General features: G+C 39.3%; 1 protein-coding gene across 1 annotated transcript; it reads right to left on the minus strand.

The window, feature by feature from the left end:
- Positions 1-9,259: 9,259 nt before the first annotated feature.
- On the minus strand, positions 9,260-86,651 carry ankh (ANKH inorganic pyrophosphate transport regulator). The gene is made up of 12 exons (XM_002933122.5): positions 86,136-86,651; positions 43,683-43,899; positions 42,278-42,396; positions 41,540-41,623; positions 32,507-32,677; positions 30,036-30,170; positions 28,626-28,718; positions 27,603-27,698; positions 14,258-14,387; positions 12,933-13,056; positions 10,083-10,182; positions 9,260-9,652 (listed from the first exon to the last, which is right to left on the minus strand). Exons 1-12 carry the CDS (start codon positions 86,229-86,231, stop codon positions 9,539-9,541), a joined length of 1,479 nt encoding a protein of 492 aa, XP_002933168.1. The 5' UTR covers positions 86,232-86,651; the 3' UTR covers positions 9,260-9,538.
- Between the last annotated feature and the right edge of the window lie 57,528 nt (positions 86,652-144,179).

A 144,179-nucleotide genomic window follows, 5' to 3' on the forward strand; every position in this document is an offset into this window, starting at 1 on the left:
AGATAGCTACTGAAAAAAAAGCTAAATGATTAAAAAACCACAAATAAGAAAAAATGAAGCCCAAATGCAGAAATCATTTCAGAATAGCAGTTTCTACATTGTTAAAGGTGAACAATTTCTCGAAAAGCTGTCTTCTTGCCTATATTAATCTGTTACTTTTAAACAAAGAATTTCTTAAATGTGGGGATACCAGGGTTTGCTCAGCAAGAAAGAATTTTACGGCTGTACAAATAGATGTATATACTGTATCTATAAATGCCCTTTCCTTATGATCTAGGTTGGATGCCTGACTGTGTGCCTCGCGCACCATTGCTGTGTTCTTCTGAAGTTGTGTCACTTGCTCATTATCACATGTGTGTGCCCCAACATGGCCACCCTGACCAAGAGCTTCTTCCTAGTACAGGGGGCGTAGTGTTGGTAAGGAGCATATTAAGTGAAAAAAATTGGCCTGCAGTTCTGCACTTACTTGAATTAGTCCCCCTGCTGTCAGTGACTTGGGAAGGGAGGGCAGGAGATCTGGTGCCTTTATGGTTTTCCCCTAAACAGCTTTCTGTACTTCTGGTTTGTCACTAAAATTTAAGTCCTGTTAGAGCTGCACAGGGATTAGATGGGTGATGTTTAAACTTCCCCTTCAGCCAATCCAATCCCTATGTGGCTTTACTGGGACTTAACCTTCACTTACAAATGAGCCTACAGAAAGCTGTGTAGGGCAAATAATAAAAACAGGCACTGGAGCTCCTGACCTCCCTTCTGAAATCTGCAACTCACTGACAGCAGGGAGGTCCAACTAAACAAATAAGTGCAATTGTCTCCCCCTGCCTGGGACAGATAGATATCTCCACCACTGGCTACAGTTTGAGCGCAAGATATAGAAGGTCCTATGCTATCCTGTATGAAGAATGCAATTTTTCTCTGTGGTGGATATGAACCTACCCAACAGACACTTTGGGGATCCCCTAGGGGTCTAATTAGAACTGTATACTACATTACATGAAATAACACCAAACGAGGCATGCTAAGGTGTTAGCATAAAGTTGCATACTAATATATGAAACTGTAGGAGTGATATTTACTAGCACTAATTCAATGCTGTTTGTTTTATTATTGACCCTCTACTTTGTGAAGCCATAGCAACAAAAAAAGAATTCCTATCACCCTGAAAAAAAACAAGGGCTCCTTTGTCCCATGAAAAGCGCCAAATTCAAAATGCAAATCCTGGACCAAGTTACCAAGCAGCAAATATTCTCAGCAAACAGTTGATACCTGACAGAACATTCTACTATGTGGCATTTTATACAATCTACAGTCAATCCCTGTGGTATCACAGGCCTCCATACAACAAGGACCCCGGGGCATATTTTTTATAGTGTGTAAGCTAACATCTTGATGATGTTGCCTATAGCAACCAATCAGATCTTTGCTTTGGCTTTCTAACTTGTAGGTGGCGGTTCAAATCCAATTGCTGCTTGGTTGCTATGGACAACATCACCGGTGATGCTGGCTTACATACTATGTATGTGTGTATGTATATATTTATAAAGCGCTACTTATGTACGCAGCGCTGTACAGTAGAATACATTAATATAAACATGGTGTTAAGATAATAATAGATAAATACAAAGTGTAACAATAAATACAAGATAAATACAGCTGCAATAAGTTAAGAGTCGAGGACACAAGAGGAAGGAGGTCCCTGCCCCGTAGAGCTTACAATCTATATGGGAGGGTAACTTACAGATACAAATAGGCAAATAGGCAAGTGCTGTAGGTCACAGTGGGTGACATTACAATATAAGTGCCAGTTCCCAGATGAGGTACTGGGTGAGTGCTCCAAAAGGTAGTCTTTAACCTTAGTTTTAAAAAGACTGAGGGCGGATTCTCTCCGGAGGAAATCAGGGAGGGAATTCCAAATGTAAGGGGCAGCAAGGCAGAAAGGTTTAAGGCGGGAAACCGCAGTAGTAGTGGGGGGCGCAACCAAACGATTGCTCTGCGAGGAACGAAGGAGTCGGCCAGGAACGTATGGAGAGACAAGGGAAGAGATGTAGTGAGGAGCAGAGGAATGGGGGGCTTTGAAGGTTAAGAGAAGGAGTTTGTAAAATATTCTTTGTTTAATAGGAAGCCACGATAAGGACTTTAGCAGGGGAGGGGCCTGAACTCTCCTGGATGAGAGGAGGAGAATTCTGGCAGCAGTGTTTAATATAGACTGTAGGGGGGAAAGATGGGAGTTAGGGAGGCCGGTTAATAGCAGGTTGCAGTAGTCCAGTGACAGGATGAGAGCATGCATGAGCAGCTTAGCTGTTGCAGTAGAAAGAAAGGGACGAATTTTGGCAATATTACGTAAGAAAAAGTGACAGGTTTTGACAGTGGTGTTAATGTGGTCAGAAAAGGAGAGACTGGAGTCAAAGATCACCCCCAAACAACGCGTCGAATCAACAGGGTTGATGAGGGTGCCATCAATAGAGATAGAAAAGGGGGGGGGGGTAGGACCAGGCTTAGGCGGAAAGATCATTCAGTTTTTGTTAGGTTCAGTTTGAGGTGGCGTTGGTTCATCCAGTTAGAGATAGCCAGGAGGCAGTTAGAGATTTGAGTCTCAGTTTCATTTGTTAACGAAGGGGTCGACAGATAAATTTGGATATCATCAGCATACAGATGGTATTTGAAGCCAAATGAACGGATAAGATCTCCCAAAGACAGTGTGTAGAGGGATAACAACAACGGCCCAAGTACAGAGCCTTGGGGTACCCCCACATTAAGAGGAACTGGAGATGAGGTTTTTTTAGCATGGGAGACAATGAAAGAACGGTTAGAGAGATAAGAAGAGATCCAAGATGCAGCCTGACTACGGATACCAATCGAATGCAGAATTTGCATCAGGAGGGAGTGGTCAACCGATAGATCTAGGAGGATTCGTATGGAAAAGTGACCTTTGGCTTTGGCAACCTGAAGATCGTTTGTAACTCTGCACAAGGCTGTCTCAGTAGAGTGCACAGGCCGACAACCAGATTGCAGAGGGTCTAATAAATTATGGGCATTAATAAAGTTAGTGATACGGGAGAAGACAATACGCTCTAAGATTTTGGAGGCAAGCGGTAGAAGTGAGACTGGGCGGTAGTTAGAGAGACAGGACTGGTCCAGCGTGGCCTTTTTTAGGATAGGCTTGACACAGGCCTGTTTGAAGGAAGAGGGGAAGCTTCCAGAGGACAGAGAAGAGTTAAAGATGTGAGTGAGAGCCGGAGTAAGTTCAGGAACGCAGTTGAGAGATGGATGAGAATATCAAAGATGCCTAGCAGGAGGCCAAGAAAACCAGAATTCCAACATGGGATATAGAGGAGGATGAAGAATAGGAGAATTTAACACCAACAGTACTTTTCTATTTCTAGGAAAAAGTAACATGGTCTTGCACCATTTCAGTGTAGATGAAATTCCACTTAAAATCAACAACAAATCACATGTAGGAACAGGAAGGAAGGAAGGAGGAGGTATTGCCAAATATTTTATTCAGGAAGAATATTCAATATTAATTAGCCATTTTAGTGTTGGAGACCAACCAAGCCATGACTTCCCACCAGGATTATTTTCAGGGAATGCTGCTGCCTCCGATGCATCCTCCTCACCCCACTTACATGACTTGGACAGGACTGAGGTGGGCCTCCCTTTAAGCTATAATTGGCCATAGAATGGGATTCATGTGAGGCCTTTGAGGACAAGAAGATGACTGAGGACACCAAAGATTAGCCAATAAGGAGAATGCTGTCTAAGGCATCAGTCCAGATGCCCTCAACTCACCGGGTGGAGTTGTGCTCTCTGAACTAAAAAAGCCAAATTTTTGGTAAAGAATAACCACAGAAATTCAGCTTTTGACATTACCAGAGGTGGCTGTTTTTTTGCTTCTCCAGGTAAGTGTTGCCTCAGGCAAGTTTTTCAGCTTGCTTTATGGCAGAAATGGCTCTGTTTTCTACTAACAGGGCACTAAGAAGAATAAAAGTCTAAGACAGTAGCTGACTGGAGAGGCGAGACCAGCAAAAGGAGATGGCATGGGGACAGGGCCGCCATCAGAAACTCTGGGGCCATGCACAAGTCATTTATATGGGGCCCCCATATAAACACAAGCGTGCAGTACCAAAATTTTGGCCACGTTCCTTGTTTAAGCAATATTACTGTTTAGCTGATGTTACTCTATAATAAACAATTCATATGAAGAGTTCCATTGATTAATGTCATTCAGTTTATTGGGGGTCGGTGGAGTTGGCTCTAAGTTTAACCTCCTTTCGCACCTTTTCGCATATGTTTAGGGGCCCAATGATTGCTGTGGGGCCCAATAACTAGTCAGTTGTAGTTTATAAAAATAATGTGCTAATAAGTAGTAAGCTAGTAAGTAATTTAATTGGGTGTCAGTGGAGTCTATATGTAAGTTTATGTGAAAGTAACCTAAGTTTTTGTACAAGTTGCGTAAATTGTGTAAGCGTGAGGGCCCAATGATGTTGCTCTCATTTCCCTACTGAAACTTCATGTAGGAGACACTAATAAGATACAGTAAATAGCTCCCAAAATAAACAGCTGATATAATAGTTTATATAAATAGTTGAAATGAATAATACATGTGCTAATCAGTCAGTCAGTTCATTGGAGGGAAGTAGAATTTACCTTAAGTTGTTAAATTCATTGGTGGTGAGTGGAGTTTACCCGTCTGTGTCAGTTTCTTAAGACAACTTTTGTAGAAGTTATGTAAATTGCATAACGTAACCTTATGAGTAATTTGCAATTTGTGTAACTTTCACAATGCGTCCGGACCCCTTTCTGAAGCAGATTTCCACAACAGTATCCCCTCTTCCCCCCTGATAGGAGGGGGGGCATGCACTAGTGCCTTTATCTGAGCTGCCAGGAAGCTGTCTGGCAAAGATAAACTTCTGTAAAGAAGTCATGCTAAAAAGAATGTAATGTGGTTGTACAATGTTCACATAACGTCCTAATAAAGGTCAGTTAGAATTAATACAACAATAGTTTTGTTTGTGTCCAGTTGGTCACAAATATAAAGCCTTGCTTAGTGTTGGACTTGCCTGCCAGGGTACCGGGAGTTTTGCCAGTGGGCCCTGGCCTGAGTGAGATGTTTGCCCTTTCTAGAGCACAGAGCATTAACTCTTTTCTACCTTTTCCAGGCAGCAGGCAATGATATAATTCTGGGATGGTGAGATTCTCAGGAGAAGTATTTGGAGAGTGTAAATGGGAAACCGAGAACTATTGTCATCTGTGCTGTAAACAGCATGGGGATATTAAAGGACATGGAAAGGCAAAGTCACTTGGGGGTGCCAAATGTTAGGCACCCCCAAGTGACTTTAATTGCCTACCTTTTACCCCGGGCTGGTGCCCCTGTACACAGAGAACAGCACCAGCCCGGGGTACCTGCAGCGCTTCCTTCTTCCTCCTTCGCTCGCGCACGCATGCGCAGTAGAGTAAAAAGCCGAACTTTAACAGAGAAGTCGGCTTTTCACTCTACTGCGCATGCGCCTACTGCATAGTCACAGCTAAACGAAGCAGGAAGCGCATCGCCCCAGGTGCCCCGGGCTGGTGCTGTTTTCTCATAACAGGGGCATCAGCCCGGGGTAAAAGGTAAGCGATTAAAGTCACTTGGGGGTGCCTAACATTTTGGCACCCCCAAGTGACTTTGCCTTTCCTTCTCCTTTAAGGTTTTGATTTGCACACTGTCAGCCTGTATCCACTGCATTGCTCTGCTTGTTGTAGCAAAAATGCAACAAACAGAGCTCACAGATGTCCACATAGAATAAGTTTCAGCTGGTGGGTCCTTTGTGTACAGAGCATCACAAAATGGTGACTTAGGGTAAATGATTTAAGCACAATATTTAATTATATGAAACAGGCACTTGTTATGACATAAATTAAAAATGAAGCTGTTCAGAGTAGCACCCTAAGTTAACCAATACATAGTTTGGGTTTAGATACCCTTTTAGAGTGATTCTTTAAAGATTGGCTTGGTAGATCCTGTGGCATGTCCACTGGGAATAACAGATAAGCAATAATATTAATAATATGAAGTAAATCTTTACATGCTGATGTACGAGATAAATCTGTAGTAATAGCTGAATAAATCTCTTGGTATTGACCTTTAAGTATAATAAATAATCTATGAATTGATATCCTATTCATAGTGTGTATAGGTGATTGTGCCACTAGAAGTGCACTGTTATGCTCTGTTAAGCAAATAAACATAAAAATGAAGACCAGTTAAAAAGGTACTTAGTATCAATCAATTTATAAATGACTGAACTGCTTCTTTAAGCCATCGCCAAGGTATAAAAGAAAGGCCCTAAAAGGCCTTACATTTTTAGTTAATTCAAACATAATGTCCCCAGTGTCTTAAATGTTTGCCCCCCTGTCCAAATGTATGCCACGTAGCACAGATGAAGGTATACTAATATGTCACAGATGTGTGAATGGCACATTTATGCAGGAAATGATTTTGCAATTTGTTGTAAAAAAAAAGAACTTAAGCAAACACAGCAGGAATAAGAAACATTTTACAGGTCTAGGAAGGCAGTGCCAAATGGCAAAAAATTGCCCCCCTACCTTCCTGCCAACATGAACTAGTGCAGTTCCATACAGAAATACTACGCTAATACATTACACTTAAGATCAAGCAATGTCTCCACGATTTGGAAAACAAGCAAACAAATGACTGCAATCAGGTAAGAAGTAGCTGTATATACTTTTAATTGTATATACAATACACAAATAGGTTTATTCTATCCAGTTTTATAGATTATTTTTCATCATTCCCTTTAAATTCTACACAAAATGAATCTCACTCTTCCAAATATGCTGCAACCATCCAATAATTGTTGCCAACACATTCAAATGCTTTTTTTTTTGTTTTTTTTTTTCTCAAAATTTTAAGAGTAGGTTCTTCAGCCTTAAACCCACACATTTTAAATATATTCACAAATATTCAAAAAATACTGCTGATTATATTTCTAGTCAAGTACCGTGAGAAAAAAATATTATTAAAAAAAATATTCCACTTTGTCTTCTGTGTCCAGAAAGATAGTCAGTTCTTTACAGCCAGAAGGAGGTGGCGTTATTAACAATAACAAAAAAAATTTAACAGATCACATTTACCATCAACATGGAACAAGGCAGGTGAGGAACATATGGTATGGATAATGCACATAATGTGATTTTATACCACACAGTTATCCCATTTAAATGGTTTATAAGACACTTAACAGATGGCAATTACTCAATAATTTGATGATTAAAGGTTTGTCACTGTAGTTAGTCACAGCTGCATGCTTCCAGGTTTTCCATATTTATGCCATATATTATGGCTTACCTTGCTAATTACTTCTATAAATTTTAGTTTCATCTGATAGAAATATTGAAAAAAAGATACATTTGGCCTACAATGTTCTAGATATAGATAACTCCACCACTGGCTACAGTTTGAGCATAAGATATAGAAGGTCCTATGCTATCCTGTATGAAGAATACAATTTTTCTCTGTGGTGGATATGGACCTACCCAACACAGACACTTTGGGGATCCCCTAGGGGTCATGTACCGGTGTGCCAATTCTAGAGCACTAAAGATAGCAAGAGCATGCCCCAAGAACTTGTACCCTGTTATAAGCTGCACTCCTACAATCCAGCACAAGCAGTGTAGCTTCAGGAGGTGCAGTCAAGCCCTGTCCTTACTGCCTGCCATAGGGTGGTTGGTAAGCACTGAACCCTGATGTGGGTCCTGCCTTTCCCTAACTTGCGCCTCTCAAACACACACAGTTTCTGGCATTGGAAGAGGGTGGTATGGCCAGTACTTAATGATTATAAAGATGGTGGAAATACACAGTATCAATAGTTTTCATGTTTGTTTTTAGTACCCTCTTATGGGAGTATGTGGAAATGAGTTTTCTGAAAACTATTTGTGGGCATAAAGAGAATGGCAGGCTCTGTAAGTAACTGGCAGATACAAGTGGAAAGTCTCCAATAATACAAAGGGGGAGTATGGAGTATATAGAGTTTATTCATGACTTAAGAAGGTAAAAGAACTAAAGGCACTAAATTAACAATATTACAGTATAGGCCCATGCCTTGCAGTATGAAATTGTGCAAGTACTGGGTTTATATCTTATTGTACATTTAACACCTGATTAATGCAGAATTGTTTTACTATACCTGTACTGGTTATATTAGCTTACCATGTTGTTCAGTGTAATCCTGGTTGCTCCTGGCAAGGGGTAGCCAGAAGATAAATACACTAGTGCCATATTTAAATAATATATTAAAGATAAATATAATGTATATTTGTGGCACTTAAAGTGAGTTGAGTACCATAAGTCTATCCAGCAGTTACGCATTCGGTCCAGTCTATAATCTAATGAATACAGAGGGGCTGAGAGGCTACTACATAACCTAATAAACATAGCAAGTCAGTGAACTACTGAAAAACTACAAAAACACTGATAAAAAGGTTACACAGTTTAAGTCAAGAACTACATTTTCACAAAAAAATGTTAAAAAAAAAAATTATGGGAGAAATGAATGTGTGGTATAAAAACACTGTTTCCTAGAAAGTATAAAAATGATAAAATCCCTTTTTTAACTTATAAGCGGACTTCAATAAACAGACATAAATGGTGAGAAGACATATTCCCCCCTAGGGCAAACAGACAGAGAATGAATGCATTGCAAGGCATCACCTGTCACTTGCATTCTGTTAGATTTTTTTCTATGATCTTAAAGGAAGAGTAACACTAAAAAATAAAAATGTTTTAAAATAATTAAAATATAATGTACTGTTGCCCTGCACTGGTAAAAGTTGCATGTTAGCTTCAGAAAGTCTACTATAGTTAATAGAAATAGCTGCTGTGTAGCCATGGGGGCAGCCATTTAAATTGAAAAAAGGAGAAAAGGCACAGGTTACATAAGAAGATACCAGATAAACTGTGTAGAATACAATGGGAATCTGCAACTTATCTGTTATCTGCTTAGTAACCTGTGCCTTTTCTCCTTTTTTCAATTTAAATGGCTGCCCCCATGGCTACACAGCAAGGTATTTATATAAACTGCAGTAGTGTTTATGAAGAAAACACACAACTTTTACCAGTGCAGAGAAATAGTATATAATATATTAATTATTTTTATACACGTTCATTTTTTGGTGTTACTGTTCCTTTAAAAGGAGAAAGTTTGATAATCAGAGCAAATAGGATGGCAGCGTTATTACCAGCAGAGCTTTTACCGACACTTGGTTGGGGGATTGGTCAATGATGTTTAATGTATGTAAGTAGGAAAAGTCTCTTCATGTCAATATTGCCACTTTAAAGTCCATAGGCTGTAAAGTTAACTGTACCATTTGTGTAAGTAAGGGCTTTTGTTGGGCCCTTTCTATGGTACGCATACCCAGTATGCTGAAAAAAATGGTGTCTTTTCAACCCAAAATTCCTTTGAAAAATAAAAATAGCTTGAAAAAAGGCATGGAGAAACATTGTGTCTGCTCTCGCAAAGAGCACTGAAATACAAGGTCCAACTCATTCCCCCTCCTCTCTAATTTCAACTATGTCTGTTAGCTCTTCGTTGTGCGGTAGGTCAGTCATTGCAGAGTCTTCCCCTTCCACTGCATTTTCAGTCTCACTCTTCTTTTTCTACAAGGTATTAAGGGAAACCATTAAAAAAACTGGAAACAGATGTATTCTTTCAATATCATTGGATCATGCAAGCTATAATTGTGTGGAACAATGTTGCAAACCAATATAGTATAGAAGTATAGAATCTATTATCTTGGGTTTCCCAGATACGGGGTCTTTCTGTAATTTGGATTACTATAATTTATCTGATAAAAATCATGAAACCATTAAATAAATCCAATAGGATTACTTTGCCACTAATATGGATTCATGCAGATTAGTCAGGTACAAGTACAAGCTATTGTTTCCTTAAAATGGACTCTATGGGAGATGGCCACCCCATATTTTGGAGCTTTTACGATGGTTTCTGGATGATGGGTCCCATACCTGTATTAGAAACACCTGTAATAACATCAATGGTTTACATCACATAAAGGGTAACTCTTACCTGCTTTCGATAAACATAGCATGATGCAATAGCAACCATAGTGGATTCTCCTACAAAACCAGCTAAAAGAGAACCTACACCTAAGGTGGCTCCATGGACCCTGTAAATAAGAAAAAAGAGCTTTATTTAGATGGGGCCTTCTTACTAGAAATAAAATACATGTAATTGTGGTGTTCTAAAGTTATAACAGAACCTTTAGCCCTGTGACATTATTTCATTTCTGACATGAAAAACCCATTGGTTGTGCAGTCAGAAATCTGTTATTTTTGTTTATGGATGCCTCTTCATTTTTTTCTCAAGCTAGGAAATTTAAATTCTAGTCAGTTCTGCCACATAAGATAAATTCCTTTACCTCTTGCAAGAAAGTGAAGTATTGTGCATGACATGTCTTATTATAAAACTGAGAGGTTAGAAAAGAACAACAGCAAACTGCACTTTCTGCTCTGTAGTGGGTATAAGGGGCATATTTATTATGCTGTGTAAAAAACGTCGAGAAAATTGCCCACACAACACCAGGCTTCGATGTTTAAAAAACAGCGTAAAATCGGCGTACATTTTTTACGCGTTTTTTCTTCCGCTGGAACTTATGTAAAGTAACAGCGTAAAATCTGGCAGTTGGATTCTTCTAAGTGTACATATTACTGTTATGAGTGTTACAAGTGTAAAAGTAAAATAGGAGATAGATGTGTATTGTAATATCCATGTGCTTATTTAATGCATCTCACTTTGGACTGCAATTCAGATAGTGTCTCATTTAAAAGAACAGTTGCATCAAAAAATTAAAGTGTTTTAAAGTAATACAAATATAATGTAATATTAAAACTGGTGTATTTTGCTTCAGAAACACTACTATAGTTTATATAAATAAGCTGCTCTGTAACCATGGAGGCAGCCATTTCAATCTGAAAAAGGAGAAAAGGCACAGGTTACACAGAAGATAAATTCTATAAAATACAAGGGGATCAAACTTTGTTATCTGGTATGTAACCTGTGCCATTTAGCCCTATTTAGCTTGATAGCCCGTTTAGCTTGAATGGCTTCCCCCATGGCTACACATAAGGCTATTTATATAAACTGTAGTAGTGTTTCTGAAGTAAACACCCTATTTTACCAATGCAGGACAACAGTACATAAGGGGGTATATCTATCATGCTGTGTAAAAAGTGGAGTGACGCATTACTGGTGATGTTGCCCAGGGCAACCAATCAGCAATTAGATTTCAACAGTTAGAAAACCAAAGCAAAGCATCTGATTGGCTGCTATGAGCAACATCACCGGTAATGTTTCACTCCACTTTTTGCACAGCATGATAAATATACCCCTAAATGTGTATTACTTTAAAAAGCTTTTTGGCTTTTTTGGTGTTACTGTGCCTTTAATCGGTAAGCAGAAGGATAAATCTTTTAATGCTATTTTTTATGATGCTAACATAGAGATTACAGATCGCTCACCCATCTGGATATGAGATCTTTCCATAATTTGTATCACCAAACCTTAAATCTGCTAAAAATCATTTAAACACTACAGGATTTGCCAGCAATATAAATTCATGCAACTTAGTAAGGATAAAGTAAGTAATACAGAGGAAAATTAAATCATTATCATTATTATTTGCTTAAAATAAACTCTAAGAGAGATAGCCTTCCTGTAATTCTGAGCTTTCTGTATAATGGGTTTCCAGATAAAGGATCACATACTTGTATTACATTTAGTATAAAATAAGTATTTCATGGGAATCATATACATTGTGTACTGATAATGATGAATTTATTCAGGGTTGGAAAGGGTAGCAATAAAGCCTAAACCTATTACTTACCCTGAATCCCAAATGAAAAACATTTCTTTGGAACAACATACTATACTTTTAGAATGTATGCACTACTGGTGCAATGGAAGAACTCTGTATTCTGGATAAGCAGTCCACACATACAAAGAAGGTCATAAAAGATTATACAACAGTTCATATTAAAGGGCACCTATAATCCTGCCAGGTACAAGTTTAATTATGAAATATAGTCACAATCACCAATGTGTGTCTCCATATTTTCTACAATGACTGAAAATGTGTTGTGCCCATGCACACTGCTGGCCAGTTCTGTTACACAAAGAACTGCCCCTGCAACAGATTTCTGTTCAATGTAGAGAGTACAGCAGTGTATACCATGTGGATGTGATTTAGAAAAAGGTATTAATTTTGTGCCAGCGCACATTAAGCACACATCAACTTTATTAACTTATCTTTACATTGAAATAAAAAGTCAGGTGCTGTTCTTCAAATCAGAGAAAGCCTAGCTTCTTGTGTTTTGTGACCTTACCATTACAAGCCCTGCAATTCTCTTCCTTATTCTGGAATGCCCATTTTTACCAACTAAAGTGTAAGCTGGCTTGTTCTTTTCTGGCTGAAATACTGGCTAAATGATGGACTGGACTGGCTTGTGCTTTTCAGACATGCTGGGTGGCGGGGGGGGGTGTTTTTTCAGTTATGCCCTCTGCAGCAATACCCCATACAGACATGCTGGCTAAATGATCGGAGCGGGGAGCGCATGCGCAGTAGAGACAGTGAGGGAAAGGGTATGGGCATCCTTTATCAAAGATGGCGGTGTCATTCACTGAAACAAGTATGTAGTTTGTAGTAAGTGTATCTCTGTAAATCTTTCATTAGGCAAGCCAGAAATATAGCGTTTTTACACAGCAATAGTAGTACTATTAAATAGTGCGCTTAATAGATTTTGACTTTCCTTGTCCTTTAACACCATGATCAACATATAATTCACCTAAAAACATACATAACATACAAACATAAACATAGGCTGTTTTGCTATAGACAAAATATAATAATACGTAATTTACCCCAAGTAAGGCAAGACAATAAGACTAGAGATGAGGACGATAATTCTTAGGACCGAACTTGGTGCCAACACAAACGTTTTCTTGAGTGTCATCAACCAACCAGTTAGGTGTGCTCTTACGGTAACTGTGTAAATGAAGAAGGAGAAAATCAATGAGATTAAATTCATGGACCACAACTTTTTGCTAATATTTGAGAAAAACTGCCAAGCTATAGCTCCTAAAGACTTATTTCTGTAGTATTGCTCTACTGCCCTGTTTCCTAACCTTCTCGTGGCCAGAATGCATGAAGCCATGAATATATGTTATGCTACATAACTGGGTCTTGTATTAACTTTTGGTTAAAGTTAATACAATGTGTGGGGGAATTCACAAAAGTGTTGCTAAGTTTTCAAAGTGTCGTTCAGCAAATTGCACAACAAATTCACAGAATTATTAGTTTTATGGGTTGTAGAAATCCAAAAAATAGGAAAAAAGCTTCAGCAGGTTTACTGCAAAACATTTATTTGTGTTACCACTACCCACATTAAATGTTTTGCAGTAAGCCTGCTGAAGCTTTTTTCCTATTTTTTGGATTTCTATTATGGTAAAAAATGGTTGTTATTGCACTGTGCAAATGCCGATTGTGCGCAAAAAAATTTCTTTATACACACTTCAGTCAAATTATCCTATCTACTTTTCTGCCATGTGGCATTAGCCTAACAGGCCAGATAGTAAAGAAGAAGAATAGGAAGGAAAGGAAAACTGCAAAAACTGCTTGTGCAATAGAGTGAAAAGCTTTCTGCTTCAGCTTTTTCCTCTACTGTTTATGAGCTCTTAGACTAGAACATAGAGAATATCCAGAAAGAAGAAAATTGGGTGTTTTTAGCAAACAGGAGCACCAGCCATGGTCTCTGTAAAGTGACTATGATCCCTGTGTGGTGCCTAACTTTCTAACACCCCCTAGTGATTATACCTTTCCTTCTTCTTTAAGGAAGGCTTGACACATTGGTGTTATTCTATTAATAAATGAGGTATACAATTCACTGAAACAAAAAGAAAGGAGATAACTGTACTAGCAATAGTTTTTTTACTTGTTTGGGGAGAGATGAACAGTCAGTAATAACTGTGCAGATAAGCCTCTGTATGGTAACCGTCCCCACTTAGAAGACAGTAACCTCCTATTCAAATGTACCCTAAAATCTTTCTCTATCAAGAATTTGCCCAACTCAGTCCCATAAAGGAAATAAGTGCCTTGAATTGGTTTACTTGTATGGCTTTACACTTATTTACTCATTTTATCGTGTTAATTATACCCCTTAATCACAATTACTTGACATCAGTCCTACCTGGTACTGGAAAGAAGGAGAAGATTCTTAATGGAATTACACACAGCTCAGCAAATGCAAAATCTACTCCAATTATATCAACTAGGATCTTCTCTGACACATTAGGTGTCCAGAACATCACAAAGCAGAGCTAAAAATTGAGAAGACATAGCACATTAAAGAACCATTTTTCAAACATACTTGTATTGGGTTTAATTAGACAAGCAGTAAGGAAATAGTTAATAGGTATTGTTGTGTTGATTTAAGTACAACACACGGGGTAAAGTAATGTGCATTTTACACATTACATTACCACCCACACATTCTGAAGATCTGCTAAACATTGCATTTAAGTATCATGTGCAGGTAAGGGATCTTTTATCCAAAATGCTCTGGACCTGGGGTTTTCTTTATAAGGTATATTTCTGTAATTTGGATCTCCATACATAAAGTCTACTAAAACATCATTTAAAAATAATTAAACTCAATAGGATTGTTTTACCTCCAACAAGGAATAATTATATCTCAGTTAGGTCAGGTTTCGTAGGTATCTTGTACTTATTACAGAGAAAAAGGAAAATAATATTAAAAGTTAGAATTGCTTGATTAAAATAAAATCTACTGGAGATGACCTTCTCGTAATTCAGTGCTTTCTGGATGGAAATGGGTTTCAGGATAACGGATCCCTTACCTGTAATACATTTTTCACTTTGATTGCTCATTCAATAACTTTGCTGGGGCATGAAATTAAAGACACACAATTTCCCCAGGTGCAGAAACCTACAGCTACAAATAAGATGTTTAATAAGATGACATTAAACAGGAGTAACTACTACCTGCTGATTGGTTTTCTGATTGCTTTTCAGGCCTTTATTATTCATCTTCTTTTATGACTTTTACAGTGCTGCCTGGTTGCTAGGGTATTTAACTCCTAGCACCCAGATAGCAATTGTAATTCCAAGCCTTAGAGTTGCAGAACTAAAATGTATTTAAAAACCACAAACATTATAAAATAAAGAGTAATTTTAGATCATATGAAACTATTTTTTTAGTTGCACTGAGCTACACTTGCAAATACTTTCTAAATATTTATCGAGTATACAAATATAACATTAGTTTGAAAAGTCATGTCTCTATGCACATACAGTGGAGGAAATAATTATTTGACCCCTCACTGATTTTGTAAGTTTGTCCAATGACAAAGAAATGAAAAGTCTCAGAACAGTATCATTTCAATGGTAGGTTTATTTTAACAGTGGCAGATAGCACATCAAAAGGAAAATCGAAAAAATAACTTTAAATAAAAGATAGCAACTGATTTGCATTTCATTGAGTGAAATAAGTTTTTGAACCCCTACCAACCATTAAGAGTTCTGGCTCCCACAGAGTGGTTAGACACTTCTACTCAATTAGTCAACCTCATTAAGGACACCTGTCTTAACTAGTCACCTGTATAAAAGACACCTGTCCACAGAATCAATCAATCAAGCAGACTCCAAACTCTCCAACATGGGAAAGACCAAAGAGCTGTCCAAGGATGTCAGAGACAAAATTGTAGACCTGCACAAGGCTGGAATGGGCTACAAAACCATTAGCAAGAAGCTGGGAGAGAAGGTGACAACTGTTGGTGCGATTGTTCGAAAATGGAAGGAGCACAAAATGACCATCAATCGACCTCGCTCTGGGGCTCCACGCAAGATCTCACCTCGTGGGGTGTCAATGATTCTGAGAAAGGTGAAAAAGCATCCTAGAACTACACGGGAGGAGTTAGTTAATGACCTCAAATTAGCAGGGACCACAGTCACCAAGAAAACCATTGGAAACACATTACACCGCAATGGATTAAAATCCTGCAGGGCTCGCAAGGTCCCCCTGCTCAAGAAGGCACATGTGCAGGCCCGTCTGAAGTTTGCCAATGAACACCTGAATGATTCTGTGAGTGACTGGGAGAAGGTGCTGTGGTCTGATGAGACCAAAATAGAGCTCTTTGGCATTAACTCAACTCGCTGTGTTTGGAGGAAGAAAAATGCTGCCTATGACCCCCAAAACACCGTCCCCACCGTCAAGCATGGGGGTGGAAACATTTTGCTTTGGGGGTGTTTTTCTGCTAAGGGCACAGGACAACTTATTCGCATTAACGGGAAAATGGACGGAGCCATGTATCGTGAAATCCTGAACGACAACCTCCTTCCCTCTGCCAGGAAACTGAAAATGGGTCGTGGATGGGTGTTCCAGCACGACAATGACCCAAAACATACAGCAAAGGCAACAAAGGAGTGGCTCAAGAAGAAGCACATTAAGGTCATGGAGTGGCCTAGTCAGTCTCCGGACCTTAATCCAATAGAAAACCTATGGAGGGAGCTCAAGCTCAGAGTTGCACAGAGACAGCCTCGAAACCTTAGGGATTTAGAGATGATCTGCAAAGAGGAGAGGGACCAACATTCCTCCTAAAATGTGCGCAAACTTGGTCATCAATTACAAGAAACGTTTGACCTCTGTGCTTGCAAACAAGGGTTTTTCCACTAAGTATTAAGTCTTTTTTTGTTAGAGGGTTCAAAAACTTATTTCACTCAATGAAATGCAAATCAGTTGCTATCTTTTATTTAAAGTTATTTTTTAGATTTTCCTTTTGATGTGCTATCTGCCACTGTTAAAATAAACCTACCATTGAAATGATACTGTTCTGAGACTTTTCATTTCTTTGTCATTGGACAAACTTACAAAATCAGTGAGGGGTCAAATAATTATTTCCTCCACTGTATAGTGCAGTAGAACATATGACTGATGTGTTCTTTCCAACAAATGTTTATATAATTAAAGCTGAATACATGGTAGTCAACCAGTATACGGTACGTACTATAGTCAACAGAAGGCCTGGTTGATTTATGGTAGTCATAGATACAAGCAGATATGCTTTATATTGTACACAATAAAGTGTTCACAAAAACTAAGTAACACAAGTATTTGTGACATATGATCTTCCAATAAGTTACACAAAACATAGATTAGTTTTACATTTAATCCATAACATTTGTTTAAGTACTCATTAGATCTACCACATGGGCCTATGGGAAAATTTCAAGTGCTTTGCATAACTTCTATGGAGATCAAGGGTGCTTGAATATTGGGAATATGTAGATACTGTTCATCTAGTTTTTTTAGATATATATTGTCAGGACAAACATGAATTATGAATTTTAAGGAGCCCTCTTTAATATTCACAGCTGGACATGGTTGTGGCCTTTAGTAGTATCACGGCGTATGCATAAATTTACTTCTCACATCTCTACATCTCACTAAGTGTATCCAAGGGCAGTTTGTGACATTTTGGAGCATTCTCACAGTCCTTATGTGGATATCATGCTTACTTCCCAGCAACCTCTGACAATATGAGGCACAGAACTTTACAATTTTAACAATAAAAGCAACAATAAGCAATCATTATTTCCTACCTTAAGTCTATGGTGCATGGGGTGTTAAAATTACTGGAAATTATGTCTATCCTTTTGTCTATGCTATATAAAATGAAGATGTGGAAAAAAAAATACACCATGGATAGCTTGCTATGGTATTTGGCCTATAATGAAACAACTTGAAAACTCTGCGTATAATAAATACATAACATGACAAACACACAGGCCAATAATAAACTACAGAATGTGCCAGGAACTATAGTGATGATAGCGTTACAATCAGCATGGAAAACCTTGAAAAAGAACCGGGAATTTTATGAAATCTTGCTATGGCTATCATTTAAGTCAATAATGGCATCTGTTTTGCTTTATTTTTATTTTTTATTTGAAAAAAAAAAAGACTCATAAAGTCAGTGCTGGGATGTGCTGTTCGGCAATTCTGACCACCTAGGCATCAGCTTACAGTCCAGTGACAAGCATAGCAGGTACAGTAGTCTTTGTTCTAGCATTATGAGGTGTTGCTGGCTTATATATACAGTAAGTGCAAGGTTTCAGGTCCGGAACGGTTTCTGTTTCTAAATTTTCATTTAGACACATACTTATACAGTTATGAGATTAATCATCCCTCCCAACATTTGAAAAATGTAAAGAGGGACAAAAAGAAATGCCGCACATGGTGCGGTGAAAATTCCTTGAACATGTCCATTTATGCGACCATACCCCCTAAATACCACTCCCATTTTGCAAAATTTGGCAGGTTATTTAAAGTTTGAACACATTTCTGGGGGTCTTGTTTTATGTGTTATTACAGTTTTGCTAATGAAGGTGAAACTGTAAGTCTCAGTTCCCTCAAGAGACCTATTTAGCTTATTAGTTACAATTGTATCTAAGTGCAGGTGTGGCTTGCTAAGTTTTCTGCCAAAAGCTACTTATCTAATTAAGTTTGAGAAACAGTGTATCTTTTTTAGGGTTCACTGCAGGAGATCAAAGAGAAATGAGGGACTTTTCAGTAAGAATCCAGGACTGTGGGCTGAGCTGTTAAAATCAGGACAGTTGGGAGGTATGGGATCCATTATCAGGAAAACCTGATTTCTAAAAATTCTCTTTTTTTCTGTAATCATACAACAGTACCTTGTACTTAATCCCAACTAAGATATAATTAATCCTTATGGGAGGCAATAAGTTTGAATGATCATTTAGTAGCCTTTAGCCTTAAGGTATGGAGATCCAAATTACGTAAAGACCTCTTATTTGAAAACCCCCATGTCCCGAGCATTCTAGATAACAGGTCCCATACATGTATACTTATCATCATTAATGCTTTTCCAATGTTTCTACAAGTCTCCCATTGTGATCTACTGAATGGCACAGCATTCCGCTACACTTTGTTCCTCAATATCACGCCCATAACAACCAATGCTAATATGTTTACTTAGTATCAAAAGAGAAGTAAAGTGAATATAATTTCAGTACCTAGCAGTTATGGTTGAAAAAGCACCTCCATTATGTTCAACCTGTTTTACTTGTAGCTGATCCAAAGAAAGCTGACCCCATATATTTATACATGTATTTATAAAAGAAAAAAGGCAAAAGCAGTCTTAAGATGTGGCACAGTAAGGTCAGTTTTTTTGTCAAAGAAATAATCCATGTCCAACAAATTTGCAAAACAGTACAGTGACCATTGCAGGTCTGCTATGTAACATCTCCTCCTAATAATGAGGTGAACTACTGCAAGTAAATAACATTATCACAAATATCTGTGCAGCCTATATCTGCCTTTAAGGGAGCTTTGACGACCACAGGAAATACCCTCTCCTGTGAGTGGCCGGAAATATAGTGCCTTATGGAACCACTGTAGCGAAAACATTAATGGCACAAAACTGCCTCCTAAAATTTTGCATGATTATGCCATTCATGGTCTACCCAATGTGATTCCTGTGGTTCCAACAGTATTTTCAGGGTGCTTTGTCACATGTGAAGGAGAACATAATTTTCCGCAGGCAACAAGGCACCCCATGTGCCATCAAATATACACCCTGGTGGTTGTACAGATATTTGTGGTTTATTTTATAAAACATCTGCACCTGGTCCTGTGTGCGTGTGTGTATATATATATACATATGGGGTGACGGCACACACAGGAATTTTCATACAGGAGTCACAGGTTTAAAGAAGGTTCTTTAAACCTGTGATTCCTGTATGAAAATTCCTGTGTGTGCCGTCACCCCATATGTATATATATATATATATATATATAAATGATCCAACTTGCGATGCACACAGTTTAAAAGCCAAAATAAAGGGACGTGGGTGCGTAATAAACTCAAATCACAGCGAGTCCTTCCGTGTATTCATATATTCGCCAACCGAGTCGCACTCCGTACTTATAAAAAAAGATTTTTATTGGCAATCATTTAAAAAAAGTTCCATATAAGAACAATCCAGTAGAAAAAACATGAATATTGATCAGGCATACCGCTCAGGCGCAATGTTTCGGGAAACTTTGTACCCCCTTTCTCAAGCGCAGCAGCGTGGCCATCTTACATGTTTTAATGACATCTACTAGTCACTCTGTGTATAAGAAGAAGGCGGAAGTGACGTAGCGGGTCACCATGGAGACCGAACACAATAAGGTGTTCAATCTACATAGAAGCCGATACACCAACCCCGTCAAAATTCTCTCTATATTGGCAAACTTACATTAGTACAAAAGATTTTTTAGACATAAATCACAAGTGACACAAATTTGGCAGTGTGTATATCGATAGTACGGAGTGCGACTCGGTTGGAGAATATATATATATATATACACACACACACACACACAACACACACACAGAAAAACACAGCGAACACACAGGACCATAAATATATAGTACCATTATTATATATATATATCCAGTGTATAGAAAGCACTCCGGCATAAGTGTCCAATGAATCAATTATTTATTTAGACATACTATCCAATATATATATATATATATATATATATATATATATATATATATATATATATATATATATACAGTCATCAGTCATGACCACAATTGTTGGCACCCCAGAAATTTTTCCAGAAAATCAAGTATTTCTCACAGTATTGCGGTAACACATGTTTTGCTATACACATGTTTATTCCCTTTGTGTGTATTGGAACAGAACAAAAAAGGGAGGAAAAAAAGCTAATTGGACATAATGTCACACAAAACTCCAAAAATGGGCTGGACAAAATTATTGGCACCCTTAACTTAATATTTGGTTGCACACCTAGGCATCCAGTGAAATCAGTCGCTTCCTATAACCATCAATAAGCTTCTTACACCTCTCACTGGGAATTTTGGACCACTCTTCCTTTGCAAACTGATCCAGGTCCCTCTTATTGGAAAGGCGCCTTTTCCCAAAAGCAATTTTAAGATCTCTCCACAGATGTTCAATGGGATTTAGATCTGGACTCATTGCTGGCCACTTCAGAACTCTCCAGCGCTTTGTTGCCATCCTTTTCTGGGTGCTTTTTGACGTATGTTTGGGGTCATTGTCCTGCTGGAAGACCCAAGATCTCGGACGCAAACCCAGCTTTCTGACACTGGACTCTACAGTGCGACCCAAAATCCTTTGGTAATCCTCAGATTTCATGATGCCTTGCACACATTCAAGGCACCCAGTGCCAGAGGCAGCAAAACAACCCCAAACATCATTGAACCTCCACCATATTTCACTGTAAGTACTGCGTTCTTTTTCTTTGTAGGCCTCATTCCGTTTTCAGTAAACAATAAAATGATGTGCTTTACTAAAAAGCTCTATCTTGGTCTCATCTGTCCACAAGACGTTTTCCGAGAAGGATTGTGGCTTACTCAAGTACATTTTGGCAAACTGTAGTCTTGCTTTTTTATGTCTCTGTGTCAGCAGTGGGGTCCTCCTGGGTCTCCTGCCATAGTGTTTAATTTCATTTAAATGTCGATGGATAGTTTGCGCTGACACTGATGCTCCCTGAGCCTGCAGGACAGCTTTGGAACTTGTTTGGGGCTGCTTATCCACCATCCGGATTATCCTGCATTGCAACCTCTCACCAGTTTTTCTCTTCCCTCCACGCCCACTGGCTACAGTGCCATGGGTTGCACACTTCTTGATAATGTTGCGCACTGTGGACAAAGGCAAATCTAGATCTCTGGAGATGGACTTGTAACCTTGAGATTGTTGATATTTTTCCACAATTTTGGTTCTAAAATCCTCAGACAGTTCTCTTCTCCTCTTTCTGTTGCCCACTAAGTGGGACTAAGTGAACTTCTCTCCTTTTTCTCTGCTTTCAGGTGTGATTTTTATATTGCCCACACTTGTTACTTGCCCCAGGTGAGTTTAAAGGAGCATCACATGTTTTAAACAATCTTATTTATCCACAATTTTGAAAGGGTGCCAATAATTTTGTCCAGCCTATTTTTGGAGTTTTGTGTGACATTATTTCCAATTTGCTTTTTTTCCTCCTTTTTTTGTTCTGTTCCAATACACACAAAGGGAATAAGCATGTATACAGCAAAACATGTGTTACTGCAATACTTTTCTGTGAGAAATACTTGATTTTCTGGAAAAATTTCTGGGGTGCCAACAATTTTGGCCATGACTGTATATATATATATATATAATGGTACTATATATTTATATATGAGAAAAGTACCATAATTCTATAAAATAAGTACATTTCAAGAATTAAGCCCTATAGCCGGTAAAAATACCATACTATGCTAGAACAGGTATTCCTTGCACTAAGCACAATGTGTTTAGGGGCCCAGACTAAAAAATACTTGGATGGGATCTGGGGTTAAATGCTTGATTATTATTGTTGTATAATCGTAATATTAAACATGCAAAAAAATTCTAAATGACAAGTGGACAATTCCAATAATATATTCATATACAGGTATGGGATACCTTATCTGGAAACCCGTTATCCAAAAAGCTCCAAATTACGGAAAGCCTCTCTCCCATAGAATCCATTTTAATCAAATAATTCAGAATTTTAAAACTGATTTCCTTTTTCTCTGTAATAATAAAACAGTACTTTGTAATTGATCCCAACTAAGATTTAAATAATCCTTATTGGATGCAAAACAATCCTATTGGATTTAATTGATGTTTTATTGATTTTTTAGTAGACTTAAGGTAAGGAGATCCAAATTACAGAAAGACCCCTTATCCAAAATACCCTTGGTCCTGAGCATTCTGGATAACGGGTCCTATACCTGTATCTGTAAACATGTTTGAAGCTAAGTAGAGTCTGATTATATATTAGCACTGAGCCCAAGGTCTACCTTCCCTACTGGATGCTTAATTATGCTTTCTTCTTAATTATTGGGTCAATGGCCTGTCAAGCAGATATATCAGGCATATGATTTAAAGAATTAAAAACGAAAAAAAAAAACTATGGAAATAAGTACTTTGAAGCATTTTTGCAATTTATTTTCTACAGAAAACTTTATATAATTTAAAGTATGTTTTTATTGGAAAATTGAGGGAATAAGGTACAGTTCAGGGCAGTGGCGTAGCGAGGGGGGTGCCGAGGGGGCCATGGCCCCGGGCGGCGTATCAGAAGGGGCGGCGGCGGCTCCTTCTCTCTTACAGGCAACAGGCGCTTTTATAAGGTTGCGCCCGTGCGTATGACGTCACACGTCAGCGACGAGGCGCAACCTTATAGAAGCGCCTGTTGCCTGTAAGAGAGAAGGAGCCGCCGCCGATGGTCTGTTGGGGGTATGTACTATGGGGGAAATTGGGGGCACTGTGTGGGGGTACTGTCTATGGGGAAATTGGGGCACTTTCCATGGGGGGGGGCAGGTCTTTGTGGGGTATTGTGTATGGGGGCACTGTGTATGGGGCAATTGGGGCTTTGTGTATGAGGGCACTTTCTATTGGGGGGCAAGGTCTTTGGGGGGTATTGTCTATGGGGACACTGTGTATGGGGCAATTGGGGCACTGTGTATGGGGGCACTTTGTATGGGGCAATTGGGGGCACTGTGTATGGGGGCACTTTCTATTGGGGGAACTGTGTATGGGGCAATTGGGGCACTGTGTATGTGGGCACTTTCTGTGGGGGGGCAAGGTCTTTGGGGGTTACTGTCTATGGGGGAACTGTGTATGGGGAAATTGGGGCACTGTGTATGGGGGCACTTCCTATTGGGGGCACTGTCTAAGGGCAATTGGGGGCACTGTGTGGAGGGGGCTGTCTATGGGGACACTGTGTATGGGGCAATTGGAGACACTGTCTATGGGGAAATTGGGGCACTTTCTATGGGCAATTGGAGGCAATGTGTGTGGGGGGCACTGTGTATGGGGCAATTGGGGGCACTGTGTATGGGGGTACTGTCTATGGGGCAGTTGTATGGGGGGACCGTGGCCAGAATAGCATTAGGGGGGCCTGGCCAGCATAGTGTTAGGGGGCACTGTGGTAGGGTGACCCTAATACTTTTTATGTCTGTGTGTCCTGTACTGATGGGAGGGGCCCCGTGATTTCTGATGGCGGCCCTGCCACCATGGGCAGCCACGGACGCACAGCTGAATCCACTTTTGACAATTATGACATGCGCACTGCATTTCAAATTCAATCAAAAAAAAAAAAAAAAATTTAATGCTGCTTTTTTTATTTTGTCTATTTTTTTTAAGAATAACTAAATAGAGGGGCGGCAAATTTCCGGTCGGCCCAGGCGACGAAAGCCCACGCTACGCCACTGGTTCAGGGCTGTACCAGGGGCTTTCACATTCTTATCATTCACAGTCTCGATGCTTCTTTTTGTGTGACTTTTTTTGCTTGCTGAACTAAGTATGTGTCAACAGTAAGTTCATAAAAGGCTTAACCTCAAACCATATAAAAATGGAGAACAATTTATGCATTCTATATTGCCCTATAAATACTCAATATATGTGTTCCCCTCCCCCTAAGAGACTACAGTTTTTTGTACATTTGACCTCTACTACATAAACATTACAAAGTAGTGGCAAATACCAACCACTTCCAGAAACATAGTCACGGGAAACACTCATTTGTTAATGCACATTCTATGCACAGACACTACACCATTGCTTTATTATTATTATTAATATTATTAACATTTATTTATAAAGCACCAACATATTGTTAGCGCTGTACAATGTGGGTTTCATACATTGGACATACAGAATAACATATAAAGCAATCAATAACCGATACAAGAGGTGAAGAGAGCCCTGCCCAAAAGAGCTTACAATCTACAAGCTTTACACTCTTTTATTTGAGCAATAGCACATTATAAAATGTGAACACTATGGGGCACATATACAAGTCCACGAACGTCCGAATGCGTTTTTTTCGTGATGACCGGTATTTTTGCGATTTTTTCGTTGCCGTCGCGATTGTTTCGTATTTTGCGCAACTTTTTCGTCGCCGTTACAACTTTATCGTATATTTTCCGCGACTTTTTCGTCACGCCGCGAAAAATTCGGATTGGTTTTTCCGCCGTTTACAATTGCTCAATACGAAGAAATCGCGACGGCGACGAAAAAATTTCGCAAAATACGATAAAGTTGTGAAGGCGACGAAAAAGTCGCACAAAATACGAAACAATTGCGACGGCGACGAAAACCCCCCCCAAATTTTCTTTTTTTCCATTCGGGATTCGGATTCGAGGATTAGTAAATATGCCCCTATGATTGTGTAGAATAAATCAAGGCTTACAGAGCAGAGGTGAATGAACTGCAAAGATTTGGGGTGATCTCTGCCTTCAACACATCAATTATTCAGTTGCGTATGTTGAAGAAGTCTCTGTTGCGCCTTCTAAACTTAGTGGTCTGCATGTGTGAATTTGAACTCTGACTACAATGTGTCTTCAGGCAGGAAAAAAACCCTTCTTGTCTGTATTTGTCTTGAATATCCATTAGGTTCAAACAGCTGCCAATCAAGTGCATTTTTTCTTTGTGAACACAACCATAAATCCTTTATAGAAAGTTTGCAGGGACTCCTATGCTATTAATATAAAGCCTTAAACTTGCTATGAATATTTGTTTAACTGTGTCTTTGCATGTATTTGTTTGTGCCATAAATAAATGCTCTTTGACCTGGTCACTAAGGTTAAACTGTAGTAATCTATTAGCCTCCTTACAAAACATCAGATAAACAGGGCTCAGCTCTGACTGTGTGACTCATAGTCATTATCTGCTGTGTGTAATGTGCAATAAATCCCTCTTCTCTATTTCAACTCACCTGACTCTTTTTCCAATACTGTTCTACTGTAACTAATAAAGCAAAACAGGAGATGCCCCGTGGCAACAGGGCTGATCAGCAGTTCTTCCACAGTGATTCAGCATCTTTTTTCCACCCACAAACAGTACACTGCAGTGCTCTTGTAGAGCACTGACAACTGCACTGCCAATCATGCACAGCATGTTAGAGAAAGTTTACTATAATAAATAAAACATATGAGTGCCAGACACACTCACAAGACCTACTTTGAATAAAAAGGCTTTTTAAAGATATAATCATGACACCACACAGTTGTACTAGAAATTTTAGTGCTAATATTTGACTTACTGTGATTTTGGTCAGGTAAATGAGCAGTGATAAAACACCACATTCCAAAAAATCATTAAAACATTAAATAAACCCAAAAGGATTGTTTTGCCTCTAATAAGGATGAATTATATCATAGTTGGGATCAGGTACATGGATGAAGCCCAAACTATTTGGAAACAATATGCATGCGAGCAGCTTCTTCAGTTCAACTGAGTGGTAGGGATTAAAAAGATACAACTAAAGGCAGTACTCCAGTAAGAAAGAATGGTATATTTATTCAGTAGGCAACTAATGATACAAGGCTTTTAAACCCCTATGGGAAATATAGTTACCAAAATTCAATCACAATGGTTCCACTGAACTATTTACATTGTACATAGTTTCATGGGGTTGAAAAAAGACCAGAGTCCAAGTTCAACCCTTCCAAGTAAACCCAGCACACACAACCTATACTTACCAATCTATACCAACACATACATAAACTATATATACAAACATTAATACTAACTGCAGATTTTAGTATCACAATAGCCTTGGATACTATGCTTGTTCAAGAACTCATCCAGGCCCCTCTTAAAGGCATTAACAGAATCTGCCATTACCACATCACTAGGAAGGGCATTCCACAACCTCACTGCCCTCACCGTGAAAAACCACCTACGCTGCTTCAAATGGAAGCTCCGTTCCTCTAATCTAAAGGGGTGGCCTCTGGGCCATACATTAAACTGGCTGCGCCTACTTGCATTCTAATAGATAGGCATAAGGTGAAAGGTGCAGCATACTGGGGTATAAGTAAGCCCTGTATTTCATGTCAACCTTAGGCTTAATTTGCAAGACAGCAGCAGAGGTTAGGCTAGTCTAAGTTTGCTACTAAACATAGATAAAAAAATTAAATGGAACACTTTTGGAGTGCGTATTCATGTTGGTGAATCCAAGTTAGGGGGCCTATGGGGACTCATAAGTGGCCTCTGACAACTCAAAAGTGACATACATTATATTTCATGATGATGTGTAAATAAAAAAGGAACCATTTAACTAATTTCCCGTTCCAGTGTGTAAAGTAGTTCTTAAAGTAGGGATGCACAATCTGAATCAGAGCCTTTTTAAGCAAGATTTGGATTAGGCCTGGTCAAACCGAATGAGAACCCTATGTAAATGAAAAAATGCACATCTCTGCTATCACCAATTCCTACCAAGCAAGATGATTTGGATTTGGTTCTGAATTTGGCCAAATACATACAAAGGCATTCAGTGATTCACTGAGCTAAAAATATTATTGATCTTTTCTTTTATAGGTTTTTCTGAAGAAAATTTCATCTACTCGAGGCTATTAGAGGGTAAGACACAGCCAAAAACACTTTCAACTAAAGAAAACCAACAAAAGTAGTAGGTTACTCTCAACACCTTCTAACTGCATTCTTCTTACCGTTAATGAAAGTGCCATACAAGCAAATGTAAAGTTTTTGATATGGGTTTTAGACACTGAGCAGGCACTGTTCACCAATTTATTGCTTGGATTATTCTGGAAGACAAAAATAAACCAGTTAAGATGATTTTTTCACTTGTTCACTCACAAATGTGTGACTTGGCCTAGCATTATATTGCTCAATAAACAATATGAGTAAACCCAATTATACACAGTGTACATAAAGAGAAATATATCTATTAAACAAGAAATGCATAAGAAAGCAAATCGTTAAATTCATCAAATAAAGCCTGAGGATTAGGTAATAGTTATATATAGCATCAGAACGATAATTTTTATATTTAATAGACCTTTATATGTATGTTTTGTCATACAGAATATGTTTGAGCATTTTAGATTTTGTTTGTGTGGGTTTGTGTGAATCTACACCTGCAGAATTCATAGAAGAAGTGATTTTTAATTAGGGTTGAGTGAAATGGGGCTACCAACGGACTGGAAAAACAAAATTCATTATAAACACATTCTGACTAGACAGAAACCTTTAAAATAAAGCAGCTTCAAATATTATTTTTAATTAAATCTTATTTTTGTGTTGTGCAGGTGTAGAGAGGCTAGAGATACTTTTCCCAGCCTCTGTGCTATTGTGTTGTGTGCACCATTTGTCATCTCTGATTTGTTTCTATACAGGGAGTGGTGGGAGTCAATGCCCCTGTGAACTATGGAGGAAGGAAGGCTGCATGGAGGCTGGTAGAATATATGCACAAAAGTTATTCTAAATTTTGCATTCTCCCTGCCAAAAACATTTTTACAGCATAGTCTGTCCTGGCTCTAGATGGAGGAATGCCAATCTATTGTTATACCTGCTCTCACATATAGCTGAGAAACAGGGCTTGTAACATCTAAAAGGAAAGTCACTGCAAGAAGACTTATTATTCCTTTAGAGAAATATAACATATAAATGTATAAGTGACTAAGCAAATAAACATAAGCAATGAATCAGGTCTATTGCTAAGCTTTCTTTACCTTGTCAAAAGCAGGGTAGACCGCTCGAAGTTCTGTCAGCCACCCATATGGCATGTGTCCAACTGGGTATGTAGCGGTAAGAATAGCCACTGCCTGCAAAATGCATAAAGTCCATTATAAGAAGTTACCGTGAGATTGACAGATTTTCTTACATTTCATTTTGTGCTGCTAGCTGAGAAAGGTCCTGTTGCTTTCTGAGACCATTTACTCTTCTAGAAGTACTAATTCAAATTGTTACAAGGATAACAAGAAGGAAATATTTCCTGTGATCAAAAAGTGGAAAATAATTTTATATTAAAATTAATGACATAAGAATGAGATTTTGTTAACTTATAAAAGGCTTAAATTAGTTACACAAGATTGGCCTGTCAGAATACACACATGGTGATCATGTGCCTGTCAGTGCACACACATTCAAGGTAAAGAAGGCAGTGGATCAGCTTTTCTCAGATGGAATGTGTATGTGAACTAGGAAAATGACCCATTTCCTATTAGCCTAAGAACTTATATATTTAAAGCTGGATAAGCACTAATGGCTCATTTAGTCAATGTTACAGCAATTTAGCACTTTGTGTCTCATGCCTTGATCCCAATCGCCTTTACTAAATGCACGTAAGCAATTACATTAACTTAATGGACATTGGTCAATGGAGTCATTATTTCAAAAGGGCCAGAACAAGAGATAATAGCTGGAAAATACTGCACATATGATACCTATTGTTTTGCTTTAAAAGCAGTAAATATGTCCATCCATAATTTAGCAAGCTTTGCAAAAATATAATGCTAGCAGTCACTTTGTGCTTGCCATTGGCTATAGCACATACTGTATACCCATGAACTAGAGAATAGATTTATATCAAATGTAGAACAGTTACAGCATTGTATGCCATCCTTTAGTCACTGAATAATAATATCCCCTACCTCTGCTGCCTTTTGGCAGAATGCTTTTTTCTCCATTTATTTCTGCAATAGTTTGCTCTTTTATCAGTATGCACCTATATATTTATAAACTGTTAAAGCCTGCAGCCTTGTGTCTTTATATCATTATAGTAGATTAAGTGGTCTTCTGTGTTGTTCTTGTGCCCCCCCACACCTGGCTTAGTGAGAGTTGGGGAACAAAAATATTTTTAGTGGGGATCGAGCTCCCAAATGTTAAACCACTGCTTTTCCAAAAATTATGGTTTAGGAGACCAAGTGAAGGAATTGTTAAGCCCTTATCCAGCACTTCAGGTTAGAGAAGTATGGGAAATATCTGTAATATAGCATCTTTTAGTCCAATTGCCCATGCATTGCTTGAATGCAATAATACCTGTAAGTACAATATCAATAGCAGAAACACAAAAAAAAGTAAATTTTAATATCATTGATGGAAGTTCAGGCAGGACCCAATATAGGGATCAGCTGACCTACCTCTGTGGCTGCGGCACTGCCCCCCAGGTCACGAGAGACAAATAGGTTCACGATGGGTCTGCTGATTCGCTGAGTAGCCAGTATTAATGCTAAAGGCCACCAAAAACTCAGCATCTTTTTGATTGTAGCATCTCCCTGCAGAATGAGAAAACACATTTTTGGAAACAAAGGAACAGCTGCTTCATTCAGTTTCTGGTTTAGTAGTCACATCCTCTTGAAAATATTTCAGTTAGTAAAAATAAAATGACACAGTATACTATGCAAGTTTTAATTTTCAGAAAGAGCCTCTGTGGAATGGAGACAACTAGGTGTGAAGAAAAGAACTGCAGAAAAATGTCTTATGGCCTTCTAGGCACCCTCAAAAGTTGTGGAAGGCTCCAGCTAAAGCCCTCATAATAAATAAGCAATTACTAGTAGATGGTTAACATAACATACAATGCATTTTTAAATGGTGCATACTTACTTCAGGTGTCAAGGTCACTTTATCATCAGATAAAATCTTTCAACAACAAAACAGAAGTACAGGTATGGGACCTGGGGCTTAGAGGATAAGGGATCTTTCTGTAATTTGGATCTCTATACCTTAAGTCTACTAAAAAATAATTTAAACAATAAATAAGCCCAATAGGCTTATTTTGCCTACAATAAGTATTGATTATATTAGTTATCAATATTAGTTGGGATCTGTTTGAGGTGCTGTTTTATTATTACAGAGAAAAAGAAAATCAATTTGAATTATTTGATTATAATGGAGTCTATGGGAGATGGCCTTCCCCTAATTCTGAGATTTCTGGTTAACGGGGTTCTGGATAGCGGATCCCATACTTCTATATATTTATAGTAGTAACAGCCATTCTACATTATACATTTATACATACATAGTAAATAATGTACCCACAATTGTAATATCTAAGGATAAGTCACCAAGGCATTTCATGACCATATTTTATAAAGGTCAGGAAACTCCAAGATGACTTCTAATATCCTCATATTTTACAAGGGGTAAATTATTTTCTGTAATACACAAGTTTCAGTGAGTCGTGACAAAAATGATATCACTAAACACTGTTTACTACTGATGACATCACTAAGCACTGTTTATAGGGATATAATTTACAAGATATTTGTGGCCCTTGTGTATTATATTTTTAAGTCATGCTTTAATATAATCAGATATAAATGGTCTTGCATAATTCAGTGCATTATAAGAAGTAATGTATCTGAATTTAAAATCGTGTGGATATTAAGTCACCTCAGAACTCTAAGATCTTTAAAAAAAGCAACCAATCTTATGCCTATATACGTTCATGTAATGACTTAGTAACTTAAAGCATTAGGTTTTAAAACAGACAGATATATATATTATTACCAATGATGTAAAGAGGCGATTCCTGCAGACTGCACCATAGCATGATATACTGTAGTTTGTATCACTTCTGCATTGAAGGTACAGGCTTCTACCCAACCCCATCTCATAGTGAGTTTCACTATTTTTTATTTCTAGCTGTGGGTTGGGTATAACAGCACAGTTTGTCATAATGCAGTATGTCCTCACTCTTTCTGAGAAACCCCTGAAATACCATAATGCTCAGGGCTGTCAATCTTGAAACTGCATTCACTAAAAACTCTAAAAACCTCTGGGCATGAAATCGTACAGAGATGTATAGCAGCCATTTATATCGGCAAATATTGTTAGTAGTAGCAAAAAACAAAAGAATATAACTTTCTCTTACTGACTGGTTGCCAGTTTGTAAACTTCTTGGACAACTCCTCCTAATATCTTGTTTTTAAATTAAAGGTGAACTACCCATGTAAATGCTCTGCTTGACAAACAGCAAAGCATTTACATGGGTAGCTCATCATAAATTTTACTTTTATTATTACGTAGATATTGATATTGAGACAATTTGCAATAGGTCTTAATTCTCTATTTTTTGTGGTTTTCCGTTTTATTGCTCAGCAGCCCAGCAGTTTACCATAGACACCAGGCAGTGGTTTGCATGAATGTTTAATTATAACATGGGCACATGCCCAAACAAAAACAAATGCTGTATAGTTATAATGATAATGTCCAATTATTTACCCCTATTGTGGCTACAGACAGAGCAGTCTCTATTGTCTCTGTCACAAGTGCTTTCCAGAGGATTTTTTAACAAGCATCAATGTTCTAGTGTCTGCCATGACACCAACATGTGGCTGTAGTACTTATAGCAAGCTTTCCATAAACAGTAGGTTCAGACAGAACAAACCATTTGCTGCTCATTTTTTGTATTATACCTGTAATCCTAACACAATATCCTCTACAGGGTCAATGCGATCCCATTTACTAATTTGCTTCCATGAATACTGAACCCAGATAACAACTGATGGCAAGATATTACCCATAGAGAAACGAAGAGGATGATAGACAGACAGACAGACAGACTGATAGATAGATAGATTTGGCCAGTAAATTGGGCCTTCATACTTACTCCAATCTCCGGCCCACTGCTCTCAGGAATCTTATCATGTATGTTCTTATAGTAACCCAAGCACAAGGTGGTGCAACGTACAAGAGCTCCGATATACAAAGATAAGATTGGGATAAGAAGTGGCTCCCTGCATTCCAGATGACTGTGTAGCAAAATAGCAACAAACACGACCTAAGGATCAGATAAAGAAACATTTTTATAGCACATTTCAGTGAAATAGTTTAGATTCATGGTTCTGATTTTTAGCTTACAGACATTTTTTAAGAGAATAAAGGAATGTTAAAAGTAATCTTTATTCAAAATGATGGATCCCATTAATAATGCAACTGCTTTGTAATGCAACAGCTTTATATTTCATAACACAGCAATAAACATTCTGATATTTACCATTCAAGGCCATATTTAAGGAATTAAAGTGATTTATGCGGCTGGACTTCTAAAGATCTCTGCACAATTACAGATATTGTAATGTAATTATATATAAATCTAAATGATGGTGAAAACCATATTCTACAATAAAGCACAGGTTACATGTAGTTTTTATTAGTACAAGAGCAATTTATCAGACATTTTTCACATGCCAAGTATGCTTCAGGATTACCTTAAAAGAGAAGGAAAGGTAAAAACTAAGTAAGCTTTATCAGAAAGGTAAATACAGCCATAAGCACAAAAACGCTGCGCTGAGTTCTCTTTCAAAAGAAACGGGATTTCTTGTCTGTTTGTTTTTTGTGCCAGAGAATGCACAGCTCCCCCCTCCCTCAAGAATGCCCTCCTTCCCTTAGGAATGTGTGATCTGAGCTAATCACCAGGAAGCTTACTCAGTCTTACTAACCGAGCATGTGCACAGGTCTTGGTCTTGGTGCAGAAGCGTGTCATTATGGGAATTTTCTTTACAGAGCTCAGCATTTTTTTTTTAGGCTTCTGATCATCTGAAGGGGAGAAATATGGGGAGACTTAAGAGCACTATTGAGAGAACTGAAGGTATGCCTGCAGCTTGAAATTAACACTTTATTAGCCTTTCCTTCTCCATTAATATAGGAACAGGATCAAAACAATAATATGGCTAAAACTGCAAGAAGAGAGGATTTTGACACAAGTGGTGAACTTAGACCACTGTAGCTCTTTCAGAAATATCAAACGTCACATATCATCTTGATCAGCCTTGCAGGTTCTGAAACTCAAAAACACTGTCAGCTGGGTGACTTATTTTCTGAAAGTCACAACAGACAATAGGGTTGATTCACTAAAGGTCGATATTTCGAGCGCTATTTATAGCATGTGTTAAAAATGTTATCGATTCTTATTTTTTGCGACAACGCACGATTCACTATAGGATACTTGCGCTAATTAAGACGCGATGTTGTTTGCGTTATTTAAGTCGCGATGAGCGCTTTTCTTGCGTTATTTTCTGCGCGTGCGTTAATTCCCGCTGCACGCGATATATTTTGCCGCTTGCTATATTAGCACGTGATTAGCGTACGATTTAACGCACGTAAACATTATGTTCGTAAAACTACTTTTCTGCAAATGACCATTTCCCTGAAAACTGGAGGATGCATCACTCAAGGGCCAACACATACTTGAATAAATCCCACTGCAAAGTCCATATTGTGTTGCCAAAAGCTCACAAACCACAATTTTCTTTAAGTACCGCCTGCCCCAAGTAGGTGTTAATTTTCGCACACATGCGATATTTAGCGCGTCTAACGCTTCTTATGTGTTTGTGAATCATGCGTTATTTCTATGTGAGAATTAACGCATAAATTAACTTGCGATCATGCGATAATACTCGAATCGAGGGTTATTTTTGCGTAAATTTTAACTCAAAAAAGCATGCGATAACGCTTATCAACCCTAATGACTGAAAGGCTTTTCAAAGCATGAGTACTAATGACTCAAATGATAAACCTCCCAGTCCACTGACCCTGTGTACTGGATAAATGCAGCAGTGAGTGTCTTAAAACGTTAAAAAGAATGCCTTTTTAAACACTTATAAAGGGCACTTATAAAAATATTTATAATAAATATTAGTACATTAGCACTAGTGGGCCCAGAAAAAATGAGTACTGCTGGCCAGCTCGTGTTCAGTATTTGCAATCTGAGGCAAACCTGAGGCAATCGTTTCCCTTGATTAACAACTTTTGTGTTAGACTACTAGGATTTTCCTAGGGATTACAGAAATCACCTGCTCCAATTTGCAAACTCCACAAACACTACTTAGCCCCTTGAACCTCATGAACCACCTTTTTAAGGGGCAGTATACCCCTTTGTTCATTATAGGTTCAGTAAAATGGTTTGTGCTGCGCATATTTTTTTGCTTTTTGTTTTAACCCCAGTATTTAAAGTCCTGGTAATGCTAAATATTGTATTAGTCTATGCGAAAATTAGCACCTACTTGGGGCAGGCGGTAATTATAGAAAAGTACAGTTCATGAGCTTTTGGCAACACAATAAGGACTTTGCAGTGGGATTTATTTAAGTATGTGTTGGCCCTAGAGTGATGTAGCCTCCAGTTTGCAGGGAAATGGGCATTTTCAGAAAAAGTAGTTTTACGAACGTAATGGTGTGTATGGCTAATATGGCGTGCGAGCGATAAGTAGCGCAGGTGCGTTAATCAGCACACACGACAAGTAGCACGCTGCGTTAGTGCGCGCTGCGTCAAATACTGCATGAAAATAGTCTTCGCGACTTAAATAACGCAAAAAGCATTGCGTCTAAATTAACGCAAATTTTCTTTTACTGAATCGTGCGTTAAGACGCAAAAAATAAGATGCAATAAAAATTTTTAACGCATGCTATAAATAGCGCTCGTTTTAACGCACTTTAGTGAATCAACCCTTATGCCTACGGGAGCTGCTTCATAACAGCTAACAGCTATATGTTTTTATCTGTTTCTTTGAAGGTGACTCTTTATATCAGTGCTATATGTGCTGATACAGAATGTAACACCTTGCTTTCCTTCCTGGCACTGTTATTCATGTACATGTGGGGCGGAACAATTGAATCATGAAGCCAGCATCAGAGAATGATAATCCTACTTAACGAAATCAAATGGAGAGTATTTTATAATAAGGTCAATACCATAAAACAGTCACTCTGTGTCAAGTCAGTGGTGCATCTCTTACTTATTTAAACCATGGTTCCAAATTAAGAGGTAGAGTGATTAAACTAGAAAAAAAAGTCTATTTTACTATATGCTGGGCCATATATACTGAGCAGGCAACATTGACAGGGGAAAATGAAAATATTTGTGGAAATATCTTAGAACAGTGCTGTCCAACTGGCGGCACTGGACCCCCCTCTGTGTGCTCCCCCTTCTGTCTGGCTGCTGTGACTGCTTACCTTTGTGTAAGCATTAAATGGTATCAGTACTGAGATTAACTGGCCCCTGCATTGTTCACACCTCAGATTCAGGCTGTAAATCCCTTGTTTATACATGTAATCCCCTGTATTGTTCACACCTTGAAGCCCCTGTGTTGTTCACAACTTTTAGTGCCTGCATTGTTCACACATCAGGCTCAGACTGTAAGTGTCCACATTGTTCACCTGTTTACACCTCAGACTGTAGAAGCACAGCAGTGTCAGGACTGTATCACCTGTACTACCTGCCCTTTTGCTGCTTGTGTGCACTGCACACACAGGTAGCATAGGCCAGACAGAGTATGGCACACACAGGCAGGCAGAGTATGGCACACACAGGCAGCATAGGACAGGCATATTATGGCACACACTGGCAGGGTAGGGCAGGCAGAGTATGGTACACACAGGCAGGGAAGGGCAGGTAGAGTATGGCAAACAGGCAGCATAGGGTAGGCAACTGTGTGTGCCATAGTCTGCCTGTGTGTTCTATACTCTGTCTGCCCTATGCTGCCAGTGTGTACAGAAGAACAGGAACAGCACCTCTTGTCTTTGTAGATTAAAATGCCTTTATTGCAAAGTTTTTTGGGGCAAACAACAACAGCAGCAACGTTTCAGGTCACATGAGACCTTTTATCAAGCTGTGCTGCCTGTGTGTGCCATACTCTGCTTGCCCTACCCTGCCCGTGTGTGCCATACTCTGCCTGCCCTACGCTGCCTGTGGGAGGTGCACCTGAAAGGGTTTTTTTCTAGAAGTTTGTTAGTAGTTGGAAATAGTCATTACATGGTCCCTAAGGTGTGTAATGATTTGCTGGGGGTTGCTGTGCTATCCACAGGGGAGGATGACACATATGGATTTAAGGGTACGTCTTATTATGACATAATATAATTCTTTTACATATGAATGAAGGAGCACCAACCATTTGACAAAAGGACTGTTGCAATTTCATCAATTTCACATGCAATGGTGTCTATGAGAATAGGGAACTCAAATGGTTGTTATTATTTCACTATGCATAACATTCATAAAATTTAGAAAGAGCCTTTCCTACTGACACTACAAATTCATAGTAACATGGAAAATGCATTTTACCAGTATGGAAATTACCAGTAGAAAAGCACTGAATGACAGAATGCTGTTAAAGAATGTATCTATATTTGACTGCTCAAAGTTGATCCAATATTGATTAGTTGGCACATTTATACATGCTTGGATGAAAGTTAAAATCAAGTAAACAGGCTTGTGCAACCATTAACTAATGTTTAGTAATTTTTTTACTTAATTATATTAATATATGTATAGTATACATCTCATGGAGAGACAAGCAATCAAATACCTCAGTTCAATAAGTAATAAAAAAAAAAAAGAAAAGAAAAAAAAGTGCTCAGCATAGTTATGAAAGTCCATTTGTGTTTTATTAATGGTGTCCTGGAACAAAAAAACGGAATATAAATGATTTATATTATTGAAAGAACTATTCATCTTTCCTTAAGGTATGAGTGCCTTATTTAAATACTGTTGTTAAAGGATAATACCAAAGAAACAGATTCAAAGCCACTGGCAATAAAAGTATAAAAAGAGAGGATCATCAAAGAAGCACGTCAGGTAAATCTAGGTAGGTATGCAATGACAATGGCAGACTCTTTCCTATAACAAACAGCAAAATATAGATTTCTCCCTAGTCTCTTTCTTATTATTGCTAGCTTAGTTCACGGTTCTCTGCGAGCAAGTCAGAAACAAACATTCCAAAAACAGTATTCATCTAATATACTGCAGGTCTTAACGCCCAGCAGCAATGCACCTTTAACTTGTTGGTAAAAAAGTATAAGCAACAATAGTGTTACTTCTACCAAAATGCCACAGGTAATACCTGCAATTCTGCATAACACAAAAAATGAAATACTACACTTTCCTTTCCACAGATAGTTCAGTAGGAGGTAAAAGGTAAAGTATGCACTTTCTCCATACACAGACGTAATCAGAATTTGGAATATCTTAAGCAACTCTGGGAGCTACTGTTTTATGCTGCATAAAGTAACAGAAAACTCTCTGTAGGTAACAGGAAAGCAGCATTAGTGTCCGTGAACATATGGTGCAAATTGTCTGAGAATACATTTTCGATTAACATCTGCTGGTAAATTAATTACGCAAGCCGTTTGTAACTATAAGACCCTGATTTTAAAATTGCTTGGAACAAATAGCAGAAAAAGTCTGTTGTGTTTGAAATATGGTAATACAGAAGAGAAAAACATATTCTTACTCAGCAACTGATTCACTGGGCATTGCCATAATGTTAGAATCTCCACAGTGAATAAAATTGCAATTTTTTTCCTCAGGACTGCATTCCTCTTTGGAAAAAAATTAAACAGCTCAGACATCTTTCAATACAAGCAATGCCATTTATTATTATTATTCACATTTATTTATAAAGCGCCAACATATTCCGCATTTATTCTGAAGGGTTCCCTTAGACCTGCACATGCACAGTATACAACTATCATTTTCTCTCTAATTGGGATATTCGAAAGAAAATATGTGAGAAAGAAATAATCAACAAGAATAACAGTTAATATCAACATTGGAAAAATTACTTTGTCTTTCTGACAACAATCCAGTTGCTTAAAGATATCTTACCCAGCGCACACATTAATTTTCATCATAACTGATCTGCACTGTAAAGGCTAATGATACCCCTGTAGCACTAAAGGTAATTATTTTAAAGGATCACACATTTTAGATAACAAGATCTACAGAGGAAATTGTTCTCTGGACTAGCAGGACCACCCTTAAGGAAGATCATTGTATTTCTTTTCTTGAATATGAAATTAAATAACTAAAGTTATGAGCTGTAAGTATTCTTAAAATAAAATTACTTCCAGCCATTTCTAAATAGAGAAGCCAGTTTTTAATCAAGTTGTTTTTCATTAAAAAATGAAATGTATTTAAAGGCCATCAATCTCTAAAAATGTGTTTCTCTACATTGCAGCTTCACAGAGCCCGCACCCTTGACTGGAAAGAAACAGTACTACTTCAACTCTTCTACCAAGAACTGTAAAGGTTCTCATTTGTATGCAAAGAATATACAGGTGTCCTAGGTGCAGAACACTCCCTCAATTTACGCATGCTTGTCACCTGGATTTTTGGTTGCACCCATGCGTATACTGAACAAGTGTCATGAGCTCTTGGACACTTGTACACTTTGCACATGCATGTACCCTTATATATCCACCTGCACCTAGAGTAGGAACCTGGTTCGTACTGCCACAGCATTTGGTGTGGTAACGCATCTTTAAATGAGTACTATTGTTTAGATCATCTGGATTGAGGGTTCTGTCACCCCCACAGCTGCACTAGGGAGAAACACATTTTTAGCAATAGAAGCCATTGTAATTGTGTTTTGAGTGGTAAAGAAAGGAGGAGACGATATTCACACAAAACAATCAAAATGAATCATATTTATGCAAAAAAAATTCACTAAAAGTCAATATTTCATAATTTTAGAAATTTAATTCACTAAGAAAAATGGGGCAATTTATTATCTGCAGTTCTAATAACATTGCAATGAATTGTAGGCACCAGAAGTTACAATGCTAATTAGTTTTATTTAAAAGCAGCCTAATGATAGTCAACCACTATTGCACAAATGCAAATATAGTTGTATATATGTACGTGTTTCAATAAAACGTATTATATCTGTATAACACTATTTGATAATAATTGATATAGTAAGGCAGTACCTTGTTACCTGGTGGTAACTAAGCTGCACAAATCTTCGTTGATAGCAAAACAATTCTATTGGGTCTCAACTTTTTCGTCGCCGTTGTGACTTTTTCGTATATTTTCCGCAACTTTTTCGCTGCTGTTGCGAAAAAATCTGATTGGTTTTTCCGCCGCGCAAAGTTGCGCCACCGCGCAAAGTCGCGCAAAATACGATAAAGCCATGATGGCGCCGAAAAAGTCGCAAAATTTTCGTTTCCAATACGATTTTTTCCCTTTCGGGATTCGGATTTGTGGATTAGTAAATCTGCCCCTTAGTGTTCCTAATTACAGAAATACCCTTTAGAGTCACAAGCATTCCAGATAATAGATCCCATACCTGTTCATATTTGTAATACAGGTATGTGATCCATTATCCGGAAACCCATTATCCAGAAAGCTTTTATGGTAAGCCTGTCTCCCATTAACTCCATTTTAATCAAGTTATTCATATTTTTAAAATTGATTTTCTTTTTCTCTGTCATAATATAACAGTACCTTGTACTTAATCCCAACTAAGATATAATGAATCTTTATTGGAGGCAAAATAATCCTATTGGGTTTAATTAATGTTTTATTGTTTTTTTAGTAGAAGGTATGAAGATCCAAATTACAGAAAGACCTCTTATCAGGAATACCCTTGGTCCCAAGCATTCTGGACAACGGGTCCTATACCTGTATTTTTATTCAGAGCTTCTATTCATCTTCAAGCCTACCTCATTCAAACCACTACATTTAAGTAACAGATAATTTTATGCTAAATCCCCTATTAAAGAATCAAAAGAACTTGTGATCATTTTTTTGTTCCTTAAGAGGCAATCACAGCCCATATAGAGTGTTTATTCTGTTAGGCATCTGCAAACAAGCTAGCTTTATTTGTGTACCCAGAGGTATATTTATTTTACAGGCTACAAACTGTGTTTTTTAAGATAAACACCAGCAAAGCATTTCAATTTCTTCCATAATCAACTAAGAATAAGCCTTCCTGCTTTTTAAAGCAAGACTTTCTACTATGTAATATAGTTTTAATATGTTTAAGCAATACCATAACAACATTGTGTAGGAACTGGTTTAGTTATTGCAATTACATTATAACCATGCATAATTTACACAATTTTACATTACAGGTATGGGACCCCTTATCCAGAAACCCATTATCCAGAAAGTTCTGAATTACGGAAAGGCCATCTCCCATAGACTCCATTTTAATCAAATTATTCACATATTTAAAAATTATTCTCTTTTTCTTTGTAACAATAAAACAGTGCCTTGTACTTGATCCCAACTATGATGTAATTAATCCTTATTGGAGCCAAGACAATACTATTGGGTTAATTACTGTTTAAATAATTTTATTAGCAGACTTAAGGTAGGAGATCCAAATTACAGAAAGACCCCTTATCTGGAAAACCCCTGGTCCCAAGCATTCTGGATAATGGGTCCCACACCTGTACATGCACCATAGCCACACAACTTGGCAGAGTATAGCGCTAACAAAGTCCCACATCTGCACATGTGGGAAGCACCAACATCAAATGCGCGCAGAGTAGCAGTAAACATACATTACTCAAAAATGTACTTATATAATAAAAGCACTTCAGTCATACACTATGGGCTCTCTTGTACCAGAGAAGGAGGAAGCTTGTCTAGAAAAGATTATTGTAAAACAAAATTTACATCCTTCCAAACTAAAAACTTCAGAAGGATGACATGTTTATTTGCTGAAGCTGAGCATCATTTTGTACCTTTACAGGGCCTCTACACCCTCATCTGCATTTGCTGGGTCTGCTACCCATGTATTTTCATCCATGCTTTTAATCTACACAAGTAGAAATGAATGCAGAGCCTGAAGTTGAAGTGAGGCTAAAACTTGATGTATGGTAAAAAATGATTTGTATTAATCTAATTAGCTATATTTACCTGTGCTATGACATCAGAAATGGAAGCACACCCCACTAAAAAGCTGTATTTGTGTTTTAATAAAATTCCAGCATGCGTCCAGGCCTATAAAAGAACAGAGCAAACCAAAAAGAATTAATTTAGAAAAAATCAGGTGGGACTGATAATATAGCACATAACAAATAATCAGATAAATGCTATAGTAAAACATATAACACTCGTTTGTAGAATTAGGTTTAAGGTTCATTTTACCTGCATTCCAGACAAACTTTTAATTCAATGCAATGTTCTATCTTTTTGTTTTAACAAACCATCTGAATGCGAATTTTGGATCCTTTTAATTATATATGTTTCAGGGCAATTGGTTGCCTCAAACCTGCACATCACAGCTCTCTATGCTTAATGTGGTAGCCACAGGTTTTCACATGTTTGAAATGAGCAATAGCTATAAAGCTTGGCAAATATTAGTTAAGTCTGAGGCACAGGGTATTAAAAAGCACATATAAAATGACATTTCTCTGTTTAATTAAAGACTGCAGGGAAAAGTCTTGATCAGAAAATTTACAAGGATACATATAAAACAAAAAGTTCAATCACTGTTATTTTAAGCATAGTGATAATAAAACAAAACTTGTAATAACTGCTACTAATTGATGGTAAAATCAGAGATTTTGTGTAATTAAAAATAACGTGTTTATAAAAAATGACTAATTGCTTTCTGCCAAGAAGATGGACACAATGCTGGTTACTGAAACCTACCATGGCATCCATGAAGGGGAACGCTGCCAGGTAAAGGAAGGCCTTCCGTGTCTTATTTCCCACAGACTCATCCACATGGTGCAGCTTATTTATAATATAATAGCCCAGGTCACTGTATGCTGTGAGAAAAAAAGGTAAAAACTGGTAAAAAAAAAAAAAAAAATGAAGAAAAAACCAAAACCCATATAATATATATATAGAATAGAAGACAAAAAGTAGAGGACCAAAACAGCAACACAGACAACAAAAACAAGAATAATAAAATCGAAGCTTCAAAGTCAATGTATTTTTGACCCAGATACACTGATGCAGAGACAGAACAAGATGGCAAATTATTTGAAAACAATTAAGACCAATTGAAAAGCTGCTGAACATCCCTTTCAACTATTCAGGGCTAGGAAATTTGCACATCCTTTTATACACAGCATTGAGGATATCACTGTTTCTCCAAAAGTAAACTTACTGTAAGAGTACCTAGTGGTCTAGCGGGGACGCCCGCCTCTCCATGCGCGCCAGTGCGCGTGTCCTGCTCGCCAGTACGCGTGCTGCCATTTAAAGCTGGCGCGACGTCATCGTGCAAGGCGCGAATTTCAAATATTTAAAGGCGCCTGTGCTTTATTTCATCGCCCAACTTCGGCTTCGCCTCCTGGTTCTTGTTTTTCTGCTGTTTGACTCTGATTTGTGTTTTGACCCTTGCCTAACTCTGACCTTGCTGATTGCCGCCTGAATTGACCTTCTGCCTGTTTTTTGACTACGGTTCCGGAATCTGACTTTGTACTGCGCTGCCCGTTTGGTTTGACCTCGGCTTGATCACTTCGTCTCTTCTCCCCAAAATTCTGCATAACACTAAGTTCCCTAGCCTGCTCAGAACATTTGCCCTGGTCCTCTCACAATAAGTCCTTGCGGCACCCGAGTAGCGGAGGGCTCCTCCCGAAGTGAAAGGTGGCTGTTATAAGCAGAAGAGTGAGCTCAGACCGGGACCTTGGCTGTTGTTCTGAGTTTTGGGATACCGTGCGTGACACTTACTAATTGTTATTTACAGGTGAACATCCCTTTCAACTATTCAGGGCTAGGAAATTTGCACATCATTTCATACACAGCATTGAGGATATCACTGTTTCTCCACAAGTAAACACTGTACAAACAGATCTAGACAAATTAGACAATGAGCTACGTCCTTATTTAATAGTCAGGCAGTGTGATATTGGGCTGACGGTGCAAAATTTGACAAATGAATTCACAGGAATGGCATTTCATGCTTTGCTGAGTTTGGATATTATACAGGCTGCAAGCAATACTTAAAAAACATGGTGAGTGTTTTTCACCTCAATGCATACTGGCTGTGTTTCTATTCCTCACTTGCTTTGTTTACAATATGCACAAATGAATTCCCGAAAAACTGTACCTATAAGTGTGTGAAACACTGCAGCTACAATGCCGGCCACCACCATGCAGAGCACTGCCTTCATGCGGTCCCGCTTGCTGTTCACAAATACAAGGCCAACATTCTTGAAGTCACTCATGGGACCAGTGAAAAACTTCATAAGTGAATATGCCAACCCATAGCTAGCAAGCATTTCAATGGCATCCTCCTTGACGGCAGCAATACCCCGATTTAATGCCTGTGAGAAAAAAAAAAGCAGGCATTTTTAGCTGGATAAATTTCATCCATGCATTAAATAACACAAATATGTTAATATCATTGCCAGAGTCAGAACACTATTACTTATTAACCACATTTTCATTCTCTTATAAATTCCTGGTACCAAATATATGACTATTGCTGACCCATGCCCTGTTTATGTGTGTAGGGAGGGTGATATATTGTCTATTTTTTTAGGCATTTTTTTAATTGTATACATTTCGGGAACCATTGAGGAACGATTTACTGTATGCTTTTTTAAGAATTTTTTCAGAATTAATGCAGATAGAATATTGCTTAAAATGCATAATCTAGCACAGCTCCCATGGATGTATGGGGCTGCAGTTTCCATTGTTATTCCAGTGTTTTCCACTGGGCTTAGCTGCACTGCTTAACTGCATGTTTTAATTGGTCCCAGTGAGAATTACAGTTTTCTTGTGGGTAGAAAAAAATAGATAAAGGTCTGTCTGAATCTATGATGCAGAAAAAAACAAATAATTATGACTTTCATCTCTTAAACTACAGCTCATGACATGCAGCGGATTCACATAGAATGATTGGTATACACACTGCATGGTAACCACAACACCAGACACCCTTGGGTACTCACACATGCACTACCACCATAATCTAAGAGCGTTTGAGCAACAGTTAGAAAGGCTGCAAGCTGAAGACCTCACATTTGAAACCACTGAACCCTTTAACAAGTGAAAGCCTTATCACATAAGTGGCAGTATTGCTATTCATGGCAATGGTACCATAACAGTATTTTGGAAATGTAATATTTTATGAGGTATCACAATATATTTGTATCACACATGCACAGTTCCACTACTTGCTGGGAAAAGTGGTTAATTACTTCCCAATCTTTAGATATAGTTTGATACTTTTAAAGTTTGCAATAAATGTCTCAATAGAAATATCTGTAAATGTATTACTCATCTCTAATGCAAATATGCTAAGAAGGAATGTGATGTGCCCTTATACTTTATTATGCATTGTGCAGGATAAAACAAAGGGAAGATACACGCTGACACATAATTGTCCTTTTTAACTCCTGATTGTGATGCCATACTTTATAATATGCAGAAACTGGTGAGTGTCACATTCAGCAGGTGAATTTGCACACTGATTATTTCAGATGTTAATGAGAGGTGAATGAGCTGGAGAGCAGCTGCCAACGCAGCTCATTTGTTCCTTGGAAACCCTTTTCCCTTCTCTGATTTCTGCTGCTGATGAAGAGAAAGATAGTACTGACAGAAAGGAGCGCAGCCAGATGACACACAATATGAACAAACCAATTTTTATCAGCGCTGCTTTTGGTGTTTCCATTGCAAGCTTAGACATTTTACAAAAAAAGGAATCAATATCCACGTAATATGTTTCCTGCTCCAAGCAGGCCTGTGCACAGGGCATACGGTGAGAGTTACATGAGGCAGTGTAAGCAGACAAAAGGGGTTTGGTTCAGCCTCTATCCAGCAAACTATAAATGGAGGTCAAGCTGCACCTTGCACAGTAATTAGGTCCTTGCACAATGCTTCTAAAATCATTTTCAGTCTAAAAGCAGCAGCAGCATTAAGGGATGTGCCTTCTGTCGCAGATACAAATAGTAGTAGTACTGACTATATATACACAGGCCCTCGACCAAATTTTGTTCAGTGAAAATGTATTCTTTGTGATATTGTTATTTCAAAGCACATTGTTTAGTACAATTAATCTTCAGATAAATACGAAAATATGATGTTTCCTTTTGTATTCAATCCCCATGTTAATGTTTTGTAGAGCCATATTTTGCATCAATAACAGCTTTAGATCATTTAGGTTTTGGCCCATTCTAAGCATATCTGCTCCATGCTGTTCAGGTTGGTCTGATTGAACTTTTGCACTTTAAATATAACAAATTTCCATTTTGTGTCATTTGTTACGTGAGGGAGCTGGTAAAGGGTCTTAAAATTTGGGACATACTACATCTTATTGCTATATTCATGCAGTAGTATATATGTTATAGTCCATGGTGATGTACCTGCACTGTATTTTCAACATTACTGGCAACAAGTATCTCTGGACCTTTGAAAAATGTGTGGCTGATTACACTGGGAGTGGTTAGTTTATATTTATTTTCCATTAAAAGACAATAAGGTATCAAAGCACAGCTGGCAGGAGGCAGATCATTCACTGTACTTGCATTTACATATGAACTAAAGCTGCATTTCACTGTGGCTTGCATTACTAGCGTGCTGTTAGTAATGCAACCCACAGTGAAATGCAGCTTTAGTTTATGTGTAAATGCATATTTCTCCCGTTCAGATGATCATAAGCCAACCGGGAAGAAAAAATGCTGAGCTGTGTAAAGAAAGTTCCCATAATGCCTCGCTCCTGCACCGAGACCCAGACCAAGTGTACATGCTCAGTTAGTAAGACTATGAGGAAGCTTTCTGCTGATTGGCTCAGATCCACATTCCTAAGGGGGGGGGTGAGTTCTTAGCATTCTTGAGAGAAGGGGGAGCAGGAGAGGGGAGACAGCAGAGAGCTGTGTGTCTCTAGCACAGGAATTACAGACACAATAAATCTTTTGACAGGGAACTCAGTGCAGCGTTTCTGTGAGTGCTTATGGCTGTATTTACATAGACCTTTCTGATAAAGCTTACTTAGTTTTTACCTTTCTTTCTCCTTTAAGGAGAAATAAATAGGAAACTATGTTCTATCCTTAGCATGCATATTAGATTTAATAAAATACAGGAACAGGACCCGTTATCCAGAATGCTCGGGACCAAGGGTATTCCGGATAAGGGGTCTTTCTGTAATTTGGATCTCCATATCTTAAGTCTACTAAAAAAATCAATAAAACATTAATTAAACCCAGTAGGATTATTTTGCATCCAAAAAGGGTTAATTATATCTTAGTTGGCATCAAATACAATGTTTTGTTTTATTATTACAGAGAGAAAGGAAATCAGTTTTAAAAATCTGAATTATTTGATTAAAATGGAGTCTATGGGAGACAGGCTTTCCGTAATTCGGAGCTTTCTGGATAATGGGTTTCCGGATAACGGATCCAATACCTGTATATGAAGCAAACACAAATTAAACATAAAACAAAAATTTGCAAACAGGATTCCAGGTCAGCTGGTAGAAAGTCAGATGAATAAATATACAAAAAAAATAAACTACAACAGATGATTTTCACCAATTCTGTGTGCTTGATGGCATTTAATATAATAAATTTTAGATGGCATATTGAATCAGCAATGGGGTTACTGCACAAGGCCATTTTATATGTAAAGGCGCACAAATGCTATTTACTGAAATAAAAACTTTTATATCTACAGATGTTTTCTTTGTTTTCCGAAACGCATTTTATTTTTACCCCAATAAAGTTAACTTTGAAAAAGTAAATCATATGTTTCAGTGCCAACTGTACTATAGTCATTTATTTGTTTAAGGCCTTCTGTGAGTCTAAAAATATACAGTGACTTGGCCCTGCCATAAACAGTAAAAGATACTTAACACCCACAGCTATCTCACTGCTTTATAGCAGCAGCAAAGAATCTGTATAAAAGTGTTATGATTAAGGATAATATACAGATTCACAATACAACAAAATCCTACAAACAGAATTCAATGATATTCTGTTTTTCAGACTTCTAATGAGTTATCTAATGAGTAGTCTCTAAATCACGAGAGCCTTTGTTTAAAATAGCTTATGACTGGCCATGGAATGACTACTTAGTAATAGGAAAAATATAGGACATTAAAAGAGGAAGTTCACATTCATATAAAATTGTAGTGTGATGTAGACACTAATATTTTGAGACAATTTGCAATTGGTCTTGTTTTTCTATTTGTTTTGTAATTATTCGCATTATTGGGGTCAGCCACGCTTAGAAACATGAAGCTGCCATTTTATTGGTTTTTTTTATAACTTTTTTGTGAATAGGCCATCTCCTAATAATATTTCAGTCTATCATTCAAACCACTAGCTAGTTGTAGATCTATGAAACATATAAAATTCTTAATTTCAAACTGGAGATATGCAAAACGTAAGGGGTATTTTATGATCTAGGACGCAATTCGCGAAGTTAAAAAAACAGCTATTGTCAATTTTTTGCTCTTATATTGCATAACTTGTGCATGTCTCTGTGCTCCTTTTTGGAGCGCAGAGACCTGTGGCATGCCCCTTGGGTCGAGCGCTACCTGTACTAGGCAGCACTCCAACCAAGAGGGACATGCAGGGCTGACTGGCACCCTCCTCCTGCCCCCTAACTTGTGGTTCATTTAGACAAGCAACTTAGGAAGTATTAGAAAGGCACAGCTCGAAGCCCAGTTTGAAGGACAGGGCTGCTGAGCCTCCTAACACTGCACCAAGATTCCCTCTTGAACTCAGGTTTGATATCACCTTTCATCTATACAAATTAAATTAATCCTGATATAATTCCCCTTTCAGTTACTGATACCTATTCCTAACAGTATTTTGTTTACTTTACTCTCTGATATACTGTATGTTTGCTTACTTTCCAGTCATCTAAAATTCTAACTCTATCTCATGATCCTGGTCTTTGTTGTCACTCATTTTGCATTATAATTAGATCCAAATAACAGGATTACTGAAGTGGAGATAGCCCTTTTTGGAGTAAAAGTGGTGGTAAAACTGGTGTAAACCACTTTCTCCATATTCACAAACAGATATCTGCCTAAATTCTGACTCAACCACCACTTTTCAGTTTTTGGTCAAACAAAGGCAGTTTACAGAACACTTTTATGAATTTGTCTTTTTAACAACATTTAAACTACATTTTAACAACTTTCTTCCAGACATTTTTCCCTCAGATTAATTTTAAGCTCTACTGTTTCTCTTTGTTTCACCCAGTCTACATTTCAAATCTCTGGTAAGGTCACAATGGGGGTCATTAACATTTTAATGAGGATTTACAGCCTATTGTCATGGGGCAAGTTTCTGACAAGTTTTCTAATTCAAGAAAAAGTAAAGCCTCACAGGTTAATTTTTAGTTTTAGCAGCAGTGCCCCTTGTTAATCACTTAACTGAGATTTTCCGCAATTTATCTGTGCCCCCATAGCCATGTACAGAACTACAGAGCTGCTTGACAGCATTGGCCCCCACATTTAGTTGTGTACCTTCTGTTCCCAGCTGCCATCCCAAACTGGGATATTATGGTACAAGATTGGACTGGCTCAACAGGGCACTGGATAAAACCTGTTGGGACCCTTTTCACTGGGCATGATGGGTGAGTCAGGTTGCTTTTTTGCACTTAAACAGGATGTTTGTATAGGTTTTTATAGGTTAAAGTCTATGTAAAGTTAGATTTGATTTTTTTGTTGATATATATTACATTTTATTTGCATTTCTAGGGTTTTTTTTTACTGTTCTTTGTACTTTGATTCAGTTATGGTCCTGGTCATGTCCTTTGCTACTTATACTATAATACATGTTTTTTACTTTATTTTACTTTAATCAGTTTATCAAATATCTTAAAATCTCAACCCTTCACAGGCATTTGCCTGTATAAAAGCCAAACATGAAAAAGGTCACAAGGGGGCACATTCACTAACACTGATCGAATATTCCACTGTGCATAACCAAAAGCAACCAATCACAATTTAGCTTTAGGCATCCTACTTCATGTCCAAACTTTGCTTGGGTGCTGTGGGTAATTGCACGGTAGCAAATTTGCACAGTGTTAGTAAATGTGCCCCATAATATTTGCTTGCAATTTATTCTGTGCATACAGCTGCCTTATGTCTCCCAGAATTTTCAGTACTTAGAGCAATTCAACCTAAATAAGGGTTCGTACTGACAAGCGTTTTTTTTACCACAGGGGAGCGCCAGAAGAAATGCACCCCATTTGTCTTCATGGGGCTGTACTAAGACAGGTGCGTAAGCGCCACATGCAGGTGTAATACAGGCAAAGGCCACCCCTAGTTTTCTGGTGGGACCTTCCACCCCAGTCTGACACTGGGGAAAGCAGGAAAATACGCTTGTCAGTATGAGCCCTAAATCTAGAGATTAAATTGCTGGTATCTGAACTATTTTTTTATGGTGCTACTTTTCTCATTTAAAAAGAAATCTAGAACATGGGTCAGTCTAAAAGAAATACTGATGTGGAGACAACTGAACCCAACAGAAAATATGGACTATATACTCATAATTCTTTGGATTGGCTTAGTAAAACAATTAAAATAAAACAAAAACATGCTTCTTTTTGAATAAAAAGAATTGTTTCTATGTGATCATCGGGAATGTTCTTGGTGGTTAAAATAGGCATGAGTTGTGAGAATTAGCACACAGAATATGCATCAGCTGTAGATCATGGCTTAATGAGCAAATCTATTTATAAAACAAAACTGCCGGGAGACATTTAACTCAGACTAGGTTCATATTATTCCAGTGAATGCTTTTCTATGAATTTTTGAAAGGGCAAGTGAGCCACATTTCAAGTAGCCTTTCCCTGTCAAAAAACATCAAATTATTTTAGTATGTTTCATGATTTTTTAATGTTATCTAACAAATCAATTAGAGGTGCTTTTTAATTATTGAAAAGACAGTCCATAATACTGCGCCAGTTAAAAAAAATAACTTATTTAAAGATAGGTTCAAGGTAGGTGTCTATAAAAAAATATATTGCATAAAACAGCTCATGTGTAAAACCCTGCTTCACCTAAATAAGCCATTTTCATAAAAATAAATTTTTCTAGTATGTGCTGTTGGGCACTCCTAAATAGAAAATTGCCATTTTAAGAATTAAGGGCCTCTTCCTGGGATCTTACAATTCATGGTGCACACAAACAAACAAAGGCACACATACATGCTAGGGCCACATCAGTCAAATAATGGACAGGGTTCTGTCTTTTACTCTCACACTTCTACCTGTTTCAGTTAGAGCTGCATTATTTCTGGTCATGTGATCCCCGATGGAGCACGCAGCCTATCATAAAAAGATGGCTCAAAGGAAAAAATGTAAAAGGGCAATATTAGAGGTTTATAAATTTAAATATGTAAGCAACTGTAAGAAAACAAAATATTAATGTACATTAAAAGTTACCTATAGGTTATGCTGATTTTTAACTGATACATAGTAACATAATAAGTTAGGTTGAAAAAAGACGTACATCCATGACATTCACCCATAATGCCTATATTTAACCTGCCTAACTTCTAGTTGATCCAGAGGAAGGCAAAAAACCCCATCTGAAGCCTCTCTAATTTGCTGCAGAGGGGAAAAAAATCCTTCCTGACTCCAAGATGGCAATCGGACCAGTCCCTGGATCAACTTGTACTAAGAGCTCCCATAACCCTGTATTCCCTCACTTGCTAAGACCATCCAACCCCTTCTTAAAACTATATAATGTATCAGCCAGTACAACTGATTCGGGGAGGGAATTCCACAACTTCACAGCTCTCACAATAAAAAATCCTTTCTGAATATTTAAATGGAACCTCCTTTCTTCTAAACCAGCGGTTCTCAACCTGTGGGTCGGGACCCCTTTGGGGGTCGAACAACCCTTTCACAGGGGTCGCCTAAGACCAATGGAAAACACATATTTCCGATGGTCTTAGGAATAATTTTATGGTTGGGGGTCACCACAACACGAGGAACTGTATTAAAGGGTCGCGGCATTAGGAAGGTTGAGAACCACTGTTCTAAACAGAGTGGGTACCCTTGTGCCCATTGGAAGGATCCAACGGTAAATAAAACATTAGAGAGGTTATTATATGATCCCCTTATATATTTATACATAATTATCATGTCACCTCCTTAAGCGCCTCTTCTCCAGTGTAAACAGACCCAACTTGGCCAGTCTTTCTTCATAACTGAGACTTTCCATACCCTTTACCAGCTTAGTTGCCCTTTTCTGGACCCTCTCTAATTCAATAATGTCCCATTTAAGCACTGGAGATCAAAACTGAACAGCACCTTACCAGCCTTACCAGCGCTCTGTAAAGGGGAAGAATAACACCCTCCTACCGTGAATCTATACCCCTTTTAATACAACTCAAAACCTTGTTTGCCCTTGCAGCTGATAGGGCTGCTTTTGTAAGTAATTGTTACTTGAAGTTGCTAAACCTGACCTCACAATTTCTGACATGGACTACTCCAGTGCAAATATGGCGCCCCCTCACAGGGTTTGGATATGTAAAGAAACAGCAAAGGGAATACATTTATGGCAAAATTATAAAGTGCATAAACAGTGTTTTAGTAACTGGTTTAATGTGTGATGTTATTATCTCTTTAATATTTTTATCTCTTTAATAAACATTGACTAGAATTTAGCAGATTTTAATAATACTGACAGTTCCGCTTCAATTAGCTCGGCTGTATCCATAGAACAGGTAGGTGTACGTCACACCTAATTCATTCTTATAGCTTGGATATTAGATATGCTTGAATATCCTGGCTATGTCCAGTAAGAGTAAAGCATGTATTGTGTGAAGATTAATTTACTTACGTTAACAGCACTGAATTTATCAAGTACTAGGCTTCAACCCTATCATTATAATACAGTGAATCATTCTCAATAAGATGTTTTGTGAGTGAACAGTCTCTTTGTTATGCTTCCCTCCATTCACAGTACAAAGAATGCAGACGCAGAGAGAAGACAGATTCTGTACTGGGGCCAAGCCAACTTAGAGCACATGCCAACTCCAAGATATCCTCTGCAAATGTAATCTCTTTCTAAGGACCTCTGCATTTGGCCTAGTGGAAGGGAATTCAGGAATGCAGAGTTAATGTTTTGCTGTTAATGAGTTTTGTCTCTCCAGATAAAGTTTGCTAATTTAAACCACTGAATGGTTGCAAGGTCAGTGACCTTCACAAGCAGATAAGCTTCAATTCCAAAAACAGAAGCAGAAGAACAAAAAGTACAGTCATTCAAAAGAAACAAAATAAAAAAAAATGATCAAAATCTTTTTAGACATCTATATCATATTATTAATTAATTTTAAACAGAATACCCCGATATATATCAGTTTGTTTTGTGGGTCAACCACATTTGTGGCTGGTTTTCATATTATCCAATTAATCAATCAGCTATTCCACAAATAGCCCTGCATGTGGGTACCTTACACTCGCTACATGGACATAAGCTATTAGGTGAGAGTGAGTAAAGTTGTAGGGGTGTTGAATATTTGTGTTGTTTAATCATAGTAATACATTTCTTTGTAAGTCATATTATAATCAAATTGTTACTTTGTTATTAATGTTTTTAAAGGCGACATACTGGATAAATGGGAAAAAAACCCTAATTTTGTAGGGAATTATGAATAATACATGGTGCTTGTTTCACATTGGTCTAAAATTGAATACAGTTTTTCAAAATAGCTCCTTTATTGGAGCTCCCTATAGATCCTATCAGGTCTCTGTATGTGTTTCAAATGGAAGGAGGGTGTGTCCTAACAGTCCCTGCCGGAAACACAGAAGGTGGGGAACAGCCAATCCCAGCCTTGCACGCACACAAGCAAAGACAAGCTTCAGTTCCCTATCATGTCAGCCTAGCTGCTGATTGGTTCCTATCCTACAGTAACATGATTCTTTTGGCATTGTTTATTCACTTAATATATAGAGGTACCCTTATTTTTAGGATTATCTGTTGGGTTTGATAGTATCTTTGTGCTAAATGACCCTTTTTGTCACTTCTGAAACCATATGTTTATTGACTTTATGCAAAACCCTCGCACTGTATATTTGCCTCTTATCCACTTGTTCCGATACATCTCATTTCACATCAGTGGGTAATGTAATAAAATATTCTTAAGCTACTTGTCTACTAGCCCCATTACTGGTCAGTTGTTTGAAAACCTGGGCAAAATGTTATTACATTACCCTGTGCCAAAATGTAGATCACTTTCCCCTTATACTCAAATGGGAAGTACACTAAGTTGTGACCTAGTGATCATAGCTAATAATATATATGTATATAAATTGACCAGTTTGGCCCTAGATCTTGTTTAGAGAAATATGTTGTGGAATTGCTGCAAGTGTCAACCACGAAGACTTACTTAGAAGGCTACTTTTATAATGTAAATAATATAAATATAAATCAGCTTCTTACAGAAAAAAAGCAATTTCCAGGCAATGGAACACTAAGGGGCTGATTTACTAAGACACAAATTCGAATTGGAAAAATTCCGATTGGAAAACAAACATTTTGCGACTTTTTCGTATTTTTTGCAATTTTTTCGGCGACTTTACGACTTTTCGGAAATTATCGCGACTTTTTCGTTACCAATACGATTTGCGCGAAAAAACGTGAGTTTTTCGTAGCCATTCGGAAAGTTGAGCAAAATCTGGCGATTTTTTCGTAGCGTTAAAACTTGCGCGAAAAGTCGCGCCTTTTTCGTAGCGTTAAAACTTGCGCGAAAAGTCGCGCCTTTTTTCGTAGCGTTAACTTAAAAGGCGCGACGTTTCGCGCAAGTTTTAACGCTACGAAAAAATCGCGATTTTGCGCAACTTTCGGAATGGCTACGAAAAACTCGCGTTTTTTTGCGCAAATCGTATTGGTAACGAAAAAGTCGCGACAATTTTCCGAAAAAATCGCAAAATACCGATCATTACGAAAAAAACGCAATCGGACGCATTCGGCCCGTTCGTGGGTTAAAAGTACGCTAACAGTAAAAAAAAAAAAACTCAAGTCATACTGGTCAGGCAGGCTGTCAGGAGGGACCCCATATATTGGCCAATAATGTAGGGACCTGTGTGGATCTTTTTTGGTAAACTCACGCCCAATCTGTACCCACTTACCCATACCCATACCCACATTCTGGCCCCAATTCACTTCCATTCAACATGAGCATTGGTTTGCTCGAAGAACAGTTAATTCTTATTTTTTTACCCCCTCAAATGGCTGTCTGCTCACCCAACTACCTGAACACCGCACCTGCATGGATAAAACATCAATGATAGTCCATCCAAGCTGACCGGTCTCTGGTATCTCTGGGTAACCAATCTCATGCAAATTGCTCCTGGTGCCAACTTAAGCTGGCCATACACGTGGCGATCTCACGATGTTTCGTACGACCGTCGGTCGCACGAAACATCGTCAGATCCGCCACACACCATTCAGGGCTGAATCGGCAGGTAAGGAGGTAGAAACAATAGGATTTCTACCTCCTTCTGCCGATTCAGCTCTGAAGGGAGAATTTTGGTCAGGCGCCTTCTATGGCGCCCGATCAAAATTTTCTAACTTGGCCGATCGGCGAGCCGACCGATTTCAGCAGCTTCCTGCGATATCGGTCGGCTCGCTGACATGCCATACACGCACCGATTATCGTACGAAACGAGGTTTCGTACGATAATATCGGTGCGTGTAAGGCCACCTTTAGTCTGGAGGGGCTGAGATGGCAGCTTACAATAACATGTTTATTAGACTTGAGCTGATATGATCTGTTTCAGGCTTGGGGATATAATATGAGCACTTCCCCCAGTTGCTGACACCTGTCAGTTTTGCGAATGAGAAACCACAAAGATTGTGGGGCTGATTTACTAACATAAGTGCCAGATTTCACTAGTAAAGTTACTCATAGCATTCAATCAACACTTAGTTCTCACCAGCCTGCTATATGAAAGGAAAGTAAAGAGCTGCATATAACTGCATTGGAGCTGTTTAGCACTTAAATCAGCCCACATGAAAGCTTTACTCAGTCCAGTCTGAAACGGTTATGCCACTGTTTGACAGAAAGTGTCAACATAACTTTAAGATTACATCACTAACATTGCATAATATAGGCCTTTTAAAAACTGGTTTAAAAAGCAATGGATAAAAGCAATTAATAATTAGAAAGTATGCTGTTTTTGATATAATGAGAATATAATAAATGGGATAGCATTTCTTTTTTATTTTCAAAAATACTCTTACACCTCAAACACACATAACAGTAACTCAAAACAAAATCTTTTAAATTGGAAAAAAGTCTAAGTACATGAAATAAAATAGCAGACAAAATGCAACAAGTATACTATTAACAAAGCAGCATACAAAGACCTTGTACAAATAATTTACAACACTGCAGTAATTCTGTATCATTTGCCAATCAAATTAGATTGTAATTACCATGACAAACCTTCACATCCTGAGACAATATAATGTAAAAACTACCAATAACTGTAAGGCTGATGCCACACCAGGCGTAGGGCTGATTTTTTCGGCAAGCGGAAAAACGCTTGCCGAAAATTCAGCCCTACGCCTGCTACTTGTGCCTGCACCCGAATGAATGGGGTACGCTCGGGTGCAGGCACATGTAGCCGATATACGCAAGAAAACGCGTGAGAATGCAAAGTCTCGCGTTTTCGTGCGTATATCGGCTACATGTGCCTGCAACCGAGCGTATTCCATTCATTCGGGTGCAGGCACAAGTAGCAGGCGTAGGGCTGAATTTTCGGCAAGCGTTTTTCCGCTTGCCGAAAAAATCAGCCCTACGCCTGGTGTGGCATCAGCCTAAGGATTTAATATGCTACAGATTAAAAAGTAACATGTAAATGTAATGGTATTAGTGAATAATGGCCAGGGCCTGGGAAGTACTGTTAATAGCAATGAGTAAGCCTGTCAAAGGTTCAGAAAATAATACATTGGGAAAGCACATAATTTAATTTGTAAGACAATCACAACAGTTACTTTCCCATATATTATCAGAAATGTAAAAGGCCTAACCTACTCATGGTGTGAACAATATACCTGCAGAGCCAGCATAGCAGGGTATAAAATACCAAGAATGTGTTACATTTGCCCAATTTTGTAACTAACAAACCCAAGAGAAAACTTTAAACTAACAAAGTTCATTGCAAAGGAGAAAAAATGCGAGCAGATAAACATTAACAAAAAATGGCTTTGTGCTGATCTACTAATCTGTAATCACCTTAAGAAGTAAGAGAAAGCAAGAAAAGACATGTTTGAGGTGCATTCTTGTTGTTGCCAGAACATTCCACTTCAACAGCTGATTTATGCTTCAGTACTGTTCAGCTCTAATTAAAGGCACAAGTGCTACACTAATCAAATCACAAAACTAAACAGTACTAGTGTTTGCACTAAAAAGTCATAGAAGGCACAGCCAGCTGTTTAGTTAAAACCCTTAATTAAACGGTTTTAAATTAAAGAGAAGTTCACCTTTACATTAATTTGAATGGTATTAATGGACATATTCTAAGCAATTTTTTAGTTGGCATTTATTTTCTTCACTTTTAGGGCAGCTGCACACTGGGAGATTAGTTGCCTGAGGTTAAATCTCAGCTACCACGGGTGACTAATGTCCCCAAAATGCCTTCCCACCGGCAATAAACTGAATCACCGGTGGGAGGGGACACGCAGCACTTTGTTTTTCGATGCTGTCTGAAGTTTCCTGCACTTTTTTCAGTTGGGAAGGCATTTCTGGGAGATTAGTTGTGGTGGTAGTCAAGATTTAACTGTGGGCAACTAATCTCCCTGTGTGCCACTGCCCTTAGAATGTTTAGGCTGACTTTTTAGAACCTGCTACTTTAAATAGTTTCTGACCCCAGCAACCCAAAATAAGACTGATTGCGAAACTCTGAATTTTGTTATTTTTATTTTATTGCTTGTTTTTCAACTATTGCTATTTATCTTTTCATTTGGACCTGGTTATTACTGTAATAACAAGCCACACTAGACATTTTTGTGACATCAAAAGGAAATGGATGGAACAACATAGTATGCCCAGAAGGTAACAAACACAAAAATGGAGGCTGCTGTATGTCTCAAAATGTGAGAAATACACACTGACAATTAAAAAATAATAATTTTGCTGAACACTGCCAAATAAATATTTAAAAAGTAATTCTTTAAGGACTAATCTGAATTTTGCAAAATACATGTTCTACTTTATATAGCTAAGCTACGGTCATACCTCAAATATACTCTCTACAGTAGGTAAACAATTCAATTGATAGTTAGTGCATACACAGTTGGCAAAATTATAATTCATGCATACAGAAAAACAGACTTTGAATAACTCAGCTGTTCAATAATAGTTCTCTGGCCTTTTTACCTGCTATGTTTTCAGAATACTCAAATACAGTATAATGACAGTGTGGCTGCTTAGCCTTTTCTTTCCATTAAAACAAAATCTACATGACTTTCTGCACCACTTTCCAAGCATTCAATCATAAAATGTTGACCTGAATAAAAGATTTATTAGGGAGTATTCTCAGTATTATGCCCAATTAACATTATAATAGACAGTACTAAAATTCTAATACCTAATAACATTAAGTATAATAAATCCTGCCATTCCTATATTTTTAAACCTTTTCCCTAATGATACCTTTAGCAGCAAGGATCATTTTTACTGGCCAGGCTGGCAAAATACAGATCAGGTGGCAACCCTGCAAGTACACTTTTTTCTATAAAATATAGGTACTGTATATGAAAACCCTATGTGATTCTCCCATGGTTGTTAGACTAGAGGTTGCCATACTGTGAGGGGAGTAGGCAGACTAAGGGGCTGATTTACTAAGACACGATTTCGAATCCGAATTGGAAAAATTCCGTTTGGAAACGAACATTTTGCGACTTTTTCGTATTTTTTGCGATTTTTTCGGCGTCTTTACGATTTTTGCGTAAAAACGCAAGTTTTTCGGCGTCTTTACGATTTTTGCGTAAAAACGCGAGTTTTTCGTAGCCATTACGAAAGTTGCGCAAAGTCGCGATTTTTTCGTAGCGTTAACACTTGCGCGCAAAGTCGCGCCTTTTTCGTAGCGTTAAAACTTAAAAGGCGCGACGTTTTGCGCAAGTTTTAACGCTACGAAAAAATCGCGACTTAGCACAACTTTCGTAATGGCTACGAAAAACTCGCGTTTTTAAGCAAAAATCGTAAAGACGCCGAAAAACTCGCGTTTTTACACAAAAATCGTAAAGACGCCGAAAAATTCGCAAAATTACCGATCATTACGAAAAAAACGCAATTGGACGCATTCGGCCCGTTCGTGGGTTAGTAAATGTGCCCCTAAGAGTTAGTTAGGGTGATATTTGGCACGAGTGCCTGTTTTCCTTGATATTTTGAGCAGCATGGTAGCTTGGTGAGTAGTACTTTTGCCTTGCAGTGATGGGGTCCAGAGTTCAATTGCTTTAATGTTTCAGAAAGTATTCCTTTCTGAAAGCACAATATACAGTTACATATAACAGACAACTAAAAAAACTTGAAACCCGACCCATCCCTATTGAGTCCCCAAGCCATACAGCATGGTGCTAATAACCACATGGCACAATCTGCACCATGATTGAGGCAAGAAAAACATTTCACACAGAACAATCCTCATTTGGCTGGGTGCTCATAGTACAAAACTGATATGATACCATAGTAAATACTCATGTCTATGTGGTGAGTCATTTATAAATAATCAACAGCACATTCTCCTCCTAGCCAAAGGTACACATATTACATGACACATTTAAGTATGAGTGGGCATATTTTAACCAGAATTATGTACTGGGCTTGGTTTACCATTACTTTATGAAATATTTTATTTATTTAAAAAATATTCTTAATGTAATTGATCAGTTTAACTTTTAGTATGTCATAGAATGGCCTATTCTTAGCAACTTTTCAACTGGTACATTTTTTTTGTCTTCCTCTTTAAACTCAAATGGGGGTCACTGACCCTAACTACTGGTCTGTGAGGCCACAATTTTAATGTTATTGTTACTTTTTATTAGCTATCTTTCTATTTAGACCCTCCTCTCTTCGTATTCCCGTGTCTCTTTCAAACCGCTGCCTGGTTGCTCGGTTAAATTGGACCCTAGCAACCAGATTGAGGCTGAAAGTCCAAACTGGAAAGCCGCTGAACAAAAACCCAATTAATCCAAAAATTGCAAATAATAAAAAGACCAAATGGGTGCGCACTCCAAACACAGGTGTAGGTGTTAAAAAAAGCTTTATTCACATTAATCCTGACACATTTCATGTCTTTCAACACGTAGTCATAGTAGAATAATTCTGCACTGCACAAATTTTATAAATGACCCCCACTAATTTAACCAAGGTGCAATGACTCATAAGCAACAAACCAGCAGGCAGAATTTACTGGGTTCCTGCACCTGGGCAAATTTAGTGGTTTTTATGACATATGGGTAGTGATGGGCAAACTAATTCGCCAGGCATGGATTCACAGCAAATTTCTGCGTTTCGACATTGGCGGATTATTTTGTGAAACAGGTGTAAAAATTCACCCCACCTACAGATTTTTCTCCATTCCGCAAATCTTTCTACCAGTTTGCAAATGTTTTGCTTAATCGAAATGGGACAGATTCTCTCATCACAACATATGGGTAAATATGTTTAGATTTGTATTCTTATTTTCTAACACTGTAGAATTGCCCTTGGGCAACTGGGTTAGTTAGCCTAAAAACTAATCGAAGATCTGCTTTCATTATTAAACTTGCAGCAAGCTAATTACTGATTGGCTGTCACAGCTATCTGCAATATTCTACATTTTTTGGCATAACAAATAAAAAAATGTTAGAAGTAGAACGGACCAGTTCTCCCTCTTCCCCACCCTAGGGGCAGACCAACAGTCCTAAAGGGTTATATTGTGAGCCAGAAATGTAAATACTTTGTGGTGGCACAGCTTTACATCCAATAATACTTAAAATGTCAAGTGAAAGGCCATAGTACTTATGCCAAGTGCTTGCTTGGAAAGTGTGAGTGAAGCGGGGACAATGCTAAGCTTAAAAGGCATAAGACAAAAGGTTTCTTGCTCAAAGCCAGCTGGTTTAAAGGGCAGTATACCCCCAATCTGAGTTGAATTAATATGGTTTGTGCTGAACCTAACTTATGCCTATTGTTTTAATAATGAAAAATCTATGGTTTTTGCTCTGTTCTGAGATAAACAGTAAAACTGAAGCTACTACACATTTGGTCCTTGCGAGGTAGATAATCAGATTACCAGTATACAACCCTCTCTCTATAATCTTTGTTGCAACTTTTTAGGGTTATGTCCCACTGGGAGATTAGTCGTTCATGGTTAATCTCAGCTACCGCAGGCAACTAATCTTCCTGAAATGCATTTCCACCTTCAATAAAGTAAAATAGGGGCAGGAAACTTTGGGCAGCTTCAGAAAAGTCCTGCGTGTGCCTTCCCACCAGCGATTCAATTTATTGCCAGTGGGAAGGCATTTTGGGGAGATTAGTCACCCGCATAGCCGAGATTTAACCACTGGCAACTTATCTTTCCGTGTGCAACAGCCCTAAAATAGTTTAGTTGCATATCTCTGCCCTCTTCAAAGCCCATTATTATTACCTTTCCAATGGCGATTCACTTAATTGCTGGTGGAAACGCATTTTGGACAGTTTAGTTGTCTGCGGTCCCTGCGATGACAGTGGGCGACTAATCTTCCCGTGGGATATCGACCTCAGTTAGCAGGAGTTCATTATGCTGAAGGATTATCTTTGCACTTGGAATATGATTCCTTTTGAGGGACAATAATGAGCTGAAAAGAGGGCAACTAAATGTGTAAGTGCAATGGAAGAATTAAACTATGAAGAAAGACTATTAAGGTTGGGATTTTCTCTGGAGATGCCATACCTGTAGAAACATACCCTGTGTTCAAATAATAGTTCTTCCCTGCTTATTTAATGTTTTTCTTTTTGACACCTACAAATATGCATCGAGTGGCCAAAAAGTGTATCTTTAAATGTTGTGGAGGAAAAAATTGGCTAAAACAAACTGTAAGGTACCTGATATTTATACACAGATTGGCAAAAAAGTTTTTCCTGCTCACAATATGAGTTTTGCCCTGATACACTGTATTTGTGAAAAAGAGATGAAAATGCTATTACAATAATAGGATATTCTACTTTCCTTTTTAAATTAACGTGTATTATTTATTCTTAGCCCTAATGAGAACCAGGAAAGTGCAGAAACTGTAGATATTTTAACAAGCTCTTCCACAAACTCCAGCCATTTAAAGGTCCCTGGTACAAACATTAGGGGGCTGATTTACTAACCCACGAATCCGACCCGAATTGGAAAAGTTCCGACTTGAAAACGAATATTTTGTGACTTTTTCGTATGTTTTGCGATTTTTTCGGATTCTGTACGAATTTTTCGGATCCAATACGATTTTTGCGTAAAAACGCGAGTTTTTCGTATCCATTACGAAAGTTGCGTAAAAAGTTGCGCATTTTGCGTAGCGTTAAAACTTACGCGAAAAGTTGCGCATTTTTCGTAGCGTTAAAACTTAACGCTACGAAAAATGCGCAACTTTTCGCGTAAGTTTTAACGCTACGCAAAATGCGCAACTTTTTACGCAACTTTCGTAATGGATAGGAAAACTCGCGTTTTTACGCAAAAATCGTATTGGATCCGAAAAATTCGTAAAGAATCCGAAAAAATCGCAAAACATACGAAAAAATCGCAAAGTACCGATCATTACGAAAAAAACGCAATCGGACTCCATTCGACCCGTTCGTGGGTAAGTAAATCAGCCCCTAGGTGTAATGTTATAGAATAAGAATGTGAACTGCACTGGATTATCTTCAAAAAACATTAGCAAAGGGGATATCAGATTCACTCTACATGTATTAACCTTTCTTCTAGTGATGTCTGCCCCACAGAGTGCAGTTCCTAGGTCGACTGCAGGCAATTCAATAAACTTCTCTACACTGCCAATTTTAGTCAAAAAATGGCTAATATTTAAAGGACAAATAACAACAGAAAATGAACGTGTTTGGTATGTATTTATATATAATGAATTGTTACTTGTACTAGTAACTATTGTAGTATATAAATAAGCTGTTTAGTTATGGACAGTTATTCAAGGTGACCTGGGCTAGAGGGCATGCATTTACCAAGCAAATAACAGAGAAGCTGTGTGCAGTACAGTGGTTGTAGTACTTACATAGGACGCTTAACCCAACAGAACAAAGACCTCTCAAATATAATACAGAATATTAGTTGTGAAGAAACAGATTATTTATGATGTATGAACAGATTTAAACTTGAAATGTTAAACATAAATATAACTTGTCGTGGCTACAAACGCAGACAATGCTGATCATTTACTGAGACCTGGGGTTTTCCGTAATTTGGATCCCCATAACTTAAACTCTGCTAAAAATCATTTAAACATGAAATAAACCCAATAGGAATGTTTTGCCCGCAATAAGGATTAATTATATCTTAGTTGGGATCAAGTTCAAGGTACTGTTTTATTACAGAGAAAAGGGAAATCATTTTTAAAAATTTGAATTATTTGCTAATAATGGAGTCTGTAATTCTGTTACTCAGAACTTTCTGAATAACAGGTTTCCGGATAAGGCATCCCATACCTGTACTGTCTTTGGCAGGGTATTTTAAGGTGTTTAGTAGCCAACACAAGTAGCTGCTAATAAGTAGCTCTGTGTGTCTTCACCCATCTCCACTTAGGAGAAGGAAAGGCTAGTAAAGAGTTTATCTCAAGCTGCAGGCATACCTTCAGTTCTCTCAATAGTGCCCTCAAGTCTCCCCATATTACTCCCGTTCAGATGATCAGAAGCCTCATAGGAAAAAAAAATGCTGAGCTCTTTAAAGAAAGTTCCCATAATGCCTCGCTCCTGCACCAAGACCAAGACAGGTGTACATGTGCAGTTTGAAAGACTATGAGGAAGATTCCTGTTGATTGGCTCAGATGCACATTCCTGAGGGGGGGGGGAGGGAGTTCTTAGCATTCTTGTGGGAGTGTGGAGCAGGAGAGAGGAGAGAGGAGAGAGCTGCGTGTCTCTGGCAGAGGAAAACAAACAGACAAGTAATCCTGTATCTTTTGAATTGGCATGTTAGTCTTTAAAGTGTACCTACCTAATGTACATTTAGAACAGTGCTAAGCAATTGCTGTTTCCTTGTTATTACAGTCTGCACTTTACTAATCATATTCAGTATTCATATTTTATGCAGGGTTACACGGGTACATTCCAAAGAATTTAAAGATAAGGCTAATGTATTATATTTGTTCTACATGAGTTTGGGTATATAGTGGATAATGTACCCCCTACTGTAATTTATACAGATATTGGATTAGATTTAGATTTAGAATTACATCTTACTGTAATTTAGTAAAGGCCTCAGGCAGAATGCTTTAATACAGGTCACATAAGTCTGAGGTGACTTCCAATATCTGTATAAATTACAATATGAAGGTGCATTATTCATTCTAATCTACACTTTTAAATAGGATTAAGAAGAGATCTGTAGGATTGGAAAGGTCATCAGACCAGCCCCCAGAACAATAAACCTTTCAGTGACAGCACTGCAAGCAGTAGCAGTGCCTCTCAAACTTCAGTGAACCATTTCTTTGTAAAAAAGAGAAAATCACAGGCTCCTTGGTGCAGTACCTTGCTGCTGCAGCATTTGCACTTCTTCCCCTTTGAGTTCCTCAATACTTTCATTTTTAAAAATTAGAGTTATTTGCTTATAATGGAGTCAATGGGAGATGGCCTTTCTGGTCTTTCAAATGTCTATGCTAAAATATAAGCATTGCACAACAAGTTGGCATTAAATATTTTGGAACAATGCCAGCTATGGAACAGTAAAATTATTATGTATTATTATGTTTAACAGTTTGCCTCATTCTTTTTTTTGTAACTTAAATTTTATTTGGTATTAATAGCATTATTTTTCATACATTGTTTTTTTCTTTGAAAAGCAATACTGTGAATAATGTAACCAATAACAAAGATCATGTAATATAAAGTCAAATCAAGTTATATACATGTAGATAAAATTAAGGGGGGAGAGAGAACAAGAGTGGTAGAGAAACAAAACGGGTCAAAACAGTAACAATTCCAGTACTGTTTCCCAGGAGAATATGTCAAGTTATATACCTCGCCCCTATGCTCTCTCATACAGTTAGTATGGGTGAAGTGATATCCATTATTGCATAAATCTATTCATATGAGGTGTATAATTTTTGGAGATGAAATAGTCCCACTTTGACCATACTTTATCATGTTGTGGGACTGTCCCCCAGTGTCTTGCTGTCATTTCTTCCAACATTTTCATATCTTGTAAGCGAGAGATAGCCTCTCCTATGCTTGGGGGTTCTGGGGATTTCCAACTGGAAGTAATCAAAAGTCTGGCTGCTGTATATATATATATATATATATATATATAGTTCAGGAGTTTTTGTTCCGAGTGTGGGATATGTGGGTGAGGTAGGCCCAATAGGGCATTGGTAGTATCAATAGGGATCTCCCAGAAAACTATACTCAAAAATCAACCAGTTTTGGCATTGCTACATAATGTGGGAGAGGGTACCCTCTTTCTCAGTAGCAATGCTCCACTTTACATTTAAATCTTCATCTCCAGATACACTCTAAATTGACGATTTTGCACTTCTACCTCGTTGTTTTGCCCTAGTACACCTTCAAGATTTTACCAGAGCAGCTCTCTACCTATAGAATTCAATATCCCACAGCATCAGATACTCCCCTAACCTTCAGAGTTTTAAATGTCCCCTAAAAACTCACCTCTTCCATCAAGCTTAACTTAACAGATATGGAATATCCCATAGCACATCAACTTCTACACATCACATTCTGTTGACTCATTTTCATTAAAAATGTCATTACTGTCATAATTTTCCCAGCATATACTTACCCTCAACTACATAGTTTTATACCTTGTGTATCAACTCTATAGATTATATATACTTTATAAACCCTTGCAGGCAGGGCCCTCGTTACCAGTGTGTGTATTATGTACCTCTATGTACAGCGCTTCAAAAATGTTAGAGCTCTATAAATATACAAAATAATAATTTATAATAATTAGATGTCTTACAATGATTTAAGGGTTACAGAAAAATAAAATTCTGGGGCCAGTTTACAAGAACTTACAATTTATATCTATTTTGATTCTATTTGTTTTTTAATTTATAACCTATATTAAAAAAATAAAGAATTACTCAGTTAGACTGAGCTTGAAGGTGGGTCACCAGGTTTATACTTTATTGGTTTATTAAAAAATATTAAGTTAAATGAGATGCATATAGAAGATAAAGTTACAATATCAATATCTAAACTCTGAAATGCCATAGATGAAACATGCTGACAAACAAATAAATATTTTTGTTAAAAGATACAGAAACGGCATAGAAAATACAAACTGTAAATGTAATCTATATGTAAAAACTCAATAAAAACATTTTCAAAAAAAAAAAAAATTACTCAGTTAAACAGAATGCTTTCCATAGTAAACTATTGTTATATATATAAATATATATATATATACATATATATTGTTATATAACAGTAACCCCTCATAACAATAAAAGGTGGTGTTTGTTAAAATGCTACAGCAATTTGCCCACTCACAAAGAACTTTGATAATTTTATGCTGAGCTTTTTTTTCAAATAAAATACGTAATGTTTATATTTCACTACCCGAGTTAATACAGTAAAGTGAAAAATTTATTCTGATGCCAGCAGCAGTTACATTCAGCCATAACTGTTTCCATGGTAATGAGAAATGTAGGAGGTATACTGCACAAAAAAAGAAAACAATCTAATTCTTTCATTTTGAAAACAAAAAATATGATAATGGACCTTTGTAACTGCAACAAAATTAAATGATAAATTAGAACTTTTCTCTCTAGAGTATTGGTGGGGAAACACCCTTGAATTCCAATAACTGGCAACATTTTCATACCTCGGGATTATAATATCTAGGGATACCCAGTTGACAATAATTCACAAATTTAAAGAAACTCAAGTCTAGGCCATTGGCTATGCTTTCCCCTGTTTGGGGCAGGATAAACTTGTTAGCATTGCACTCTGGATAGCAAAAACAATACTATTTTTTGCAAAAAGTCATTTCTGGTGAGGGTGTCCATGTTAGGTCACACGCATGCATACAGTAAAGTGCCCTAGATCACTGATTATGCATATGTGTGATGAGAACTTGTCAACGCACCACTATTTATGCATCACACAAATGCACTTAATGAGCAAGCTGGGGCACTCCCTTATTATGTAGGTGTGTGCCCCAAAAGTACTCACAAGGGTTTTTTTTTTGCAAAAACTGCTGTCACCCCAGTCTGGAGGACAGGCTCTGTTGGCCCCACCTGTGGTGGAGGAAATAATTTGTAGGTTATAGGTGCCCTTTAAGTTGAGCCTTTTTATATGTACACAACACCATATAACAAGGCTGGAACTACAGTGCCCTCTGTAACCCCAAAGCTAAATGACGACAAAAATTTTTTTATAATGTCATAATATTTAGTAGCAACAGAATGACTCAAGTAAGCTTTATTAAAAAAACTAAGTAAGATTTATTAAAAAAAATCTTTGTAAATACAGCCATAAGCACTCACAGAGCCCTCTATCAAAAGAAACACAGGATTTCTTGCCTTTTTATGTAAACATGTTATTCAGTATCAGACTTTCTCTCCTTTAGGGCTCCTTCAGGTTTGGGGCATGAGTCTGGGCAGCTCTCTACTCTCTCCCTCCCTTTTTTGCCCCCCCCCATAAGAATTCATAAGAACTTTTAAGATAGGTTTAAGAAACCCGTAGGGGTAAGCCCTGCTTGCATTGTACCTGATGTGCTGGCCAGATTCTTCACATTCCGTATTTGAGGGTGCCGACCCTCTAGACCAGGGGTGGCCAAGACGTTGATCGCGGTCCACCAGTCAATCCTCCATGAATTTCTAGTAGACGGCGTCTAAGCCAGGGGATGCAGAAGTGCGGCGCAGCATGCTTATTGGAAATGCGTAAGTATGCTGCATCATGTATGTATGCTGCTTCTTGGGGAAGGAGTCAAAGGTAGATCGCCGGTGGACAAAGTCTGGGCACCCCTGCTCTAGACTGAGCACTGGCTCATTAAAAAAAGAGGTATGGGTTATATTATATTATTATAATGTACTTAATGATGTGGTCAGTTTATTTCTTATACTTTATTCTTCTATATTTCACATTGTTATCTCTTCCAACTATCCCCCTCTGAATGTTCTACAGTGCATTATGGAATTGTAGTTTCTGAACATTGCTATGATAACTAGTATCTGGAATTTTCAATATTAAATAGCTAAAAGAACTTAGATGTGATAAGCATTTCCTGCATAAAAGGATAGTTGTCAATTGTGGGTTTGCACCTTTCTAAAGATGGCAATACACAAGGCAGTAAGGTAAGGGGCCATATATGACACGTGCAACTTTCTATTGTTCCAATTGTACATGTAAAGGCCATGAATGATCATAACAGCAGAAAGTGAAGAGGAATCGTATGTATAAAAGAAACGATAGCACCACATGATATTAAGGACACTCTGTTTACCTAGGTGCAGTAACCCTTTAGCAACCAATAAGACGCTTGTTTTTAAACAGATGACCAGTAAATGCTACCTAATTGTTGCTATAGGTGATTAGAACTGTAGCAAACTTTGCACCTTTTATTACATCACCCCCTTGGTACTATTTGCCCTTTTCTGCATAAATGAAATTATCCACTTCTATTTTTTAAAGACTGACTGGTCCTTTATTTCAGAAGAGAAAAACAAACTCTGTAAAAGGTTTGTGGGTTAAGGGAGACAGGTGTGGGAAATACTGAACTAAAGTCAGTAAATTAGAACAAACTATTTTTTGGATCATGTTTTTAGGTTTTGCTTTTTGGTGTGCCAAGATTATGCCATGTCAACCCAATGAAAGAGAGCCAATGGAAAGAGATTGTGCACTTTTCCAATCTGTTTGTTTTCTTCATCATGCTGAGACAACCACACAGAAAATTTCCAACAAATTTATGACTTCATTACAAATCCATTTTGTGATATATCAAATAAGTCAGTATAACAAATTTTTCACATAAACACAGCATACAAAAGGAGATCTGTGTTGGTCTGAATGGAGGAATAAGCTCATGGCATACTAGACAGGGGTAGACACCCTCAACAACTTCTTCTTAAGAGGAAGCCATGATTAATCCCTTTTGACAACATGATGTGTAATTTGCTTTGGCACAGTTGTGCCTCACTTTAAAATGGTAATTTGGATTAATCCATTAAGATTTATAGTGTGAAATCAAAAACATACATGAGAAAAGTTCCTTATTCAAAGTCTGTATGATAGTAACAGACATCACCTCACAAATTCCCCCATCTCAATCGTCTATACCACAAAGCTGCCTATGTTTATATTGGAACCCTTCATAAAATTTGATTTCATAACTCCTCAGTTTTTAATTTGATGTAACATGTTATCCTGAGTAATACTGAAAACTAACAGATGAGAAACACTGGAACAAGCAGAACTGATTCTATTTGAATGACATTCCTCATAAACTGGATGCCTGTAATCTCACCATGTGATCTGAGTATTGAAAAATTGTCTAACTGGAACCTTCGAAAGGTAAGCATCAATTTAGTTTACAGAAACTACAGCATAATTGGTGATTGGTGATTATTTTGTATAAATTAACAGGTTTTGCTTAAAAGGCTCATCGTATGATGTTTAAAAATGATTTTATTACTAAAGTATTTTTATAATCTTTTTAGCTTGGCAAACCACCAATCTTCAAAATGGGAAACTGATAGGAGTTGGCTATTTAGCCTAAACAAGCTTTTCTTAGATATTGGGTATGCAATTGCATAGCACTCAATCACTTGCTCTTGTAAGAACAATATATTTGTTCCAAGGATATCAACTGGTTGGTTGTTTGGTTATGTTGGACCATTTCATCAGCTGGTGGACCATATCTCCCAGCTTTTCCTTCCTGCTGTTCGAGCTGCCAGCCTAAAGGCTGGACCGATTTGGACCGACTCGGCCGCTTATCTGCCCGTGTAGGGGCAGAAACGAGCGGGCTGGCTGACCGATATCTGGCCTGAAATTGGCCAGATGTCGATCGGCCAGGTTAGAAAATCCAGTCGGATCGGGGACCGCATCGGCTCGTTGATGTGGTCCCCGAACCGACTGACCCATGGCCGCAAATGTAAACGTTTGGATTATTTTTTTTAAGGCACTTGCTACCCGATATCGCCCACCCGTAGGTGGGGATATCGGGTGAAGATCCTCTCGCTTGGCGACATCGCCAAGCGAGCGGATCTGCCCGTGTATGGCCAGCTTTAGTGAACGGAAAAAAAGGCAACCATACAAATATTATGAATCTGGGGGGGTCAAGGGAGTCATGGCCCCCGAAATTCTGAAAAATGCTGTTCTTCCTCAAATAGGAATAGAAAATAAAGAAACATCATGAAAAGCAGCAGTGGTTTAGTGGTGTGAAATTATTTTTGTCACTTACTTTACCAGCCACAGACTCACTGCTGCTTCCATCTTTAGTTTGCAAGTGTTGGTGTAAAGGAAATTCAAACAGCGTGATACCCACACATTCCTTCTCCAGCATACCAAAGATCAACAAAGAAAATACCTCCTTCCTTGCTTAATTATGCGTTCCCATATTCCTGTTATGGGGGAGAGGGCTGACAAGATACAGGCAGGCACAAGTAAGTAAGGAAGAAGGCATCATCAGTGGATGAAGCAACAGCTCATGCTTTCTGACTGAACATGTAGCTAGCGAAATCACTTTTGCAACAGTAGTCTGAAACCCACTGTTTACATTAATGCAGGATTTTAAGTAACAAGAATAACCCTTTATCCTTAACACAGTGCTTTTAACATAGTGTAACCAAGGAAAGTTGTTGTGTTGTTGGCAGGCTACCGCTTTGTATGTAGCACATACATCACCGGAATGGAAATGGTTAAATGACAATAATCACCCCATTGACTTCAACCACTGGAGCTGTGACCAGTTGGGAAAAGAAGGTTTGGTGAGGCAATGTAAGCAATTTCATTGCAGTTTATGTTATTTAATAAAAACTTGATGCATTTTGTTACAGAAAAATGCCCTTTACTAACTAAAAGTCTGAACTGATTGATTTAAAAGTAAATTGAGCAGAGCCAGAGAAGAAACAAACAGATGCTTATAGGGTGGACATACAATGGTCCACCCTGCATGGTATCTGACTGATGAGCCCTCAGGTCAAATGGATTGTACACCTCACCATACACAGGAATGGCCAAATACTAGAGTTTTATTCATTCAGACCAACAGCGCAAAATATAGGATCTTACTGGAAAGAAAAAGGAAATGTGACCCCTCTTACTTGCACATTGACAAATTACATTTTCTGTTTGGGCAAAAGATGGTTGACATACAGGCCCGGATGACCAGGCAGTGAATGACTAAAATCAGTCAAACTGCCTTACTAAATCTGGGCATGTATAGCTAGAGTTAGACAATCGTGTGCAGGTATAAAAGCTACCTCACAAAAATATAACTTTAAAACTGTTTTCCATGGCTCTTGTGACATCCCACTCACTCTGAACACACGTTCATCTTAAGTTAACAATCTGTCCATCCAGATCCAGTTAGTTTTGGTACTGAAAATCTGTCTGAATGGCATGGAAACCCTAACTGTCAGGAAGTGAAAATTAATACTATGAAGTGATAGTTCTATTCACACAAACACACAGTTCAAGTAAATCAAAGAGGCAGTGGGCAAAGGGATCAGCAATTAGGTCAGGGGCAGATTTAAATCAAGCACTGCAGTTCATGATACTATTTTAACTAGCACTACACCACCATCATGTGTCTTGTCCCAGAGATCCCCTGCAGTCCCAAAGTAAAATCTGAACTGTAAAGGTATTCTGTCATGATTTTTAATTTAAATCTTTCTTTACTGAACTTTTATATATAAAAGAAAAGAACAAAGTGGGAATACAGAGATTAGAAACAGTGTGTCGACAATGCAAAAACAAATGAATTATACACATTCTCTTTATATCATTACAAAACACTTTTTACTTGGGGCATGCAGGGTTTGTTGGTATGAACTGAAGTATGGGATTAAGATAGAAATAGGCACCTCGCACCCCCATTCATAGTTACATAGGGTTGAAAAAAAGACGAGAATCCATCAAGTTCAACCCTTCCAAGTAAACCCAGCACACACAAACCTATACTGACCTATCACATACATAAATTATATATACAAACATTAATACTAACTGTTGATATTAGTATCACAATAGCCTTGGATACTATGCTTGTTCAAGAACTCATCCAATCCCCTCTTAAAGGCATTAACAGAACCTGCCATTACAACATCACTAGGAAGGGCATTTCACAACCTCGCTGCCCTCGCTGCCCTCACTGTGAAAAACCATCTACACTGCTTCAAATAGAAGCTCTAATTCCTCTAATCTTTATATTACCTGGCAGCACAACTCACGGTAGCAAGAAACTGGGTAGTACCCACCCTAACTAACGCAGCAACCATCCTAGAAGCACAGGTAATGGGCTCATTAGTAAAACTAAAAAACCTGTTGTATAGAGGCTATAAATACAACAAAAAGGCCTCTCTATTAATGAAGGCAACAGTCAGAGCCTGCAAACAGCAATTCGCTTCTACCCCAGACCCCAACAGTACCACTCAGAATATACCCCACTTTGGTATAAATCCCACCTAAAACACTTTAAAACAATACCAGACCAACAGCTATGGGCGCAACACAGCATCAAGTATCTGGCAGATATCATGACAAATGGAACTCTGCTTCCCTATCAAGACCTAAAACAAAAATACTTACTTCCGAATAGGATGCTCTTCAGATACCTTCAACTAAGGCATGCCACTGAAGCACAGTTTGGGCACCTACCAATCGGTACAACACCAAGGCATATAGGAATAATGACAGATAGAGAGACCTTAAAAAAACCTCTCTCGAGCTTCTATGCACAACTAATACAAGTTGGAAGTGTATCCCTGAACAAACTGTACACAAAATGGCAGAGAGACATCCCCCAAATCACACCAGAGCAATGGGAAGATATTTTAGACTTTTGAGGGGGTCATTAGCAGTAAAGATAAGATGATGCAAATGAACTACTTACATAGGGTATACCTAACCCCGCAGAGGTTACATGACATGAACCCCAACGTACCTCAAAATTGCCCACGCTGCCAACATGTACCTGCAAACTTCATACACATGTTATGAGACTGCCCTATGATTAAACCTTTCTGGGGAAATGTAATACAGCTGATAAAAGAAAAAACTGGTATTGTACTCCCAATGAACCCTACAATTATATTACTTAATCAACTGGGGGAGGTAACACCAAGAAGGGCACAATGTACATTACTGTCTATCCTATGCATGTATGCAAAAAAAGCAATTCACTGGAAATCAAATTCAAATTCAAATTTTATTTGTCACATACACAGTCATACACAGTACGATATGTAGTGAAATGCTTATATGACCACCATTGACCTTAACAATATAAAAATCCAGTGGAGGGCCTTCTATACACTCATGGGAACAACTGATCGAGAAGGCAATTCCTCTCTATAAGCTCACCTATATGACCAGAGGCTATCCGGATAAATTTTATAAGGTCTGGGAACTCTGGATAGACCCAGACGTAGCCTAGACCCCTACACAAGGTAAACGCAGACTCAAAGCCAATGGTTAAACTGCTTTTCTGAAGCTCCCCCCCAACCAATATAATACTTGACAATCAAACTCTGGCATACCTTAGAAACAATAAGAAACACAACACCATCAATGTTAAGTTGAGTTGTTATTTTTTTATTTATTTCTTTTACTTTAATGAAAACATGGCATGTTATAACACAGTCATTATGTGATATATGTAAATGTATATGTATATTTTGTAATGCTGAATAAAAGAATTGTTAAAAAAAAAAAAAAAGGGGGTGGCCTCTGGTGCGTTGATCGTTTTTATGGGAAATAGAACACCCCCTATCTGCCTATAATCCCATCTAATGTACTTGTACATAGTAATGTCCCCTCGCAAGTGCCTCTTTTCCAGAGAATACAACCCCAACCTTGACAGTCTAAACTCATAGCTTAAATCTTCCATCCCCTTTACCAGTTAGTTCATTGGGTTTATTACATGTATTCTGTCATAATTTTTATAGTGTACTTTTTATTTATAAATTACACTCTTTACATAGCAAATACAATGTATTTTTTTGTGCCTGATTCTGAGCTTTCAGAAGGAACCAGTGCTAAACATCAGAACTGCTTTCAGATAACCTATTGTTTTTTTCCTACTCCCATGTAACTGGAATAGTCCCAAGCCAGATTTAGGGGCAGATTTACTAATCCACGAATCCGAATTCCAAAAGGGAAAAAAACGTATTGGAAACAGAAATTTTGTGACTTTTTCGTCGCCGTCGTGATTTTTCATATTTGTCGCGACTTTTTCATTGCCGTCGCGACTTTATCGTATTTTGCACGACTTTTTCATCATAGTAAACGGCGGAAAAACCAATCCGATTTTTTTGCAACTGCTACGGAAAAGTCGTGGAAAATATCCGAAAAAGTCGCGGGCATACGAAAAAGTCGCGACGGAAAAATGCAACAATACCGATCATTACGAAAAAACGCATTCGGATGCCTTCGGACCGTTTGTGGATTAGTAAATCTGCCCCTTAGATTTCTTACTATTGAGTGCTATTCTGATATCTACCGGGAGCTGCTATCTTGCTTCCTTCCAATAGTTATGCTGATTGGCTGCTGGTGGGGAAAGGGAGGGGGGTGATATAACTCCAACTTGCAGCGTAGCAGTAAAGTGTGACTGAAGTTTATCAGAGCGTGGGTCACATGGTTGTGGCACCCTGGGAGATGAAGAAAATGGCTAGACCCATGTGAAATTTCAAAATTAGATATAAAAAAATCTGTTTGCATTTTTGATAAACGAATTTCAATGCAGGATTGTGCTGGAGAAACTCTATTAACTGATGCATTTGTAAAAAAACAGGTTTTGCAATGACTGTATTCCTTTAAGAGCAAAATATGGACATTAATTTACTGCACATTGTACATTAAAATGATATATAATGTTCCTGTCTATAAAAGTTATCAATAACTAGAAAAATGTGTCCTGAATGCATTAAATTTTAGGGGGCAGAGATATTATAATCAAGTCTGGCTTGGTATCTTTCTCTATTTGCTATATATTTATTGTGTTTCAAATGGTAACACATGCACATCTAGCATATAAATGTTGAGTGAAACTCTTATCAACACAAACACAAACAGTGCCTGAAATGTACAATGAAATGAACATCACGTAAATCTTAATAACTATCAAAGCCCTGGAGGAACAGAACATAAATAATTCTGAAGCTGCTTGTAAGAAAAATTGAAATGCTGGATTAACCATTCTGTACTTAAACTGGATGATTTTACCAGTTTCGAATAGATATGTTCAGATTTTTCTTGCTGCTAATATACTGAAGTTTTAGGCACAATGCTTAAAATTAATTTCCAACGCCTCACTGCTAAAAATAGGGTGCACCTTCTGTTCCTCTCTGCAACTTAAACATAAATGGTTCGTGAAAATTCAAGTGACATTTTAGGGTAATGGAACATGGGGAGATTTGTCCCCTGCGATTAAATCTCAGCTACCGCATGTGTTAAATCTCCCCGAAATACTTTCCCACCGGCATAAAGTGAATCGCCAGTGAGAAAGCATATGCAATTCTGGGGGTATATTTATCAAAGAGTGAAGCAAAAACTCTCCACAGCCCTCTAGAGTGGAATTCCTCCACTCTCTATTAATTTCTATGGCATTTTAAAGGCATATTTAAGGGTAAACTTTCACTCATTGATAAATACTCTTTTAGAAATCCCATACCAATGAATGGAAGGTGGTGGAATTTCACTCTAGTGGATTAGACAAACTCTAACTTCACTCTTTGATAAATATAACCCCTTGTTTTCTAAAGTTTCCTTGAAGTTTCCTGTGTATTACCCTTAGGGGCAGATTTATCAAAATGTGAGATTAAAGTTAAACGCAGAAAAATTCACCCACTTTCTATTAATTTCTATGGAATACCTGTAATCTGTTTGTCCAAAATGTATAAATAAATACTATTTTTATATGCTGAAATCCAGCTGCAAAACAGTTTTCTTTCTGATATCCTGGCAGGGTAAAATGGACTAAAACACTGATTTTACAAATTGTAATACTTTCTCCACAGCTTACAAACAGCATGCAGGAACTACACAATCCAAAATGCATTGCACTGTGATGTTCCTTTACGTATTGATATTACATGTGCATGGGATTGTGCGGTTTGGAGGATACAGGCTGACGACAGTCGACAACTGTTAAAGGAAAAGTAACAATAAAAATTTTTAAGTTAAAAATCTATTCTACCCTGCCCCAATAATTGCCCTATCCTACAAACGAGCCTAGCCTGACTCCTTCCTATACAGAAGCAAGGCTAGACTCGATCAATCGATTGCCGCATAGTGGACGCTTCCCCTGATACTTCACCTGCATCGCCGTATCGCCTTTCTTCAAATGACCAGAAGCCAACTTTTAACAGGTATTTTGTACTGCAGCATTCAAAATAATAAATGGTTTGTAGGATAGGGCAATTATTGGGGAAGGGTAGAATAGATTTTTTAGTTAAAAATTTTTAGTGTTACTTTTCCTTTAAATGTTTTTTGAGTCTCAAAGTAGTCAGCCAGATCAGCAGGAGAACAAGGGACCAGGCTTAGGTGACTGTGCCAAACCATCTAATTACATTAAAAATCAAGAAAAGGTTGCAAATTTTGAATTGATGTATTATTGCAAAGTTGCTTGAATTATGTTTTCTTTTTAAAGTTGTGTTTAAGATAAGTTTGGGTGGAGTTCCCATTTAATATAGTATATTAGGGTCATAAACAAATATGATTTTAAATTAGACATCTAGCTTATTTTGTGCTATATCCTTTCCTTCTCTGTATATTGGCAATATTACATATGAGTGGGAAGAATCCCCAGAACCCAAGTCAGCTCAGAGAACATTGTATGTGTGCAGTTCCAGCAAGGAACATTCTGGTGGTATCACTCCAACTCAGCAATAAAGTGTGACTAAAGTTTATCAGAGCACAGGTCACATGGCTGTGGCACCTTGGGAAATGAAGAATATGACTAGCCCCATGTGAAGTTTCAAAATTAAATATAAAAAAATCTGTTTGGGTTTTTTTTATAACATATTTCAATGCAGGATTCTGCTGAAGAAGCTCTATTAACTGTTGTGTTACATTACAATATTCCTTTAAAGGACAAGGAAAGGTTAATATAAATTAAAAGTAAGTCTAAAGGCATTCTTTTTAAGTACTTACTGCATATCTAAATTCCCAGATCCCTGCTTGCTTCTCTGAGATATGGTGCTGGCAGCCTACAGCAGTGTGAAGACTACAGTGATGTCACTGAAATCTCTCTGTCCTTCCTGTAGGTGCCAGCGGCAGCCTTCCTATTCTCTGAGCATGTGTGTAACTTAATCCTGTCTGCTGTTCTGAGCTACACCTGCCCTGCCCACCAGCCAATCAGAAGCGGATCTGCCCGAGGGGGGGGGGAGAGGGTCGGGAGTGAAACACATGTGCAGTATGAAGCAAGGAGGGAAAGGAAGGGAGAATACCTTTTTAAAGATGGCTGCCTGTTCAAGAAAACAGATAGAAAATGTGAAGTAAGTGTGACTGAGTAAATATTTGATTAGGTGAGCCAAAAGTGTGGCATTTTTACTAAACAATAGGAGGACTATTGGGCAGTATGCTTTTTAAATTTTGACTTGCATTATCCTTTAAGCTTTGCAGCTGTAATAAAGTCTAATTTCCTTACAGGAAAAATTACAAATATATTCTATAATAATAAATATGCCTACAAACACCACAGTACAGTACAGACTTAAAAACACTCTGCCATACTGTTATCTTGTCATCTCTTGCGCTTTTCTCTAGCAGGCTAGACAGTACACAGCAACTAGTAACCTATAATTATACCTTCATTATTTGTGCTCATTCATCCTTTCCTGTCACAGTACTTATTCTATTTCTATATACAGTATCCTTGGGACTCTTAACATACACGACTATCTATTTCTGGACTCACCTTCCTCCTCTATTACACTTATTTCTATGTCCTTCAGATTTTGGGTTTTTATGTCACCTAATAAGAAGAAACTAAAAAATAGGATTTTTAAAAGTGTATGTATCAAATGATAACCTCTAACTTCTACCAATTGATAAATATGCTTCTAAAAATCACATAGGAATAAATAGAAGTAGGTGAAAGTGTTGAGCTTTAATCTCACATTTTAATAAATCTGCCCCGTAGTCTGTCTGCAATCACACTAGTTCTTTCCATACAATCTAGTATTTGTTTGACATTCATTCTTTTCCTTCCTTCAGTACATGCCCACTTTTCTATAATGCCTGTTGGAAGTTTTTCACTCTTTTATTCTGGGTCAGTGAAGGAAAAAAAATTGACGCATGTTCATCATCAGGCAGCTCTTGGGGGAAGTAACACATAGCGACAGCAGTATATTGGGAATGAGGATGATTTATGCAGCAAATATCTTAAAGGGTTTGCTCACCTTTGTAACATAATGTTACCACCTTTGGCATAAATGATTAACAAAAAAATATGCAGTTTATATATTCACCTCAGAATGAATCCCTTTGCTGAACCTTTCATGGGCCCTCTGCTGGGGGGTCACCGGACCCCAAAAATGCTACAGTCTCCACTGTACTACCTTGTATGATGTCACATAGCACTGGCAAAAATGTCTATAAGATCATGTGCGCTTGTATAGTTATTTTTCACAGTTCAACAACTGCCTACATCTCCTGTCACTCTGCCTCTGATCCCTCATCTGCTGCATGTTCTGTGAAAGTGGTTAATTTGCATAGCTTTCAGGATGGGAAGGAGGTTTGTCACTTTTCAGGACCTGGTGTGCCAGCATGCTTTAAGGTAAAAGTCTCTTATCTGTACAGGTTTATGTGACTTGGTGGAAGGAAAAGTTTATTATTTTTTTGTGTGTTTGTTGCTGTGTATGTGGGATGGAGAGAGCAGCCTGTCACTTTCACATGGGGAAGGGGAGGGTGTGGGTTAAAGTGCACAAGCACCCAATGAATTACCAGGGAGGCAAGTATCAATGTCCAATAAGAAGCAAGTAAGGGCAAAAGCTTGGACATGGTGATGTAAGCATACTGTATAGGAAGTTGCCACTTCAATCCTCTCAGAAAACTGGTCAGAGAGACAGGAGGACTGACTTATAAGATATAAAAATCAGCTTTTACAATGTACCTTTTTTAATAATATTGCATTTCAATTAGGGGCGTTAGGCTAAATAGTAAGAATGTTTGGGCTACAAGTACCTTTCTTTCCCTTTGGGCTTTAAAGGGTAAAATAGTTGGCCAGATAGCATGGAACCAGCAAAGGGCATCTAACTAAGCACAGACAAGTAATGAAAGCTCAACATTCTCATCAGTTTTATACAGTAGTTTTTTTTTCTACGTAGCTCTTCACTTACCAATGCTATTAAGCAACACTACAAAAATACATTTGAATAGTAATAACAGTATCATTTCTTCATAGCTGCAAATTGGATTCTAGGTGCAAGTACCAAGTCATTAGGGGAAAGTATGTGGAAAAAGAATTTCGCTTCAAATCTCAAGCTCTTTCCATCATATCTAATAAAAGGCACTAAGTTTGTCCAGGGGCAGTTACCCATAGCAACCAATAAGATGTTTGCTTTTAAATTCAGCCTGCTGATTGGTTGCTATGGGTTACTGCATCTGGGCAAACGTATTGCCTTTTATTACATAATCCCCTTTGTTGTCTGTAAGATACATCATAATAACTCTAATTTCCATGTGACTGGTAAATGTCACAAACAGCCCCTAGGAGCATAATTGAGTGTGTGCAGATAAGCTTGCAAGGATGTTTTGATGTTTGATGATGATGTTTACTACTCTCAGGCAAATTAGCGTCATTGTAGAAAACCTTGCAGATAATAACCCCGGGGTCCAGATGGGCCAAAAATAACTAAATAGAGTACATATATCAAGTGTTTTAGGAAGAATTAAAGGAGAAGGAAAGGCTAGTAAAGAGTTAATCTCAAGCTGCAGGCATACCTTCAGTTGTCTCAATAGTGCCCTTAAGCCTCCCCATATTTCACCTGTTGAGATGTTTAGAAGCCAAACAGGAGGAAAACGCTGAGCTATGTAAAGAAACTTCCCGTAATGCCTCGCTCCTGCACAGACACCCAGACCAAGTGAACATGCTCAGTTAGTTAGACTAGGGGCAGATTTACTAATCCACGAATTCGAATCACGAATGGGAAAAATTCGGATTGGAAACGAAAATTTCTGAAGATCGCAAATATCCCGAAAATGCTTACGAAAAAATCGTATTACTCACGATAATATCGTATTGGCGATCCAAAGGTCACAAAATTTTCGTACTGGCCATTGTAAACAGCGGCAGAGCCTTTCCAAATTTTTCGCGCGGGCACGCGAAAAAATTGTGTGGCCGCACGAAAAAGTTGCGTGAGCGCGAAAAAAAACGGCGTGTATATGCTCGGAGCGTTCGGGTCTTAGTGAATCTCCCCCTATTAGTCTGCTTCCTGCTGATTGGCTTAGATCCACATTTCTAAGGGGGGGAGTGAGTTCTTAGCATTCTTGAGGGAGGGGGAGCAGGAGAGAGCAGAAAGCTGCATGTCTGTGGCACAGGAATTACAGACACAAGAAATATTTTTTCAGAGAAGTCAGTGCAGCGTTTCTGTGAGTGCTTATGGCTGTATTTACATAGACCTTTCTGATAAAGCTTACTTAGTTTTTACCTTTCTTTCTCCTTTAATACATAGAACTGCTTAACTACTAACCACAGGCAGCAGCCCTATGGAGCTAAACTCTAACCCCTAATCTCAATACCAATCTCTTCTATCTTAATGCTAACTTCCTCAGGCAACCCTTTGTGTCTTAGTGAAGCAATGGGAACCTGTGCAGACAATTTGCACAATAGACTAGTCATTCATTAAGCAGACACAAAATGCAGTTATATCATTTAGTAATAAATACATGCTAATATACTATATATCTTCATACAGAAGCAGAGCTAATGTGGTTTGCCCTGGAAAGCCACTATTAGGTCAAAATAGTCTCTTCTATTGAACAACTTCTACCATGTACCATATAAAGGCAACAACATTAAGTAGGCATCAGTCGCAACTGGTACAGCTCTGCCTCTTTCGAGTCACCTCTATCTCCTCTATATTCACAAGCATGTGAATAGCTAAAGAAAAAAAGAGCATTGTTCTGCATCTCATTATCATAAATAATACCCTTGAAGTAAAGGTTTAATCATCAACTGAAATTGCTGACTGCCCCACCTTACACAGTTAGGAACAATATTAAAAAATGAAGCATCATATATGTTTATATTTTGCAGCATTTTAGGTATGGGCCCATTATAATGAGCACATAGGGAATCTAACTGTTGTGATTGTGAACTAGAGAGACTGGAGATAAATCAGCACCATGAGAGAACAATAAACACTTACCTCCAACCACATGAAATGATTTATTTATGCTTTTCAATTGTTAATTGTGCATGAATGCAAAGTAACCCTATTAAGCATGCTGGAAATATCTAAGTCTCTCATATTACAATTATACTAGAAATAAAATACAGGAGTAGTATGAGTAGTGCCATTTACAGGAAACTTATGTTGCTGGGCCTGTTCTAGTTTGTGCGATTTAAAAGAGGTCTTGATATGTACTTTTTTATTTGCAAAACAAAAAGACAAGGAAAAACCTTTTAATAAAAAGAAATTGGATTTTAAGCTAAGGGCACCTTAGGGGACCCTTCAACAGAGTTTTTCTGCTAGAGAAATGGCACTGCTTCCTGCCGCTGACTTTCATCTGCCTGTCACTGCAAACAAGGAGTAGATTTCAGCATTTGTAGGGTAAAATCCAGCCTATGAAAGCAAATGGACACAAGGAAAGTGACCTGCAGGAGGCAGTATTAAGTAGACACCTATGTTTTTTACTTGACAGAAAATGTCTGGCATAGGATATGCCAGGTATGATGCTGGCCTGAAGGATCCAACTGTTACCACACCCATCCATACAGGGAAACCTGTCTGGATGGGAGTGGTAACAGAACAAAAACCTCTACAGCCATTAACTCAGACTTCCATCCAAATCATATATAAATTAGTAGCATAAATGGGCAAACTATGCAGTGAAAAATGGTATGCAGAACACTTTGCATAGAAATGAAAACTACAGTGTCCCTCTCCCTCGGCAGACCAAAAGGATTTGCACATATCATTAGCTGTATATATAAAAATTGTAATTTATGAATCCACAATCACTTCCTCAATCACAAAAAACCTTTGAGAAGCAGCACAATATCTCACCTAACAGAATAAGAGGGGTAGTTCACCTTTTAGAATCATGTAGGCAGTGATATTCTGAGACAATTTGCAATTGCTCTCATTTTTTGTTTTTCTTTTTTAATTAATACATTTTTTTCTGCAGCTACCTAGTTTGGAATTTCATCAGGTATTTTACTGGTCAGTAACCCATCTAGAAACAGGCAGAACAAGTACAACATGCACAAAATATCATCAGAATAACAAATGTAATGACTCTCAGTGTTGTATTATTTACTTGAACACAGTGTTCAGAACTAACAAAAAAAAGGTTTCCTCACAATATCTAAATGTTAAAATAATAATATAAATTATTATAAAATTATAATTATTATTATTATTATAAAATTATAATTATTATAAAATATAATAATATAAATAATTAGCTGGACAAAATTATCAAACTAAACAGGTCAGTCTGTTGGATCATTTAATGTAAGTGCTGTAAGTGTGGGCCCATGCCGTTATGTGCACAAACTAATACACTGCAATAGAAGTAGATTGTTATAAATTATCAAATTTCCACTCTCTATTGAACTGTAACCTGGAGTTGCTGGGATGTGCGTTGCTTCATCTGAGTGGGATGCTCGTCTTTTCATCTGAGTCTTTCTAAAATTGCTATTTATTTTGGTACTAATACTTATTACTTACAAGCTTGTGTAAAACATGCCATGAGACAGTAAAGGAGAAATAAACCCCAAAAATTAATAAAGGTTCAGCATCTCTATAGTATTAATGATCTAGGCATTCAGTTGTCACAGGAGCTCCCCATCTAGTATCTGCGACACTTACATGCTCGGTGCACTCTAAGCAGCTGCTGAGAAGCTACACTTAGGAGTCATTACAAACTATCAAGCAGAAAAATAGGTTGGCTTGATGCCACAGGGCTGATAGTATACTAATACTAAATGGTTTCAGAGTTGCCATGTGATGTGAATCTGAATAAATTACTAATCAACCTGATTCCATGACATTTATATTCAATACATAAAATATATTGTAAATCGGTCCCTAAGCTCAGTAACTAACAGTAGCACAGAGCATGTGCAGTGATTTATCAGAAAAGAAGATGGGTAACTCACTGGGGCATCTTTGGAGGCACAGATGTTTGCTTCTAAAGGGCTGTGATTGTGGGCTGGTGCAGCGGCCCAAACATACTGTACATCATTTTAACCCTAGCATGAATTCTCCTTCAAAATGAAAGTGTGCAAAATAATCAAATACAGGTTTTATCTAGTGTCAAGCAGGCCTTGCAAAGTAAAGCTCCAAACCAGACCAGCTGTCAAACTAACAGATGTTCTCTGTTTGATAAAATAGAGCTACTATACCAGTACATTCAGTTTAAAGCTAAAACTATATATTTGAAAAACATAAAACCACTGTTACTTGGAAAATAAGTAGCTACAGAATGTCCTCAAGAAGTCATTAAAAGTGGCATCTGCTGCTCAAAATATCAGTTTAATTAAAGATAAATAAATAAACAAATATATATATATATATATATAATCCTTTATACAAATTAAATATTTCTAAGAATGCAGAATGCTAGTAACCAAAGCTGTTTTAAGGGCAAAAAAATGTACAGTATTTCTATAATTAAAGATAGCTTTATTTAGAGTGACCTTGAAATCTGATCTGTGGTGCAGCTGCCAAAATTAGGCTGCAGTGTATTTAATACAATACTACCTGAACAGTCAGTAATGTATGTCACTGTATGCTGAACTGAATGTACAGCATGTGATCCAGTGTACGCATACCAGGCTCAAATAGAAACATATAGTAGAAATATCATTTTTAAAGAGGGAAGAAAAAGTCTAAAGTTGGCTATACGTGGCCAGATTTGGTTAAGCAGTTTGACTAACTTCGGATATATTGCCTGATCCTCTCGTCACATATGCCACCTTAGGGGGGAGCATAGACAGACCATGCTGACCTGTCCTAAGTCAAGTTTCACCTTCCACTGGCTGAAGTGCCTGAGGTGATTTCTAATATTCTACAAGGGGCAGGTACATTATTTGTTATAATACACACATTTCAGTGAGTTATGTGACACAAATTATAAGGATACAATTTACAGGGATATTCATGGCTCTTGAGTATCATATAGTGAATAATATGTCCCCTACATATGCTCATATTTTACTACAGGGGGTGCATTTTTTTAATATAATACACATATTTTAGTGAGTTATGTGACAGAAATTACATCATTAACACTGCTAATAACTGATGACATCACTAATGATCGTTTATGACAATTTAACAATCAGGAAAGCCATTGCTCCAGTGTATTATATATAGATACAAACACACAAACAAACAAACACACAAACAAACACACATCCAAACATATCCACACACTGAGAGAAACAGGTAAGTGAGCTACACTACATCACTGAAAACATGGAGAATGTGACATTAAGGGCAGATTCATGGTGATGGTGACCCCATCACTGACTACGGAAACACATACTCATACTATGGTATTAATACTACAGAAGGAGAATAAAAATGACAACCTGCTATAGCTGCAGCATTAAGTTAAAGCTTTTTTTTTGTTTTAGGTGTGAACATGACGAAAAGGAATTTAAGAGCATGCCATATGCATGCCATACTGACTTCTTTATGTCATTGAGAACTATATACAGTATGTTGGCAGGGGGTGTGCCAAAAAATAGAAATATCAGAAATATTCTTGTTAAATTTGAAAAGTGAATACAAACACAGGTATTGGGACCTGTAATCCAGACTGCTTGGGATCTGGGGTTTTCCGGATAAGGGAACTTTTTCCGGATAATATGGATCTCCATAACATAAGTTTACTAAAAATAATTTCAGTACTGAATAAACCCTGAATAGACTTGTTCTGCCTCCAATAAGGTTTAATTATCTCTTAGTTGGGATCAAGTACAAGGCACTTATTACAGAGAAAAAGGAAATCATTTTTAAAAATTAGAATTATTTGCTTATAATGGAGTCTATGGGAGATGGCTCTTACGTAATTCGGAACTTTCTGGATAACGGGTTTCTGGATAAGCAATCCCATATCTGAACCATAAAACTGTTAGTTATAAAAAAGAAACAGGTAATATGCATAATGTGAAATAATATAACCCTCCAGGACAAAGAGCACATGTTTAATAACAGCGCACTGAAGATTACAGAGTAGGTTGAAAGCATGCAGCATGGGAAAGTTAAATGATAAGGAAGGAACTGGGCCAGGCAAGCAAAAGAGAAGGCTTTTTTTTCTGAAAGAAATCCAAATATATTGTATATATTGCTATATAGCCTGATTTAGTGTGAGTGATGGGACAAATTGATACAAATAAAAATACAAAATGACAGTGGCTGACAGGGGAAACATGAGGAAGCACTTAGAGCTTGCCAGATCCACTAACCTCACTGTCACCTCCAACCCCCACCAACATACTAACAGTATCTCTGATGTAAACAAAGCCAGCATCCTACTCACCTCAGCACCGCATTGTGATTACTCACTGACCCTGTGCCCTGGCACACACAGGTTTGTTCAGCCAAACATCAGTATCATGCTGGCAGGCATAACCAGAAAATGCCAGTGTTATACAATCACACACATGGCTTTATCCATCAGCATCATCACCAGCAGGTGCTCAAATGTGTATTATTGATATGCACCTGGCACAATCTCTAGGCTATACATTACTATATTTTAGGTAATTCTTTAAATTAATGTGCATAATTGTACAGAGTTATACAGAGGTATATAATAATTATATAAATTATAAAATATATATAAAAATCTATAATAATATATGCATTGATAGGTGCTAGATAAGTAGTAATCTGTCATAGATATGTAGACTTTAGATATAACATAACGAGACATAAATGACTATTATATAGATACTGGCATCCTCAGACTGATGCTCTAGTCACAGTGGCTATGATAGCCTAGCAGCAGGAGGCAGACAATGGGGGAACAAAATGTACACCGGAAGGCTCAGGTACCTGCTCGCCGAAGTCGATGGCGATGTTGGTGATCCCCAGAGGAACCAAGAAACGGATGAGGGGCCAGTAAGGAGTGAGAGCCGGCAATTTCACCATAATCCCTGTCGGTCAGTAAACAGCCCAGGCACATGGGATGATAATACAGCAGGACCCCAGGAGCACAGCGTTGGGAAGCAGCTTGCAGCAGGATAACGGTCTGCATGTGGATCCCTTAACAAGAAATGCGAAGGATCATGTCCATCCCTACCCTCCCACTCAGCAATGATCCGCAGCCAGCAGCAGTAGGAGGGACAGCCCAACGATCTGTGCTGCTGACAGATTATTTTCCATCACCCAAGAGTGTAGGGAAGGTAAAAAAAAAATACCAGCGCCAGTGACACACACAGGGGAAGAGAATGTGTGACACAATCACGTTGTTGTGCTCCTATGGCTGAGAGAATGTGATGTGAATATGGAGCTGAGTGCCGCTGCTGCCTATTATGTGTGTCTGTGTGACTGACAATGTTTTTCTCCTCCCCCATTAACTGTGCATGACAAGAAAAGGGAAGGACACAGTGCCTTCCGGAGCTCTCGGGAGCCACCATGTGGTAACGTGACCTGCTACTGGCACTAAGCAGAAGCTTTCAGTAGGGAATGTGAGAAGGGGAGCTTTCAACCTTGCGCTAACTTCAGAAACGAACGCACAATCCCTATTTTATGGTTAGAAGCAAGATATTCATTAAATGCCTACACACGCTACAAAATATAATCACTGAAGAAGCTAATGGAAATATTTTACATAGATCCACAACAATCTACAAAGATTCAAGTCTTTTCAATACATAAACATATACATGCCATAGACTAGTACACGTTGCCATGTGAGCATAGGCATTTCGTTATTATAAAGGAAAACACCTCTCTGTCCCCTCTTTTTCTGTCTGGAATAAGGGACATGCGCCCTCTGATGTCCAAAGTGGGCACAAGCTGTTAGAAACCTGAGAGCTACAGAGTATTGGGCGCTAGGGGTCTTCTAAGCGGTTGTTATGCTTCCCTGCTTGGAAATGTTGAACAGCATATAGATGTAGACAGAAGCTACATTAAAATAATCACCACTTTATTAGAAGTTACATGTTATTTTTGTCCCAGATGTGATGCATGACCAGATTCTAAAAGTAATGATAAAAAGGAATTACTCAAAACAGGGTTAATAACTTTGTATATATTATCAGCAGGCAACTCAGAGATACAAAAACTTAAGGAAATTTAAGGAGCCAAAATTCAGATTTTTGAAAGAGGGCTTTAAAAAGTGTGGGTCTAGCTTGTATCATAGCACATTTTAGTAGAGTCTGGGTACCTAATGCCCCACAATAGGATGCTCAGTGAAAAAAATACTAGCTATATGTATATTTATAATTATTTGCTTCCTAAGAATGAATAAACATTCTGTACATTGATCCATGATCTTTCTATTCAAACTTTTCAGTGGCCTATGGGACAATTCTTTTTCAGGAATCTATTATGCCTCAGGAGAGGTTCTTTCTTTTTCTAATATTATCGAAAATATCTTGCTAAAGTCTAATCAGTTCACTTAAATTATTTTGAATGGGAGAGACTCATTTTTCAACAATTCTGAGTTTAGTGGTTTTACAGTTCTTTGAAAACACGAAGAAACCTATTGCCACTAAAACCACAAATGTCAAGTAATTTAGCCAAATGTAAAAAGCACAAGCGGAAAAAAAAATGAACGCTACAAAACTCGTGAAACTTTACCTCTCAAGGGGTTTGCTTATTTAAGAAAAAAACTGGGCAGAATAATTCTGTGTGCATTTTGTCACAGAAAAAAAAAGTTGCAAGCTGGAGTGGATCACATTGTTCCATTTATTTTCAATGAAGATAAAAAAAACTCAAATGTTTTATAAACTGGGAAATTAAATAAATAAAGTTGTTGGAGACAATTCCCATTGACTTTTGTTGAACCTCAACAGCTTTTACTGGCAACTTTTCATTGATTTTTAATAAATAAAGAATATTTGTGGTTCTTAAAGGAGAAGGAAAGGCTAAGTCACTTGGGGGTGCCAAAATGTTAGGCTTAAATCGCTTACCTTGCACCCGGGGCTGGTGCCTCTGTTAGGAGAAAACCGCACCAGCCCGGGGTACCTGTAGCGAGCGCTTCCTTCTTCCATGTTTTTTTTTTTAAAGATTTTATTTTGCTTTTTTAAAGATTTTACAACATTAAGGGGCTGATTTACTAACCCACGAATCCGACCCGAATTGGAAAAGTTCCGACTTGAAAACGAATATTTTGCGACTTTTTCGTATGTTTTGCGATTTTTTCGGATCCAATACGATTTTTGCGTAAAAACGCGAGTTTTTCGTATCCATTCCGAAAGTTGCGTAAAAAGTTGCGCATTTTGCGTAGCGTTAAAACTTACGCGAAAAATGCGCAACTTTTCGCGTAACTTTTAACGCTACGCAAAATGCGCAACTTTTTACGCAACTTTCGTAATGGATAGGAAAACTCGCGTTTTTACGCAAAAATCGTATTGGATCCGAAAAATTCGTAAAGAATCCGAAAAAATCGCAAAACATACGAAAAAATCGCAATCGGACTCCATTCGACCCGTTCGTGGGTAAGTAAATCAGCCCCTAAGGGAACAGTCCCTTTACAGACCAACAAGGGAGAGAGTCGGGGGGAGTAGAAAGAGGAGAAGAAGAGGAAGAGGGGGAAGGAAGGGAAGCTGGGGGTGGGAGGCAAGCCTTCTTCCATGTTTCTTCTGCGGCAAATTCCCTGGGCCGCCGCATGCGCATTAGAGTGAAAAGCCGACTTTGTTGTTAAAGTTCGGCTTTTCACTCTAATGCACATGCGCAGCACGCCAATGCAGAAGAGGAAGCGCTCGCAGGTACCCCGGGCTGGTGCTGTTCTCTCTTAACAGGGGCAGCCCGGAGTACAAGGTAAGCGATTTAAGTCACTTGGGGGTGCCTAACATTTTGGCACCCCCAAGTGATTTAGGCTTTCCTTCTCCTTTAAGAATATTCTCGAGTATTTTTGCATTTTTTTCTTTAATCATGAAAAAATGCAAACTTACATTTTGATAAATCTGCCCCATAGTTTTACTGGTCCTTAATTGTGTGTACCATTTAGGAACTGCTATGGCAAAATCTGTTATAAAATGTTATTGATAGTGATGAGCGAATCTCTCCCGTTTCACAAAAGAAAATGTGAACTTTTAGCCTGGTTTTATTTTTTTGCCATTTTCTTTGTGACATGATTTATGGCAAAGCCCACATGCAGAAATTGAAAACTCTGCCCCAGAGATTGTGAACAGATTTAAATATACAGCATACTGTATATGATAACATAATAGCTGATATGTAGTCTATTGTGTGTTTTTTTATTTAGTAAAGAGAGAAAAACTAAAGGAGATCAAAAAGGAAGAAAGTAAACAATAAGGACAAGGAGGGGGTACAATACTGGACCTCCAGGTTATAGATGCACTGATGAAGATGCCAGTACTGATATACAATATAAAATCTTAGAACTATTGCTTTCCATTATGAACACAGAGAGGTTAGGGCAGAGGTCGGCAACCCACGGCTCCAGAGCCGCATGCGGCTCGTTTTGGCCTTAGGTGCGGCTCCGGTCAGGCTGGTGACTAACATCCTCCGCGGCGAGCAGCGCACCTGAAAAGCCACTGAAAGACTTCTGACTTTTAGTCTTTCAGTGGCTTTTCAGGCGCTGCTCTCCGCAGAGGATGATGTGTGTGCTGCCGCTGGCCGGCAGCCTATCAGAGAGGTCGCCGGACCGCGATGATGTCATCGCGCCGCCAGCGCTGAAGAGGACTGAAGCCAGACTACAGGAGGACCGGGCTGAAGGAAGGCGCGTGATTCGCTCTCAGGAGGTAAGTCACACTTTTAGGGGGGCCTGGCACATTAGGGGGGACTCTGGCACATTATAGGGGGGGACTCTGGCACATTATAGGGGGGCCTGGCACATTAGGGGGGACTCTGGCACATTATAGGGGGGCCTAGCACATTAGGGGGGACTCTGGCACATTATAGGGGGGCCTGGCACATTAGGGGGGACTCTGGCACATTATAGGGGGGGACTCTGGCACATTATAGGGGGGCCTGGCACATAAGGGGGGACTCTGGCACATTATAGGGGGGGGCTATTGGACTCTGGCACATTATAGGGGGGCCTGGCACATTAGGGGGGACTCTGGCACATTATAGGGGGGCCTGGCACATTAGGGGGGACTCTGGCACATTATAGGGGGGCCTGGCACATTAGGGGGGACTCTGGCACATTATAGGGGGGGACTCTGGCACATTATAGGGGGGCCTGGCACATTAGGGGGGACTCTGGCACATTATAGGGGGGGCTATTGGACTCTGGCACATTATAGGGGGCCTGGCACATTAGGGGGGACTCTGGCACATTATAGGGGGGCCTGGCACATTAGGGGGGACTCTGGCACATTATAGGGGGACCTGGCACATTAGGGGGGACTCTGGCACATTATAGGGGGGGACTCTGGCACATTATAGGGGGGCCTGGCACATTAGGGGGGACTATTGGACTCTGGCACATTATAGGGGGGCCTGGCACATTAGGGGGGACTCTGGCACATTATAGGGGGGCCTGGCACATTAGGGGGGACTCTGGCACATTATAGGGGGGCCTGGCACATTAGGGGGGACTCTGGCACATTATAGGGGGGCTATTGGACTCTGGCACATTTTGCGGCTCCAAGTTTTTTTTTCTTTTCGAAAACGGGTCCAAGTGGCTCTTTATGTCTTAAAGGTTGCAGACCCCTGGGTTAGGGGATTAACAGGGTCTGGCTATGGGGCATAACAGGCATAGCTAAGATGCACTCAGAAAATGAAACCACTGGATTGGTGCCTCTATAAAATATGTATATATTAGTCTTAAAAAGAACAGTATACACCCTTGTGAAACATACATTAACATACATTTTGGACACTGCACATACATTTTGGCTTATTTTCTTAGCTAAACAGAGCAATACTTGTAAGGAGGTGGTAAATGTTGGTGCAAAGAGAAGGAGAAATTTGTATGCTTAATATGTGTTCTGGTGAATTTGCTAAGTGTTCAGAAAGTGTTATTGCGTTGTAGTAACTTGGGTATAATTAAAATAAATAAATAAAATAGTGTAATTTAGACCACTGGCCACTGCAGTGCAGGCAGGTATAAAAGGAGTAGCCACACCTAGGATGAGGGTCTTTGACAGGAGGGCGTGGTCGAGTTAACATCTATCGACAGGAGGCGAGTCAGGACCTGGGCAGTAGTAGAGGAATAGCTAGAATAGGTTAGAGGGGTGTAATAGCGAGCATTACGTGCACGAGGCAGTTAGGGTAGATAGAACGGGCAGCCTCCTCCCCAACCAGGAGAAAGGGAAACCAGGTTCCAACGGGTCTCACGTTAGTCAGGGAATCCAGTGCCAGTATAGGAACAGTTAGGAAGAGTGTAAAAGGCTTCTGGCCAGAATTAATAGATAAAAAGTCCTATCCTGGAAGAGTGGAGGGGTATCACTGAGGAGTACCAGACAACTAAAGAGAGTGGAGGGGTACTAGAGTGGATACCGGACGACTAGAGTGGATAGATGGGACTAGGTCCATGGAAGCGGAATTATAGAGATAATTTACTAAGCTGTGCAGCTGGCCTAGGAAGTCCTTGGAAGGAGAAAGAATTGTATGTACCATTTAAAGTGCTCAACTGCCTGCCTGTCTAAATGTGACAGTGTCCATCGGCTGTGAATAAAAAGTTATTTGCATGAGAAAGAGTCTACCAGTTCCTTTCTAACCAGAGTTGGACTACCGAGTAAAGGTAAGGGCACTGTCCCTTTAAAGTGGACCTGTCACCCAGACATAAAAAGCTGTATCATAAAAGCCTTTTCAAATTAAACATGTAACGAAAAATTCATTTTTTTCTTAATACATCTATACCCATTATATAAGCATTTAAAAGTCCCAGCTGTCAATTATATATTGCCTGACCCGCCTCTATGCCTTACTTTCACTTTGAATTCAGAACTTCTTAGATGTCACTGCACTCCTCACATTCCCCCTCCCTCCTTACCATCTAATTTTGTAACCAGTGCATGGACATGGGTATCAGCCCCCCCCCCCCATACTGGCACAGAAATGAGATTTTGGCAGGGTGTACAGCTTGCCTTAATAACAGTGTCCAAAAAATGGAGCCTGTCTGTTTTCTGCAATGGTGAATTCCAGTGCTGAAGGAAATAAGTTTCAAAAAATTTATATAGTGTAAATGAAGTTTATTTTGCTTGACAAACACAATAGAAAACAATTTGTAATCATTTCTTTGGGTGACAGGTCCCCTTTAAGGCAGTGGTTCTCAACCTGTGGGTTAGGAGCCCTTTGGGGGTCGAATGACCCTTTCACAGAGGTTGCCTAAGACCATCGGAAAACACATATTTCTGATGGTCTTAGGAACTGAGACACCGCTCCTCTATGGTTGGGGGTCACCACAACATGAGGAACTATATTAAAGGGTCGCAGCATTAGGAAGGTTGAGAACCACTGCTTTAAGGAATTGTCACCCTACGCCCTAACTACAAACTATGCTAAGCAAGGTAGATAATTAGATTACCAGTATAGAAACCCCTTCTTGTGACTGTTTTGTCAGCAAAGTTCATTATGGAGGGCATTTATCTGTGCACTGGTAATCTAATTTTTTACCTTACAAGGACCAAACATTAGGGTGAAAACACGGAGATACTTAGTAGCAGCTACTTTTTCGTGGCTACTAAACACCAGAAAATACTAAGAATTGCCTCTGCTAAAACACACATAGAGGCAATAATCAATAAATAATCAGCATTGTCTGTTTTAGTAGCCACAAGTAGCTCCGTGTGACTTCATCCTTAAGTAGTTATAGTTTTCCTATTTGCCCTTAATTAGGTGTCAGCAGAAAACACCAGGTATGTAATTTACAAACTATTATGCTGTCACAGCTCTTACCCTACACAAAGTGATTCTATATTCATGACAAATGAAAGTTCCCATAATCCCATTTCTAAGGTTCTCTCCAATTGGAAAGCCTGGTTAGAGTGCCAGAAAATCTAACAAAAAGAAGCTGCAAACAAACAGCACAGCATACAGACAACTTGCAGAGAGTTATTTGATGCCCCTACTAAATCCCAACTAGCTCTATCACAAACTCATTAAGATTATGATCTGTGATTTATAACTAGTGCCTTTCAGGAAATAATACTTTTTAGGCTATACTCATGTCTGGTTTAGCATCCGTAAAATCTCCTCTCTACCTACGTTCAGACTTTCCAGTGAGGCAGCCTTTCCTGTTTGTCTTTTCAGCTTCCTACTCATTTTGGTTTTCCTCTGTTGACTTACTTTTCACACACCCTGTACATTTGTTTTTTCAAATGATTACTTTCCAAGTATCTGATTATACATTTGCATCAAATATTATCAGCAAGCATGAATCTGAATTCCCATAAATAACATTTTCTATATAAACTCAGCTAAATGAGTACATGTAAAAACAGAGCTGCAAGTTGCCCCTCTTTGACTCTATATAACCAAGAGAGAACAGTTACTATTGAAGGAACAGTTGGATTTAGTGCATTTATGTGGAGCTTGGGCAGGGTTCCTGTCCTTTTATTCATTCCCTAGCAGGAGTCCATATTCAGTGTATGGCTGCACTGTATTATTATTATTATTATTATTAGTAGTAGTACTAGTCTGACTTAGTTTGACTTGGTTTAGATTCCTGGCAGTTATATGAATAGTGTATTTTTGGGTCTTCATGCATATCTATATATCATATGCTAATGTCCTGTTTTTTCCTTAAACTTTTCAAAGGATAATTGTCTTTTCTTGACTTCAATCTGATGACTGCCTAAAGACATCATTATACTACTCAGGGTCTGCTGGTGAGGTGAGTAGGTGTATAGCTACTAACTCTATTTCTCTACTACCCTGGCTGTGGTTCAAGCTCTTCTAGGCAGATGCCACACACCCGCATTTTCTCTGATGAATGAAAAAAGCAAATCAGCATATCAATGCAAAGCAGCTATAAATAATCATATTAAAGGAGAAGGAAAGGTAAAAACTAAGTAAGTTTTATCAGAAAGGTCTATGTAAATACAGCCATAAGCACTCACAGAAACGCTGCACTGAGTTCTCTGTCTAAAAAAGAGATTTGTTGTCTCTTTGTTTTCCTGTGCCAGGGACACACAGCTCTCTCCTCTCTCTTCTCTCCTGCTCCCCCATGCTAAGAACTCCCCCCCCCCTTTGGAATGTGTGATCTGACCAATCAGCAGGAAACTTCCTCATAGTCTTACAAACTGAGCGTGTACACCGGTCTTGCTGTTGGTACAGGAGCAAAGTATTATGGGAACTTTCTTTACAGAGCTCAGCGTTTTTTTTTCCTATGAGGCTTCTGATTGTCTGAACAGTAGAAATATGGGGAGACTTAAGGGCACTATTGAGAGAACTGAAGGTATGCCTGCAGCTTGAAATTAACTCTTTATTAGCCTTTTCTTCTCCTTTAATGATTTGTTGACCCATTAAAGAAAATTAAGAATAATAAGTGGTAAATCACAGACATGTCTGTTGCAAGAACAATACCCAAGAACATTAGCTTATTACATTTTGCCAAAAGTTCATACCCGTTTGGAACTCCTCCTTAGTAGTAGGCATAGTAGCAGGTGTGTATTAAGTTTGGACTGTATTTATTGCTTTTCTAGATAATGTATTTATTTACACCTTTGGCGTGTTTTGGATGATTATGGTTACTGATTTAGGGTATTTCCTTGTTGTCTTAGGGCAGTGACACATGGGAAGATTAGTCGCCGCGTGACAAATTTTTGTTTTCGCGGGAGACTAATCTCCCCGCAATGACATCCCACCGGCTAGAATGTAAATCACTAATCTCCCCGCAATGCCATCCCACCAGCTAGAATGTAAATTGCTGGTGGGATGGCATACGCGGCGCTGTGATTTGCCAAAGTCGCCCGAAGTTTTCTCTCAAGACAACTTTGGTGACGTTGGCAAATTGCGGCGCTGTGTATGCCATCCCACCAGCAATTTACATTCTAGCTGGTGGGATGGCATTGCGGGGAGATTAGTCGCCTGCAACAACGAAGATTTGTCACGCGGCGACTAATCTCCCCATGTGTCACTGCCCTTAGCAGATCTGGACAATAAAATATTATACAAATCTATTTACTAATTGAGCTAAGGGTCAGTACAATGATGGACAGGATCTGTTATAGCTGATATTGAAAAATAATCATTCTTGCTTCAGTATACTTTTTACAACATCCCCGGAAGAAAAATCTTGTTATAGGAGAATATGTACTGAATCTTTTTGTTCTTTTATGGGGATTTTGTATAATAAATCTTTACTTATTATCTTGTTTTATATGGTTACAAGCAAATAATAGATCTACATTCTGACTACATTTGCATACCAAAAAAAATGAAATTTTGATGGATGAGTTTTATTCCAGAGCTATTGTATATCTTCTTGCTAGATTGTGCTGAATTGGTTGAAAGTTTTTAATTAAAAATTCCTATTTACATCCCTCTGTGGGGATGCAAACTAAAGTCTTCAGACTAAAGTTGTGCAAGTATATTCAGGGTTGACTTAACCCAGGGATCCCCAACCTTTTATACCTGTGAGCCACATTTAAATGGAAAAGGTGTTGGGAAGCAACACAAGCATGAAAACAATTCCTGGGGTTGCCATTAAGAGCTGTAATTGGCTATATGATGGCACCTATGTGGACTGGCAGCCTATAGCAGGCCAGAAATTAAAAAATAGACACCTGCTTTGAGGCCACTGGGAGCAACATCCAAGAGTTTGGTGAGCAACATGTTGCTTTTGAGCCACTGGTTGAGGATCACTGTCTAAACCTCTGCTACAATGCAGGGAGGTGCCCTGTCCTCGCCCTGATCAGCCTCATCTCTGCCCCAAACCACCCCAGCCATGGCTGCCCATGCTCCACATGTTTTGCAGATATTGAGCCCCACTTTGAAATATGGACCATGGCCTATTGGAAATCTACAACTTGGCATGGTGCCTGAATTGTGAGTTTCTTACCAAAATGTTCACAACCTGTTTGGAATCTCTTAAACCTTTGGTATAAATCTATCTTAGCATATGTGCTTGATAATGGAGTCCTCTGGTTCTTTTGTTTTCTATATTCATTGTCCATTGCATAAAACTATCCTACTGTCAGTGGCTTGTATTTATTAGCTCATTCTGTTTACCTTCAACATTAATCTTTCACTGCCAGCCATTTTGAACAAAGTGGAACTTTTACTGCCAGACAGTTTTTGAACATTTTGCACTGTTCCATTTAGGGGCTTTTCCTTGGGGGGACTTTTAGTTTACCCAGGAAAACTATATATCATTTTTTTCAGAACAACCTAATTTTTGTGTAATTTTTGTGTAATTCCAATTCTGTAACAAGATATAGGATTCTAAATATCTAAAAAATTAAAAAAAAATATTTTCCATAATATAAACACATACACCAGAAACAAAAATTATTTAATTCATGAAAATACAACTGATTTAGAAAGTCCCATGTCTCCTGAACGTGCCAATACCAAATATATATAGTTTTATGGAGATTTCTTACTTATAGGTCAAAAACTCCCAGCAGTACAGTACCAAAGTTCCAAAGCACTGCTCCAGAAAGCTGCATACGTTAGATTTCAAGGTCAAAAATTCCACTAACAGAAGCTTTATCCCAGAAAATTATACATTTTTAGAACTGCCTGTCTACTCCAAACTACCAAGTTGCAATGCTTTCCTTAAGTTATTGGTTTTTATCAAAACTTGTGAAATTTCTTAAAAATTTCTTAAAAATCGCTTTAAAGCTTCCTGTCTATAGTATCTTATCTCCTACAGGTCATAAAGTAACCAGATAAAACACCCTAAATATGAACGCCAGGGGTCCACTGAACAGTTTGATTCCCAATATGTATAGGTTTACCTAAGTATGTGGCATGTAGGAGCCCCAATGTGAACATACCCCCATATGATCTATAATTTCTGTCATTCCAGCTTCTGCAAAATCAACACATTTACACCATTTTATGTAGGATAAAGCTACAAAAAGTACACTCACCCCAGAAAGCGATATATTTTTGGAAAGTACACATTCTCCTGAATTCAAAATTGGTACCCATGTCTTTCTATGCCAAAGTACCAAGCCGCAAAGCTTTCCTAAAGTTGGCATTTTTTTATAACATTTCCAAAAATCCTCTCAAAGCTTCCAGTTTGCAGCATCTTACCTCCCACGTATCATTAGGTACCGAGATAAAACACCCTGAATTTGAACGCCAGGGGGCCACTGAACAGTTTGATACTCAATATGTATAGGTGGCATGTAGGGGCCCCAATTTGAACATACCCCTATATGAGCTATCATTTCTGTCATTTCAGCTTCTGCAAAATCAACACATTTACATCACTTTTATGTAGGATAAAGTTAGTAAAAAAAGTACACTCACCCCAGAAAGTCATATATTTTTGGAAAGTACACATTCCCTGAAATCTAAAATGGGTAACCATGTCTTTCTACTCCAAAGTACCAAGCCGCAAAGGTTTCCCAAGTTTGCCGATTTTATGACATTTCCAAAAATCACCTCAAAACTTCCAATATGCAGCATCCTATTTTCTATAGGTCATTAGGTACCAAGATAAAACACCCTAAATATGAACCCCAGAGGTCTACTGAACAGTTTGATGCCCACTGTACATAGATTTATCAAAGTATATGGCACTTAGAGACCCCAAAATATACCTTGTGCACACTAAATTCATGGCTTACCTTTACCTAATTCATAAACACATGGCAGTTTTATGCGGGATAGAAACTGCAGAAATGTAGGGTAACCCCTGAAAGCCATATATTTTTGGAATGTACACGTTCTGACAAATCCAACATGGGTAAAGAGTCCTTTCTACACCAAAGTACCAATCTCCAAAGCTTTCCTAAAGCTAGTGGTTTCTATGATATTTCAGAAAATCGCCTAAAAATGTTGCAATTTGCCACATTTATATCACACAATTTCTTGCATGCAAAGGAAAATCACCCCAAATAGGAACACCAGAGGTCTGCTGAACAGTTTGATGCCCTATATGCATAGATTTACCAAACTATGTGGAGTACAGGGGCACCCAAATAAAAATAGTGCATATGAATTTTCACATATGATGCTCCGGCTCGTTTAGTTTTTGCACCTGGTATGTGTATTATGTGCCATAAGACCCCTAACAATATGGAAACCCTAGAAAACCATACATTTTCTGAAAGTACACATTTTGACAAAACAAAAATGCATAAATACATCTTTCTACTGCAAACTACCAAACTACAAAGCTATGCTAAACAGAACAGTTTTTATAACATTTCTGAAAATTGTTACAAAGCTTGCATTTTGCCCCATTATGTACCACACATTTCATAACTTACCAACATAAAACACCCTAAATATGAACACCAGGGGTCTACTGAACAGTTTGATGCCCAATATGCATAGATTTACCAAACTATGTGGGATACAGAGGAAGCCAAATTGAAATACAGCAGACAAAATGTCCATGTGCAAGACAAGTAACAAAGAACAATATGAAAAGCAATAAAATCGCAAAAAAATCAATCAATAAAATCGCAAAAAAATCAAATAAAATCAATGTGGTTTTTTTTCTAGTGATATCTGCAGTCAGAATCACAGTTTGAGTATTCTGGCTTGGGCAAATTAGTTTTACAGACAAAGTCAAGCAAACAACAACTATGCATAACTGAAAATGCAATAAAATGGCTAAAAATGCAATAAAATGACTAAAAATGCACCAAATCACAGAAAATGTAAAAAAAACCCACCAAAATAATACACAAAAGTATTGCGCAGTGCGGTTAGCTAATGAGTGCAAGATAAAGAAAACGTAGCTCTTACATGCTTGGCGTTTAACAACTTTTTATGCCAGCACGTAGGAGCTACGTCATTGGCAGGGAAAGGGTTAAAGGAATACTGTCATGGGAAAATGTGTTTTTTTCAAAACATATCAGTCAATAGAGCTTCTCCAGCAGAATCTTGCATTGAAATCCATTTTTCAAAAACACAAAAAGATTTTTTGAAATTTCACATGGGGCTAGACATATTCTCCATTTCCCAGGATGCCACAACCGTAGTAAGAAATCCAAGTTCGGCTTGGGACTCCTCCAGTTAAATGGGAGTAGGAGAAACAATAGGTTACCTGAAAGCAGTTCTAATGTTGTAGCGCTGGCTCTTTCTGAAGGCTCAAACTCAGGCACAATGCACTGAGATGGCTGCCTACACACCAATATTACAACTAAAAAAAATACATTTGTTGGCTCAAGAATACAATTTTAATTGGTAGAGTGAATTATTTGCTATGTAAACAGTGTAATTTAGAAATAAAAAGTATACCATAAAAATCCCCTTAAACTTGAGCAAATAATGGTGGTTGACAGGGGTGCACAGGTATTACAAATCACTATAGCTAGCCACACACAACATGTGTGGATTGCCAAATTGCACCAACCCACTGATACATTGGAGAAAGAAACCCCTTATATAGCAGGAGCTACAGATACTATAAGCACATTCCATATTACATTTTTGTTTGATGGTTTTATTTGCAGTCTTAGCATTCAAATTGAATTTTGATTATTTAACATACAATATATGTAAAAATGTAAACAATTACTTTTTAATATCTGTTAATTTCTCAGGCTATTATATACACTAGTATCAAACCCTGCTCAACTCACCACTTCAGGATTTACTATTGCTATAATTTTGGCTAGTGGTTTTGGGTAGTTAAGTATATTTTTCTGTTACTGCTGTTTTACCTTCCACAGGAACTAGTTGTCATACAGGCTGTCACCCAAGCCACAAACAAGGAGTTTTCCCCCTTGTGGTCCAGACTAAATTAATAGTCATTTTAAAAAGTTGAATAACTGAATTGAGAGGAAAGGCAAATCCACCACTCAGCATGACTCACCATCCCACAGCATTCTGTAGCAGCTGTACTACTCGACAGCAAACATGACAGAACTAAGTAAATGTTGTTTCTGGTGGTGAAAATTTAGGTGTGAAATACAAGTTAAATCCATTATTTTTTTTTCTCAGTGCAAGTTTCCGCTCTTTCCGGCCATCAAAGTGTGTAGCATGGGCACAATCCCAAAGTTTATTAAAACTGTCATCGTATTCATATTACATAATGCAGGGGTATCCAACTAATCCAGTTTTTAGGTTGCAATTAGCTCTAGGCCCTATAATTAAAAATAAAATAACTTGAAGTTCCTAAACCTGACTGTTTTGCCAACCTGACTGCCCCTTATCAGTCAGTTACAGCTTCTGCTGCTGCACAAATGTAATGTAAAAGCATAAAGCAATTACTATTAAGGCAAGATTTTAAATAGCATGCAAAGACAATGTTATGATAGATGTTAAAAAAAAAAAAATTCTGGTATCAGTGTCTTTTTAATGGTAGTAAATATATCAGTGCAAGTAGTTATATGCCAGTTTGTAATCAGCTCCACAATAAAATAACACTGGACTATTTTAAAATTTGATACAATTACTGGACGATTAATAATGGACCATCCAAGATTTTCATATAGAAGGAAAAAAAGTCTTGAGAATATTTTATTAAGAAGTCGTTATAGAGCATTAAATAAGGTTAGATTCTGCAACAGATCTGGCACAATTTAATGTGGCAGTTGTGAGCAGTGTCCTTGGGTTTTAAAATCAAATATATAAGGGGGTCTGCAGAAATTGTAACACACATGTATTATTTGAACAAAATAATTGCAGTAGCATATACAGTATGTTGGGAAGGCAAAAAGACATATAAAATATGGACAGATGCTTGATATCCAAAATTCTAATGTTTTCTAGCATAGCCAAACACATCTACAGTGTATTTGATTGACATTTTAGAGGTACTTTCTTTCAGGACACTGATCGGTGTACAGCAAGTACATCCAAGAGGTAACTTGGACGAAATCTTAACTCAAAGGACATGTAAACCCCACACACAAAAATGTAATCAGTGAACAGCCTCTTTGAAATCTTTAAATACCTGCCACACTGGTTGTCCAGAGGTTAATATTAAGGCTGCAACATCTCCTTAATCTTAAATCTTAAAGATTTCCTTCTCCTCCTGTAACCCACTCGGCTCCCTCCCTCAGGAATTTGCTTTGACTTCTGGCTTGTGAGCATGCTCAGTTGTTCTAAGCTCAGATTACTAAATACGCCCTCCAGTCTAGCAGCCAGTGAAGAGATGGCTCATATAGAAACTCAGCTCTAGCTGCCTTCTTCAATTTTTTTCTCCTGATCTCAGCTTTACTATTACAGTGCTCAAACAAAGCAGAACTTTTATCAGAGACAGTTGTGCCTGTGTGAGCCTGTATTCTTGATGAAATGTATGCTGAATAAGGGTCTGTGTGTGTATGCTGTTTGCAGATTTAAATGTAACTGATTATGTATCAGAGGAAAAATGCTATTTGCTTTAGGAAAATGTGATGGTGCTGGCAAACGGAGGGGATATATGCAGTACAAATAATGCCATTTGGGTGGGGGAGATGTGTCCAACTGATATACATTGTAAGCAAATGTAGGCATTACATGTCCTTTAAAGGGATACTGACATGAAAAAACTACTTTGCAAAATAGGAATGTACATGAAAAGTTACCTATAAGCCATGTTGATTATTTTTCGCTGATAGGGATGCTGTTGTAAGAAATTATTGAAGTTCCTAAACCTGATGTTTTTGCCAATCTCAACCTGTCAGTTATAGCTTCTCATGCTAATGGACTACTGCTGCACGACTATGGCAGCCTCCTTACAGAGCAACATGGGGGATCAGATAGGTAATGTTAAAGCATTGGGCAAATACTTTTAAGGCAAAATTCTAAAGCTCATGAAAACACAGTGTAATGATACATTTAAAGGCGAAGGAAAGGTTAAGTCACTGGTGGGGTGCCAAAATGATAGGCACCCCCAGTGACTATAATCGCTTACCTTTTACCCCCTGTGCTGTTTTCTCCTATCAGGAGCACCAGCCCAGGGTAGCTGCGAGCGAGTGTCTCCTCTTCCTTCTTCTGTCTTTGTGCACTTGCACATGCGCATGCGCAGCAGAGTGAAAAGCCAAATTTTAACAAAAAAGTTGGCTTTTTCATTCTAGTACGCATGCGCCGACATGGCCTCAGCATAGGTCTTGATGTAATACATTTGTAGAAACATATGATATTGCTCAGTTATCACAAATGGTTAGAGATCTGAATAAACAATAGCTATGTATCTATGGCCATATATTGCTAATTTGATGTACACATAGCAGAATTTGATAATGCTATGTCTAAATAAGTTAAGCTATGCAGTGGATGTGACTATGAGATATGTTTTCTTTCTGCATGGTTTGGTAGAGAATTTGGGGAAACTTGACCCTTTGTTCATGCATTAAAATTGACTTTTCATCGTATTTGTGTTTATTACATGTGCAGCTCTGGTGGGGTAGTCTTGAAACTTTCAGTTGTTTCAAATTTCCAAAGACAAATATATAGTTTTAGCACATGTCTTACTATTAGTAGATGAGCGCTATAATTTGTACAAAAATACTATTATCTAAATGGTTGATTACACAATCCTTAGTCAGCTGCATGTGTGTGGCACAAGGCAACCATGTAAACACATGATGGTACACCCTTTCCAAGGGTGTAAGTTCAACCCTTCCAAGTGAACCCAGTAAACACAAACCTATACTGACCTATCTATACACTCACATACATAAACCATATAAACCAACATCAATCCTAACTGTAGATTTTTGTATCACAATAGCCTTGGATATTATGCTTGTTCAAGAAATCATCCAAGCCCTTCTTAAAGGCATTAACAGAATCTGCAATTACAATGTCATTTGGAAGGACATTCCACAACCTCACTGCCCTCACTGTGAAAAACAACCTACGCTGCTCAAATGAAGGTTCCATTCCTCTAATCTAAAGGGGTGGCCTCTGGTGGACTGATCGTTTTTATGGGAAAAAAAGAACACTACCTAGCTGTCTATAATCTCCTCTAATGTACTTGTACAAAGTAATGATATCCCCTTACAAGCACCTTTTTTTCCAGAGAAAACAACCCCAACCATGACAGTCTAATCTTTTATCAGAAAGGTCTTTGTAAAAACAGCCATAAGCACTCACAGAAAGCTGCACAGAGTTCCCTGTCAAAAGATTTCTTGTGTCTGTATTTCCTGTGCTAGAGACACACAGCTCTCTGCTCTCTCCCCTCTCCTGCCCACCCCCTCCCTCAACAATGCTAACAACTCACCCCCTCCCCCTTAGGAATGTGGATCTGAGCCAATCAGCAGAAAGCTTCCTCCCTTTTAGGGCTCTGTCAGGTTTGCGGCTTGAGTCTGCTCAGTTCTCTCATCTTTCCCTCTCCTACTCCCTTCTCCTGCTCCACCTCCCATAAGAATGCATAAGAACTCATTCCTCCTCCCTTAGGAATGTGTGTTCTGAGTCTTCGAATGGCTATAACTGCAGTAGGGAGCTACCAAGCTAAAATGGCAGCTGCTATCAGAGGGAGCTTCTAGGGCTCAGGTATGGTAAAACTTTCTCTAGAATAAATAAAGCCTTCTAGGTGGCACTAAATGTGGCAAATCTATTGGCAATAAAGTTCCAAAATTACTTTCCTTCTCCTTTAAGGACTGGAGCCCAAAACTGCACTGCATACTCAAGATGAGGTCTTACCAAAGACCTTTAAAGGTGCAAAATGATGTTTTCATCCCTGGGCAAGTTTCTGGCACAGTGATAATGGTATCCTCTGTTTTCATTTGTGTGCTGTTCAACTTGCAGTTAATGAGGGTCAAACATTTTTGGATAAATTCACAAAATAGCCCTCACAGCCTTTTTGTTTATACACTTGTAGGAATAACACCCAGAATAGTTACCTAGCAGAGAAATGCATAGCAAAACCACTCAGCACAGAACGCTACCATGGAAACACATAGCAGCTAAACAGTACCCACTTAGAACTGCAACCTATTGCTTCCCCAGGAACATTTAAGGAATATTTAAGGACTAACACATGAAATGAAACCATCATTCGTACACACCTACTCAGGGCCGGATTTCTCTTCTGGGCGCCCCGAGGCCGCCTCTGTTGGTGCCCCCCCCGTGCGCATGTGCAAACGCTCGCCCCCCGGTGCGCATGCGCGAACGCAGCTGCGAGTGTGCATGCGCTGTTCAAACTCCCATACAGAGCAGTGGGGAGAGGTCCCGACTGCTCCGTATGGGAGCCAAACTAAAAAATTTTCTTGCGGCGGAGCGGCATGCCGCCCCTAAGCTTCTGCCGCCCTAGGCCCGGGCTTTTGTGGCCTCACCACAAATCCGGGCCTGCACCTACTACAGTGTCCCTGACACACACATAATCCAGCCACCATCAGCACCTCAGTGGCTCACAGGGAATTCTAAAATAGGGGCGAAAAGTTCTAGCCACCTTTATCCACCAATCAGCAGGTAGCATTTATTGGTAACCTGTTTAAAAGCAAACATCTTATTTGTTGCTATCAACTACTGCACCTGGGCAAACTGTGTACTTTTTTTTTTAGATATAGGGGACAACTGCACAGCTAGGGGCAGATATATTATGCAGTGTAAAAAACGATGACAAAATTAGGCACACAGTGTCAGGCTTCACTGCATAAAAAATGGCGTACTTTTTTTCTGAAAGCAACTTCGGTCAGAACTAACAGGCGCAAATCTGACATTAAATGGCTTAAAAAAACACACAACTTAATAAATTAACCACTTATTTTACACAGCTTTTTACACTGTAATGAGTACAGAGTGAATTGTGTTTTACACAGAAAAATAATTAGTCTTCTATTGTCCCCACTACTTTTAACGCTATAATAATGTCGTCTAGGTATGTACTGATATACACATAATAGATCTAAGTAGAGCTAAGACAGGTTTTCCATATGCAAAAGCTATAGATTTTGTATATGGAAAAACTGTCTTTGTTTTAAGAAGATAAAGCAAAACCACCAGATTTTGTAGGGGAAGCTAACAGTTTTGCACATTGATCAGAAGTGGTTGAGAGTGTTGTGCTTCAAAAAGGTAAATCTGGAAACCATTTTGACTTCTTGCAAGCACTGCAGATACTGGTAAGTGGATAGATACATAGAGGCTTGCTAGTAATACTCTTTACTTTAAGTTATATTTTAACTATTGCTAGGCAGAAATATCCTACTTTTGCCCTCTCTTGGTACACTAGAGCTGTTGGAAGACAATGTAGCTGACGTGTAAAACAGTTACCTATGAAACAACTCCAGAACATTCTGATCCTTACATTACAGATACTATACTATTACATTCCACATGTTTTTAGTGTTCATTCTCCATGTGGTGTATCACCAAAAGTTTTCTAGGAAAGGAAACTAGCTTGTGATAAAATTGGACTTCCATTTATGGAAGTCCATTTGTTACAATGTTTAAGCAATTCCAGTAGTCACCCACATTAACCATTTTAAAAGGAATCTTAAAATAGAGCATCTTAAAATAGCATAAAGGGGTGGGTAACACTTCCAAAATGAAGTGTTGGTCGAAGCTTTCCTTACAAAACTAAGAAGATGTGCACACTGGAACATTTGATAGTAAGACACAACACTGCTGGTGTAATCAAAACTTGACGTTTAGTCTATGACTTTCAACCAGCCCTCATGTGTTTCATGTTTATAGAGGGCATAGTCATAAATTTTAATTCCATTTGAGACTCATGCACTATTTTAAGATTCTCTGTAAAGTGGTTTAGGGTGGTGGGTGACATTTCCATTGTGCCAGGCTTAACTTTCCTCCCTAGATAAAACATTTTAATACATGCAAGGCTATAGGAAAATACATTTTCTAAAATTCATGCTTTGATTATGCCAGTATCCAAGATATCAACATAATATTTCAGAATAGCAAAATGTTAAGGGTGGATTGGTTATTGACATGAATGAGGCACAAGGTTGCCTACTTTCAGAAAAAGATGGTTCTGACACCAGAATTGCTAATTTACACAAACTATAGCTTTCTGTTCTTTCTTGCCTCCTGGCATTAGAGCTACACCAGTGTGAGGGCTTATGGTAGATCTAGCTGGTTTACATAACAGTCCCAATGGGAGGATTGTTGTTCTATACGATATTGAGAGAGTTATGCACCCCTTATGTAGTACAAAATGTCTGGTTAAAGCTAACTGACTGAAATATTAAATGGTGGGAAGGGCTGGGTTTAGGGGGAATATAAGTAGTTTTGTCTTAGACATATTCAGTTTCTGGCAGTGAGCAGCCATCCAGGACACTATAGCAGTGAGGCATTGTGTAAATGTATCCTGTAGAGCAGGGTTGTTATTAGGGCAGGAATGGATGATCTGCGTGTCATTAACATAATAGGAAGAAATTATGAAGAGAAAGAATGTAGCAGAAAGGAGGCCCTAAAACAGACTGGACCACACCAGCAGAGAGATCATAAGGTGAAGAGGTGCTATTAGAAATAGATACAGTGAAAGTGCACATGGAGAGATACAAAGAGAATAATGATAAAACAAGAACCATAGATACCAAGCATCTGGAGGCTATTTCAAAGGAGATAATGGTCAGTTGTATCAAGTACTGCAGAATTATAACAGAGTTTAAATAATCTAGTGAGAAAATATGTTGCCATTTTTAGTATTTATTGCATTGTGAACTAGTAGCAGCTACTTGTCACAGCTACTAAAACAATGCTGATTATTTATTGACAATTGTCTCTACATGTGTTTTAGCAGAGGCATTTCTCAGTATTGACTATGGCAGGGTGTTTTCTGGTTTTTAGTAGCCAAGTAGCTGCTACTAAGTAGCTCTGTGTGCATTTAAGCCATCAAAACAGCTTATCTGCAGTAAGGTTAAATAAACAATTTCATTAAAACATATAACAACTATCAATAAAAGTTTGACAGGCTAGAAAACAAAGTCTGCATTGTGTAAATGTAAATGTGCCCCAAAATAAAGGATAATAATAATTTAGTCAAACTATAAACTTTTCGGTCTTAAATGAACAAACCAAACCAGATGATTACTGGTCTTGTCTCAGCATGTTGCCATTTTTCCAGCCTTTTTAAATGCACTCTCTGCACACAAGTTTTTTACACACATTATTATGGTTATTCATAGTTGCAACTTTTAATTTACCAATGAAAATAATATATTCTTTTTCAACAACTGAAGTGTAATCCCACCTTTATTTATACAGTATATTGCTACTTGTATACATTGCATTGTACATTATCAGTACATAAATAGTACAGATTTGCATTAGGACAAATGAGGAAGGAGTTTGTTGCCCATCAAAGCTTAATGGGTGAGGTAAAAAAGTTTTGTTAAGTAAAAATTAATTGATAGAATTCCACATGTTCTCCAGTATAAAATCCAAAACAATTTGAGCAAATTATTACCACTAATATTATGGTACCAAAACAACAGAGCTAATGTTTTAAAAATTAAAGTTACCAAATAAACATTATAGTATAGTGTCAAGAACACGCCACTCCCAGACGCGTATGGGGATGGGAGTGGGTTACACTCAGTCACCTTTCACACAGGTTAGACTAACATCAAGCACCCCCAAACACACCACCGCCCCAAATAACTATTCACTGCCACCATCTATCATTGGCAGGCGATAGAAACCTAATATACAAATATATCACACAAACTTTCTTACTGCAGTTAGGGTTAGTTTTCCGCTAATTCCACACTCCAGCAGTCACAGGGTTAATTTACAAACACACTCTCCTGCTGACAGTCCACTAGTTAATTAGCTTCTACACAGAATTTGCCCCCCTACTCAACACACACACAGCCAAGCAGTTTATACATTTAGGCCTGAGCAGTTATACAAGGTACGTGGGGATCTTTATAGAGCCAAAGGACAGAACTTATTAAATTTTATATTTAATATTTCAAAGGTAAACAGTGCAAAAAAGGTTTTACAAAAAGAGACATATACATAAAAAACAGTAAAAAAAATAAAAGGGAATAAAAACACAGAGAAAACCCTATGTACGTTACAGAGTTATCTTTTGTGTCTTCCTGAGGCAAGAGTTTGGAAAATTGGACTCACAATCCAACAGAACTTGGAACCTCAAAATATGAGCTAACTAGTACCTGGGTCTGTGCCCTTTTTATCCTCCTGCTGGGACCCTCCCTCATTACCGTATGCATGAGGAGGGACTTCCCAGGAACTTGTCACATGACCTCCCCTGTAGAGAGCTGTACTTCTCATGACCGTTTCTTGTCATATAATATTAGTACTTACCAGTACCCAATATTATAATGACAATAGGGGCTTGTTTGACCCATATGTGGGTGATCAAAATGATACCAAACATGAGGGGTGTCTCATGTCCCAGTCCCCCAGAAACTATCCCTCTTAACTGGTGGGTATAGGAAGTCCCTGTTTGGTATCATTGGGAAGCATGGGGCCTCTTCATAATCAATATATGATTTATGAGGATGTGAACCTTAAAGCCAAGGAGATATGGATCTCTTTCTATAATCCATATTTTCTCATAGCTGTACCCCCCCTGCTGTTCTAGGTCCACAACTGACTTCTTTGATCACAGATGAAAGAAACCAATAGCCTCAGGTTTCCCGCCTCCCAAATGGCTTGTTTTAGAATCGTCTGCTAACTCTGCTGAAGTTGTTACCTTCCCACAGTCACGGGTTGCATATTTAATTAAGGGTGTATCTGGGAGCAGGACAACTTGATGTCGATAGTGTGTATTGGATTAATTAAGGGTATCTTGTGGACACAAAGCAAATGCTGCCAGGTTTACCTTTTTACAATGCAGGGCAATATTGCCTGGCATGACATATAGTATTAAGCTTAAAAACAAATACCCCTCAAAAAGAGGGAAAAGAGGGACAGAAAACCATCAATTCAGGCTCAATTCTAAATGTGAGAATATAAAAACATCACACAGATATTGAATATAAAATGTGGACAGCAGTATATATAATATGGCATAAATATTGATATCAGCAAGATATTAATGGCAGATATAGGGGGTGTTATTTTTTCCCATAAAAGCGATCAACGCACCAGAGGCCACCCCTTTAGATTAGAGGGACGGAGATTCCATTTGAAGCAGTGTAGGGGGTTTTTCATGGTGAGGGCAGTGAGGTTGTGGAATGCCCTTCCTAGAGATGTTGTAATGGCAGATTCTGTTAATGCCTTTAAGAGGGACCTAGATAAGTTCTTGAACAAGCATAGTATCCAAGGCTATTGTGATACTAATATCTACAGTTAGTATTAATGGTTGTATATATAGTTTATGTATGTGAGTGTATAGATTGGTAAGTATAGGTTGTGTGTGCTGGGTTTAATTGGAAGGGTTGAACTTTTTTCAACTATACGTAACTATGTAATGGCTCCCTCCATTCACGCTACCCTTAAATGTGTACCCGGTTACTCACACATAGGTCCCCTGTGAGGGTAGTCCTTAACTTGTTACCCCATGTTTTTGAAAAAAAAATGTGCAATTAAAATTCACTTTGCAATGAACAATATCACATTGTGAAATGCAAATTTATATTCTTATTTGTGCGCATTTTTTTCCATTTACAACTTTTATTACATACCCCCAATAGCGTCACAGTTAATGATAAGTGCTGATCTTATAGCTTTTATCTGTTTCTGGATCTCAAAAAGAGTTGCCCAATTGCAGACAGATCTTGCATTTGTCGCATTTATATGTGCCCACTGTGTACCAATAAGTCTTCAATGTTTACATGACATGAGACAGGAAAATTTGCCGCCCATTTTTGCAATGAAGTGTCAGAGGTTAAAACTGACCAGTGTTTACACAATGGTACAAATGCCTAATTTGGTAAGATTGCCAAAAGAATTATGCATATGCACAGGTATTGGTCTACAGGAATACCATATGTTTATCAGCAGGCCAACAATCTGCCATGTGTGGCAGTAGCCTTTGGTTTCTATCACCTGGTAAAGCCACTGACAAGCAACAAGCAATATGTCAAGGGCCTCACTGACTATTAAAATGTGCTGCACTTAAAGGGGCCTATTTATCATGCTGTTTAAAATGATTGACACCAGAAAAATGGTGTAAAAAGTGGTGTAAAATAAATGGTCAATTTATAAATCTGTTTACAATGAAAACTTTAATATGACTTACCCTGATTTTAATTTTTTTCTGCTTTTTAAGCAGTTTTTTTTTTTTGTTCCCAACAATATATAATGCATAACACATTTCCCTGATTTTATATTTTCCCAGATTTTTTTCTGGTCACCTAAAAAATGTAAAATGGGCGTTTTCTTTTATGCCTCCAATCACTGTATTTTACTCTGTTATATTTATGGTGCAGGCTAACCCATTCATGTCAATGGGAAACATTAAAATAAAATGCAGTACAAAATAGCTTTTTTATAGTGGTGGATCACTGATTTTTACACAGCATTTTTAAGCTGCTGTTGTTCTTTACACGAAAAAATGTTTATGTCAAAGGTTTATACAATGTTTGATAAATACGCTGATTTTAAATGGCAATGCCTGAAGATCAGATGGTGATGTGTGGTGTATGCAGCCCTTGGAAATCTGTCCTTCTGATGCCTGGAAATTATTGAATACCGAGAGCTGATTGGGAAGATTTTCAAAGGAGCATTCTTTTACATCTGTAACCAAGTTAGGTGCAGCTTCTTTGGAGAGCCAAAGGGAGCTTTATGTAAGGAATTTTAAAAAATGAACCCTCTGTTCCTGAATCCTTCTACTGTACCTGCCCAGCCCATGTTAATAGCATCAACAGAGATCTGTCAGTAATACTTTAGGATACTTATGGATTTAATTCTTCACCAGCAATCGCACAATGAACGGTTTTATTCAGGAGTTACATTTTTCTCATTGGCATACTGACAGGCATTAGCTATGCACAGTTCAGATTACCTGAATTGTGATCTGAATTTATAAGGCAAATAGAAATGGCTAGTTATGACTTATAAAACAAAAAAACATAGACAGGATATTTGACTGCTAAGCATTAAAAATGATTACACTTCACCATGTTCTTTATCCAGCCCTTTTTCAAAGCCACTAGACACAATTCACGTTATAAGAAATGTACAAATAGGAATCTTTATGGGAATCATAGGCAGAGCACTGTCACTTTCTTATATGCCTTCTAATTGCACAGAATTCCATAGGTAAAATAGTGGTCTTCTTTGCAATAAGATGCAAAGTATGGTTTGCAACTCATTTACAATGAAAAGCTGCATTGGAAGTATAACTTGCATTTTTGTTTTCCACAAAACACTTTCTACATGAGAAGTTAGATTTAGGTGCATGCAATAGTATTAACTGCATTTAAAACTAAATGAAGTATTAGTTATGGGATTAGAAAGGTTTAAAATGTATTTTTAGGTTAAGTATATTTGAAGTCTTCATATAATTAACTTCTTTAAGTTAACAATGGGTAGGTATACATGGCAAAGGAGAACTTCATATTGGAAACCCCTATGGCACCTTGTACGCAGCCTCTATAATACTGGCTGCTTTGTATCGGGAGTATATCCTGCTCAATTTTAAGCAAAAGCTTCTGTCAACTGACTTTGTGCCCTGGAGAGAGTTACATTTTAGAACCAATTGACCATCTACAGCAGTGCTGTCCAACTTCTGTGGTACAGAGGGCCAGAATTTTTCCGGCCTACATGGTGGAGGGCTGATAATGGAAGACAGTTTTGGCCACTCCCCTTTTTAAAACCACACTCACTTGAAACCACACCCGTTTTATCACATATTCATACCCATATTAATGGTGGTAGTACAGCAAAAACCTGGTATACTCTGCCTTCCCTACCATTCCTGTGTGGGCTATACTCTGCCTGCCCTATGCTGCCTGTGTTGGCCATACTCTGCCTGCCCTATGCTGCCTGTGTGCCATACTCTGCCTGCCCTACATTGCCTGTGCATGCCAAACTCTGCCTCCCCTACCCTGCCTGTGTGTGCCATACTCTGCCTGACCTATGCTGCCTGTGTGTACCTTACTTTGCCTGAACTATGCTGCCTGTGTGTGCCATACTCTGCCTGCCCTATGCTGCCTGTGAGTACTATACTCTGCCTGCCCTACCCTCCCTACCTGTGTGTGCCATACTCTGCCTGCCCTACCCTCCCTACCTGTGTGTGCCATACACTGCCTGCCCCACCCTGCCTGTGTGTATGGCACACACAGGCAGTATATAGTAACACAATGCTGGCACTGCTCCTACAGTCTGCACAATAACTATATATTAAAAAACTTTTTAATGACAGTACCACCTCAGTATATGTTCTTTTTTAGTGTGCAGGGTTTATTTGTGGGTTTCTACTGCTCCTACTGCTCCGTCTGAAGTGTGAACAGGTGAACAATGCGGATGCTTACAGTCTGAGGTATGAACAATGCAGAGATTAATAGAATTGAACAGTACAGGGGATTGCATGTTTAAACAATACAGGGGAATATGAGGTGTGAACCATGCAGTCCAGTTAATGACAGTACTGATACCATCCAAAGCTTACACATCAACCCATCAAAGCAGCCAGACAGGTGGGGGGCCACACAGAGGGGGGTCGGGCCGCCAGTTGGACAGCACTGATCTACAGTATTTAAATGTTTATGTTGTATTTCTAGAAAATAACAACCACAACATTTTGCTCCAGGTAATTTATCAACCAGATCATTTATCAGTCAGATACTGATTAAAACTACAGCACATCCTAAACTGGAACTAGAGCAAAATTTTAACATTATATTTATCATGTTGTTATTGTACTTCTTTTATCTGTTTCACCTTCTGGTGCCAGGGAATACTTTCATACAGACAAGTGTTTCTTCATGCATTCTTCTGTGGTGCAATTCATATGTGTTCCAATGTAAGGGGAAGCAGTCTATTGTTTCTAGTAGCGCCTCATTGAGCTGCACAGAATCAGCAAACACAGGTGAAACACAGCAAGAGAAACAAATATAAAAGCCACTGCAGTGGAACACAAAAATAAACTACTGTCTGTATGGGGCCTTACAGTGGAAACTAAATCTCTAACAGGCCCGGAATGGCAATCTGTGGATTCTGGCAAATTCCAGATGTGCTGCTCTAAAATGCTATAGACAGTCACTATTTATTGGGCTGGTGGAGGCAGTTTGGGCCTCTCTGTATGTGATATGCCAGGGCCTTTTTTTGAATCACCTGGCTATATAAATTCTTTTGAGTTACTGCTGTTGCTTAGTGCCTGGATGAGCAAGGGAAGAGATATAACAGTTTTATTCAGGCTGATGAATATGTTTAGATCTTTAATCAATATGGGTTTTAAGTTCAAGAATATGTTATTGACTATTTTTCCTTTTGTTGTACACATATTTCAGTCAGGTGAGAGATTTATTGAGAGTTGATGTTGACTGCAATGAAATACCTTTTTATGTACAAAAGCTATTTATTAATGTGTAATGCTATACTTCTTGTGGTTGTTGTAAGAACAGAGGAGGGATATCAGTGATACAGTCAGTGGCCTGGGAATATCAGTCATTTAACTGTGTAATGTTGTAAGGACCCTGGCAAACAATGCTTTAACTGCTGCCACTTGCTGGTGCATGTGTAAGCATTAATAGTGGATGCTTAATGATCCACACTGTTTCTTATTTAACTAAACTATTTTATCTAAAAATAGGACAAACTAAAGAATATTTGATCAGTGGTAGCATTTTGATTGCAGCTACACATGCATCATAGCCCTACACTATACCAGCTAATTTTCTTCTGTATTCCATTTATTGTATACCTTTTTCTGTGTCTATCCTGTTAGCCCTGGAGCAGCAGGGTCGGAGGAGGGGCTGCATGACCCAGCCCAGCATCACGAGTGGGGGATAGAGCAGATTGATGGAAAAGGGGGAGAGAAAGAAGGCGGGGTGGAGAAGGGTATATAGGAGTGCAGAGAGGGCTGGCTATCCACCATTTTGTGGAAGAAGCAGCAGAGGAAAGGTCGGAGAGGAAGCCAGCAGCGTGAGAGCCAGCAGCCCGACAAGATGTCTGCCAGCATTGAAGAGATGCTAGCCCGCATCAGGGCAGAAGCTGAGAAGAGGGGAGACGAGTGGCTTCGCCAGCTTCTACCCAGCCAGCAGGACCAACCCCCCACAACACCTACCAGGAGGTCCCGAAGATCCCGGCCGCCCAGCAGGCTCAGCCCATCGCCACCAACGCGCAGGAGGAGGCCCGCATCCCCGAGCCCACAGCCATCCACCAGCGGGAGCCCGGGACTGCAGAGAGCCACCAGACGCAGCAGGATCCCAGCCGGAACCCCCCCTTCGGGCCGCCAGGAGCCAGCCACCCCCACAGGCAGAGCACGGAGCGGAGGATCCAGCGCCCGCCGCAGAAGCAGAGGACCCGGAGCGGCCCGCGAGGACCACGTGGAGGAGGCATCCGATGCAGAGGAAGGCGTCCCAGGGAGGATCGGCACCCCAGGAACGTCCAGGCGGCTCCGCGGTCAGGCAAGTAATGGGCCGGGCGGGAGCCAGGAGGACAGAAGCGCTACACGCGCCGGGCAGGGAGACGCGCCTGGGCCTCGGGAGGGGGGAGGGGCCAGAAGGCGGGGCCAGGAGACACGCATGGCGGGCGCGCCGATGCAGGGGGGGGCCCCGGCAGTCAGTTTTACCCCAGAGAGGGTAGGGGGCACAGCGACGGCCCAGACAGCGTGGGGCACTGCTCCACAGGCAGCAGGCACCACAGAGGGCAGGCTAGGAGCGGGCGGGCCCGCGACAGGGGGGGCCTGGGCCTACAGCCACGACCCAGACACAAGAGGGGGAACAGCAGCGGCCCAGGCTGCATGGGGCAGGCCTGGGGCAGACACAGCAGCGAACAGCTGGGGAGCGGGTGGGCCGGCCGGTGCCACCCAGGGGGGCCCAACACCAGCGGGTTTGCCCGGATGCGGGCCTCCTACCCCATCACGGCCAGCAGGAGCGGGCCTGGGGCAAGCAACAGGGGACATGATGGAGGGCACGCGGGCAGTACCCGGTAATGCTGCGGCGGGGTGGGAGGGAACAACGGCTGCACTCACCGTGGCGGCCCAGGGCATGCCCCCCCCGCTTTGTATTCCGCAGGTGTACAGGTCAGAGAGCGGAGGAGCAGCCACAGCACAGCATCCGCGGGGGACCTCGCAGGAAACCACAGGCCGGGACAGCGCGATCTCCAACCACAACGACAGCGCAGGTATGCAAGGTATTACACTGGGGCCGGACCACCAACCGGCAAACAACACACCAACAGCAGCCACTGGTGACAGACAAACAGGGGGACAACCAATGGCGGAGTTCATGGAAAGCTTGCGCAAACTCATAGGGCAATGGGATGGGAAGTCCCAAACGTCAGGGGGGGCCCCTAGCGCAACAGCAGTATCCCCCGCAGTGGGCATGAGCACACAAGGGCTAGCGGGGGTTGTAGGAGAAGGAAGCGGACCAAAGCGGGCAAACAAACCAGTGCCAATCTCCGATTCGGCCAAGGGGCATGCCTACATATGCTTCGAGGGCCCCCTGGGGTCACACCTTAAGCCAGAGGTGAGGGAAAAAATATGGAAACGCGAATATGTAGACATCTTCACCTTGCTCCCCTTAGAGAGATTCAACATAGACAAATACGAGAAGGGTAAGGGACACAGGAAAGAGGAGGATGAGGACAGGCGCCGCTTTAGGCTTATACCCAGGACATTTGGGAACTGGCTGCAAGCGTTCGCCATCCTGGCAAGCGTAGTGGGAGAAAAGCACCCCGAACACTGTTCGGCGCTCTTCTGCTATTTAGATGGCATCTGGGAAGCACACAGGGTATACGGGGGCATAGCATGGCTCCGGTACGACGAACAATTTCGTCAGCGGATGGCAGTGAGGCAAGATGTGTGCTGGGACCACCGGGATATCGGCCTCTGGATGAGGCTGATGAATAACAAGGGCTATCAAGGGTATGGCGGCCCGGGGGCAGTCGGCCAACAGCCCTTTCCAGGCAGCTCCAGCGGGCAAGCTTCCAGCCCAGCTGGAGCACACAAAAAAGGCGTTTGCTGGCTATACAATGATAGCCACTGCAAATGGGGGCTATCATGCCGCTTCAAACATGAATGCTCTTTATGCGCAGAAGCACACCCACTCAGTAGATGCTTCAAAAAAGGCAAGGGAGCAGCGGGAAAAGCCAGGGACGGTTTTGGCAAAGGGCCTGACTCCAGTGAAACTAGAGGCGATGCGTCCATGGCTAAATGAGTACCCAGCCAGGGACAAGGCAGAGCTCCTAATAAAGGGTTTTCAGGAGGGGTTTAGGATTCCGGGGAAGGAGGGGACAGGAGGGGTTCATCAAAAAAATTTGAGGTCGGCCAACGAAAAACCAGGGTTAGTATTGGAAAAACTTCAGAAAGAGGTGAGCTTGGGGTGCATGGCGGGGCCCTTTAAGGACCCGCCACTGCATAACCTTAGAACATCCCCCCTCGGCCTAGTGCCAAAAAAGGAAGCTGGAAAATTCCGGCTAATACACCACTTATCCCACCCCAAAGGCAGCTCAGTTAATGACGAAATTGATAAGGAATTGGTACGGGTCTGTTACACCTCGTTCGACGAGGCGGTACACCTAGTGGGCAAGGCGGGACAGGGGGCCTTGATGGCAAAGGCCGACATAGAGTCGGCCTTTCGGCTACTGCCGGTACACCCAGAATCACTACACCTGCTGGGCTGCCACTTCAAAGGGCACTATTACGTAGACAGGAGTCACTTCAGTCATCCATTACTTGGATGACTTTCTATGCGTGGGCCCACAGCACTCTAATTTGTGCGCAGTCCTACTTGAGACGCTACACCAGGTTACGGAACAATTCGGGGTACCACTGGCACGGGAAAAGACAGAGGGCCCCACCACTTGCCTCAAATTTCTCGGCATTGAGATAGACACAAGCCGGCAGGAGTGCCGGCTCCCAATGGACAAAGTAGTAAAATTGAAGGAAGAAATAGAGTATGCAAGGCAAGCGAAAAAGGTGACCCTAAAACAGCTGCAGTCCCTACTGGGCAAGCTTAATTTCGCATGCCGCATCATCCCAATGGGGAGGGTGTTTGCCAGGAGCCTAGCCCTGGCCACAGCGGGGGTCAGGCAACCACATCATTTCATCAGGCTCAACCAGGGGCACAAATTCGACTTAACGGTCTGGAGCAATTTCCTCCAGGACTTTAACGGGAGAGTATATTGTTTGGAGAACACGGTAGAGAATTCGGAGATTAGTTTATTCACGGACGCAGCGGGGTCAACAGGCGTTGGGGCATTCTTTGCCGGCAAATGGTGCGTGGCCAAATGGCCACAGGAATGGGCCGAGGGTAGGCTAACAAGTAACTTAGCCTTCCTGGAACTGTTCCCAATAGTAGTAGCGGTGGAACTCTGGGGGCAGGCATTGGCTAATAAATCGGTTCTGTTTAGGTCAGATAACATGGCAGCAGTACTGGCGGTCAACAATCTGACCTCCTCCTCACGCCCGGTGCTATCACTCTTACGGCACCTGGTATTGCGCTGCCTACAACTGAACATCAAGTTTAGGGCAAAACATATTCCTGGTGAAATTAATGAGATTGCTGATGCTGATCTCGATTTCAGTGGGACAGATTTCGATCTCTAGCGCCAGAAGCAGAACAGGAGGGAGAGCGATGCCCAGACATCGTTTGGAGAGTGGTATCTCAGGTATGATAGAATGGGTCAGGAGGTCAGTAGCACCGACCACCTGGAGCTCCTACAACAGAATATGGAAGGAATGGTTCCAACTAGAACAGGAAATGGGGGGATCAGAGACTGAGTTAGATCGACTTGGGCTTCTGGCTTGGCAGCTGTCCAAGGATTTCAGCGACAATGTATCAGCTAGCGCAGTCGAGAAAAAATTGGCAGCCCTAGCATTTTTATTCAAACTCCGGGGCTGGGCGGATCTCACCAAGGAGTTTGCGATCAAACAGGCAGTAAAAGGCTTCAAAAAGGGGAAGAGGCCCATAGACCACAGGCGGCCGATTACTTTCAATATCTTGGGGGGCCTATTCAATCAACTGGGGGAGTTGGCCAACTCGCCCTTTGAACTGGTATTGTTTAGACTGGCATTCTCATGGGCCTTCTTTGGCGCCTTTCGAATATCAGAGCTGGTAAGTCACAACAAGGCGGGGGGCGGGGGTATTTTGCGGCAAGACGTCAGCAGGTTAGATGGGAGCGTGGCCATTATACTTAGAGACTCCAAGACGGACAAAAAAGGGACGGGATTCAGGGTAGAGCTATTTGGGATCGAAGGACATCATACCTGCCCAGTCAGATGCTTTGACAATTACTATAGGGTCAGGCCTGACCACCAGGGCAGTTTACTGGTTCATCAAGATGGGGCTTCACTATCTCGATACCAATTCATTGCGGTACTCAAGAAGGCACTGCAAGGGTTACACCTTGCCGCGAAGGAGTATGGGAGCCTCTCCTTCAGGATCGGGGCCGCTACAGAAGCAGCGAGGTGGGGCCTCGGGGCAGACGTAATTAGGAGAATTGGCAGATGGGAGTCAAACAGGTTCCAGACTTACGTTAGACCCAATAGAGTTGAGCGTTAAAAAAAAAAAAAAAAAGGGGGGGGGGGAGGGTAGGACACAGGAAAATAATGTGCAGCAATACTGTTTTATCTGTTTTCCCTGTTTAGGTCCCCTTCAATGCAAGGTATGGCTCATGGGACACTCCTTCATACACTGGGCCGAAAGGAGGGCATCAGTTCGTCAGGCAGACGGTCAGTTGGGTTTTCTGGTGTCTCAGGTGAAGCTGCGGTGGGTCAGTAGGAGAGGGCTCAGGTGGGAGGAGTTAGTACCTCGGGCAGTGCAGGAAGCAAAAGATTCAGGGCCACCCAATGTCATACTGCTACATGCGGGAGGTAATGACCTAGGCCAGTGTCCCATGAAAGTCCTAATTTCCACCATTAGGAGAGACTGCCTTAGGCTACGGTCACTATTTGAAGGAGTGATTTTGATATGGTCCGACATCATTCCCAGAGAAAATTGGAAGGGGGCCCGATCTCATAGGGCGGTAAACAGGGCCAGAATAAAAACAAATAGAGCGGTATCCAACTACGTGCGAGCCAATGGGGGGATAGTTGTCAGGCATAAGGAGTTAGAGGACAACAGGGCTTTTTTCCGCCAAGACGGGGTCCACCTGAACGACATAGGTCTGGATCTGTTCAACTTTAATTTACAGGAGGCCATCACGCTGGCCTGGAAGTCGTGGCGGCGTATGCAGAGCTGAAGGGGTCCAGCTCTACATACTATGGTGGGTCCTTGTCAGTCTGCCGGGGGGTAAGCTTGTTCTGGTATGCCAGATCAGGTATATATTGGATGGTTTAACCCCTAAGGTGGGTGACCATTGGTGGAAGGAATACGAAAGGTGCGCTATAAAGCGCTGGGTGGGTACTGATATGGCTAAATAGAAAAGGGGACCGGATAGGTCCCGGATTGGCGGCGGGTATCCTCCGAGCTAGGGATTGGGCGGCTGGAGGATAACACGGCTCAGGATGGTTATGGAAGGGCAGGCTGGCAAGGGGCTCGAGGTCAGTAATTTTGGTTATGGTAATGTTTTGCACTTATTATATCAATGTACTGTTTATGTTTATACATGTTACCAATTTTGTATTGTATGTTATACATTTTGCACTGTTGTATTTTCAATAAAGCTGTGGCCATTATCATTCCAACAATGATATCGTCACGCAGTTTTTCTTGGTAAGTGAGGTGAGCGAGTGTAGGTCGATGCGTGGGTCATGTTAGCCCTGGAGCAGCAGGGTCGGAGGAGGGGCTGCATGACCCAGCCCAGCATCACGAGTGGGGGATAGAGCAGATTGATGGAAAAGGGGGAGAGAAAGAAGGCGGGGTGGAGAAGGGTATATAGGAGTGCAGAGAGGGCTGGCTATCCACCATTTTGTGGAAGAAGCAGCAGAGGAAAGGTCCCCACCCACCCTCCCTTAGTGGGGGTTAGCTTGGAGGTTTGGTTTGTTACTTAGTCGGCACATATGTGGCCATGGAGGGCTTAGGGGTACACGGGTTTAGTTAAAAAAAAAAAAATGGGGGTAAAGTGGCGCAGACGAACAGCGTCATGGTAGTTGTCACAGCTTTGGCGGGTCCTTGTCAGTCTGCCGGGGGGTAAGCTTGTTCTGGTATGCCAGATCAGGTATATATTGGATGGTTTAACCCCTGAGGTGGGTGACCATTGGTGGAAGGAATACGAAAGGTGCGCTATAAAGCGCTGGGTGGGTACTGATATGGCTAAATAGAAAAGGGGACCGGATAGGTCCCGGATTGGCGGCGGGTATCCTCCGAGCTAGGGATTGGGCGGCTGGAGGATAACACGGCTCAGGATGGTTATGGAAGGGCAGGCTGGCAAGGGGCTCGGGGTCAGTAATTTTGGTTATGGTAATGTTTTGCACTTATTATATCAATGTACTGTTTATGTTTATACATGTTACCAATTTTGTATTGTATGTTATACATTTTGCACTGTTGTATTTTCAATAAAGCTGTGGCCATTATCATTCCAACAATGATATCGTCACGCAGTTTTTATTGGTGAGGTGAGCGAGTGTAGGTTGATGCGTGGGTCATGAGATCCTAATGGGTATGTGCAGGCCTTACTTAACAATGGTAGACATTGCCCATAGGCAACAGTAGTATTGCATGCACATAATTTCTGCTCATATAGTTTGTAGTGCAACTGGGTGTGCATTAATAATGTATTATTAAGTAATGAAATTATACAGCATAGATTGCTGATATCAGTGAAATCATCCTTATCTCTCCCTTTTAGCAAGTGACCTAAATTGGTAAAAATAATACCATTTTACAATCAGGAAAAAATTTGCAATGTAAGTATTTTTAGCTTATTTAAAATGAATAAATAAGCCATTACCTTTTTTTTAATCACTGAGTGAAGTCCTGGACCTCCCTTTATACAGGCTGAATGGCTGAATATTTCAGTTGCCTTAATATTGTAAGTTTAAATGTGAAATAAACAACCCAGAATGACCTCCATCTTATTTATAGCTGGGAGGAAAAGAAAACATCTTATATAAACAAATGGGTTACCAACTGCTGTTTCTTTAACTATAATACAGTTGTCTATGCTTAACTTTATAAATAAACTTCCTCTGAGAATATAATTCAGGAGAACCATTGTTTTCGGTTTATGACAATATGTGGCTCTTCTGTGAATTAGGAAAAAGGCTGCATTTAACCATATTCATTTTGGTTTTACACGCTTCAGAACAAGCAATGCGTATAATTGGGGACTCTGGTTTGGACCTTATTCAGGAATGGAATTTTATGAAATCTATTTCCTGTCTCAAAAACAGGACAAATAAAAAAAGAAACAAACACAAAAACATCCTGATATATAAAACTTTGAATGGAAAGTAAGATTTCCTGTAGGGACCAACAGAAATCATAGAGATTAGACTAACTTTTAGTATGATGTAGAGCAGTGATCCCCAACCAGTGTTTTGTGAGCAACATGTTGCTCACCAACCCCTTTGATGTTGCTCTCAGTGGCCTCAAAGCAGGTGCCCATTTTTACATTTCTGGCTTGGAGGCATGTTGTGGCTAGCAGTCCACGTGGGGCTACCAAATAGCCAATCACAGCCCTTATTTGACATCCCAAAAGAACACTTTTTATGCTTGTGTGGCTCACCTTTTTACATCTGAGTGTGGCTCATGAGTCAAAAAGTTTGGGGATCCCTGATATATTGAGTGCTATTGGCAATTTGTGCTGACAGCAGGGAGAGGGAGAACAACAAGGATTAGACAAAGTGGCTAGCTTGTCGCTGGCACTTTACGTCCATGCAGGTTGGATAAAACTCAGTGCAGGTTAAATTAAACAAGTGGTGCATATGGCTGTGCGCACCCTGGTCCCTGACGTCACATTGCATTTGGCCATGTGATGTTGAATCACGTTTGGCTCGCGCCAGTGACATGCGCCAAACACGATGCGACATTAGGGCCCATTGCAGGCACTAAAATAAAATGTATTAAAAATGCATTCTTCTCCCTGCAATTACCCTTTACTCCACTTTCTCTAATTATTTAATGCATAAATCTTTAGACAGCAGCTGGCTCCACAGCTTCAAAGCCATAAGCTCTGTTCCCTGTTCTGGGTAGGGTTTCCACCTCACCCCTTTAATACCGGCCACATATTGAATTTACATTCTGTATGGCTAATTAGCAACGTATTTAGATGCATGCTGCAGACTGAACTGATTTATGTGAAGCTACACAGCATGAATGAATTTAAATTAAATGCTAACTTGCCATGCAGGATGTGTATTCAATACGTGGCAACTTTAGTTCTGGATGGCAGGAAAGCGGTATATTGTTTTATGTGTTTGTGTCTCATTTAGGCTAACCTTGGTCATAAACAACCCTGCACACTGCTTGCGGGCAGCTAAAGATTTGTGCATTGAGTAATCAGAACAAGTGGAGCAAAGGGGGGGGGGGGATCGCAGGTAGAAGATCGTGTTTTTTATTAAAACATTAAAGATTTTTTTATGAGAACATACTGGATGTAATCTTTGATTTTACAACCTTTTTAAATCAGTAGGAAGCAGCTCTGTATACAGTTTTATTTGTCCTCTTTACAGTCAGAGGGAAGGACCTCCTTCCTAATAGGACAAGTTTCTAAGTCTCCTACTTGCAAGATATCAGGGCCTGTTAGTAATCTGACAAAATGCTCTCACTTCATAGGAAAAAGTAATTTCTTTCTGACTGCCTTGATCCCATTTAAGGAGTAAAGGTGGCCTCTGTAATATAAATATATAATTATTTATATAATCATATAATAATAAAAATATAATTGTAAGCAAATTTCATCCATACATTAATTAAAGATTTTCCATGGTTGTAATGTTATTTAAAGGAGACATTTTATATAAAGTTCATATTCAGTCATAATATTCATCCTCCCTCAAAATGTGAAATGATGCAGAAAGAAAGATGTTTTGAAAGCATTTTACCTTCTAAAACTGCCATTATATGAGAGCTGCATACACAACCTCTCTAATCAGAAGCCAGAGCAAAATGAAACATGGGAGTGTCGCTTCAGTCTTCCACCGGAAGTGGTCACAGCACTGACTGACAGGCTTTATGCAGCAGTAGCAGGGAAAACCCCTCCTAGTTTCCTCCTTCTGTGTCTCTCTGTTTGTGCTGCTGCCAGGGGCAGGGGGCGGGGGGGGGGGGAGAGGAGCGAGTAGAGCAGGAACGACTCCCTGTGACATTGCCTACCCTATGCATATTCACTGCACTTTAAGTTGCTCTGCTGAAGTCTATCGGGCTGGCGGCTCTGAGGCTCTAAACCAGAAGCTGGCAAAAGGTCTGGTTAGAGCACAGTTTTTAAGCAGTTATGGACATATTTGAACACAAAGGTATTAAAATAAAAGCACTTTTTTTTACATGGTTTAGTGCATTGTAAAAATTTATGGTATATATCCCCTTTAAAATGATGATATCGTCTACTTGTTAAATAGCCTCTGAAACTACATCTCTTTGGAAAAGATGGTATCATACCCATGCTATTTGTGTATGTAGCACACCCGTGAGTGTTGACTGAGAGATATTTGAGTGTGCACGTTATTTAAGCTGTGCAGTATTATGGAGGCCTCTGAATGGGCAACTCCCGAGACCTTGACACCATTTGAAAGGGCTTACCAGATAGTTGAAGATCTTTCTGTGAAATAAATGACCAGGACACTGGAGGTTGCTTGCAAACCAACAATAAGTTCTTTATTTACTCCAGAACAGCATTCTGTAGTATTATATGCAGGCAAAGGTTTCCCTTTACGCATATCCAAACCTAGAAATTCTTTCACATAAAAGGATCTCCCAACTTCAGTTATTACTTGTACCCTGAGCTAACCACTAGATTTCCCTGAAACTACGGCCAGAAATGCAGAGAGGTAATAACCTCTCTATTTTCCTCATAGGGGCCTGGAGCTGCCCAACAAAATAACCTTTCTATCTGTTCACTCTTGTATATACTTCTTAAAAGGGACCTGTCACCCTAAGAAATAACTCCAAATTCTTTTCTATCATGTTAGTTGAGCAAAATAAACTTCATTTACACTATATAGATAGTATAAATCTTGTTTCCTTCAGTCTTGGAACTATTCAATCACAGCAAGCAGGCAGCTGCCATTTTGTGGACACTGCTACATAATTAGGTGATGGGGAGGGAGGGGAAAAGTGAGAAGTGCAGGAAGTGCTGAATGGAAAGCTAAAGGTATTGTCTGCCCCGCCTCTATGCCTAAGGCATATATATGATTGACATAATGGGTATGGATGTGTTATTAAAAAAAAGGAATTTGGGTTTCATGTTTAACTTGAAAAGGACTTTTATTAATCAGCTTTTCATGTCTGGGTGACAGGTCCCCTTTAATGAGGTGAAGTCTCATGAAGAAGACCTCTAACACATGAGTCATCCCCTTTTACACTGGAGAACACCTCCACCTAGTGGGCATTCCTGAACTGCAGGAGAAGCTCTCTTTTAACCTTGAAAGAATAGTTTTAAAAGCAAATTATTAGAACCACCTTTAGGTGTCCACTCTAAACAAAGATCACATGACAGGCATATCTGCCTCAAGGGAACCCAAGTAAAGGAACTTAAATCTTAGTGTTCCTACATGTAACTTCAACGCTACACTTCTGTAAGTATTCCATTATGTTACATACATGATGACAGTGGTGTTCCTAGACTGCACCAGGCCCCCCTGCAAAAAAAATCTTTCTGCACCCGCCCCCCACATCCCCCCACTCCCTGCCCACACCCTCACATCTCAACTCCCCTGTGGCAATTTTATACTTTTTCAACATAAAGCTATTGATTTACATTTTAGCAACATTTTGTATTTTGTACATACCTCCCAACATTTAAAAAATGTAAAGAGGAACAAAAAAAATGCAGCACTTAGAAGCATTTTTGCAACCCCCCCATCAATGCCACTCCCATTTTACAAAATTTGGCAGGTTATTTAAAGTTTAAACACATTTCTGGGGGTTTTGGGATCTTGTTTTATGTGTTATTACAGTTTTGCTAATGAAGGTGAAATTGCCATTTAAGCTGAAAGCTTCAGTTCACCCAGGAAACCTGTTCAGATTATTAGTTACAATTGTATCTAAGTGCAGGTGTAGCTTGTTTAGTTTTCTGGGCTCTCTGCCAATAGCTACATTTTTAATTAAGTTGAGAAACATTGTATTTTTTTAGCATTCAGTGCAGGAGATTAAAGGGAAATGAGGGACTTTTCAGTAAGAATCCGGGTCTGCGGGCTGAGCTGTTAAAACTGGGACTGTCCCGCAAAAATCAGGACAGTTGGGAGGTATGTTTTGTAGTCCATTGTGCCCATTAAATAAATATGTATGCAGGTTTTCCATGTAAAAGCAGTAACAACACCCCTATATTTATTACTAGCTCAAATTCCCAATATTTACGATCAGGTGCAGCAGCTCAGGTGCAAATAATTAGAACATCATTAGAAAGGATCTTGGAGGAACCTTCCTTATTTAAACCGCAAACTTTTTATTTGGTTTGCTCTTTGTTGTTGAAGTGTGTGGTATTACCATGCCTAGACTGAAAGAGCTCTGGAAGGCCATTAAAAAGAAGCTACACCTCATTCCTGTGTCCTTCCACCAAGGAAATAGTTTATGTATCAATTTTTTAAATAGTATTCTGCACAAAAATAAAAAAAGTAATGTGCCTAAAAGAATCTTTACAGTGCATTGTTTCTTAAAAACCTATACAAGGACAATACATTCTGTAGCAATAAGAAACCAAAGCAGTGCTAAAACCCATTTCTTTCTTGCTTTTGTGACCCACAGAATAACAGACCCTAGCATAATGCTAACAACCTTCCAGTCTCACAGCTTTAGTGGGCATATGCATTAAAGGTTTCATGCAGTAAAATCCTTATGGTTTTGCATAAAAAGGGTCTCAAGCTATTTATAAACATTACCAATAACCAGAACTGATCTCTGGGATTTGCTGGTGGAAACTTTTTTTGGGGTGTAAAAGACATATGCTTGGCTCTTGCATCAAGAGACTAAAGAGTTTTTATTTAAAACTTTACAGGAAAAGACCCAGACCAACATGCCGGCCAATAATTCCAACTTACACTATGACGGATTTCCTGAAGGGGATGATAAGAAGCAGAACTATTTACATCCAGAAGAATTTGTTGTTCCTGGTTGTCTGAAGGAGCAAAATCCAAAGTAGTGAGCTTGGCATGTCCAGAAAGCTCAAGTTCCATGTAATAAAAAAGTCTCATAACAAAGTTAAAGCTCCTAGAAATCCTGGAAGAAACACAATCTTACTTGAACAATGACCCTATGTTGGCAAGCCTAACTGAGACCAGAAATAACTGGCATGCCAAGCAACAGCAAGCAGAATAAGGGTGGTTAAATTATGATCTGATTTTAGGAATGGATGCAGGGGGTCTACAACTTTTTTACCAAGCTGAATGGTATATCTATTTGTGTCTTGGTAGGCAGGTCTGAGCCTTTAAGCCTTCAGAAAAAAAATATAAATAATATAAAAAATAGCTATGCTCTGATCACATTAGTTCATGTCAAAAGAAAGCAGAGACACTGCAACATGCAATGTAGCATACAGGAGATCAAAGATAAAGTGGAAAAATCTATAGCGCTGCTCTAGTTGATGTTTACTTTACAGCCAATTCCACAGATATTATACTCTGTGACAGATAATTGATTAAACTAATTTCTAAATCTGATCTTATCAGAACCTATAATTAGTGTCCTGAAAAGAGAACTAAAAATACTTACTTATGCTTCCAAGAGAGTTATGGAATTCTCTATTTTCTTGGGTTTCTTGGTGCAAGCATAAAGTACATTTAAAAAGCTAACACGCCTGGGACAGAATGCTGGGGAAAGGGTGCACACTGGGATTGCTTGGTAAGAGGCTGTGTGTTACTTTTTATGTTCTCTATTTGGTGGCTAACATTCCTTGTCCTTTCATAAAACTGGACCTTAGTTAGAGAAGTAAAATAAATAGTTCAAAAGAAAAAATGTTCTATAGTGATGTAAGTTCTGTTATGTGTGTGCATCTAGAGAAAACATTCTAGTCTACTTATAATGAAAAAGGACCCTAATGTTTATTAATAGTTTTTTCATTGTTTTATCTGCTAAATCATTTAAGTCATATGCTTACACAAGCAGAATATTTCATGTAGTAACAAAAAGTAGAAAAACCAAAATAGATCTACACTTGTGTACCCAGTGTACCCACTCTCCTACCACAACTTCATTTTAAATCCAGTAACATTTAGCTAGAATTACATCAATGATATTTGTAAAGCCAGGAAAGCCACAGGAGAGGATATAAATACAAGCAAGTAACTTGAAAGTGTAGGTTGCTTCCTGCTTGTGGTTTCAACATGTACAGACGGATATGATGTATTATCTGCACTCGGTTAGCCGTAAACTTACTCGACACTAAACCATTATCCAGCATAGTTTTTGCCAAGCTGAGTTCTTTTCCTGTTGTACGCAAGTTGAATTTTACTATCTTTTGAACTCAAAATGGGGTCATCACAGCACAACTATACAACATGTTGTATAATAAATTAGTTTCCCAACTATTAAATGTGCCTGACAGCTTTCTGCACCTCACCACTTGCTGCTTTTCTTCCCACACCAATATTTTGATCTCTGCTATGTCTTCTTCTGCCATTTAGAAAAACATTTAAACTGCTGCCAGTGATACTGGAAGATGTCAACAGCTTTGGCTTAAGTTACAGCCAAAACAATATCTCTAAATTTTACCCAGTTGCTCCTTAAATTCTACTCAGGACCTCTACCGTTAATGCCTTAGGCATTCAATTACCACACTTAAATATTGTACTTTGTAGTGGCACAATTTGCAGCAATAACAGCTTTATTTTGGGGAAAGTATGTGGCAGTTGTGCAAAATGTCTCTAGTTGATCCAAGTTAAGGTGGCCATACATATTTCTGAATTGAGAAAGCCAGTGTGATAACTGGTGTAATGTCTTCAAGAAAAACACAGCAAGTTCAGTTGATGTTACTTATTACTACTAATATGTGGCCATAGATAGTCTTATAAAAGCTGCTGACTGGGTCCTTCCAGATCAAGGTAGAAGCTTACCGGCTCAACAGCCAGCAAAACCAACATCTTAAAGGACATCTAAACCCCAAAAGTGTTTACCTAATAAAAGAAAACTTTTCAATATAATTTTATTTAAAAATGTTCAGTGCTTTAAACGTTATTTGTAAATGTAATTACTATTGAAAGCAGCATTTGCTGAACTCCTGGCTGTTTCTTTTTAAACAATGTGCCAAAGGCCAGTCTCCTCCAGTCAATCTGCTGCCATGCATTGTTTCAACAGTCATAGTCACCAGGGTAGATAAAAGAATGGGACAGACTTACTACTTCTTCTTATTGCACTTACTGATGTTAATAATAATAATAATAATAATAATAATTAAAGACAAAATTCTAAGCAATGTTACAATATAAATACATTACAAATTTGTAATGAATTTATACTGTAACGTTGCTTAGAATTTTGTCTTCTTTAATTATTATTATTATTAACATTTATTTATAAAGCGCCAACATATTCCACAGCGCTGTACAAGAAGTGGGTTTGATACATTGGACATTCAGAGTAACATATAAAGCAATCAATAACTGATACAAGAGGTGAAGAGAGCCCTGCCCAAAAGAGCTTACAAAGGAGAAAGGGTTGAGAAACAAGGAGTAATGAAGCAAAAAAATGTATTCTGGTTTAACTTGTCCTTTAAAGTCACTGGATGGTGTCTTACAATTTGGCACCCCCATTTCTGGGGGTCACTGTGCCATTATGTTGGGTTGAAAAACCCAAAATACAGTTCTTTGACTTCAGCTTATTCTTCCGCTTTTTCAAGTTTCAAGTTTTATTGTCATATACAAATAACAATGAAGCATCATTACCATAATGAAATTCTTTTGGCCCGTGTTCCCCCCAACTTTACATAGACAAAAAAAAAAAACATATATTAAATATAATAAAAGTGTGCAATAAAGGTACAAGTATTTACAATACAAAAAATGCAATGAAGTATTTGAGATTGTGCAGTGAGGATTTAAAGAATTTAAAAGATTTTCTTTATTACAGATTTTCAGAAAACAACATTTACTGGAAAAAGAGGAAAGAAGAAAGAAAGGGGACAGAGGGTTGGGGCTATGAACAGTGCCCCTGGGTGTTAGTGGGGGGGTGTAGTGAGGGGGGGTAAGGGGGGGGGTGTGGTGGGCTTCCTTCGATGTCTTATAAGTTTGTATTTATTCAGGTTCGTGCCATGGTCCGTTCAGGTGTCCCCAAATAAAGAAAGTTGTGATTAAAGCCTTATGCCTCGTGTCTTTTCCTTGCTTCCTTGTATTGCCATTATCCATCTGGTATGGCGGTTTAATGTTCCCTTTTTTTTTTTTTGTGTCCTATTTGGGGTTGTGTCAGTCCTGGTGTTCAGTGAGCATCTGCCAGCCATTTATCCCATATCCTTTTGAATTTGTCTGGGCATCCTCTGGCCAGGTATGTTAGTTTTTGACTGGGGAGCGTGTCGTTGACCAGTTTTTTCCAGAATCCCAGGGTGGGTGGTGCCGTTGCTTTCCAAGTCATTAGAATGGCCTTTTTGGCAAAATGCAGAATTTGGAGAAGGCATAGTTCCTCGTACTTATTTAGTGACAGACCTTCTGTGTGTCCAAGCAGGCACAGGGTGGAGGAGTGAACATTTGGAAGTCCCAGGACTTTAGCGCAGTAGGTCCGTATTTCCGACCAAAATCGCTGTATCACAGGGCATTCCCAAAATATGTGCATATAGTTACCTTGTTCTGTGTTGCATTTGGGGCAAACATCTGGATGTCCCGGGTATATCTGAGCCAGCCTGTGAGGTGTGAGGTACACCCGATTAAGAAACTTGGTGTGTATGTATCTGTCCCTAGATGAGATATTGGTTTCTGGTATTTGGTTTAGGATATCCTTCCAGGTACCTTCCTCTATCTGGGGGAGGTTCTGCTGCCATTTTTGGGCAAAATGTTTAAGTGGGTCGAAGTCTTCTTGAAGAAGAATGGTATAAAACCAGCTGACCGGTTTAGTAAGGTCTGGGCGTCTCAGGTACCGTTCTAGTGATGTTACTGTTATATCCGGGGCACTGTCTGGGAATTGGGTGTTGAGTGCATGTCTGAGCTGGAGGAATCTAAACAGCATGCGGTTGTGCAGTCCGAATTCGGTCTGTAGTTGTGCAAACTGTTTGAATCCCCCAGCCGTAATGACATCCCCAAGATGCTTCACTCCTGCAACTGCCCAGGTGTTCACATCTGGCATGATACGGAGATGGGGGAGGGCGTCATTGCCCCATAACACTGTCCACTTGGACCATTTAGAAAGTCTACGGTATGAGTTTATCACTGTTTTCTGAAACACTGTGACCACGGTTTTCATAGGCGGTGTGAGAGGGTATATGGAAGTAGGACCCCTGTGTAGTTGGTTGGCTAACGCCTCATAGGAGGAGATCACCCCTGCCTCTAGTACTAATGCTTGGTTTTTTGGGTTGGGGTTTAGCCACCACCAGGCGAACACAAGTTGGCTTGCATAGTAGTACAGTTGGAAATTGGGTAGTGCTAGCCCCCCTTTGTTTTGTGGAGCCTGTAAGATTTGCCATTTTATTCTTGGGTGTTCCCCGGCCCAAACAAATCCCCTGACAATTGTGTCCAGGTTCCTAAACCATTTTTTGGGTATTATCACTGGGGAATTGTGGAAGGCGTACAGGAATTTGGGTAGGAAGATCATTTTCACTATGTTTATGCGCCCTGGTAGGGAGAGCGGTAATGTAGCCCAGTTTTGAGTTTTGAGTTTCAGGGTCCGTATAATGGGGGTCAGGTTCAGATCTACATATTTTGAGAGATCCTTATGGATTTCTATTCCTAAGTATCTGAACCTGTCCACCCATTGTAAGGATGGGCCATGCGTGGGGTCTCTAGTCCCTTCTGGGTCAATTGGGAAGATTAGCGACTTTTCCAGGATTTAAAGAATTTAAAGTGGCATTGCTTAAAGTGACATTATGAAGAGTCCAGTAGTTATGGGGAGTGTGTTGGTGTGTGCAGAATGTCAGCAGTTCAGAAGCCTGATGGCTTGTGGGTAGAAACTGTCTCTGTATCTGCTGGTGCGGATCTGGATGCTCCTGTACCGCCTGCCTGACGGTAGGAGTGTGAAAAGTCTGTGGCTGGGGTGGCTGGGGTCAGAGAGGATCTGCTGCATCTTCCTCCTACAGCGCTGTCTGTAGAGGTCCTGCATTGGCGGCAGTTCAGTTCTGGTGATCCTCACTGATATTGGTGCCCAGGAATCTGAAGCAGCTGACTCTCTCCACCTCTGCTCCCTCAATGTAAATGGGGGTGTGGCCTCCTCCCTGCAGTCTCCTGTAATCCACAATGAGCTCCTTAGTTTTGCTGACGTTGAGCAGCAGGTTCTTCTTTTTTCTTCTTCTAATTCTTAGCGCCCCCCATTTTCTAAACGCTACTCCTCCTACAGTTTTAGGGGTACAACAACCAAACTCTCCACACTCCACTCTCGCCCTATAGTGGAGCAGGTTGCTTGTGCTTTTCTAAGCGATCCCCCCCCCTCTTTTTGTGGTGCAGATCCGAACACCCTCAATTTTCCCATTGACTTTGACAGGGAAGATTTTCAAATTGCTGCCACTCTTACAGCTTTAAAGCTACACACCCCAAACTTGAATAACATAATAATGGGGTCGGTCACCCCCAATGAAACAGCAACATTTGTTGGATGACCCCCAAAGTGGGAGGGGCCACAACAGCCAATCAAATTTCACCCAATGACTTTTATGGGGAAATTTAAACTGCTGCCAATCTTACAGCTTTGAGGCTACACTCCCCAAACCTGAATCACATAGTCATGGGTCAGTCTGAATGAAAATATGATGATTGTTGGATGCCCAATTCTCATAGTAAAAGTTTGGGAGTCCCCTAACATTGCAGGGTTAGGCACCAGGTAACTGCAGTTCAAGGTTAGAAAAGTGGGCGGAGCCACCAACAGGGGGGCGATCAACGGGGGTGGCCTAGGGGCGCCTGGAAGTTAAATCCGGCACTGTGAGTCCCCAAACTTTGCAAGGTTGGTCACTGGGAAAATGCAGTTCAAAAATAGGAAAAGTGGGTTGGGCGACTAACAGCCAATCAGATTTCATACATTGAATTTTATTGGTTTAACGTTAAAATGCTGTCCTCTTCACACTATTTATGCCAGGGTGCTCAGTGTTTGTCACTGGGTGACTTCGACTCAAGGTTAGAAAAAGTGGGCACACCCACCAACCACCAATCACAATTTACCTACTGACTTTTATTGGTTTAAATTTAAACTACTGCCGTCCTTTAACTATTAATCCTAGGGTCCCTAAACTTTGCAGAGTTAGTCACTGGGTAACTGCAGTTCCAGGTTAGAAAAAGTGGGCAGAGCCAACAATCAGATGTCACTCGTTGGCTTTCGGTGGGGAAATTTAAGTTGCTGCCATTCAGACACTATTAAAACCAGGGTCCCCAAACTTTGCACAGTGGTTTTTACTATATAACCGTGGTCCAAAATGAGAAAAAAAGTGGGCGGAAACCAACAACAGATCAGATTTCATTCAGTGACTTTACTCTTTTCAACCCAACGTGACACACAACTTACACACTGTAATTTTGTAATTTTTTTTATTGCATCGTATTTATTCTTGCTTGAAAAAAATATTTTATTGCCATTGCGGATAACGTATTCACTAACCGCACTGCGCAATACCTTTTATGTATTATTTTGGTGTTTTTACTACATTTTCTGTGATTTTGGTGCATCTTTAGGTATTTTATTGCATTTTTAGCCATTTTATTGCATTTTCAGTTATGCATAGTTGTTGTTCGCTTGACTTTGTCTGTAAAACTTATTTTCCCAAGCCAAAATATTCAAACTGTTATTCTGACTGCAGATATCACTAGGCAAAACCCCCCCCCATTGATTTTAGCGATTTTTTTTTATTTTTAGCAATTTTCAGATACTTTAGTAATCCTATGCGCAATGGGCATCAAACTGTTCAGTGGACCCTAGGCTTTCATACTTAGGATGTATTTTCTTGGTACCTAATATTATGTGGGAGATATGATGCTTGAAAGTAGAAGATTTGAGGCGGTTTTTTTAGAATTTTCATAATTTTTTATAGAAACTGCTAAATTCAGTAAAGCATTGCCGTTTGGTACTTAGGAGTAGGAAGACATAGTTACCCATTTCAGATTCGTTAGAATGGTTTCCTGGGGTAAACTGAATAGCAGAAAAAGATAAGACGGAGCACTGTGCCTTTAAAAAATGATTCTTTATTGGTTCCATGGTTAAAAGCAGAACAAGGAGTCTAGCTTAACGCATTTCGTGACTACATGTCACTTCCTCAGAACTGAATGTTGCAGGATTTTTGGCTTTGGAATGTAAAGTATGCCGTATTCTGCTGTAATGCTTTAAAAAATTTGGTAATTTACTGCTGGGAGTTTTTGATCTATAGAAGTCAGAAATCTCCATAAAACTATACATATCAGGTATTGGCATGTTCGGGAGACATGAGGCTTTCCAAATCAGTTGAATTTTTGTCCATAAAATAAAATGTTTCTGGTATAAATCCCTATATCATGAAAAATTGCATTTTTTCTTTTTTTTTTTTGGATTTCCAGCTCTAAATCTTGTTCCAGAAGTGGAAATACACAAGAACTCAGGCAGATTTGAAAAGCTCAGGCTCTCCTGAAAAAAAACAAACAATATATAGTTTGCCTACCTAAACGTAACCCTTCCCCCCAGTAAAAACCCCTAAATTGAGAGAGGACAGAATGTTTACAAAATGTCTGGCACTGAGGGGAACTGAAATGTGAAATTCTGCAGGCACTTAAAAGGTTAAAAAAGCAAAAGTTGTACCAAGCATCCACTACAGTTTATTTTACTTTTAAAATAGACATGTACTGTATAACTAGTGCTTGTACCAGTGCCGGATTGGGGTACCTGGGTCCCACCAGAAAATCTCTCCCCAGGGGCCCACCAAGCACATAAATGCACCCACCTCTACAAATGCTGCCTCCCCACCCCTGCTAAGTACACACAAACACAACAGGGCTGTTTCAACAAAATATAAGGCCTAAGGTGAAATTAAAGCTTGCGGTGGAAAGCCGGACAACACCAATGCAGGGGAGCACAGGAAGAAATGCTTGTCAGTACAAGCCCTTAAGCAGAGAAAATATACAGATTATACATATATTATATAATATATATACCTATAAAAAGGACCAGCACACCATTTCAAAGCAATTCTTCTATGTATTCACTCACCGTGCGTTCCAATGTTTTGGTCCCTCCTGGGACCTTTATCAATACACTGGAACAAGGACAGCACTCCTAGGATTTAAAGAATTGTGAGCAAAATGTAAATGAAAAAATAGAAAGGTTTATTACTCAACATTTCGGTTTCACACAGAAACCTTTTGGCACCAAAACAAGTCGCTAGGCAACCTGTTTGTCCTAATGCACTACTGCTTGTTACCCCTCCCTGCCTACTTTCTGCAATGTTTCTCAAAATGCTATTGGTTTCCCTACAAACATCTTTCAAGATATCAAAGCTTTGCAGTGTTAAGGCTTGCATATTATGAGTTTGTGAAAGATTCTTTGACAAATGTTTCCATTTTTTTTCAATAACCATGAAGGATTTTATCAGCTGTGTGAATTTGGTTATATCAATGACTTGAACTGATGGCCTTCCAGGGGTTTTCCTTCTTGCTGAAAACCATCCTGAACTTCTCCTCTGGACTGCTACAGGGGCACTATCTGGAGCAACCCCCTGTGGAACTGACTTAGAATCACATTGTTCCTCTGTGTGAGTTTCAATGGTTTCTTAAAAAAATATTTTATAAAGTCTTAGATATTTATTAGAATATTCATAAACTCACACTGACTCTTTCAAACTTACACAGCACAAATACCCACACTCATACACATGCAGTCACTCTTACAATTATACAAAGCACAAATAACCACACTAACACACACTCACTCTTACAAACAGACACAGGACAAATACCCACACTTACATACACACTCTTACAAACATCCACAACACAAATACCTAGTTACACACATACTTACTCTTACAAACACACACAATACAAATACAAAGTAGCCTCTTGAAGTCAGTAGTTTCGGTGTGTGGTAGCAAGTTGGTTTCCAGCTTGACATGCACTGTTGCAGAGTTGGGTCCCTAATTGCTTGTGGTGTTGTGGGCTTAAGGGCTGGTGTATCCTTTCACTATGGGACATTTTCACTTGTGCACATCAGCTCTGTGCTTGAATGATCTTCTGCTGATCTCTGGTTGTTGTTGAGGTTTGAATGCTGTCAACACTAATGTCAGCTGCTACCAGTGTTTTTTGGGGCTTGGTGCTTGTGGGTGCCAAGTCTTATTTCTAAAGCCCCAAGCTAATGCTGATGATTGGGTACATAGCTCCAGCACTAGTGGCTAAATAATGGTGTGGATAACTGGCCTGCTGGTGGTTGCTAGGGTGGTAACACTAGTGAGCTGGCCAGTGGTAGAGTTTTGATTGAGGCCGCTAGTGGGTGGCTTGACAGTTTTCTTGTTGTTGGCAGAGGATCTTCCCCAGCTGGGGTTGGATGTACTGAAATCCTTCTGGTCTGTGAGGGGACCCTTGTAACAGAGAATTGTCAGTTTTTGTTCAGTGATGCTTGGTTCTTATCTCATGCCATATTTGGTAGGTTGTAGATTGTTGCTTTATAGTCTATCATCTTCAGGGGATATACATGATATTAACTTTCCCAGTTTCATGGCTGCATTGTTGGACTTTTACGCATTTGATTAATATTGTAAATTTAATTTCTTCCAGTTCATTTCAGTATGGGGTTTCCGATCCCATTTTTTTGGTTCTTGTGCGGCTTGGCAAATATATGACAGTAGTGAAGAGGAAGTTAGGTGGTCTTAAAGGTAAGGATTAATTTTGATTGACTTTGGTATAGGTCCTACCTCCTGTCTGGGAGGGGCATACTGCCCATCCATACTGAAATGTCAGGACTAGAAGAAATGGAATTTATCATATTAAGGTAAGTGAAATTCTCATCATATCATTCTAACCTGACTTTACACTGGATTTTGGTTTCTCCACAAGCCTCCATTAAAATCCACTCATCTTAGTATGATTTTTGTAGACCACACACTTCCTCTTAAATTGTTCATACTACAGTTATCTTTAATTTTTCCTTCGCCCTATAGATATTGTTGCGCTGTGTAGACACTGTATTAATGCCTAATAGTGTCAGTTGATGCTATGTTGTTTATTAGTCTTGCAGTGTGTTGTTTGTGCACTTTAAGAAAGACCCCCACTTTTCTTCAATAAATTGCATCTTTAAATTATATTATAAGTCCTGAGGAGCGCGGATTCCTTCTACAGACCACATATATACAGTATATATATATATACTGTATATATATATATATATATATATATATATATAATGATTACATTTACACTAAGAAATTAAAGAGTCTACAATAAAACATAAGTGGAGCAGACAGACCACCTACTGTAAAAAATATCAAATGCATACATTGTATGCATGTGTTTTCCTTTATTGCGTTTGTTTTATTACATGGGAATTTTGTTGCTTTGGCCTAATGGTTTACCTCTAGTTATATTTTTGATGTGCCAGGAATTGTGCATTAATTTACAGCATCACATCCTGGAAGGTAAGGTTTACAATTATCATGATTTTATGGTTTACATTTTCACACATTACCCTCTTAGTTCAATCAATGCTACTGTTACTGTCTGCTGGTAAAACCTGTCAACCTCTACAATTTTGCTACTATTATTTCTTAATATATTTGCCATTTTACTTTCACTGCCTAAGGTCATTGTGGGCCATCCAACCCACTTAAAATCTGAAGAATGAAAAAGCAAACAAGCTTTTGCAAACCTGCAACTCTCAAATACTTCACAACTTAGGTTACTATAAGCATAAAAGGGGTTATGAGACATCTCTGTAGGCATAATACAAAAGAACCATTTTGGTTAGGGAGAGAGTAGCTAAAAGGTGCCCAAGAACAATCTTACATGCAAAACAAGCTCTCGGAGCCTTCTTGGAACAGGAGGTATTCACATGCAGTATTTTTAGGTGGTTGAATCTCAGAATTAATACTATGTACAAAACCTTTGATGACTACTAATATGTTTAATACAGTATACAGTATCCAAAACTTAAATTAGCAAGCAGGAAGTGCTGATATGGTGTGCATTTCCAGCGTTCCTCTGGTAATATATGTAACATACACTAGGTATTCCTTATGATATGACCACGTAGTTATTGCAGGATTTAATAAATGAGCAATGGTATGGTTCAGATGCTTGATACATTATTGTTAACAGCAGCAGGATAAGAAGAACTTTCTCTGAGCTTTTGTGGCAGAATGATTAATAGCAGAAATAAACAACCTTAGAGATAAGTTGGCCATTTTATCAAGTACAGCATTGTGTGACTCATGCTGGCTTGAGACTATTGCATTATAACATTGACATTAACAATGACTAGAAAACTGAGAGATGCACAATGTTTAAAGGCAATTACTTGCAGTGGCTGTAAGCATGCAGGCTTTGTACACTGCAAAGTAAAGTACATTTCACCTAAATTCATCAAGGCAAATGTTTAATTCTGGCTTTTACGGATGTTTGAAAAACATGGCCATAATTACCTTCTGCTACAGAATCTGATGTAAACGCTATGGGGGGGGGGGGGTGGATTCATAAAAGGGGAGATAGCCCTTTTTTGGTGGGAAAACTGCTGGAAAACACTTTTTCTGAATATTCAAAAACGTGACTTTTCCGTTTTTGGTGAAAGAAAGACAGTTTACAGATACTTTTGTGAATTTGTCTTTTAAACAACATTTATACAACATTTTAACAACATTTTTCACTACATTTTTCAAAATGGAGTACAGCTCAATGTAACTGATTGTAATTTTCTGTTTTGCTTTCTACTAGTCTCCATTTCACACCTCTAGTAGGGGCTCCATTGGGGGATCATTAACATGTTAACGGGGATTAGCAGCCTATTGTTTGGGGACAAGTCTCGTCTAACCCTAGAACAATAGGTGCAAAAGGCCTCATTAACATTTTATAATCAAGTAAAACACTGATTAAACCAAAAGTTCAATTGATATCTTATAAAAAGTTTTTATCCCACATTCGCATTGTTATGCTAATTTTAACTTAATAAATGAGGCAATAATAACATCTTGAGTGAATATATTGTATACATTTTTATTTAGAGGGAAAGTAAAGCCTTCCAGGTAAATATTTAGTTTTAACAGCAGTGTCCCCTCTTTAATTACTTCACTGACACTTGCTACAACTAATCTGAGCCCCCAAAGCATATCCAGAAATATAGAGCTGCTTCACAGCATTGGCCCCCACCTTTAGCTGTGTCCCTTCTGTTCCCAGCCACCATCTTGGTGAACAGCAAACAGCACATACACACTGGCACCCAAACTGTGATATTGGGCTACAAGGTTGGACTGGCCCGAACAGGGCACTGGAGCATGTTGGTGTGAGGGCCGGATTGCTGTAGACCAGTAATCAGTAGGGGCTGGAGAAGTAGTGCGGTGGCAGATTAGTGCAGGGGATGGGACCCTGATTCACATTTTCCCATGAAGAAGGTATTTAGAACCTTAAATCTAGTTACAAAAGTGGAATTACACAGAAATATAGAAAACATTAGAAAGCCCAGGTTGTCCTGAAAAAAAAATGATGTATAGTTTTCCTAGGCAAACTAAAATTATCCTTCAGGAAATGCCCCTAAAATGAAATGACAAATAGCATATGAAATGCAAAATCCTGCTTGTAAAATCCTTATTCCAAGGTATATGTGGGACTGGGTTTGATAGCACACTGACAGATTTACTAAGAGCTGAAGACAAATTCATAAAAAATGTTGGTAAAATTACAAAATCTAAAAACTGTCTGTTTAAAAGACAAATTCAAAAAAGTGGAGATAGAGGTTTCTAAATAAGGTGAAAAATCTGTCAAATCTATCTCCACTTTTATTTTATCTCAATATCACCACTTTTGAGAATTCCCCCCAATTAGTTAAAAATACTCTGATGTTGCTTTACCATATTTGCATGCAATAAGCATAGCTGGCCTGCAGAGGTCACCCTATGAGCAAGAGTGTAGCAATCCCTAACTACTCCAATATAAAAGAAAGACGCACCAGACACTGACAAATTTACCTATCAGAGATCTGATCTTCGGGCTGTAAGTATCAGGTCATGGGATGTCTATAGTTACCAACACTTGATAATAATTTCCAGGGACACTTTATCACAGTGTCTTTATGCAATAAGAGCTTTAGGGGGGAATGTTGTCCTTACTCTTTGATGTGCTTAATGATAAACATTATTAATACTATTGTGGGCATCTCTAAATGAATACCTATAAACAGAGATTATAAACAGAGAAGAGCAGACAATGAGAAATTATTTTTGTCCAAATAATTATTGAAACTTTGTGCAGTTTGTCAGTTTCTAAACTCAGTGGAATTTCTAGGGACATAAATTCCATTGAGCAGAGGAACAAAATAAATGACATTCCTGGAAACTTTGTGCAGTTGACAGCTTTGCATTTAACATAAATTCTTTACTTGAATTTCTCAATTTAAAGGAGAGGGAACTTTGGTTGTTCCTTATGCTTTTTGTCCATACAAATGTGCTGATGAGCTGGCTGTAATCGAACAACGGCCAGCTAGATAGGCTCTAGAACATAGAGTACACTGGACTCTAACACACAGGATCAGCTTATGCTACGTGGAAAGCTCAAGGGGGAGGTAGTACTCAATTAGGATGTGTGCAAAGTAATTAAATAAAAGGATGCCAGAAGGTTCTTGCAGAAAACTGAAACAGAACTGGTTTTATTGTCTAAAACAAATGATCCACAGGGTTATGCAGTAAATACAATGCAGATGCAGCAATGGATTGGCAGGTTCAATGCAGAGCAAGCAAAATAAAGAGGCACCACTGTGGAGAGTAGTCTGGGTAGTAACAAAGACTTTAGGGTTTTTACCTCTAATAGTCCGGATTCCCTACAGCAGATGTGGATCAGGGAGAAGACTATGCCTGATACCATTGTCACTAATGTGGTCCCTTCACTAAAGCAGCAGAGCCTGTACAGGAGAATATTCCCGTCTCTCCTGACTATCTCACTTTCCTAGAAAGTGCTATAAAAAAACATATCCTGCACTTGCTAATCCTAGTTCACGTCCCTGGTCCCTGACTCCAAAGGTATTAATCCCTCTGTGGTAAAATGGCTTTACTGGGACCTTGTTAATCCCAGGCTCAGTGGAACATCCACCTGGTTCAACAGATGCAGCCAAAGAGGAAGATCCATCCCTTGCTAATATGTGTAAAAGGGAGTGGTCTACATATTGGCCAATAAAGGACAACATGTAAATAGGAAAATCTGTTACATGGGTATCCACCCAGTAACAAAAGGAAGTGTAGGGTTTAAAGCTATAGGGATTGTAAACCCTATAGGTCCCTACATACTTTTAACAGTCCAGGTTTAATATTGTCACATTTTACACAAAGACTATGCTCTTTGTATCAAACACCCTCCTCAAACCCTGCAAACTTCCTCTAAACGTCATTCTTTAGGTCTGAAATCCTAATTTCTGGAGATAACATATATACTTCACAGTGTTATAACTACGGGTGGATGCAAATACACAGGGGCTCACAGCACTGTGGTCACACCCCTTAAAATTGCATGGTACGATGGACTTCCGGGGGGCGGACCCAGTAGATGGCCGCGTTTTAAGAGAGCTCCCAAACCAGGACCCACAACGCTCGATATATCTCCTATCTGAGCGCAATAATAACCCAAACTAAAAAGCCTGGTGAGAGGATAAAGAGGGGTAAGGGCAAATACCACCGCCCAGCTCTTCCCTCCCTTGCTACCCCGGAGAATAGTGCACCCACCTCGCGGACCCGGACCGGACACAGCCGCGCCAAAGCACCACAAAACCTGACTAAATACAGCAGGACAGAACGGTGACAGACCAACACGCACCGTTAAACCCTACCTTCAAAAGCAGTAAGTCCGGCCACGGGAGGGCGATAAGATTGGGACTGCGGTAAAAACCGCATAACAGGAAGTGCAGGCCGAAGGCCTTCAAAACTGACTGCGCAGCAAAACTGCAAACGCCTTTTGCACTAATCACCTAGCAGAACCCCCGATCCGCCTGTGCCAAGGATACAATAAACCACTGTGACTAAAGTGCAAAAAGGTTATTTAATTACACGAACCCCACACGCGCAATAAGTCACAGCTACACCCAGCACTAAATCGGCCTCACGCAGTTAAACCAGCATAGAGACACCACAAAAACGCTGGCGATAACACTATAACCCAGGCAGCAACATATCCTGCTGGAAACAGGCACAAAATTCATATCTGCCTAAAATAAATCCAAACAGGATAAACATAGGCTGAGACTCTGTACCCTGAACAAATCCTGACATAAGGCCCAATATAGTACCACAGTAGAACTGTAACAATAACTTAACCAACCACAGGTAGGAAATCTGATCCTACCTACTCTAAGATAAGAAAATCTACTATCACACTCAAGTGTGCTAAAACATTACTCTCTATTAAAAGAAAAACTCTACTCTTCCGAATGGAAACAACCACAAAAACAAGACAAATGTAAAAACCCAGTAACTCTAATTGCCTAACCAGAGGGGACACATCTACTTGACAAGAATAAACCCAACCCAGCTTAACCTAAGTACGAAACAATTCTACCCACCAAATCAGAGGATACATCGCTAAAACATTTCAACCTACCAGGAATGGAAAAATACCTGGGTCCTACTACCACAATGCCACAAAGACAAACAAAAAAAACAAAAGAAAAGAAAACAACACAAGACCCAGAACAGATGGATACAGACACCACTACAACTAGCCAACAACCACAAACCACCCAGGCCCAAGACCTAGCACAGTTACTTGGCCCACTCCTGGACCAAAAACTTGCGAGCATAAAAGAGTCGATGACAGAAATTTTACAACAAGTTACCAATCAAACACAAAGAATGACTGAGGCCGAAACACGAATCTCTACACTAGAAGACGAACTCGACAAAGCCCAGAAATCAATAGATCTGCAACAGCGCGAGATCACCATAATGGCAGACAAACTAGACGACCTAGAAAACAGGAGCAGATGAAATAATTTACGGCTGGTAGGAATTCCAGAATCCATAAAAGGGCCAGACCTCGAGCAACTTCTAACCACAGAACTCCCAAAAATGCTCAAAATGGAAGAGCCACATCTCCACTACTTAATAGAAAGACACCACAGAATTGGACCCCCACCACTTCAAGACTCAAACAGACCAAGACAAGTGATCTTCAAACTACTTAATTACGCTGACAAAATGAACATTCTAGCAGCATATAGGAAAATTAAAGACCTTAACTACCAAGGGCAACGAATTCTACTTTTTCAAGACTTTTCAGCCGCTGTAACAGCGAAACGCAAAGAATTCGCACCAGTATGCAAACTCCTATATGCTTCAGGACACCGATTTTCCTTATTATTTCCTGCAAAACTCAAGATAGTGGACAGAACCAATGGGAAAAACATCTTTATCGAAAACCCCAAACAAGCCATGGAATACTACAAAACAACAACTTCAAGAGAAGATGAACAAAACCAGACAACCTGAAACAACAAAAACTAACTGGTCATAAAGCAACAAGATTACCATTATTCTAGCGAAGACCTGGAAAATCAAAACCTTCCTCAACATAGAACTTTTTATATAACAATACAATTAACAACAACTCCCTCAAGGACCGGTCGGAACCTTAACCGACAATCCTGAACCAGATACTCCCCCACCACCCCTACCCATTCCTTCCCACTCCCCACCTCCCCTCCCTCCCATCTATTTCCTTCCCCCCTTTTCAAGCTGTGCTAGCTTCAACGTCCCCTCCCCTCTTTAAAACTATTGTTCATAATGTTTATATAGAAAGAATAGGCAATTAGAAATGCTTCTTATATTTTATTTTTTTTTCTTACTTGTGTAACATAATGATTCTGTTTATGATTATTAAGACACAAATACAACTACAGTTAATTATATTTGCTCATACCTCTAGCAAGATAACTCACTACAAACAAACCATTCCCTGGCCTTGTGGGAACAAAAACCGGAGTGGTAAGCCTGCTCGCTGGGACAGGCTAACCCCCCAAACAACCTATATAACCGCAATTAAATACCCAAAGAAGGGCATAGGGTAAAACCTTGCCCCTTCCCACCATTTAGATGGCAAATACCACTGAAACACCCAATATGCCGGCCCAAAACATCACTGAATTTAAGGTACTTTCCTGGAATGTAGGTGGTCTGAACACCCCAATTAAAAGGAAAAAAGTACTAGACCGATTACGCAGGGAAAAAGCCCAAGTTATCCTCTTACAGGAAACTCACTGGCGCCGAAAAGATAAGCAAACACTTAAAGATAAATGGTTACAAATTGTGCAAGAAGCATCTTACAAAACCAAATCTAGAGGGGTAGCAATATTAATAAGCAAAGACCTACCATGTACCCTCTCAAAAACCTATAAAGACAAAAATGGCCGCTACCTACTAGTAGATCTAGAGATATATGGTGTCAAATACACAATAGTTAACATATACGCGCCCAATAACGAAAACAAATCTTTCTTTACAGGTGTACTACAAAAGATTGACTCCTGGGGGACCACTAACATCATACTAGGAGGTGAC

Source organism: Xenopus tropicalis, chromosome 6 (genome assembly GCF_000004195.4).
Source record: "Xenopus tropicalis strain Nigerian chromosome 6, UCB_Xtro_10.0, whole genome shotgun sequence".
In the NCBI taxonomy this organism is placed as follows: domain Eukaryota; kingdom Metazoa; phylum Chordata; class Amphibia; order Anura; family Pipidae; genus Xenopus; species Xenopus tropicalis.

Bases quoted from the DNA above. Each gene is read 5' to 3' on its own strand.
- ankh (XM_002933122.5), bottom strand. From the start codon at position 86,231: ATGGTGAAATTGCCGGCTCTCACTCCTTACTGGCCCCTCATCCGTTTC. The intron at 43,900-86,135 runs GTACCTGAGCCT...TTTTTCTCACAG, and splicing joins CCATCGACTTCGGCGAGCAG to GCATTAAATCGGGGTATTGC. The intron at 32,678-41,539 runs GTAAATATAGCT...TCTGATCCTTAG, and splicing joins TTTCTGATGTCATAGCACAG to GTCGTGTTTGTTGCTATTTT.